Source organism: Odontesthes bonariensis, chromosome 14 (assembly GCF_027942865.1).
Source record: "Odontesthes bonariensis isolate fOdoBon6 chromosome 14, fOdoBon6.hap1, whole genome shotgun sequence".
Taxonomy (NCBI): Eukaryota; Metazoa; Chordata; class Actinopteri; order Atheriniformes; family Atherinopsidae; genus Odontesthes; species Odontesthes bonariensis.
Window position 1 is genome coordinate 24,524,603 of NC_134519.1, and position 144,179 is coordinate 24,668,781.

The window sequence follows — 144,179 nt, forward strand, 5'->3', positions numbered from 1 at the left end:
AAAAATTTAGCTGCTAGCTAAGTGAAGCACAAACCTAAAACAATGACCATAGTAAGTTCGGTTTCAAGTTTTATTCAAAAGTTTGATGGACATAAACATTTAAACATAACTTTTAAAGTGAGAAAGGCTGGTTAGTTTGATATTCTGAATAAAAGTATACCATACAAAAGTACAACATACAAATTCCAATCACATACAAACCAAACAAATATGGAAACAAAAAAATCCCACTTGAAAGATGCTAAAAGAACTAATATAAACTGACCTGTTATGATTAATAAGAATGAATTCACTTGAGTCACTTGATATCAAGCCTGTCCATGATCCCCACCTCTTGCCCTCCCCTTTCTTTGTACCATGTATTGTCCTCGCCCTGTTTGTCACAAGGTGAAAGCAACAAATAGCAGCTGAAACTTCTGCCCATTTAGGACAACGTTTTTTTAATGTGCAATCTTTCTCCAAAAATCCATACCATATTTGGTGGATAAACAAGCTTTATTAATGTAGGGAGGGCTGCTGTCAGCTACAGGGCTCATCACTTCACTTGATTAAAGGTTGAGAGTCAAAGGTAAGCAAAATCCTTATACACCGTAAGTGGCATGGGATAAATATTTGATGCAATGTTAAGAACAGCTGTTCTAATGCGTGATATATGATATACTTACCCATGTATACATATCTTTGGCTGGGGATAACAAATAGTGATGTATGGTAGCAGCAGTGTTATAATGCTTTGCTTTCTCATTTGGTTTGACTAGCAAGACCCAGACTGACCCTGGTCCTCTTTTGGAGTCCAACTCACTCTAGGTAACAGTTGGTTGTAATTTAATCAGTACTTCAACTATGTGTTCATTTTTTAGTTTTTGGAATTGAATCTTTGATACAGCACACGATTAAACATTCAAGGTCATATCCCATTTGGCTTATGGAGCAGCTTTTCTGATCTAAATTAAGTGTCTTAGGAAATGGGTGGTTGTATGCTGTGCAAATTTCAAAGCCCACTATACCAAGGTTGTGATTTGTGAGATTGGTTTAAATCTTTTACAAGAATAAGCAATAAACAAATCCTACAACTATGCATCTTTTTTAAAATTAAGATCAGAATGTATGTCAGGCAGTAAATTCTGAGCCCCACTTTAATATAATCCTGGTTTATTACGATTTACATTATAGTATTTGATGGTTAAGACATAATAAAACATGAAATGCCCTTTTGTAAATGTTTAATAATGATTTTCAATGCTTCTGGTTTATGGCCATGGTATTGTGATCATATTTAAGGGCACATGAATTTCACATTTACTACAGGTTGAAAGATGGGTGATGCTGTCATGGCAGAGTTTGGGCCTGCGGCTCCTTTTCTGAGAAAATCAGATAGAGAGCGTCTCGAGGCCCAGACACGACAATTTGACATGAAGAGGGAGTGTTTTGTTCCTGACCCACAATGCGAGTACGTTAAAGCAACCATTTCAAGTCGTGATGGTGGCAAAGTCACTGCTGAAACTGAATTTGGAAAGGTAGGTCAATTTCACATTCTGAATGAGAAAGTGTACGTTTATGTGTATGAAGAGGTGTTTAGTTCAATTTGGCAGTAAATGTCAGATTTTGTTTTATAGACTGTCACAGTGAAGGAGGAAGATGTACATCCTCAGAACCCACCTAAGTTTGATAAAATTGAAGACATGGCAATGTTCACCTTCCTCCATGAGCCCGCTGTGCTGTTTAACCTCAAAGAGCGTTACGCAGCATGGATGATCTATGTGAGTGGAGAGCTTAAAAATTTTACTCCCACCCATACCACAAATACTATTTCCACATACTTTTCTTTAACAGTCAGCTTTCCATTTCTTATTTTCATAGACCTACTCTGGGTTGTTCTGTGTGACTGTCAACCCTTACAAGTGGCTGCCAGTCTACAACCAGCCGGTGGTTCTTGCCTACAGAGGAAAGAAGAGGAGTGAAGCTCCTCCTCACATCTTCTCCATCTCTGACAATGCCTACCAGTACATGCTGTCAGGTACATTATCTACTCTGGCCTCCATCATGTTTGAGAATTCACTTTAGTTTTATTGGCTATTTCACAAATATTTTGAATTCCTCTTGCTGACAGACAGAGAAAACCAGTCGATCCTCATCACGTAAGTCACACGGCTATCAAAAAATATTTTTAGCATTTAAGAATGAGAAGTCTTGGTCTAAGCCTTTTTATTTCTCTTCCTCTCAGCGGAGAATCCGGTGCTGGAAAGACTGTCAACACCAAGCGTGTCATCCAGTACTTTGCCAGCATCGCTGCTGCCCCCAGTGGGAAGAAAGACGCAGCTGCTGAAAAGAAGGTTTGTTTTACAAAACAAAAATCAGAAATAACATAAAATCATGTTTTTTTTCAAAAAGCTGAGATCAATTTTTGAATTTGATTTAATTTTCTGTACGTCAAAAAAGTTTTAGATATGATGAAAATGTTAATGACCTAAATTAAAAGCTTTTTGTTTTTCAAACTTTCTCAAATTTGCCACTGTGCCTAAGTTGTGGCTTTGTTTGACATCAGGGCACCCTGGAGGATCAAATCATTCAGGCTAACCCTGCTCTGGAAGCCTTTGGTAATGCCAAGACCATCAGGAACGACAACTCTTCCAGATTTGTGAGTAACTGCAGGATAGCAAATGAAAATTTCTGAGATGAGGCGAATCAATGTGACTAAAATAAGTGGCTCTTCTTCTGTTAGGGTAAATTCATTCGTATTCACTTTGACAACAGAGGAAAGCTGGCCTCTGCTGACATTGAAACTTGTAAGTAAAGTGGTTCGTGTCATAAGTATAATGGCAGAATGTAAATTTTTATTTCACAATAATAAGTGTTTCTCTTGCAGACCTTCTGGAAAAGTCCCGTGTGACCTACCAGCTCAAGGCTGAGAGGGACTACCACATTTTCTACCAGATCTTGTCTCAACAAAAGCCTGAACTCCTGGGTAAGTGTAAATAACAAATGCAGAATATTAATGTTTTTACTTTTACTTTACATCATCATGCATTTTATAATGACAATATTTGACTTATTTCTAGAAATGCTGCTCATCACCAACAACCCCTACGACTATGCCTTCATCTCCCAAGGAGAGACAACTGTAACCTCAATCAATGACTCTGATGAACTGGTAGCCACTGATGTGAGCTCAGTGTTTAAATCACAACAATAAACCATTCTCAAATGAACATAACCTGAAAACAAACTAAAGAACCATCAGATTGACATTTCTTGATTTCACTTAGGATGCTTTTGATGTTCTGGGTTTCACTCAAGAAGAGAAGAACAGCATTTACAAGCTGACTGGTGCCATCATGCACCACGGTAACATGAAGTTTAAGCAGAAGCAACGAGAAGAGCAGGCAGAGGCAGATGGCACAGAAGGTAAAAGAGTATGTTATACATAGATGTGTATTATTATTATTATTATTATTATTATTATTATTGAAAGTTGTCACGGTTATGGTGGTGATTTGATGAATTATGTTGTTGGTTTCAGAGATCACAAACATAATAAAAATGCCAATGAATGAGTTTGACATTTATAGGGCTACTGAGACTGAGACTTCTAACAAACCAAGAATAGAATCTGTCGTCATTATTTATGAGCATTATACAGTATGAGCTTTGAATAATAGTTTTGAAAGAATAAATGGTTCTGGTCAGGGGATAAGAAAAGTGAAATTTTGCTGCCGCCTGTAGCAAGAAGCTTTATGCTGTATACCGCGTTGGTATTTTTATGCACTTTATTATATATATTATCTGGTAACATTGCGTCCCATTAAAAGTTTTGTACAGCTTTATCTACATATCTGAATGTGTCATCTTCCCTTCCTTCCATCTTCCCTTCCTCAGTTGCTGATAAAGTAGCTTATCTGATGGGCCTGAACTCTGCTGACCTCATCAAAGCTCTCTGTCACCCAAGAGTTAAAGTAGGAAATGAGTGGGTCACCAAGGGACAGAATGTCGCCCAGGTGAGAAAATAAGAAATGTTGCTTCTATTTGAAAATATTAAGAAATATGAAAAAATAATTTTTTGTGTACTTCCTTTTTAAGGTGAACTATGCCATTGGTGCACTGTCTAAGTCAGTGTATGAGAAAATGTTTCTGTGGATGGTGGTGAGGATTAACCAGTCCCTGGAAACCAATAAGCCCCGGCAGTACTTCATCGGCGTGCTGGACATTGCTGGATTTGAGATCTTTGATGTGAGCAATATAATTAGGAAATCATAACCAGAAATTAGAGTTTGATATATCATGAACTAAAATTGAAATTTATATATTTTTTTCAGTTCAACACCTTTGAGCAGATGTGCATCAACTTCACCAATGAAAAGCTGCAGCAGTTTTTCAACCATCACATGTTCGTACTGGAGCAGGAAGAGTACAAGAAGGAGGGCATTGAATGGACTTTCATTGACTTTGGTATGGACCTGCAGGCCTGTATTGACCTGATTGAAAAGGTGAGACACTGAACCACAACGTGTTTACATAAGATAAATAAAGTAAAGTTTTTTTTTTTTTTTTCAAATCATGTATATTTGTCTCCCTTAGCCCATGGGTATCATGTCCATCCTTGAAGAGGAGTGCATGTTTCCCAAAGCCTCTGATTCCACCTTTAAAGCTAAGCTCTATGACAACCACCTTGGGAAATCCAACAACTTCCAGAAGCCCAGGATCGTCAAAGGAAAACCAGAGGCCCATTTTGCCCTGGTTCACTACGCTGGAACTGTTGATTATAATATCAACAACTGGCTGGTGAAGAACAAGGATCCTCTGAATGAGACCGTTGTTGGACTGTACCAGAAGTCAAACCTTAAGCTGTTGGCTATCCTCTTTGCAAACTATGCTGGAGCTGAATCAGGTTTGTATTTATCAAGGAACTAGCAACTTACTTTAAAAAGGATGTGTAAATATCCAATGGATCATAGGGGCTAGCAGCTTGTATCAGGAAGTCTTGGGGTTTGAACGTGCTGGTCAGTTGCATTTTTTCCTTATTCTTTATTTGAGTAAACAGCCACACAACTGAAGGACATGTCAATAGGTGTTTCTAAAATGGCCATTATGCAATACATGGGTCAGAAGCAGAGCATGTAGCCTGTCTGAATATGCATGTAGCAATATTTCATGTAAAATCCCATTTTTCTGTGGGCTCTAATTAGAACATACTTTCTAATCACCGAATTCCCTCACTTGATTTCCATGTCTTCACCTTTTTGGATTTGTACTTTGATAAAAGTAATTGTAGTGTCATAACACCTTTTGTTTTTCAGATTCTAACCCTCTATCAATGGTTAAAACCATCTTAATTGTTGATTTTTGGCCTGGCGCCACCAGTTATACTCATGTAGTGATGTAATGTCGGAGTACAGACAGGTTGTTGAATTTGAAAACAGATGGAAGTCTCTATACTGCTCTGCGTTTTAGTTCCTGACCAGCTTTTCAGTTCAGTGCAGCTTAGCTTCAGCCAATGCAAACTTTGACAGAATATCATGGGTATAACTAATTGGATCAATAGTTGAGATGTTTAATGAGAATGATTTTGAATGAGGAATACCTGATCAGAAGGTTTCTTTGATCTAAACATTCATTTGTGACTTTTCTTTAGCTCAGGAATCTGGTGGAAAAGGCAAAGGTGGTAGCAAAAAGAAAGGTTCATCTTTCCAAACTGTATCTGCCCTGCACAGGGTAAGATCTTTGCAGTTTTTCATTATGTATAAAAGTAATATTTAATGGTGCTTTTACTTTTAATGATGTAGATGATCAATTGTGTCACCTGTTGTGTACTCTCAGGAGAACCTGAATAAGCTGATGACCAACTTGAGGTCTACTCACCCTCACTTTGTGCGCTGCATCATCCCCAATGAGACCAAGACTCCCGGGGCCATGGAGAACCCTCTGGTGATGCACCAGCTGCGCTGTAACGGTGTGCTGGAGGGCATCAGGATCTGCAGAAAGGGCTTCCCCAACAGGATCCTCTATGGAGATTTCAAGCAGAGGTTTGCATTTGATGAGCATCGACATATATGATAAACATCCCCCGATGTGAAATTGAAAAGAAATGATTAACTTTTTTGTACTTGCATCAAAGATACCGCATTTTGAACCCTAATGCCATTCCTGAAGGACAGTTCATTGACAACAAGAAGGCTGCAGAGAAACTGTTGGGTTCACTGGATATTGACCACACCCAGTATAGACTGGGGCACACCAAGGTAAGTGATACTTTAGAATATGCTGTGAAAAGCACTTTTTCTTTTTTGTTTCTCCTGTCTTTTTTTTGCTTTAGTAAGAATAGAAACTGCAAAGGGTGACACCTTTTGTGATTTTCCAACAGTCCACAAATCTCAACAAAAGACGTGTTCAGGAAATCCCTTTTCTATTTCAACTCTTGTTTTCGTGTCTGGTTTTAATTTGGTTGGCATAAGAAAGTTTCAAACACATAAAACTCACACATAAACTTTAAACATGGGCACCTTGTCTTTGCTAGTACTCATGTCATGTTTGCACAAATTAGGTTTTCTTCAAAGCTGGGCTGCTCGGTCTGCTGGAGGAGATGCGAGATGACCGATTGGCTCTAATTATCACCAGGATTCAGGCTAGATCCCGAGGTGTTCTGGCAAGAATTGAATTCCAGAAGATTGTTGAACGCAGGTACTTGCACTCCTAAACGTTGTACCTTGAACATTCCCAAATCGAAATCTGAAAAAGTGTGCATAAAGAACTAATTAATGTGAATAAGCCGTTAAAATAATTGTAAAGCTTTGCAGCACGACAGTGACTACAATATATCTAAAAATTGGTGTACACAGGGATGCATTGCTTGTGATCCAGTGGAACGTTCGTGCCTTCATGGGGGTCAAGAATTGGCCATGGATGAAGCTCTACTTCAAGATCAAACCTCTGCTGAAATCAGCTGAGACTGAGAAGGAGATGGCCAACATGAAGGAAGAGTTTATCAAACTGAAGGAGGCTTATGCAAAATCAGAAGCCCGCAGAAAAGAACTAGAAGAAAAAATGGTCTCTCTTCTCCAAGAGAAGAATGACCTGCAGCTCCAAGTCCAGACTGTATGTTAAAACACTGTTTCTTACAGTATTATAATTCATACCAACATCATATAATGTATGCTTCCACTGTGTGACATGCTGATTGTTTTAAATAACAGGAGCAAGATAATCTCTGCGATGCTGAGGAGAGATGTGAGGGGCTCATCAAGAGCAAGATTCAGCTGGAGGCAAAAGCCAAAGAGCTGACAGAAAGGCTGGACGATGAGGAGGAGATGAATGCTGAACTGACTGCAAAGAAGAGGAAGCTGGAGGATGAGTGTTCTGAGCTGAAGAAAGATATTGATGACTTAGAGTTAACCCTGGCTAAAGTGGAGAAAGAAAAGCACGCCACAGAGAACAAGGTGCAATAAACACAAGATTTCTTGAAAGAAAATGTTTTAAAGCTGCTGTGATAGCCGTAAAGAGTCTATCATTTTTATCTGCAACAGGTAAAGAACCTGACAGAGGAGATGGCTGCTTTGGATGAAATCATTGCCAAGTTGACCAAGGAAAAGAAAGCTTTACAAGAAGCTCATCAACAAACACTGGATGACCTGCAGAGTGAGGAAGACAAAGTCAACACTCTGACCAAGGCCAAGGCCAAGCTGGAGCAGCAAGTGGATGATGTAAGAATTTAGAACACTATGTGGACAATCACAGATCCTAAGTCTTGAAGTAATACTTTTTTTCTTAATGACTTTCTGCAGCTTGAAGGGTCCTTGGAGCAAGAGAAGAAAATACGCATGGACCTTGAGAGAGCGAAGCGGAAACTTGAAGGAGACCTTAAGTTGGCCCAAGAGAGCATCATGGATCTGGAAAATGACAAGCAGCAGCTCGAAGAGAGGCTGAAAAAGTACCATAAAAAAGTTCATCTTTACCAACAATAATTCCTTTAAAAGGAAGGCATTGTTGTATACGTTTTGCTTTTTTTCCATTCACAGGAAAGATTTTGAAATCAGCCAATTAAATAGCAAAATAGAGGATGAACAGGCAATGAGTTCCCAGCTCCAGAAAAAACTAAAGGAGCTACAGGTGATAATTCTTTCTGGACAAATTATGAAAAAGAAAGTCAAAATGATACAATATGACCATTTTTAAGATCAAAAGGTTTTCATGTAAAGTTTCGCTTTGACTCGGGTGCAGGCCCGCATTGAGGAGCTGGAGGAAGAGCTCGAAGCAGAGCGAGCTGCTCGAGCCAAGGTGGAGAAGCAGAGAGCAGACTTGTCCAGAGAGCTGGAAGAGATCAGTGAGCGGCTGGAGGAGGCTGGTGGAGCCACAGCTGCCCAGATTGAGATGAACAAGAAGAGGGAGGCTGAGTTCCAGAAACTCCGCAGAGACCTTGAAGAGTCCACTCTGCAGCATGAAGCCACCGCTGCCACCCTCAGGAAGAAACAAGCTGACAGTGTTGCTGACCTGGGAGAGCAGATTGACAACCTGCAGAGAGTCAAGCAGAAGCTGGAGAAGGAGAAGAGTGAGCTCAGACTGGAATTGGATGATGTGGTCTCCAATATGGAGCAGATTGTCAAGTCAAAGGTAAGTGATTTTCATGAATGAATCTCGTCGTGTTATTGAACAGATGAACAGATTAAATTGTTGTTGCAATGCATTTGTTGACCTTTTTGTGCTTAATTTTCAGAACAATTTGGAGAAAATGTGCAGGTCTCTGGAGGACCAGATGAATGAATATAAAACAAAGTCAGAGGAGGGACAGCGTTCCATCAATGACTTCACCATGCAGAAAGCCAAGCTTCAAACTGAAAATGGTGTGCACCTCATCTGAAAACCATATGTTATTTGAGACAATATGACGTATTAATTTACACTTTGCGCTTAAATCAGGTGAACTTTCAAGGCAGCTTGAGGAAAAGGATTCCCTGGTGTCTCAACTCACCAGAGGAAAACAGTCCTACACTCAACAAATTGAAGACCTTAAAAGGCAACTAGAGGAAGAAATCAAGGTAGGAAACTAATAGCAGTTAGGCCACATTTAATGCAGATTACATGATATGTGCAAAGTACTTAGATATGCTTTCCTTTCAGGCCAAGAATGCATTAGCCCATGCTGTGCAGTCTTCCCGCCACGACTGTGACCTGCTCAGGGAGCAGTATGAGGAGGAGCAGGAGGCCAAGGCTGAGCTACAGCGCAGCATGTCCAAGGCCAACTCTGAGGTGGCTCAGTGGAGAACCAAGTATGAAACTGATGCCATCCAGAGGACTGAGGAGCTGGAAGAAGCAAAGTAAGTGAAACACATTCTAACTTGAACAATTCACCAAGTTTAAAAGCGACTAATGCTGGATTAACTCTTCCATAATATAGAAAGAAACTGGCTCAGCGTCTGCAGGAGGCTGAGGAGGCTGTTGAAGCAGTGAATGCTAAATGTTCCTCCCTGGAGAAGACCAAACACAGGCTGCAGAATGAGATTGAAGACCTCATGGTGGATGTGGAGAGATCAAATGCTGCTGCTGCTGCTCTGGACAAGAAGCAAAGGAACTTTGACAAGGTTTGAATTGATTATCTTCAGAATTATTTCACGACAGTTTGGAGTAATTATTTTGGCTAAGTTTGGAATGCCTTTCAGGTCTTGGCAGAGTGGAAACAGAAATATGAGGAATCTCAGAGTGAACTGGAGAGCTCCCAGAAGGAAGCCAGGTCTCTGAGCACTGAACTCTTCAAACTGAAAAACTCCTATGAAGAATCTCTTGAACATCTGGAGACCATGAAGAGGGAGAACAAGAATCTGCAGGGTAAGGCTGGGTACATGCTTTCTGTCTCCAGGTGGGAAAAATGATTTGGACACTACAGACATGCACATGGTCTTAGTCATCCTACCTTTTGGGTCAGCTGTGTGAAAACTTCCAATGCACAGGCAAAGGGGTACAGTACACTGCAGAGGTGTGGAAACAGGAAATTCTCAGAAAAGCCTAAGCTCGAAAGCTTTGTGTTGTTCTTGGAGGTAAATGTGACATCTAAAGAAATAGGAACCTTTTCTCATCAGCAGTGTGAGGGCAAGTAAATGTGGCAGCTTTCAAAATGCTCACTTCCAGAAGAATAACATCAACTTACATTGCTATTACAGTATTTGTCCACAGGAGACATTGAAAGATTGAAAATTTCCCATTGTGTATCTCAGAGGAAATATCTGATCTCACTGAACAAATCGGAGAGAGTGGAAAGAGTATTCACGAGCTTGAGAAGATTCGAAAGCAGCTGGAACAAGAGAAGTCCGAGATCCAGACAGCTCTGGAGGAAGCAGAGGTATGCTGCAAAGTCCACCTTTATATCGTAAAATATTCTGGAAACTGATGATCACTCGCACTTCACCTGATTTATCTAATTCATGACAGGCTTCACTGGAGCATGAAGAAGGAAAGATTCTAAGAGTGCAGCTTGAGTTCAACCAGATTAAGGCTGACATTGAGCGCAAGCTGGCTGAGAAAGATGAAGAGATGGAACAAGCGAAGAGAACCCAACAGCGCACTGTTGATACTCTTCAGAGCTCACTTGAGGCTGAGACTCGCAGCAGAAATGAGGCTCTCCGTTTGAAAAAGAAGATGGAGGGAGACCTCAATGAAATGGAGATCCAGCTAAGCCAAGCCAACAGGCAGGCGGCTGAGGCCCAGAAACAGCTGAAGTCTGTTCACGCACATCTGAAGGTTTGCAATGGATGAGAAATAATAATCATGCAATTGCTTTTATGAACTAACATAACTGAAAATGAAATCTTTTGGTTCATCTTTCAGGATGCTCAACTCCAGCTTGATGACTCTCTTCGAGCAAATGATGACATGAAGGAAAACATGGCCATCGTTGAGAGACGCAACAACCTGCTTCAGGCTGAACTGGAGGAACTGAGGGCTGCTCTGGAGCAAACTGAGCGAAGTCGCAAACTGGCCGAGCAAGAGCTGCTGGATGTTAGTGAGAGGGTGCAGCTACTGCACTCTCAGGTGAGACAATTACTGTTTTATACAATACGTTTCAGCTTGTTTAAGCTATTTTCAAACAAAAAAAAATGTGCACCTTTTGTTGGAAACAGAACACCAGTCTGCTAAACCAGAAGAAGAAGCTGGAGGCCGATACATCCCAGCTTCAAACTGAAGTGGAGGACGCTGTGCAGGAATGCAGAAATGCTGAAGAGAAGGCCAAGAAGGCCATTACTGATGCTGCCATGATGGCAGAGGAGCTGAAGAAAGAGCAGGACACCAGCGCTCACCTGGAGCGCATGAAGAAGAACATGGAGCAAACCATCAAAGACCTGCAGCACCGTCTGGATGAAGCTGAGCAGATCGCCATGAAGGGAGGCAAGAAGCAGGTGCAGAAGCTGGAGGCCAGGGTGAGTATAAGTTCCCTCTTTGACTTTTTGACTTTCTTCATGGAAAATATATATTTGTTCTTTCTGAAAAAGAGAGATGGTAGTCAGCTTTTGTTGTGGCACCTTATAGGTCAGAGAACTTGAAAATGAGGTGGAGGGCGAACAGAAAAAGGCCAGTGATGCTATCAAAGGAGTTAGAAAGTATGAGCGACGCATCAAGGAGCTTACTTATCAGGTAAATATCAATCTGGAGTAGAGTCTGTTTATGCTATGAAAAGTACAAAATTAAACTGCATATATATTGTATCTTTCTTCTTTAGTATCTGTTATTTTTTCTTTCTTTTGTTCAACTTAGACTGAAGAAGACCGTAAAAATCTTGCACGTCTTCAAGATTTGGTGGATAAGCTGCAGCTTAAGGTCAAATCCTACAAGAAGTCTGCAGAAGATGCTGTAAGTAATCCTGATTTAAATACCACACTTATTTATGACCACTGTAATTTATCTGACGCATGTAACAAAATATATATATGGTGTTCTTGTTCTACAGGAGGAGCAGGCCAACGGTAATCTTACCAAGTTCCGCAAGCTTCAACATGAGCTTGATGAGGCTGAAGAGAGAGCTGACATTGCTGAGTCTCAGGTTAACAAGCTACGTGCCAAGAGCCGTGATGTGGGGTCAAAGGTTTGTATGTGCATAAACACACACACATATACATACTGAAATATACCACTCTAGAATATTTAAAGCTTCTTTGCAGCTACATAAACAGATCACCAAGGTAAATGATGGTGTTGACTTTCAGTCATCGAGGTCTGATAACGTAAGTGCTTGAATAGAAGGCGACTGGACTTCCATTTTGGTTCTTGAGGACATTTCACCTCTCATCTGACAGTTTTTTTTTTTTAGTTGTAACTGATGGGGTATTCAGGCTTAAACACTTTTGTTGAGACATTCACGTCACACTTCATCCACCCAGAGTGTGAGTGATACCAACTGGGTCATACCACCTGTAAGTTGTTTACATGCGTAGGTTTTTGTGTAGGGGATATCTATGACGAGCATCTCGGTTTTATGTAGTTTTTTTTTTCCGTTTAAGAGAGATTTCTTCTCCTATTCCTCTCCTCTCTCAAACCAGAGAGGAGAGGAACGTTGAGTGTGAACGTTCCAACAATAGCTTATAAGCCTGAGAGTCTTCAGCCGTCAGTCAAAACTGAAGAAGTCTTTCAAAGGACCGGCAAACCGTCTTCAAGAACCAAGAAGAGACATCCAGCTGTCTTATTTTTCATGCACTTAGGGTAATCAAGCTACTTTTAAACCTCTTTACCTTGCATGACTTACTTTACTTTGTAGCTGTTAAAATGTCAACAAAATCCATAATTATTTTTCTCTGAAATGAAAAAAAAGCTTAATATTCATTTTGCATTTTCTTTCTTTTGTTTCAGAAAGGACACGATGAAGAATAAAGTTTCCTTAAAAAAAGGCACATTTCTGAGACACATCTTGCTTTTGTGATGCTGTCTCCCTAAGCATGTGTTTGTTCAGTAGAATAAAAGTATGTGCATCAAAGGCTGTTTCTTGACTTTTTGTTGGCAAAGAAACTGTTCATAGCATTAGAAAGCTAAATCAAACTGAATGAAAATGGCAAAATAATTCAACATTATTTCCAGTGAAAGTGTCACATTGGGGCAGCATTATAAAAAATATAAATAATGAATAAATATATAGCACACATACAGAGAAAAAAAAGTCTAATAATGTGTATTTTGAAATACAATTATGACTTTTAATCACAAATAATGGTTATGGTTCTTAACATTTTGCAGGTTTGATCTAAATGGACTCATCAAAAAATATGAAGTCTAACTATACATATGTGTATAAAATACACATATATTTTAACTAATGATCATTGGATAATGAAAAACTATAGTTCGCTAAAACTGCACAACCAACAAAACAACGAAACAAAAACCTTTCTGCAACATCAGAATTATGATGAAAATATAATACAATAAAATATAATATAATACAGAGCAGTGACCTGTCCTCTTTATCTATAATAAAGCTTTGTCGCTGCAAAGATTTGTATCTTAAGATCGAAAAAAATTTTTTATACTGTTCAAAAAAGTACAATATAACCTTAGATACTATTAACACAAATATATTTATGGTTCTATTTTTTCTTTGGAATTATAAAAATAATCTGTTTAAAAAAATACGACTAAAATATTCTAAAAATATTTCCCTGTTTTTTTCTTTTTTCTTTTCTTTTTGATACATAGAACAGACTACAGATCTGTTCTGTGTAAACTAATTTATCAAAAAATAACTGCATGCAATTTCTGCATGTTAATACAACTGACAAAAATGAACGCTCCAGCATTAAACTGTGTTTTGAGACTTTGAGACTGCACAAGTATTTTACACAAATTACTTATTGCTAGTTCAAGTACAAACTAGTTGTATCTTCCTAAAGGTATTTCAGGGAGGAAAAAAGGCATGTTGCATTTTGAAATTGTGGCTTTATCAGAGAATCTGCTTGGAAACAAAAACTTTTGTATGCTTATAAAACATTAATAGACACATGGCCTGAAAAGTGGGAAAAGATAAATTTGTGCATGTACACAACAGGAAAAAATGTGAAACAGACATAACTGCATCCCAGCACTGTCTCATTGTCATAATAGGCAAACATTGTTATTCACTAAAAGCTTTGAGCACAGGTAGATTGTTTGCTGTTCACTCAAGTCATCATGTTTAGTTCCCATTTAATATATCCATCCATCCATCCATTTTCTATACCCGCTGAATCCGTCGGTCGGGTCGCGGGGGGGCTGGAGCCTAACCAAGCAGTCATTGGGCGAGAGGCGGGGTACCCCCTGGACAGGTCGCCAGTCCATCACAGGCCCACAGAGACAAACAAGACAAACAACCACACACACGCTCACACTCACTCCTAAGGACAATTTCTTTAAAGACACCGATTAATCTAACATGCATGTTTTTGGACAGTGAGAAGAAACCAGAGTTCCTGGAGAGAACCCCCGCATACACGGGGAGAACATGCAAACTCCACACAGAAAGGCCCCAGTCGGGAGTTGAACCTGGAACCCTCTTGCTGTGAGGTGATGGTGCTACCATTTAATATAATTACAGACAAAAATGTTTAGAAATCAGAAGTAGAAAAGTAAAAACTAACCTTCCCATCAGTTGTCACCAGGCCAGCCTTCCTACAGGAACAAGCATCTTCACAGCCAATTACGGGAGGGCCATCTGGACTACAGAACAGAGGCACTTGGTGAGAGAGACTTGGTGAAGGTGTCTGATGGCAGATTATCTGAACTTGGGGTATTCAAGGATAGTACACTCCAAGATAGACCTAATCAATTCATGCAACATCAATCAATCAAATAAGACACTACATTAAAACTGTTATTGCAACAGATAAGAAAAAAAGAAAAGAAAATCTGTAAATGGTCACAGTACCTTTCCAAAATTTCATGATGTCCTGGCCCATGCCTCTTTGAAAAGGACAAGCAGTACTAAGGCTTGGAGTGCACACAGAGCTCCACATCCTAAATGAGTGAGGAGAAGACAGAGGTAGAGAACAATCAACTACTGTGAGCCACCACCGAAACTCAACACCCCTTAGAAGTGACCTTTCACAATAACAAAGAACACATTCTACCAATAGCTTTGCTGGCTCCAGTTTCAAACTAAAGTGGGCCAAGGTGCCTCACACCTTCCTTTGTATGCTCATGTGATTTTAAAAGTCAAAGACTCAGAGACTGTCGACAGCTGAGAATGAGACCCTTAAATGGATGCTCTCTCCTGGAGCCTGGAATAGACAGAGGGATAAGTGAAGGAGATGAAAATTGAAGTACAAAGGCAATCAGTGAAAGGATCTGGTTGGATAAGATGTGAGAGAAGGAAGGTTCTAAGGGTTTGATATAATTTAGTTAGTTTTACCCTGTATGTGCTTAAATTTTGTATAAGGCCAAGAAAAATCTAAATGTATAAATTCCTGTTTGCCATCATCAAAAACAGTTTCAGTTTTATTTGCTTCATTCTCCTTGCCTTCCCTCATGTCACCATTTTCGCACTTGAACTGTGACAATTTCTTAAAATCTTGGCTAAATACAGATTAAATTACAATTGAAATTAAATTTATTTTTTTTAAAAAGTACATAAAGTACCTATACTGTAATGCATTGGCGGCTGACGGGCTTGACACCTGTTGCTGTTGGTCGCAGCAAAAAAAACAACCCATGTCCTGACAACCTGCGTCAGAAGCTGTCCCCAAGCCATCCTCTGAACTACCAAGCCCTCAAAGGCAGCCAGCAGGAATTTCACAAGTTATCTTTGTGCTCAAGGATAAAGAGAAGAAAACAATGTCGTGTCAACTGGAGCAGACCAAGGGCAGTCCATGGATGTAATTTTTGGATAGAAGCCCAGAGTATAGCTTACAACAATATAACTCAGTGTCAATGCATACACTTGTTGTATTTATAGATATTATTGCTTCTAAAAACAAAATTATAGGAACCCATTCGATTTTTATCAATCCACTCAAAATCCAATGTAAAAATTAATTTTAAAAAAATGGATATTTAAATCTATATTTTTTAAAAGTACCAGAATTTTCTGCAGACAAAATGAGTGATTTTTGATTACATACATAATTAACAGATATTTTTCAATCTCTCCTTATGTATTCTATCAATAACACAGATTTTTTTTTATCATTAGATAACATGAAACTTGAAATGACCTTTGCAAAAGTAAAACCCGAATATTTTTTGGTCATACTGGTTAGCTTTGTGAGTGACTAAAAACCTTAAAATCATTTGAAAACTGAAGACATATACACATACTTTATAAAAAAACATATTTGCATAGAATATTTTCTACACCCTTTAAGCCTGATTGTTTTAACTTCACAAGAAAAGACTGATCATTTAAACACTCCTTTTCACTTTATATGGGTTCCTGACTGTTGAAGTACAGTATAAATATACATAGCATATAGTACATGGCTATACTCCAGATACCGTTTCAACACTGACTTTCCACATGTTGGGATCGAAATAGAGAGTTCACATTGTGTATATTATGGCAATAAGATTATTCCAATAATGTAGATGTTGGACATGACAAACACAAGACACACAAGTTGAGCACATAAATACACAATGCACACTTGATTATAAGGATACTGATGACATAAAGCCAACTAAATATAAATACAATGTTACATTACACCATCCGTGTTTTATTACTAAGATAACAATTGAGTGCTCCATGACTACTTGTGCTACACTTTAGTGGCCATCTGTCTTAACTGCTTCGGAGTAGTAGACTTAGCTTCACGACGCATTTTATACTTGGGAAATTCTTCCACATTCGCTCTTGGTTGTTGGGTGCAATTTATTGCTGACTATATTGAATACTGAACCAAAATGTTGGACAAATTCTGTAAGCGATGGAGGGAGAGTTATTTTACAGTTTAATGGTGTTTTCACTCAACCATATTCATCACTCAGGTGGAGAAATTGTTAGTCCAACTCCAGCACATGCAGTGGCACTTCATGTTAAGGACACTTTCATGTGATATGAACCTGAGTCGGACAGCACTGTGGCTGATCATGTCTATTGCTGCTAAGGAAAAGGAAACAATGCAAAGTGACCAGGGTTGGATTAAGGTTGTAGACCTAACAGTAGGCAGTGGTGAGTGATAATAAGATCACAGCTGTGACCTTGGCCTGGCCTCTCTGCAGACAACAGCTGCAGCTCTTTATTCTCCCTCTTGATTTCCATTTCACATCCTATCACTGGACAGACTATTGTTGAAATTCAGATATTGAAATATTTTAGGTCCCATAAATTTAGTCTTTTTGGTAGGCTACTTTATTCAGTTTGAGCATGAAGGCATGACTGTCTATTTATCTACAATGGCAAAAGAGTTTCTTCCAGATATTTTATACTAATTAATCATGTATTCAATGAAATTTGTTTTGATAATTTATTGAAAAAAAATCATGAATCATAGATGTTTTTACATGAACAAGTAATGGAGATGGACCTTCCACTCCCTTAAGTAAAATCACATGACTAAAAGTTGCTTACTGAGACAGATGAGAATGACATGATAGACAGTGGCCTGTCCATGCTTCCCCACCTCCTGCCTTCCCCTTTCTTTTGTCATGTCCACTCTGGTGTATCTGTCTGCCGTCCAAGGTGACAGCAACAAATAGCAGCACAGGCTCAACCCAATTTGGAGAATGCTTTTTTGATAGGCAAACTGGATGCCATTTCTTTGATATTCATCCCCATATTTGGTTCACTAACAACCTTTATTAATGGAGAGGGAGCCTAGTGTCAGTGGCTCGATCCATCACTTCACAAGGCTGACGATCAAAGGTAAGAAAAACAGCAACTCAATTGAGAAACTGGATTGTCTATTGTGACTGAGCATTTGCAACATGCAGATAATGTTGAAATTACAAAGCGTCATTGAGATATATTCTGTCGATAACATTTTGTACAATTTTGTATGATTCATTTCAGTGAAAACAGTCACTCTCTCATCATTTAAAATTCAAACAGTAACCAAATATAACCTTTGTTTTGCTTCTGTCTATTTAATAGAATAGCAAAGTTTCAAATTATCATCAGAGTGACAACAACGCAGGTAAAATTCACCGCTACACTTAAGTGCCAGTCCAACTCAGTTTAATGACAAATGATATTTTCAGTTGGTACACGAGCATGCCAATATTATACACTATATATAGTCAACCAGATTTGGGATAACTTTTACAAGATGTCTGTATGACTAATGTTGACAACATGTTAATGCAAGCTTACTTGACTTCTACATTTACATTTTTAAGAATAAAAAGTGATTAAAGTTAAATGTGTTTAATAGCAACTGTATTACTATAAATATTATATTTATGTAACAAATATGTAAATTTGTTGTGCGGAAACAAAAACTTGCAAAAACTATTCCTTTGTTGTTGTTTTTTTACTGTTTTTACTTTGTTCTTTTAATTGGGTTTTGCATGGATGATAGTCACACATATGCCTGAAAAAATAATACCGTAAATAAATAAGTATATAAAACTCATAGCTCTTAAACATATCTTTGAAAGGTTGAAAGATGGGTGATGCTGTCATGGCAGAGTTTGGGCTGGCGGCTCCTTATCTGAGAAAATCAGATAAAGAGCGTCTGGAAGCCCAGACACGACAATTTGACATGAAGAGGGAGTGTTTTGTTCCTGACCCAGAAGTTGAGTACGTTAAAGCAACCATTACAAGTCGTGATGGTGACAAAGTCACTGCCGAGACTGAATTTGGAAAGGTATCAGCATCTCATCAGCTCAGTTTGACTGTATCATAATACAAGTTTTGACATTTGTGTAAGATGTTTCTTCTTTCTGCAGACTGTCACAGTGAAGGAAGAGGATGTAAATCCTCAGAACCCGCCAAAATTTGATAAAATTGAAGACATGGCAATGTTCACCTTCCTCCACGAGCCAGCTGTGCTATTTAACCTCAAAGAGCGTTACGCAGCATGGATGATCTATGTGAGTCAGTATTGACTAGTACATTTATCCTCACTGACATAATATTTAAGTACCTGAAAACACGATGTGTTATTGTTCTTTTGGCATACCAGACCTACTCTGGGCTGTTCTGTGTGACTGTCAACCCCTACAAGTGGCTGCCAGTCTACAATCAAGAGGTGGTTCTTGCCTATAGAGGAAAGAAGAGGACTGAAGCTCCTCCTCACATCTTCTCCATCTCTGACAATGCCTACCAGTACATGCTGTCAGGTACATACATCACTTCTAGTCTTCATCTTTTTTTTTTTTCAGAAATTCCTTCTGACCTATCCTTCTGACCTATTTATCCTTCTGATAAATTTTGACTTAATTGTTATAATCTCTTACTGACAGACAGAGAAAACCAGTCAGTCCTCATCACGTAAGTCATATTACCATACAAAATGTTTTAAACAGTTTAGAGTCATAGGTCATGGCACAAAAACTTACAGTGTCTCTTGCTCTCAGCGGAGAATCTGGTGCTGGAAAGACTGTCAACACCAAGCGTGTCATCCAGTACTTTGCCAGCATCGCTGCTGCCCCCAGTGGGAAGAAAGACGCTGCTGCTGAAAAGAAGGTTTGTTTTACATATTAAATTCTTAATATTGGATAACCAAAATATCAATTATTTGAGAGATTTAAATGCTATTAGTTATTTAAGCTCCTCTTTATAACTGACAATGGGCCTGACATTGTGTTTTTTTTTTTTCATCAGGGAACCCTGGAGGATCAAATCATTCAGGCTAACCCTGCTCTGGAGGCCTTTGGTAATGCCAAGACCATCAGGAATGACAATTCCTCTAGATTTGTGAGTAACTGCAGGACTGCAGCAAGGTCACTTGTTTACTACCAGAGTTCTTTTTCCTTATTAGAAATATAAGTGAACACAATGTTTCATTTTAGGGTAAATTCATCAGAATTCACTTTGACAACAGGGGAAAGCTGGCCTCTGCTGACATTGAGACTTGTAAGTAAAACTAAATTCATCCCGAGCCACTCATCTTTTGTAGGGTTTCACAGTGCCGGGGCTCAGCCCAGTATTTGAAAGACAGGATACACAACCAGATAGCACCTCATATCTATCATATGGCTTACATACAGCTGTATGGCAACACATTTCAGGAAACTGTGGCAGGACATCAGTATGATCCAAGAAATCCACAAAGATACAGGGAGAACCCAGAGGAAAACCCGAGCAGGTTTAAAACCAGGCGGTTGTAACTACTAATTCAGTGTAAGGCATTAATCTTGTAAAACTGAATGAATCAAAAGCTGATCACACGTATGTTTACAGTAATTAGAGGACATTCTGACCATAAATGCATATGTGTGGGCATATTAAGGTGTGATAATGTTCAAGTTGCTAAATACCAAAAGCAGATTGTTCTTTAGAGGAAGATAACAAAATAAAGTAATTTTTTCCAAACAGACCTTCTGGAAAAGTCCCGTGTGACCTACCAGCTCAAGGCTGAGAGGGACTACCACATTTTCTACCAGATCTTGTCTCAACAAAAGCCTGAACTCCTGGGTAAGTGTAAATAACAAATGCAGAAATATGTTTTTACTTTACATAATCGTGTATTTTCTAATGACAATATTTGACTACCAGAAATGCTGCTCATCACCAACAACCCCTACGACTACGCCTTTATCTCCCAAGGAGAGACAACTGTAACCTCAATCAATGACTCTGATGAACTGGTAGCCACTGATGTGAGCTCAGTGTTTAAATCACAACAATAAACCTTTCTCAAATGAATATAACCTGAAAACAAACTAAAGAACCATCAGATTGACGTTTCTTGATTTCACTTAGGATGCTTTTGATGTTCTGGGTTTCACTCAAGAAGAGAAGAACAGCATTTACAAGCTGACTGGTGCCATCATGCACTATGGTAACATGAAGTTTAAGCAGAAGCAACGAGAAGAGCAGGCAGAGGCAGATGGCACAGAAGGTAAAAGAGTATGTTATACATAGATGTGTATTATTATTATTATTATTATTATTATTATTGAAAGTTGTCACGGTTATGGTGGTGATTTGATGAATTATGTTGTTGGTTTCAGAGATCACAAACATAATAAAAATGCCAATGAATGAGTTTGACATTTATAGGGCTACTGAGACTGAGACTTCTAACAAACCAAGAATAGAATCTGTCGTCATTATTTATGAGCATTATACAGTATGAGCTTTGAATAATAGTTTTGTTTTTCTGCATTTGTTTCACTTGAAAGAATAAATGGTTCTGGTTAGGGGATAAGTGAAATTTTGCTGCTGCCTGTAGCAAGAAGCTTTATGCTGTATACAACGTTTTTATGCACTTTATTATATATATCTGGTAACATTACTTCCCATAAAAAGTTTTGTACAGCTTTATTTACATATCTGGATAGGTTTAGTATCTTTGTGTTCTGGAATAAATGTGATCAATGTGTTACTTCCCTTCCTCAGTTGCTGATAAAGTAGCTTATCTGATGGGCCTGAACTCTGCTGACCTCATCAAAGCTCTCTGTCACCCAAGAGTTAAAGTAGGAAATGAGTGGGTCACCAAGGGACAGAATGTCGCCCAGGTACAGAAAAGAAGGAAACATTGCTACGGTAGTTCAATATAATAAAATATAAATTCAAGGTTAAAGATGCTACTAATCTCTTATTTTTCAAGGTGAACTATTCTATTGGTGCACTGTCTAAGTCAGTGTATGAGAAGATGTTTCTGTGGATGGTGGTGAGAATTAACCAGTCCCTGGAAACCAATAAGCCCCGGCAGTACTTCATTGGAGTGCTGGATATTGCTGGATTTGAGATCTTTGATGTGAGTTTGGAAAGGAAGCTGAATATTTAGATTTTTTTTTGCTAAGCACTTTCATGAGTTAATTTCTGCTTACTTTCTATGTCATTCCAGTTCAACACCTTTGAGCAGATGTGCATCAACTTCACCAATGAAAAGCTGCAGCAGTTTTTCAACCATCACATGTTCGTACTGGAGCAGGAAGAGTACAAGAAGGAGGGCATTCAATGGACTTTCATTGACTTTGGTATGGACCTGCAGGCCTGTATTGATCTGATTGAAAAGGTGAGTTTTTTGGGAGTATTGTTCTTGAGACTTAATCAACCTTCTTTGTCTTTCTGAATTACTTAAATCCTTAATCATATTATTTTTTAGCCCATGGGCATCATGTCCATCCTTGAAGAGGAGTGCATGTTTCCCAAAGCCTCTGATACCACCTTTAAAGCTAAGCTTTATGACAACCATCTGGGGAAATCCAACAACTTCCAGAAGCCCAGAATCGTCAAAGGAAAACCAGAGGCCCATTTCTCCCTGGTTCACTACGCTGGAACTGTTGATTATAATATCAACAACTGGCTGGTGAAGAACAAGGATCCTCTGAATGAGACCGTTGTTGGACTGTTCCAGAAGTCAAACCTTAAGCTGTTGGCTATCCTCTTTGCAAACTATGCTGGAGCTGAATCAGGTATGTGGACATTTAATAGTAAAACATGAATTAAAACTATGACAACTTGCTATTCCAACAATATTTCAAGTAACATTTTGATTCAGATTCAGTACAAATTTAGAGTACTATGACCTCATCAAGTGTCTGACACTGCATTGTCTGTGGTAATACTAAAGAATCAATTTAAAATGGACTAATATATGTCTATGTCTTTCAATGCAATCTAATGAGTTATATGCTGGCTTATTAGCTGACACAAAGGCTAAAGGAACCAAGAAGAAGGGCTCATCTTTCCAAACTGTATCTGCGTTGCACAGGGTTAGTAATAACAATCTAAATGAAACACTGTTTCATATACTACACAATTATTTCACATGAATAACTCAGAGGTGTCAAAATATTTACACAAACTGAAAATGAACTCACAAGATTTAATGTCCTGCACAGGAGAACCTGAATAAGCTGATGACCAACTTGAGGTCTACTCACCCTCACTTTGTGCGCTGCATCATCCCCAATGAGACCAAGACTCCCGGGGCCATGGAGAACCCTCTGGTGATGCACCAGCTGCGCTGTAACGGTGTGCTGGAGGGCATCAGGATCTGCAGAAAGGGCTTCCCCAACAGGATCCTCTATGGAGATTTCAAGCAGAGGTTTGCATTTGATGAGCATCGACATACAGTATATGATAAACATCCCCCGATGTGAAATTGAAAAGAAATGATTAACTTTTCTGTACTTGCATCAAAGATACCGCATTTTGAACCCTAATGCCGTTCCTGAAGGACAGTTCATTGACAACAAGAAGGCTGCAGAGAAACTGTTGGGTTCACTGGATATTGACCATGAACAGTACAGACTGGGGCACACCAAGGTAAGAGTCTCACTTGTTAACAGCATATACATTTTGCACAACAGAAATATCATAACTGACTATCCAATCTGTTATTGTAAAAAGGTGTTCTTCAAGGCTGGACTGTTGGGTCTGCTGGAAGAGATGCGAGATGACCGGTTGGCTCTAATTATCACCAGGATTCAGGCTAGATCACGAGGTGTTCTGGCAAGAATTGAATTCCAGAAAATTGTTGAACGCAGGTACTTAAACTCCTAAATGTTGCACCTTTAACATTCCCTAAGTCCAGTCTGAAAAAGTGTGCATAAAGAACTAATTAATGTGAATAAGCCATTAAAATAATTGTAAAGCTTTGGAGACAGTGACGACAACATATCTAAAAATTGGTGTACACAGGGATGCATTGCTTGTGATCCAGTGGAACATTCGTGCCTTCATGGGGGTCAAGAATTGGCCCTGGATGAAGATGTTCTTCAAGATCAAACCTCTGCTGAAATCAGCTGAGACTGAGAAGGAGATGGCCAACATGAAGGAAGAGTTTATCAAACTGAAGGAGGCTTTTGCAAAATCAGAAGCCCGCAGAAAAGAACTAGAAGAAAAAATGGTCTCTCTTCTCCAAGAGAAGAATGACCTGCAGCTCCAAGTCCAGACTGTATGTTAAAACACTGTTTCTTACAGTATTATAATTCATACCAACATCATATAATGTATGCTTCCACTGTGTGACATGCTGATTGTTTTAAATAACAGGAGCAAGATAATCTCTGCGATGCTGAGGAGAGATGTGAGGGGCTCATCAAGAGCAAGATTCAGCTGGAGGCAAAAGCCAAAGAGCTGACAGAAAGGCTGGAGGATGAGGAGGAGATGAATTCTGAACTGACTGCAAAGAAGAGGAAGCTGGAGGATGAGTGCTCTGAGCTGAAGAAAGATATTGATGACTTAGAGTTAACCCTGGCTAAAGTGGAGAAAGAAAAGCACGCCACAGAGAACAAGGTGCAATAAACACAAGATTTCTCGAAAGAAAATGTTTTAAAGCTGCTGTGATAGCCGTAAAGAGTCTATCATTTTTATCTGCAACAGGTAAAGAACCTGACAGAGGAGATGGCTGCTTTGGATGAGATCATTGCAAAGTTGACCAAGGAAAAGAAAGCTTTACAAGAAGCTCATCAACAAACGCTGGATGACCTGCAGAGTGAGGAAGACAAAGTCAACACTCTGACCAAGGCCAAGGCCAAGCTGGAGCAGCAAGTGGATGATGTAAGAATTTAGAACACTATGTGGACAATCACAGATCCTAAGTCTTGAAGTAATACTTTTTTTCTTAATGACTTTCTGCAGCTTGAAGGGTCCTTGGAGCAAGAGAAGAAAATACGCATGGACCTTGAGAGAGCGAAGCGGAAACTTGAAGGAGACCTTAAGTTGGCCCAAGAGAGCATCATGGATCTGGAAAATGACAAGCAGCAGCTCGAAGAGAGGCTGAAAAAGTACCATAAAAAAGTTCATCTTTACCAACAATAAATCCTTTAAAGGAAGGCATTATTGTATACGTTTTGCTTTTTTTTCCATTCACAGGAAAGATTTTGAAATCAGCCAATTAAATAGCAAAATAGAGGATGAACAGGCAATGAGTTCCCAGCTCCAGAAAAAACTAAAGGAGCTACAGGTGATAATTCTTTCTGGACAAATTATGAAAAAGAAAGTCAAAATGATACAATATGACCATTTTTAAGATCAAAAGTTTTTCATGTAAAGTTTCGCTTTGACCCCGGGTGCAGGCCCGCATTGAGGAGCTGGAGGAAGAGCTCGAAGCAGAGCGAGCTGCTCGAGCCAAGGTGGAGAAGCAGAGAGCAGACTTGTCCAGAGAGCTGGAAGAGATCAGTGAGCGGCTGGAGGAGGCTGGTGGAGCCACAGCTGCCCAGATTGAGATGAACAAGAAGAGGGAGGCTGAGTTCCAGAAACTCCGCAGAGACCTTGAAGAGTCCACTCTGCTGCATGAAGCCACTGCTGCCACCCTCAGGAAGAAACAAGCTGACAGTGTTGCTGACCTGGGAGAGCAGATTGACAACCTGCAGAGAGTCAAGCAGAAGCTGGAGAAGGAGAAGAGTGAGCTCAGACTGGAATTGGATGATGTGGTCTCCAATATGGAGCAGATTGTCAAGTCAAAGGTAAGTGATTTTCATGAATGAATCTCGTCGTGTTATTGGCTGATGAACAGATTAAATTGTTGTTGCAATGCATTTGTTGACCTTTTTGTGCTTAATTTTCAGAACAATTTGGAGAAAATGTGCAGGTCTCTGGAGGACCAGATGAATGAATATAAAACAAAGTCAGAGGAGGGACAGCGTTCCATCAATGACTTCACCATGCAGAAAGCCAAGCTTCAAACTGAAAATGGTGTGCACCTCATCTGAAAACCATATGTTATTTGAGACAATATGACGTATTAATTTACACTTTGCGCTTAAATCAGGTGAACTTTCAAGGCAGCTTGAGGAAAAGGATTCCCTGGTGTCTCAACTCACCAGAGGAAAACAGTCCTACACTCAACAAATTGAAGACCTTAAAAGGCAACTAGAGGAAGAAATCAAGGTAGGAAACTAATAGCAGTTAGGCCACATTTAATGCAGATTACATGATATGTGCAAAGTACTTAGATATGCTTTCCTTTCAGGCCAAGAATGCATTAGCCCATGCTGTGCAGTCTTCCCGCCACGACTGTGACCTGCTCAGGGAGCAGTATGAGGAGGAGCAGGAGGCCAAGGCTGAGCTACAGCGCAGCATGTCCAAGGCCAACTCTGAGGTGGCTCAGTGGAGAACCAAGTATGAAACTGATGCCATCCAGAGGACTGAGGAGCTGGAAGAAGCAAAGTAAGTGAAACACATTCTAACTTGAACAATTCACCAAGTTTAAAAGCGACTAATGCTGGATTAACTCTTCCATAATATAGAAAGAAACTGGCTCAGCGTCTACAGGAGGCTGAGGAGGCTGTTGAAGCAGTGAATGCTAAATGTTCCTCCCTGGAGAAGACCAAACACAGGCTGCAGAATGAGATTGAAGACCTCATGGTGGATGTGGAGAGATCAAATGCTGCTGCTGCTGCTCTGGACAAGAAGCAAAGGAACTTTGACAAGGTTTGAATTGATTAACTTCAGAATTATTTCACAACAGTTTGGAGTAATTATTTTGGCTAAGTTTGGAATGCCTTTCAGGTCTTGGCAGAGTGGAAACAGAAATATGAGGAATCTCAGAGTGAACTGGAGAGCTCCCAGAAGGAAGCCAGGTCTCTGAGCACTGAACTCTTCAAACTGAAAAACTCCTATGAAGAATCTCTTGAACATCTGGAGACCATGAAGAGGGAGAACAAGAATCTGCAGGGTAAGGCTGGGTACATGCTTTCTGTCTCCAGGTGGGAAAAATGATTTGGACACTACAGACATGCACATGGTCTTAGTCATCCTACCTTTTGGGTCAGCTGTGTGAAAACTTCCAATGCACAGGCAAAGGGGTACAGTACACTGCAGAGGTGTGGAAACAGGAAATTCTCAGAAAAGCCTAAACTCGAAAGCTTTGTGTTGTTCTTGGAGGTAAATGTGACATCTAAAGAAATAGGAACCTTTTCTCATCGGCAGTGTGAGGGCAAGTTAATGTGGCAGCTTTCAAAATGCTCACTTCCAGAAGAATAACATCAACTTACATTGCTATTACAGTATTTGTCCACAGGAGACATTGAAAGATTGAAAATTTCCCATTGTGTATCTCAGAGGAAATATCTGATCTCACTGAACAAATCGGAGAGAGTGGAAAGAATATTCACGAGCTTGAGAAGATTCGAAAGCAGGTGGAACAAGAGAAGTCCGAGATCCAGACAGCTCTGGAGGAAGCAGAGGTATGCTGCAAAGTCCACCTTTATATCGTAAAATATTCTGGAAACTGATGATCACTCGCACTTCACCTGATTTATCTAATTCATGACAGGCTTCACTGGAGCATGAAGAAGGAAAGATTCTAAGAGTGCAGCTTGAGTTCAACCAGATTAAGGCTGACATTGAGCGCAAGCTGGCTGAGAAAGATGAAGAGATGGAACAAGCGAAGAGAACCCAACAGCGCACTGTTGATACTCTTCAGAGCTCACTTGAGGCTGAGACTCGCAGCAGAAATGAGGCTCTCCGTTTGAAAAAGAAGATGGAGGGAGACCTCAATGAAATGGAGATCCAGCTAAGCCAAGCCAACAGGCAGGCGGCTGAGGCCCAGAAACAGCTGAAATCTGTTCACGCACATCTGAAGGTTTGCAATGGATGAGAAATAATAATCATGCAATTGCTTTTATGAACAAACATAACTGAAAACAAAATCTTTTGGTTCATCTTTCAGGATGCTCAACTCCAGCTTGATGACTCTCTTCGAGCAAATGATGACATGAAGGAAAACATCGCCATCGTTGAGAGACGCAACAACCTGCTTCAGGCTGAACTGGAGGAACTGAGGGCTGCTCTGGAGCAAACTGAGCGAAGTCGCAAACTGGCCGAGCAAGAGCTGCTGGATGTTAGTGAGAGGGTGCAGCTACTGCACTCTCAGGTGAGACAATTACTGTTTTATACAATACGTTTCAGCTTGTTTAAGCTATTTTCAAACAAAAAAAAATGTGCACCTTTTGTTGGAAACAGAACACCAGTCTGCTAAACCAGAAGAAGAAGCTGGAGGCCGATACATCCCAGCTTCAAACTGAAGTGGAGGACGCATTGCAGGAATGCAGAAATGCTGAAGAGAAGGCCAAGAAGGCCATTACTGATGCTGCCATGATGGCAGAGGAGCTGAAGAAAGAGCAGGACACCAGCGCTCACCTGGAGCGCATGAAGAAGAACATGGAGCAAACCATCAAAGACCTGCAGCACCGTCTGGATGAAGCTGAGCAGATCGCCATGAAGGGAGGCAAGAAGCAGGTGCAGAAGATGGAGGCCAGGGTGAGTGTCAGCAGTTTCAAATCAACAATCTAGATTCTAAGTAACTAAACTCACTAAGTAACTAAATATTGAACAATTTAGAATAACACTATTTCCTCAATAACTAAAGAAAAAAACCACACAATTTTGGGGAAATAGAAAAAAGAAAAACCTTATCAACGTATCTTTCACTCTATAGATCAGAGAACTGGAAAATGAGGTTGAGGCTGAACAAAAGAAGTCCAGTGATTCTATCAAGGGAGTAAGAAAATATGAGAGACGAATCAAAGAGCTGACCTATCAGGTGAGTTTGAGTTCATTCACAAAATGGTGAGAATACATATAGATAGAAAATTAAAGAATGATATGAAATGAAAATCCCTCCATCCAGAGGGCACAAGAAACTAATGACAGCAATCAGCACCATTAAAACACCATATAAGAGAAAATATGTCATTACCAAACAATGGTCTTCGGTCCCTCCAGCAAAGTTCCACAAACTTGTAGAATCAATCCCAATGTGCAACAAATCTAATATGAGCATCACATGTTGGTTCAAAACCTTATTAAGAGGTCTTATGACACTGACAATGTTAGGACACTTTATGTTGGGTTTAACTTTAATTTGACACCCCCCTTAAGTAGAACATACTGTAGATATTCATATTTAACATTTCCTTCAAAAAAATCTTATTGTTTTTTGTCTTTTATTTCAGACAGAGGAGGATCGTAAGAATCTTTCTCGTCTGCAAGATTTGGTGGATAAGCTGCAGCTGAAGGTCAAATCCTACAAGAAGTCTGCAGAAGATGCTGTAAGTAATCCTGATTTAAATACCACACTAATTTATGACCACTGTAATTTATCTGACGCATGTAACAAAATATATATATGGTGTTCTTGTTCTACAGGAGGAGCAGGCCAACGGTAATCTTACCAAGTTCCGCAAGCTTCAACATGAGCTTGATGAGGCTGAAGAGAGAGCTGACATTGCTGAGTCTCAGGTTAACAAGCTACGTACCAAGAGTCGTGATGCGGGGTCAAAGGTTTGTATGTGCATAAACACACACACATATACATACTGAAATATACCACTCTAGAATATTTAAAGCTTCTTTGCAGCTACATAAACAGATCACCAAGGTAAATGATGGTGTTGACTTTCAGTCATATAGGTCTGATAACGTAAGTGCTTGAATAGAAGGCGACTGGACTTCCATTTTGGTTCTTGAGGACATTTCACCTCTCATCTGACAGTTTTTTTTTTTAGTTGTAACTGGTGGGGTATTCAGGATTAAACACTTTTGTTGAGACATTCACGTCACACTTCATCCACCCAAAGTGTGAGTGATACCAACTGGGTCATACCACCTGTAAGTTGTTTACATGCGTAGGTTTTTGTGTAGGGGATATCTATGACGAGCATCTCGGTTTTATGTAGTTTTTTTTCCATTTAAGAGAGATTTCTTCTCCTATTCCTCTCCTCTCTCAAACCATCTCCCTTCACTATGCAGAATGTAGACATTAGTGATGTTAAAAAGTGTCCCCTATCTTTGAGATGTAGATGGACCAGTGAGGAACTGGCTCTCCTGTGTTGTGCTATGCACTTGTAAAGTGGTTGTTTAGTTTCCTCTTTATAAAGGTCTGTGAACTCTATGCAGCATTGGATTGCATATACAATGCAGCTCTGTAACTGTTATATTATAAAGTGAAACACTTAAGCAAACCAGAGAATGGATAGGTGAATAAGTGACACATATGACCTTGAAAAGTCTTTGAGTGTGAACGTTCCAACAATAGCTTATAAGCCTGAGAGTCTTCAGCCGTCAGTCAAAACTGAAGAAGTCTTTCAAAGGACCGGCAAACTTCAAGAACCAAGAAGAGACATCCAGCTGTCTTATTTTTCATGCACTTAGGGTAATCAAGCTACTTTTAAACCTCTTTACCTTGCATGACTTACTTTACTTTGTAGCTGTTAAAATGTCAACAAAATCCATAATTATTTTTCTCTGAAATGAAAAAAAAAGCTTAATATTCATTTTGCATTTTCTTTCTTTTGTTTCAGAAAGGACACGATGAAGAATAAAGTTTCCTTAAAAAAAGGCACATTTCTGAGACACATCTTGCTTTTGTGATGCTGTCTCCCTAAGCATGTGTTTGTTCAGTAGAATAAAAGTATGTGCATCAAAGGCTGTTTCTTGACTTTTTGTTGGCAAAGAAACTGTTCATAGCATTAGAAAGCTAAATCAAACTGAATGAAAATGGCAAAATAATTCAACATTATTTCCAGTGAAAGTGTCACATTGGGGCAGCATTATAAAAAATATAAATAATGAATAAATATATAGCACACATACAGAGAAAAAAAAGTCTAATAATGTGTATTTTAAAATATAATTATGACTTTTAATCACAAATTATGGTTATGGTTCTTAAAATTTTGCAGGTTTGATCTAAATGGACTCATCAAAAAATATGAAGTCTAACTATACATATGTGTATAAAATACACATATATTTTAACTAATGATCATTGGATAATGAAAAACTATAGTTCGCTAAAACTGCACAACCAAACAAAACAACGAAACAAAAACCTTTCTGCAACCTCAGAATTATGATGATAATATAATACAATAAAATATAATATAATATAATACAGAGCAGTGACCTGTCCTCTTTATCTATAATAAAGCTTTGTCGCTGCAAAGATTTGTATCTTAAGATCGAAAACTTTTTTTTTTTTTTTACTGTTCAAAAAAGTACAATAAAACCTTAAATACTATTAAAGGTGGGGTATGAGATCTTGGAAAAACGGTTCCTGCAAGCTATATTTTTGAAAATACACAACCTTGCCTCTCCCTTCAGCCCACCCCTCGAAACCACGCCTTCAAAACACATGAACGAGTCACGAGTCTGTGAACGCGCAGGGGGGAGGGGGGCTGACAGTTGATTGGCATGTCAGAATCCAATAGAAGTAACTCTCATCATTACTTCTATTGTTCAGACATTTCCTCTTGCTACACCCTCTACAATGGACGAAAATATTAATTTTGTTTTCCAAACATTCTATTTTAGTGGGTGCAATGGGGTCGTAAGGAGGTTTTCAGACAATATGATAAAAAATGCTCCAGAAAACATCTCATACCCCGCCTTTTAACACAAATATATTTATGGTTCTATTTTTTATTTGGAATTAAAGAATTACAAATAATCTGTTTAAAAAAATACGACTAAAATATTCTAAAAATATTTCCCTGATTTTTCCTTTTTTCTTTTCTTTTTGATACATAGAACAGACTGCAGATCTGTTCTGTGTAAACTAATTTATCAAAAAATAACTGCATGCAATTTCTGCATGTTAATACAACTGACAAAAATGAACGCTCCAGCGTTAAACTGTGTTTTGAGACTTTGAGACTGCACAAGTATTTTACACAAATTACTTACTTGCTAGTTCAAGTACAAACTAGTTGTATCTTCCTAAAGGTATTTCAGGGAGGAAAAAAGGCATGTTGCATTTTGAACTTGTGGCTTTATCAGAGAATCTGCTTGGAAACAAAAACTTTTGTATGCTTATAAAACATTAATAGACACATGGCCTGAAAAGTGGGAAAAGATAAATTTGTGCATGTACACAACAGGAAAAAATGTGAAATAGACATAACTGCATCCCAGCACTGTCTCATTGTCATAATAGGCAAACATTGTTATTCACTAAAAGCTTTGAGCACAGGTAGATTGTTTGCTGTTCACTCAAGTCATCATGTTTAGTTCCCATTTAATATATCCATCCATCCATCCATTTTCTATACCCGCTGAATCCGTCGGTCGGGTCGCGGGGGGGCTGGAGCCTAACCAAGCAGTCATCGGGCGAGAGGCGGGGTACCCCCTGGACAGGTCGCCAGTCCATCACAGGCCCACAGAGACAAACAAGACAAACAACCACACACACGCTCACACTCACTCCTAAGGACAATTTCTTTAAAGACACCGATTAATCTAACATGCATGTTTTTGGACAGTGAGAAGAAACCAGAGTTCCTGGAGAGAACCCCCGCATACACGGGGAGAACATGCAAACTCCACACAGAAAGGCCCCAGTCGGGAGTTGAACCTGGAACCCTCTTGCTGTGAGGTGATGGTGCTACCATTTAATATAATTACAGACAAAAATGTTTAGAAATCAGAAGTAGAAAAGTAAAAACTAACCTTCCCATCAGTTGTCACCAGGCCAGCCTTCCTACAGGAACAAGCATCTTCACAGCCAATTACGGGAGGGCCATCTGGACTACAGAACAGAGGCACTTGGTGAGAGAGACTTGGTGAAGGTGTCTGATGGCAGATTATCTGAACTTGGGGTATTCAAGGATAGTACACTCCAAGATAGACCTAATCAATTCATGCAACATCAATCAATCAAATAAGACACTACATTAAAACTGTTATTGCAACAGATAAGAAAAAAAGAAAAGAAAATCTGTAAATGGTCACAGTACCTTTCCAAAATTTCATGATGTCCTGGCCCATGCCTCTTTGAAAAGGACAAGCAGCACTAAGGCTTGGAGTGCACACAGAGCTCCACAGCCTAAATGAGTGAGGAGAAGACAGAGGTGGAGAACAATCAACTACTGTGAGCCACCACCGGAACTCAACACCCCTTAGAAGTGACCTTTCACAATAACAAAGAACACATTCTACCAATAGCTTTGCTGGCTCCAGTTTCAAACTTAAGTGGGGCAAGGTGCCTCACACCTTCCTTTGTATGCTCATGTGATTTTAAAAGTCAAAGACTCAGAGACTGTCGACAGCTGAGAATGAGACCCTTAAATGGATGCTCTCTCCTGGAGCCTGGAATAGACAGAGGGATAAGTGATGGAGATGAAAATTGAAGTACAAAGGCAAGCAGTGAAAGGATCTGGTTGGATAAGATGTGAGAGAAAGAAGGTTCTAAGGGTTTGATATAATTTAGCCAGAGTTTTACCCTGTATGTGCTTAAATTTTGTATAAGGCCAAGAAAAATCTAAATGTATAAATTCCTGTTTGCCATCATCAAAAACAGTTTCAGTTTTATTTGCCTCATTCTCCTTGCCTTCCCTCATGTCACCATTTTCGCACTTGAACTGTGACAATTTCTTAAAATCTTGGCTAAATACAGATTAAATTACAATTGAAATTAAATTTCTTTTTTTTTTAAAGTACATAAAGTACCTATACTGTAATACATTGGCGGCTGACGGGCTTGACACCTGTTGCTGTTGGTCACAGCAAAAAAAAAAACCCATATCCTGACAACCTGCGTCAGAAGCTGTCCCCAAGCTATCCTCTGAACTACCAAGCCCTCAAAGGCAGCCAGCAGGAATTTCACAAGTTATCTTTGTGCTCAAGGATAAAGAGAAGAAAACAATGTCGTGTCAACTGGAGCAGACCAAGGGCAGTCCATGGATGTAATTTTTGGATAGAAGCCCAGAGTATAGCTTACAACAATATAACTCAGTGTCAATGCATACACTTGTTGTATTTATAGATATTATTGCTTCTAAAAACAAAATTATAGGAACCCATTCGATTTTTATCAATCCACTCGAAAGCCAATGTAAAAATTCATTTAAAAAAAAAAATGGATATTTAAATCTATATTTTTAAAAGCACCAGAATTTTCTGCAGACAAAATGAGTGATTTTTGATTACATACATAATCAACAGATATTTTTCAATCTCTCCTTATGTATTCTACCAATAACACAGATTTTTTTTATATCATTAGAGAACATGAAACTTAGGTTTGATTTCATCTTGAAATGACCTTTGCAAAAGTATCCATCCATCCATCCATCCATCCATTATCTTCCGCTTGTCCGGGGTTCGGGTCGCGGGGGCAGCAGCTTAAGCAGAGAAGCCCAGACGTCCCTGTCCCCGGCCACTTCCTCCAGCTCTTCTGGGGGGACCCCGAGGCGTTCCCAGGCCAGCCTAGAGACATAGTCTCTCCAACGTGTCCTGGGTCTTCCCCGGGGCCTCTTCCCAGTGGGACGGGCCCGGAACACCTCACCAGGGAGGCGACCAGGAGGCATCCTAACCAGATGCCCGAGCCACCTCATCTGACCCCTCTCGATGCAGAGGAGCAGCGGTTCTACTCCGAGCCCCTCCCGGATGACCGAGCTTCTCACCCCATCTCTAAGGGAGAGCCCAGACACCCTGCGGAGGAAACTCATTTCGGCCGCTTGTATTCGCGATCTCGTTCTTTCGGTCACTACCCACAGCTCGTGACCATAGGTGAGGATAGGAACATAGATTGACCGGTAAATCGAGAGTTTCGCCTTCTGGCTCAGCTCCTTCTTCACCACGACGGGCCGGTGCAGAGCCCGCATCACTGCAGACGCCGCACCGATCCGTCTGTCAATCTCCTGCTCCATTCGTCCCTCACTCGTGAACAAGACCCCGAGATACTTGAACTCCTCCAGAAGGATCTCATTCCCGACCCGGAGAGGGCATTCCACCCTTTTCCGGCAAAAGTAAAACCCGAATATTTTTTTGTTCATACTGGTTTGCTTTGTGAGTGACTAAAAACCTTAAAATCATATGAAAACTTTAGACATATACACATACTTTATAAAAAAACCCACATCTGCATAGAATATTTTCTACACCCTTTAAGCCTGATTGTTTTCTTTTTTTTTTTTTTTTTTTTTTTTTTTGAGGTTAAGAACAATTTAATAGTGAAAGATATGTGATCGTCTAGATTACATTATATTTCCTTCTTTTTTTTATACAATTTTATTTTTTACTTTGTCATGATATGTGTCCAGTCTGAACAAAGCCCAGTCATTACAATAAACTCCAACACAGACTGGAGAACAAAAAACAATAAACAAAAACAAGTTTCTTCTTTTCTCCACATCACAACATTTTTCTCTCCACCCGTTCCTCCCCACACACTCACACGTGTGCCCCCCCGCCCCCCCCATCCCCACCCCATACACACCAATACCACACACACCCATACGACAAACACAGACACCCCCCCCCCCTCCCCCCCCCCCACACACACACCCACACCCACACACTTCAGGGTTTCCACTCAGACGCTCCCAGACACCGCCTTACTACTTGCCACTGAAATTACAATGCTTCATATAAGCAATTCCACACTTTTTTGAACTGTTGCTTTTTGTTATTTTCTTCATATATGGTTCCTTCAATACTTAAATAATGTTTCAACAGACGCTTCCATTCATAAAGTGAAGCTGCTACAGGGTTCTTCCAATGTTTTAAAATAAGTTTTTTTATAAATCAGCGAACAAAAACATATCTGCCAACCTAATGGGTATCTTACCTGTTCTGTATTGTGAAGGATGCATAACTGAGGTGTGAGATTAATTGTAACTCTGCACACCGTATTAATCAATTTTTCTATCTCCATCCAAACCTGGTTAATTGCTGGACATTCCCAAAAGGCATGTATTAATGTATCTTCCTCTGTAAGGCATTTTATACAAAGAGCAGAAGAAGAGGGATCAAATTTGTGCACCTTAGATCTCGTATAGTATATTCTTGTCATTAGTTTGTATTGAATGAGGCGTAGATTTTCATTAGTAGTGATATTATGTGTTACTTGTAAACACTCCTTCCATTTTACCTTTGAATCAGTGATCCCAAGGTCATTATTCCAGTTCTGATATATTTTGTGTAATGAATACCTGCCAGCTAGTTCATCAATCAGACCATTATATAAAGTTCCTATCAGTTTCCTTTTTTCACCGGTTTTTAAGATCCATTTAACTGCAGGTGATTCTATGCATCCCTGTAACAAAATTTTATCTTGTAACCAACTTCTTAATTGTGAATATTTCAAGAATTCAGTATTTGTTAAGTTAAATTTTTGTTTAAGTTGATCAAAAGACAATATTTTACTCTCTTCACATATATCCGACACTGTTAATATTCCTTTATCCTTCCAACTACCCCAATTAAGTTTTTTATTCTGGATAGTAATTGCAGAATTGTTCCATAGGCCTACAGTCCCTGGCAGTCCAATCTCTGTATGTAATATGCTCTTTATTTTTTGCCATGCCTTCAGTGTGCTGTTAATTACAAAACCACCTTTTATTTTTCGTCTTGTAAACATAGCTACAAACAAATTATCTAATCCAAGTTGAAAGTCCTCTATCTTGACCCATGACTCTTCCTCTGTTCTGTTTATTATTTTATCAAAATAAAACGATTGTGCGGCATAGTAATACATCTCAAAGTTTGGTAAGTGAAGTCCTCCTTCGCTTCTTTTATTCTGAAGGAGCATCCTACTCAGTCTGGGAGTCTTATTTGACCAAATAAATGAACTAATAAGTCTTTCAACAGTTTTAAAAAAGGTTTTGGGGGGTATAACTGGTATTACCTGGAAAACAAACAGAAATTTGGGCAGCCAAATCATTTTTACCAAATTAATTCTACCAATGATGTTAATCGGGAGGTCCTGCCACTGGCCTAAACCAGCTTTTAGTTCCACAAGTAAAGTTGAATAATTATTTTGATATAATGTCTTTTTGTCTGTACTGATGTGGCATCCTAGATACTTAATCTTATCCCTCTGACACTTAAATTGTATTAGTTCATCTTTATTTTGCCGGCATCCTGTTATTGGCATTACTTCTGTTTTATCAATATTTATTTTATATCCTGAAATTCTGGAGAAGCTCTCTATTACCCCCATCAATGCCGGGATTGATTTAATAGTATTGGTTAGGTAAAGCATTAGATCATCCGCATACAGACTTAGCTTGTAGCACTCCCTATCTACATATATACCGGTTATTTCCTCACATTCACGGATTTTCTGTGCCAGCGGTTCAATAGCCAAGGCAAATAACGTTGGTGATAGAGGGCAACCTTGTCTTGTACCTCTTGCGATCTTAATAGCTTCTGATAAAATGCCGTTTGAGTAAACATAGGCCGTCGGTAGTTTATAAATGGTTTTAATCAGATCTATTATTCCTTTTGGGAAGTTGAATGCCTCCAGTACCTTATACAAGTAGCTCAATTCCAGTCGATCGAATGCTTTTTCAGCGTCTACTGCCATTAATGTTAAATCTATATTTTTCTGTTTGGCATATTGTGTTAAAGATATACATGTTCTAACATTTGTTTTTAAATTTCTATTTTGTATAAAACCTGTTTGGTTATAATGTATAAGTAGTGGAAGGACTTTGGCCATTCTATTGTTTAAGACTTTTGTAATAATTTTATTATCGCTATTTATTAAGCTAATTGGTCTGAAGTCAGATGGCTTATTACACTCTCTACCTGGTTTTGGAATTACATTTATAATGGTTTGATACATTGATGGGGGTAATATACTCTCTGTAGTTGCATATTTTAAAACTTCAACAAAAAATGAACCTATTTGGGGCCAAAACTCTACATAAAACTCGATTGGTAACCCATCCATACCAGGGGCTTTACCTTTGGCAAAACTGTCCATTGCCTCTTTAATTTCAGTTTCAGAAATCTCTTCCGCCATTTCCTCCTTCTGATTTTCTGGTAGTGTCTTAATATCAATGCCTTTCAGGTACAGTTCTTGTTCATTACTTTCACAAGCCAGTTCAGAACTATACAGTTGTTTATAAAAAGAAGTAAATTGTGTATTTATAGCTATATTGTCTGTGATAGGAAGATTCGATTCAGGGTCACGAAAAACTATAGATTCCTTCATTGTCATTTTCTTAACTAAAGAGGATAGTTGTTTACCTGATTTATTTGAGGATACATACCTTAACTTGTTAGAGTTGTGTCTGATGTTGTTTGCTTTTTCAAGGAGCAGGCGGTCATAGTCCAATTTTAATTCCTGCAGGCGTTCCAGATCTTCTTTTGAGCCTGTACACTTATGTGAGGCCTCCACTTTAGTGATAGTGCCCTCTAATTCCTTAAAACGTTTGTCAAAATCCTTTTTTCTTCTAGCTGAAAATGAAATAATGATCCCTCGTATGTATGCTTTAAAAGCATCCCATATTATATGCACTGGTGGTTTATCCGGGTCAGGAGTCAGATTCAAGTTGATAAATTCATTAATATGTGTAGTAATATGTTTGACAAATTCCTCATCCTTAAGATATTTCCTATTCATCCTCCATATCTTGTGAGCTAACCTATTTTTGGGTGGACTCATGCAGCATGTTACAGCTGCATGGTCTGATATGACCCTATCGTGTATTTTACATGCCTTCACCCCCTCAATACTTACTTTAGATACAAAAATATAATCCAACCTACTATAGCTATTTTGTGCATGTGAATAAAAGGTGTAGTCTTTACTATTTGGATACATTATTCGCCAAACGTCCACTAAGTCATTCACTGATATAAAGTTTCGGAGCTCACTGGGTATTATAGGCTTTCTCTTTTTATTTGTACTATCTAGTACTGTAAACACTTGGTTTAAGTCGCCAGCAAATATGATTACTCCTGTTGAAGTGTCATTGATTAGATTTTGAATTGTACTTAGGTAACTCATACTAGACGATGGCGGGGAATATACATTTATCAGAGTATGTCTTTCAGCAAAGATGTCACATTTAATAACTAGAAACCTGCCCTCCACGTCACTATTTATAGATATTAATTTAAAGGGTAAATATTTTCTAATAAGGATTCCGACTCCTCTGCTCTTTGATGTATATGAAGATTCAAATGCTTCACCGACCCATTGTTTTTTAAGACATTTAATCTCACCAGGTTTAAGATGGAGCTCTTGTAGAAAAACGATATCTGAAGATACTTTTTCCAAATGTTGTAGAACTGTTAGTTGTTTAGCTCTATCTTTAATCCCATTTACATTCCATGTTGCAACAGTAAATAAATTAGTTTGTGTTCTTATATTACTTCTATCCAGGATTAATTAAAACCTTGAAATCTGTGAATGTCAGAGGCCAAGTTTCAGACAATTTTGAGTGCTCTGATAGGAAACCTTCATTCATAACTAGGAATAACGTCCATCCATCCACATACAACCAACAAACACTAGACATATCAAACAAACAACCACTCACCAACACCCATACACACACTCCCAATGTTAGCCCCCACAATAATCCCCCCAACATCCCCACCCCACCCCATTCTAACTGTATGTAAAGCATGCTTTAGTAAGGTCAGTTACTCCCTTCTTCTGCCGCACTGGGTAACGGTCCACATTACTAAATTATATACCTATTCACATATATTGTTAATATAATGCTACTTAAGCTGTTCTTATATTTGGCAATTGCTTATCACTTTATTTCTACTCCCCACCCCTCCCAAAGCATTAGTCCATAAAAAAAATTGGTTTAAACCATTAAACAGAAAACGATGAATATAATAGGCTAATGAAAATAGTTTCTTTTATTTGTTTATTTTTTCTTCCTTTTCCTGCTTTGGGTTAATACAGACTTGGCTTCTCACCACTACCCCCCCTTCACATCTCTCTCTTTAACCAATTTCTAAGGAGTCACCTGATACCCCCCTCTTTTTAAACGAAAAATGTCCACAAAGATCCTTCTGGGGAGAAAAAAAAAGATGTCTCCAATATTCCTGGGGGATGACTTGGTCTTTTTTTTTTTTTTTTTTTTTTTCCCCTCTTTTAAACCAATAATGTCACACAGGAGAGAGAGAGAGGGAAAAAAAAGTTATTTCTGTGGAGTCACTTGATACTCCCACCTCTTTTTAAACGAAAAATGTCCACAAGGTCCTTCTGAGAAATCTCCTGAACCCCCCCCCTCTCTCTTTTTACACAAAAATGTCTTCCAAAGTCTTGTTAAGGAATCATCTGCCTCTTTTTCTTCTCTTTTTAAGCAAACACTGACCACAAATGTCCATCAGATTAATCATCTTTTTTTTTTTTTTTCTCCTTCTTTTTCTTTCTCTTCCCTCAAAACAAAAAGGCCCCAGGCCACAAAAGTTCAGCTACGAAATGTTCTGTCAGAATAAACCAAAAAAGAGGAGGAAGAGAAAGAAAACCAAAAACAAAAACAAAAACAAAAAAAAAAAAAAAAAAAAAAAACGGAGGTAACCTATTTGGCCAGAGAGAGAGAGAGAGAGAGAGAGTAAGAAAGAGTGAGAGAGAGCAAGGTCCTATACGTGGTTACCGCTTGGTGGGAATCTTTTGTTCATCTCTGCCTCTGCTTCTTGTGGAGTTGAGAACCTAAACTCCTCTTCTCCACACATCACAAACAGAGTTGCTGGGTATTTCATCCTTGTTGTGACGTCTAAGTTGTGTAGACGTTTCCTTAGAGGCCAAAACGCATCTCTCTTCTTTCTTACTTGCGCTGACATGTCCGGAATGATCCGATATTTATTCTCCTCCGCCCCCGCGTTGTCTGTATGCCCAGTGTCGGGTTCTGTAGTTTGCCGCTTGTCCTGCCTACTTGCATCGAGAATCCTGGTCCTTGTCTTTAGGTGTTGCACTCGGAATATTATACTCCGTGGATGTCGCGCCTGAGGTTTCAGTGTTCCAATGCGGTGCGCCTTTTCAATGTCAATTTCCTGCAGCATTATTCCCCACTTCGTCTCAAGCATTTTAACCACGAATGAGATCATATCCTTCCCATTTTCCAAATGCTCTGGAACATTTAGGATCTTCAGGTTTTTCTCCCGCTGTCGATTTTCAAGCTGATCGATGTACTCCATCGTCGCTGATTTTAAGTTTAATTATGCGTTTTTACCACAGAGATACCCAGTTATGCAACAGAGTCAGTCTTTAGATGATAAACCATTCACTTTGTATGTGTTTGTAGAAGGTTAATTTGGACGTTTTACCCGCAGCACGTAGGAGCCTCTAACCCATCCGACCTCTCACGCCGCGCATGCGCTTCCCCTTTTTTTTTTTCAATCTCTCCTTATGTATTCTATCAATAACACAGATTTTTTTTTATCATTAGATAACATGAAACTTGAAATGACCTTTGCAAAAGTAAAACCCGAATATTTTTTGGTCATACTGGTTTGCTTTGTGAGTGACTAAAAACCTTAAAATCATTTGAAAACTGAAGACATATACACATACTTTATAAAAAAACATATTTGCATAGAATATTTTCTACACCCTTTAAGCCTGATTGTTTTCACTTCACAAGAAAAGACTGATCATTTAAACACTCCTTTTCACTTTATATGGGTTCCTGACTGTTGAATTACAGTATAAATATACATAGCATATAGTACATGGCTATACTCCAGATACCGTTTCAACACTGACTTTCCACATGGTGGGATCGAAATAGAGAGTTCACATTGTGTATATTATGGCAATAAGATTATTCCAATAATGTAGATGTTGGACATGACAAACACAAGACACACAAGTTGAGCACATAAACACACAATGCACACTTGATTATAAGGATACTGATGACATAAAGCCAACTAAATATAAATACAATGTTACATTACACCATCCGTGTATTATTACTAAGTTCAAAGATAACAATTGAGTGCTCCGTGACTACTTGTGCTACACTTTAGTGGCCATCTGTCTTAACTGCTTCGGAGTAGTAGACTTAGCTTCACGACGCATTTTATACTTGGGAAATTCTTCCACATTCGCTCTTGGTTGTTGGGTGCAATTTATTGCTGACTATATTGAATACTGAACCAAAATGTTGGACAAATTCTGTAAGCGATGGATAGGGGAGAGTTATTGTACAGTTTGATTGGCCTTTTGACTCAATCATATTCATCACTCAGGTGGAGAAATTGTTAGTCCAACTCCAGCACATGCAGTGGCACTTCATGTTAAGGACACTTTCATGTGATATGAACCTGAGTCGGACAGCACTGTGGCTGATCATGTCTATTGCTGCTAAGGAAAAGGAAACAATGCAAAGTGAAAAGGGTTGGATTAAGGTTGTAGACCTAACAGTAGGCAGTGGTGAGTGATAATAAGATCACAGCTGTGACCTTGGCCTGGCCTCTCTGCAGACAACAGCTGCAGCTCTTTATTCTCCCTCTTGATTTCCATTTCACATCCTATCACTGGACAGACTATTGTTGAAATTCAGATATTGAAATATTTTAGGTCCCATAAATTTAGTCTTTTTGGTAGGCTACTTTATTCAGTTTGAGCATGAAGGCATGACTGTCTATTTATCTACAATGGCAAAAGAGTTTCTTCCAGATATTTTATACTAATTAATCATGTATTCAATGAAATTTGTTTTGATAATTTATTGAAAAAAAATCATGAATCATAGATGTTTTTACATGAACAAGTAATGGAGATGGACCTTCCACTCCCTTAAGTAAAATCACATGACTAAAAGTTGCTTACTGAGACAGATGAGAATGACATGATAGACAGTGGCCTGTCCATGCTTCCCCACCTCCTGCCTTCCCCTTTCTTTTGTCATGTCCACTCTGGTGTATCTGTCTGCCGTCCAAGGTGACAGCAACAAATAGCAGCACAGGCTCAACCCAATTTGGAGAATGCTTTTTTGATAGGCAAACTGGATGCCATTTCTTTGATATTCATCCCCATATTTGGTTCACTAACAACCTTTATTAATGGAGAGGGAGCCTAGTGTCAGTGGCTCGATCCATCACTTCACAAGGCTGACGATCAAAGGTAAGAAAAACAGCAACTCAATTGAGAAACTGGATTGTCTATTGTGACTGAGCATTTGCAACATGCAGATAATGTTGAAATTACAAAGCGTCATTGAGATATATTCTGTCGATAACATTTTGTACAATTTTGTATGATTCATTTCAGTGAAAACAGTCACTCTCTCATCATTTAAAATTCAAACAGTAACCAAATATAACCTTTGTTTTGCTTCTGTCTATTTAATAGAATAGCAAAGTTTCAAATTATCATCAGAGTGACAACAACGCAGGTAAAATTCACCGCTACACTTAAGTGCCAGTCCAACTCAGTTTAATGACAAATGATATTTTCAGTTGGTACACGAGCATGCCAATATTATACACTATATATAGTCAACCAGATTTGGGATAACTTTTACAAGATGTCTGTATGACTAATGTTGACAACATGTTAATGCAAGCTTACTTGACTTCTACATTTACATTTTTAAGAATAAAAAGTGATTAAAGTTAAATGTGTTTAATAGCAACTGTATTACTATAAATATTATATTTATGTAACAAATATGTAAATTTGTTGTGCGGAAACAAAAACTTGCAAAAACTATTCCTTTGTTGTTGTTTTTTTTACTGTTTTTACTTTGTTCTTTTAATTGGGTTTTGCATGGATGATAGTCACACATATGCCTGAAAAAATAATACCGTAAATAAATAAGTATATAAAACTCATAGCTCTTAAACATATCTTTGAAAGGTTGAAAGATGGGTGATGCTGTCATGGCAGAGTTTGGGCTGGCGGCTCCTTATCTGAGAAAATCAGATAAAGAGCGTCTGGAAGCCCAGACACGACAATTTGACATGAAGAGGGAGTGTTTTGTTCCTGACCCAGAAGTTGAGTACGTTAAAGCAACCATTACAAGTCGTGATGGTGACAAAGTCACTGCCGAGACTGAATTTGGAAAGGTATCAGCATCTCATCAGCTCAGTTTGACTGTATCATAATACAAGTTTTGACATTTGTGTAAGATGTTTCTTCTTTCTGCAGACTGTCACAGTGAAGGAAGAGGATGTAAATCCTCAGAACCCGCCAAAATTTGATAAAATTGAAGACATGGCAATGTTCACCTTCCTCCACGAGCCAGCTGTGCTATTTAACCTCAAAGAGCGTTACGCAGCATGGATGATCTATGTGAGTCAGTATTGACTAGTACATTTATCCTCACTGACATAATATTTAAGTACCTGAAAACACGATGTGTTATTGTTCTTTTGGCATACCAGACCTACTCTGGGCTGTTCTGTGTGACTGTCAACCCCTACAAGTGGCTGCCAGTCTACAATCAAGAGGTGGTTCTTGCCTACAGAGGAAAGAAGAGGACTGAAGCTCCTCCTCACATCTTCTCCATCTCTGACAATGCCTACCAGTACATGCTGTCAGGTACATACATCACTTCTAGTCTTCATCTTTTTTTTTTTCAGAAATTCCTTCTGACCTATCTTTCTGACCTATTTATCCTTCTGATAAATTTTGACTTAATTGTTATAATCTCTTACTGACAGACAGAGAAAACCAGTCAGTCCTCATCACGTAAGTCATATTACCATACAAAATGTTTTAAACAGTTTAGAGTCATAGGTCATGGCACAAAAACTTACAGTGTCTCTTGCTCTCAGCGGAGAATCTGGTGCTGGAAAGACTGTCAACACCAAGCGTGTCATCCAGTACTTTGCCAGCATCGCTGCTGCCCCCAGTGGGAAGAAAGACGCTGCTGCTGAAAAGAAGGTTTGTTTTACATATTAAATTCTTAATATTGGATAACCAAAATATCAATTGTTTGAGAGATTTAAATGCTATTAGTTATTTAAGCTCCTCTTTATAACTGACAATGGGCCTGACATTGTGTTTTTTTTTTTTTTCATCAGGGAACCCTGGAGGATCAAATCATTCAGGCTAACCCTGCTCTGGAGGCCTTTGGTAATGCCAAGACCATCAGGAATGACAATTCCTCTAGATTTGTGAGTAACTGCAGGACTGCAGCAAGGTCACTTGTTTACTACCAGAGTTCTTTTTCCTTATTAGAAATATAAGTGAACACAATGTTTCATTTTAGGGTAAATTCATCAGAATTCACTTTGACAACAGGGGAAAGCTGGCCTCTGCTGACATTGAGACTTGTAAGTAAAACTAAATTCATCCCGAGCCACTCATCTTTTGTAGGGTTTCACAGTGCCGGGGCTCAGCCCAGTATTTGAAAGACAGGATACACAACCAGATAGCACCTCATATCTATCATATGGCTTACATACAGCTGTATGGCAACACATTTCAGGAAACTGTGGCAGGACATCAGTATGATCCAAGAAATCCACAAAGATACAGGGAGAACCCAGAGGAAAACCCGAGCAGGTTTAAAACCAGGCGGTTGTAACTACTAATTCAGTGTAAGGCATTAATCTTGTAAAACTGAATGAATCAAAAGCTGATCACACATATGTTTACAGTAATTAGAGGACATTCTGACCATAAATGCATATGTGTGGGCATATTAAGGTGTGATAATGTTCAAGTTGCTAAATACCAAAAGCAGATTGTTCTTTAGAGGAAGATAACAAAATAAAGTAATTTTTTCCAAACAGACCTTCTGGAAAAGTCCCGTGTGACCTACCAGCTCAAGGCTGAGAGGGACTACCACATTTTCTACCAGATCTTGTCTCAACAAAAGCCTGAACTCCTGGGTAAGTGTAAATAACAAATGCAGAATATTAATGTTTTTACTTTACATAATCGTGTATTTTCTAATGACAATATTTGACTTATTTCCAGAAATGCTGCTCATCACCAACAACCCCTACGACTACTCCTTCATCTCCCAAGGAGAGACAACTGTAACCTCAATCAATGACTCTGATGAACTGGTAGCCACTGATGTGAGCTCAGTGTTTAAATCGCAACAATAAACCATTCTCAAATGAACATAACCTGAAAACAAACTAAAGAACCATCAGATTGACGTTTCTTGATTTCACTTAGGATGCTTTTGATGTTCTGGGTTTCACTCAAGAAGAGAAGAACAGCATTTACAAGCTGACTGGTGCCATCATGCACTACGGTAACATGAAGTTTAAGCAGAAGCAACGAGAAGAGCAGGCAGAGGCAGATGGCACAGAAGGTAAAAGAGTATGTTATACATAGATGTGTATTATTATTATTATTATTATTATTATTGAAAGTTGTCACGGTTATGGTAGTGATTTAATGAATTATGTTGTTGGTTTCAGAGATCACAAACATAATAAAAATGCCAATGAATGAGTTTGACATTTATAGGGCTACTGAGACTGAGACTTCTAACAAAGCAAGAATAGAATCTGTCGTCATTATTTATGAGCATTATACAGTATGAGCTTTGAATAATAGTTTTGTTTTTCTGCATTTATTTCACTTGAAAGAATACATGGTTCTGGTTAGGGGATAAGTGAAATTTTGCTGCTGCCTGTAGTAAGAAGCTTTATGCTGTATACAACGTTTTTATGCACTTTATTATATATATCTGGTAACATTACTTCCTATAAAAAGTTTTGTACAGCTTTATTTACATATCTGGATAGGTTTAGTATCTTTGTGTTCTGGAATAAATGTGATCAATGTGTTACTTCCCTTCCTCAGTTGCTGATAAAGTAGCTTATCTGATGGGCCTGAACTCTGCTGACCTCATCAAAGCTCTCTGTCACCCAAGAGTTAAAGTAGGAAATGAGTGGGTCACCAAGGGACAGAATGTCGCCCAGGTACAGAAAAGAAGGAAACATTGCTACGGTAGTTCAATATAATAAAATATAAATTCAAGGTTAAAGATGCTACTAATCTCTTATTTTTCAAGGTGTACTATTCTATTGGTGCACTGTCTAAGTCAGTGTATGAGAAGATGTTTCTGTGGATGGTGGTGAGAATTAACCAGTCCCTGGAAACTAAGCAGCCCCGGCAGTACTTCATTGGAGTGCTGGATATTGCTGGATTTGAGATCTTTGATGTGAGTTTGGAAAGGAAGCTGAATATTTAGAATTTTTTTTTGCTAAGCACTTTCATGAGTTAATTTCTGCTTACTCTCTATGTCATTCCAGTTCAACACCTTTGAGCAGATGTGCATCAACTTCACCAATGAAAAGCTGCAGCAGTTTTTCAACCATCACATGTTCGTACTGGAGCAGGAAGAGTACAAAAAGGAGGGCATTCAATGGACTTTCATTGACTTTGGTATGGACCTGCAGGCCTGTATTGATCTGATTGAAAAGGTAAGTTTTTTGGGAGTATTGTTCTTGAGACTAAATCAGCCTTCTTTGTCTTTCTGAATTACTTAAATCCTTAATCATATCATTTTCAGCCCATGGGCATCATGTCCATCCTTGAAGAGGAGTGTATGTTTCCCAAAGCCTCTGATACCACCTTTAAAGCTAAGCTTTATGACAACCACCTTGGGAAATCCAACAACTTCCAGAAGCCCAGAATCGTCAAAGGAAGACCAGAGGCGCATTTCTCCCTGGTTCACTATGCTGGAACTGTTGATTATAATATCAACAACTGGCTGGTGAAGAACAAGGATCCTCTGAACGAGACTGTTGTTGGACTGTTCCAGAAGTCAAACCTTAAGCTGTTGTCTATCCTCTTTGCAAACTATGCTGGAGCTGAATCAGGTTTGTATTTATCAAGGAACTAGCAACTTACTTTAAAAAGGATGTGTAAATATCCAATGGATCCTAGGGGCTAGCAGCTTGTATCAGGAAGTCTTGGGGTTTGAACGTGCTGGTCAGTTGCATTTTCTCCTTATTCTTTTTTTGAATAAACAGCCACACAACTGAAGGACATGTCAATAGGTGTTTCTTAAATGGCCATTATGCAATACATGGGTCAGAAGCAGAGCATGTAGCCTGTCTGAATATGCATGTAGCAATATTTCATGTAAAATCCCATTTTTCTGTGGACTCTAATAAGAAGATACTTTCTAATCCCCAAATTCCCTCACTTGATTTCCATGTCTTCACCTTTTTGGATATGTACTTTGATGAAAGTAACTGTAGTGTCATAAAACCTTTTGTTTTTCCGTTTTTCTAAACCTCTATCAATGGTTAAAACCATTTTAATTGTTGGTTTTTGGCCTGGCGCCACCAGTTATACTCATGTAGTGATGTAATGTCGGAGTACAGACAGGTTGTTGAATTTGAAAACAGATGGAAGTCTCTATACTGCTCTGCGTTTTAGTTCCTGACCAGCTTTTCACTTCAGTGCAGCTTTGCTTCAGCCAATGCAAACTTTGACAGAATATCATGGGTATAACTAATTGGATCAATAGTTGAGATGTTTAATGAGAATGATTTTGAATGAGGAATACCTGATCAGAAGGTTTCTTTGATCTAAACATTCATTTGTGACTTTTCTTTAGCTCAGGAATCTGGTGGAAAAGGCAAAGGTGGTAGCAAAAAGAAAGGTTCATCTTTCCAAACTGTATCTGCCCTGCACAGGGTAAGATCTTTGCAGTTTTTCTTTATCTATAAAAGTAATATTTAATGGTGCTTTTAATGATGTAGATGATCAATTGTGTCACCTGTTGTGTACTCTCAGGAGAACCTGAATAAGCTGATGACCAACTTGAGGTCTACTCACCCTCACTTTGTGCGCTGCCTCATCCCCAATGAGACCAAGACTCCCGGGGCCATGGAGAACCCTCTGGTGATGCACCAGCTGCGCTGTAACGGTGTGCTGGAGGGCATCAGGATCTGCAGAAAGGGCTTCCCCAACAGGATCCTCTATGGAGATTTCAAGCAGAGGTTTGCATTTGATGAGCATCGACATACAGTATATAATAAACATCCCCGATGTGAAAATGAAAAGAAATGATTAACTTTTTTGTACTTGCATCAAAGATACCGCATTTTGAACCCTAATGCTGTTCCTGAAGGACAGTTCATTGACAACAAGAAGGCTGCAGAGAAACTGTTGGGTTCACTGGATATTGACCATGAACAGTACAAACTGGGGCACACCAAGGTAAGAGTCTCACTTGTTAACAGCATATACATTTTGCACAACAGAAATATCATAACTGACTATCCAATCTGTTATTGTAAAAAGGTGTTCTTCAAGGCTGGACTGTTGGGTCTGCTGGAAGAGATGCGAGATGACCGGTTGGCTCTAATTATGACCAGGATTCAGGCTAGATCCCGCGGTATTTTGGCAAGAATTGAATTCCAGAAGATTGTAGAACGCAGGTACTACTCCTAAATGTTGTACCTTTAACATTCCCTAAGTCCAGTCTGAAAAAGTGTGCATAAAGAACTAATTAATGTGAATAAGCCATTAAAATAGTTGTAAAGCTTTGCAGCACGACAGTGACTACAACATATCTAAAAATTGGTGTACACAGGGATGCATTGCTTGTGATCCAGTGGAACATTCGTGCCTTCATGGGGGTCAAGAATTGGCCCTGGATGAAGATGTTCTTCAAGATCAAACCTCTGCTGAAATCAGCTGAGACTGAGAAGGAGATGGCCAACATGAAGGAAGAGTTTATCAAACTGAAGGAGGCTTTTGCAAAATCAGAAGCCCGCAGAAAAGAACTAGAGGAAAAAATGGTCTCTCTTCTCCAAGAGAAGAATGACCTGCAGCTCCAAGTCCAGTCTGTATGTTAAAACACTGTTTTTTACAGTATTATAATTCATACCAACATCATATAATGTATGCTTCCACTGTGTGACATGCTGATTGTTTTAAATAACAGGAGCAAGATAATCTCTGCGATGCTGAGGAGAGATGTGAGGGGCTCATCAAGAGCAAGATTCAGCTGGAGGCAAAAGCCAAAGAGCTGACAGAAAGGCTGGAGGATGAGGAGGAGATGAATTCTGAACTGACTGCAAAGAAGAGGAAGCTGGAGGATGAGTGCTCTGAGCTGAAGAAAGATATTGATGACTTAGAGTTAACCCTGGCTAAAGTGGAGAAAGAAAAGCACGCCACAGAGAACAAGGTGCAATAAACACAAGATTTCTCGAAAGAAAATGTTTGAAAGCTGCTGTGATGGCCGTAAAGAGTCTATCATTTTTATCTGCAACAGGTAAAGAACCTGACAGAGGAGATGGCTGCTTTGGATGAAATCATTGCCAAGTTGACCAAGGAAAAGAAAGCTTTACAAGAAGCTCATCAACAAACGCTGGATGACCTGCAGAGTGAGGAAGACAAAGTCAACACTCTGACCAAGGCCAAGGCCAAGCTGGAGCAGCAAGTGGATGATGTAAGAATTTAGAACACTATGTGGACAATCACAGATCCTAAGTCTTGAAGTAATACTTTTTTTCTTAATGACTTTCTGCAGCTTGAAGGGTCCTTGGAGCAAGAGAAGAAAATACGCATGGACCTTGAGAGAGCGAAGCGGAAACTTGAAGGAGACCTTAAGTTGGCCCAAGAGAGCATCATGGATCTGGAAAATGACAAGCAGCAGCTCGAAGAGAGGCTGAAAAAGTACCATAAAAAAGTTCATCTTTACCAACAATAATTCCTTTAAAAGGAAGGCATTGTTGTATACGTTTTGCTTTTTTTCCATTCACAGGAAAGATTTTGAAATCAGCCAATTAAATAGCAAAATAGAGGATGAACAGGCAATGAGTTCCCAGCTCCAGAAAAAACTAAAGGAGCTACAGGTGATAATTCTTTCTGGACAAATTATGAAAAAGAAAGTCAAAATGATACAATATGACCATTTTCAAGATCAAAAGGTTTTCATGTAAAGTTTCGCTTTGACTCGGGTGCAGGCCCGCATTGAGGAGCTGGAGGAAGAGCTTGAAGCAGAGCGAGCTGCTCGAGCCAAGGTGGAGAAGCAGAGAGCAGACTTGGCCAGAGAGCTGGAAGAGATCAGTGAGCGGCTGGAGGAGGCTGGTGGAGCCACAGCTGCCCAGATTGAGATGAACAAGAAGAGGGAGGCCGAGTTCCAGAAACTCCGCAGAGACCTTGAAGAGTCCACTCTGCTGCATGAAGCCACTGCTGCCACCCTCAGGAAGAAACAAGCTGACAGTGTTGCTGACCTGGGAGAGCAGATTGACAACCTGCAGAGAGTCAAGCAGAAGCTGGAGAAGGAGAAGAGTGAGCTCAGACTGGAATTGGATGATGTGGTCTCCAATATGGAGCAGATTGTCAAGTCAAAGGTAAGTGATCTTCATGAATGAATCTCGTCGTGTTATTGGCTGATGAACAGATTAAATTGTTGTTGCAATGCATTTGTTGACCTTTTTGTGCTTAATTTTCAGAACAATTTGGAGAAAATGTGCAGGTCTCTGGAGGACCAGATGAATGAATATAAAACAAAGTCAGAGGAGGGACAGCGTTCCATCAATGACTTCACCATGCAGAAAGCCAAGCTTCAAACTGAAAATGGTGTGCACCTCATCTGAAAACCATATGTTATTTGAGACAATATGACGTATTAATTTACACTTTGCGCTTAAATCAGGTGAACTTTCAAGGCAGCTTGAGGAAAAGGATTCCCTGGTGTCTCAACTCACCAGAGGAAAACAGTCCTACACTCAACAAATTGAAGACCTTAAAAGGCAACTAGAGGAAGAAATCAAGGTAGGAAACTAATAGCAGTTAGGCCACATTTAATGCAGATTACATGATATGTGCAAAGTACTTAGATATGCTTTCCTTTCAGGCCAAGAATGCATTAGCCCATGCTGTGCAGTCTTCCCGCCACGACTGTGACCTGCTCAGGGAGCAGTATGAGGAGGAGCAGGAGGCCAAGGCTGAGCTACAGCGCAGCATGTCCAAGGCCAACTCTGAGGTGGCTCAGTGGAGAACCAAGTATGAAACTGATGCCATCCAGAGGACTGAGGAGCTGGAAGAAGCAAAGTAAGTGAAACACATTCTAACTTGAACAATTCACCAAGTTTAAAAGCGACTAATGCTGGATTAACTCTTCCATAATATAGAAAGAAACTGGCTCAGCGTCTACAGGAGGCTGAGGAGGCTGTTGAAGCAGTGAATGCTAAATGTTCCTCCCTGGAGAAGACCAAACACAGGCTGCAGAATGAGATTGAAGACCTCATGGTGGATGTGGAGAGATCAAATGCTGCTGCTGCTGCTCTGGACAAGAAGCAAAGGAACTTTGACAAGGTTTGAATTGATTAACTTCAGAATTATTTCACAACAGTTTGGAGTAATTATTTTGGCTAAGTTTGGAATGCCTTTCAGGTCTTGGCAGAGTGGAAACAGAAATATGAGGAATCTCAGAGTGAACTGGAGAGCTCCCAGAAGGAAGCCAGGTCTCTGAGCACTGAACTCTTCAAACTGAAAAACTCCTATGAAGAATCTCTTGAACATCTGGAGACCATGAAGAGGGAGAACAAGAATCTGCAGGGTAAGGCTGGGTACATGCTTTCTGTCTCCAGGTGGGAAAAATGATTTGGACACTACAGACATGCACATGGTCTTAGTCATCCTACCTTTTGGGTCAGCTGTGTGAAAACTTCCAATGCACAGGCAAAGGGGTACAGTACACTGCAGAGGTGTGGAAACAGGAAATTCTCAGAAAAGCCTAAACTCGAAAGCTTTGTGTTGTTCTTGGAGGTAAATGTGACATCTAAAGAAATAGGAACCTTTTCTCATCGGCAGTGTGAGGGCAAGTAAATGTGGCAGCTTTCAAAATGCTCACTTCCAGAAGAATAACATCAACTTACATTGCTATTACAGTATTTGTCCACAGGAGACATTGAAAGATTGAAAATTTCCCATTGTGTATCTCAGAGGAAATATCTGATCTCACTGAACAAATCGGAGAGAGTGGAAAGAATATTCACGAGCTTGAGAAGATTCGAAAGCAGCTGGAACAAGAGAAGTCCGAGATCCAGACAGCTCTGGAGGAAGCAGAGGTATGCTGCAAAGTCCACCTTTATATCGTAAAATATTCTGGAAACTGATGATCACTCGCACTTCACCTGATTTATCTAATTCATGACAGGCTTCACTGGAGCATGAAGAAGGAAAGATTCTAAGAGTGCAGCTTGAGTTCAACCAGATTAAGGCTGACATTGAGCGCAAGCTGGCTGAGAAAGATGAAGAGATGGAACAAGCGAAGAGAACCCAACAGCGCACTGTTGATACTCTTCAGAGCTCACTTGAGGCTGAGACTCGCAGCAGAAATGAGGCTCTCCGTTTGAAAAAGAAGATGGAGGGAGACCTCAATGAAATGGAGATCCAGCTAAGCCAAGCCAACAGGCAGGCGGCTGAGGCCCAGAAACAGCTGAAATCTGTTCACGCACATCTGAAGGTTTGCAATGGATGAGAAATAATAATCATGCAATTGCTTTTATGAACAAACATAACTGAAAACAAAATCTTTTGGTTCATCTTTCAGGATGCTCAACTCCAGCTTGATGACTCTCTTCGAGCAAATGATGACATGAAGGAAAACATCGCCATCGTTGAGAGACGCAACACCCTGCTTTTGGCCGAAGTGGAGGAACTGAGGGCTGCTCTGGAGCAAACTGAGCGAAGTCGCAAACTGGCCGAGCAAGAGCTGCTGGATGTTAGTGAGAGGGTGCAGCTACTGCACTCTCAGGTAAGACACAATTTGCAATTTATCTTTCATGTCATTGCTGAATTACTGAGGAAAACTAAAACTAACCTTTGCATGTAAACAGAACACCAGTCTGCTAAACCAGAAGAAGAAGCTGGAGGCCGATACATCCCAGCTTCAAACTGAAGTGGAGGAAGCCGTGCAGGAATGCAGAAATGCTGAAGAGAAGGCCAAGAAGGCCATTACTGATGCTGCCATGATGGCAGAGGAGCTGAAGAAAGAGCAGGACACCAGCGCTCACCTGGAGCGCATGAAGAAGAACATGGAGCAAACCATCAAAGACTTGCAGCACCGTCTGGATGAAGCTGAGCAGATCGCCATGAAGGGAGGCAAGAAGCAGGTGCAGAAGATGGAGGCCAGGGTGAGTGTCAGCAGTTTCAAATCAACAATCTAGATTCTAAGTAACTAAACTCACTAAGTAACTAAATATTGAACAATTTAGAATAACACTATTTCCTCAATAACTAAAGAAAAAAACCCACACAATTTTGGGGAAAAAGGAAAAAGAAAAACCTCATCAACGTATCTTTCACTCTATAGATCAGAGAACTGGAAAATGAGGTTGAGGCTGAACAAAAGAAGTCCAGTGATTCTATCAAGGGAGTAAGAAAATATGAGAGACGAATCAAAGAGCTGACCTATCAGGTGAGTTTGAGTTCATTCACAAAATGGTGAGAATACATACAGATAGAAAATTAAAGAATGAAATTAAATGAAAATCCCTCCATCCAGAGGGCACAAGAAACTAATGACAGCAATCAGCACCATTAAAACACCATATAAGAAAAAATATGTCATTACCAAACAATGGTCTTCGGTCCCTCCAGCAAAGTTCCACAAACTTGTAGAATCAATCCCAATGTGCAACAAATCTAATATGAGCATCACATGTTGGTTCAAAACCTTATTAAGAGGTCTTATGACACTGACAATGTTAGGACACTTTATGTTGGGTTTAACTTTAATTTGACACCCCCCGTAAGTAGAACATACTGTAGATATTCATATTTAACATTTCCTCCAAAAAAATCTTATTGTTTTTTGTCTTTTATTTCAGACAGAGGAGGATCGTAAGAATCTTTCTCGTCTGCAAGATTTGGTGGATAAGCTGCAGCTGAAGGTCAAATCCTACAAGAAGTCTGCAGAAGATGCTGTAAGTACTCCTGATTTAAATACCACACTAATTTATGACCACTGTAATTTATCCGACACATGTAACAAAATATATATATGGTGTTCTTGTTCTACAGGAGGAGCAGGCCAACGGTAATCTTACCAAGTTCCGCAAGCTTCAACATGAGCTTGATGAGGCTGAAGAGAGAGCTGACATTGCTGAGTCTCAGGTTAACAAGCTACGTGCCAAGAGCCGTGATGCGGGGTCAAAGGTCAGTTATACTATTAATGTTGCTGTCATTAGGATGATGTGGTATTAAAATAAATAGCTAGAGTATATCATTTACATGGTATTGGAGTAACACACAAAACTAACTACTGTTAAGTTTACAAGGCAGGATGGGAATTTAGCAGTTAAACAAGGGGGTATTTAACAGAAAACTGAATGTCTGTCTGTACAAAACGGGCGGTCACCAGAGTGTCTACCTTAATCATGTTGTTACACTCTAATGTACAGTAGTAGACACACCATATCTCTGGCATCTGACATAAAACATAAACCAAGGAGAATTTACAAAGTTGAGTAGCCCAGTTTGAGAAGACTACATAGCTGTTTATCTGGTACTGACATCCATGAACCTTTATATAAGGAGGCAACTCAAGTTAATAAACCAGGCCAGCCTCCAACTCAGACAGCCTGATTTCAAGGAGAGGAGGAGGGGATTAGAGACTGACACATTCCTATGGGAGGGACTGTGAGTCTGAGGGAAAAGAGTGACTTTGTGCGTGTGTGTACACACAGGTATGACGGACTGGAAAAGATAGACCCTATCAAAGTTTGAACAACTTTTTGGGTTTCAGGACTTTAAAGAGTGTGTGTCGGGAAGATAGAATAAAGGATAGATAACTATACAGTAGGTGGATAACATTCAATTCAAATTTCAGAAATGGGGAAAGTGTATTAGTCCTTTTTTTGGTCGTTTTACTTGTTTTTTCAAAGCAAGACAAAGATTGTAGCACAAAATGTGGGCTTTTATATAAATATGAGTGACTGGAGAAATCTAAACTTCAAAAAACGCAACACTTTACAACACTGCACAATATGATGCCAGTAAAAAAAAAACGTAATTAGCATATACAAAGCCTCAGTCTGAAATGTACAACACAGAATCTTAAAGAATAGATGCTCCAATGCTTAAAAAGGTATGAGACTGACAGTATTCATTGCTGATGTAATACATAAATATTTTTTTGGTTGTTCACTTCTTTCTTGTTTCTCATTTCAGAAAGGACACGATGAGGAGTGAAGCACATGCAATGAATTATTTAATTATTTCTGAGGCACATATGTGTTTATCATGATGTCTCCCTATGCATGTCACTTAATTAGTAGAATAAAATAAATATGCAACTCAAACTGTGCCTTGACCTTTTATTTTAAGCTCACTTAAGCTCGCTATATTTGTAAAAAAAATGGCAGGATGCTGTTGACAGTAAAGTGAATACTACTATAGCCTATATCATTATGTTTTATATCTATAGTAGCTCACAGAAGTAGTCACCTTTTGGTGTTTTTCCAGTTTTTCTTGCATTCAAACCTGTAATTTAAAAAGGATTTTGGGAGGGATTTTATGTGGACCTACAAAAAAAAAAAAAAAAGTATTTTAGAAATGCCTAAAAGATATAAAACCTAGTAGTGGTGTGTATATGTATCAAATCCCTTTGCTTTGAAGCCCTTAATATGATCGGGTACTACCAGTTACCATCAGAAGTCACATCATTTGTTAAAAAGGTGTCACATGATCTCAGTATAGATACACTCTCAGAGTCTGCAACAGCACTAATGAAGAGGCTTCACAAGGACAAATTTTGAAGAATTACAAATCAGGGTTGGGTTATAAAAAACTTTCCACAACTCCACAATTTTGAAGATCCCACTGAGCACCATTAAATGCATCATCACAAAATGGAAAGAATATGGCACTACAACAAACCTGCCCAGAGAGGGCTGCTCACAAAAAAAAAAATAACACACAAAAAGGAGGGCATAAATCAGAGAGGCAACAAAGAGACCAAAGAAACATTGAAGAAGCTGGAAAGCTCCAGAGCCGAGACTGGTGTATCTGTCCAAAGGACCATACAATAAGCAGTACACTTCACAAAGCTGGGCTTGACAGTAGAGTGGCCAGGAAAAAAACGGTGCTTACAGAAAAAAACATAAGAAAGCAAATTTAGAGTAAAAGGCATGTGGGAGACTTGCCAAACATATGGAAGAACGTCCTCTGGTCAGATGAGACTAAAACTGAACTTTTTGGCCATTTAGAAAAATGTTATGCACAAACCCTCTTAGCACCCCAAGGAAACCATACCCACAGTGAAGAATGGTGGTGGCAGCATCATGCTGTGGGGATGTTTTTCACTGGCAGGGACTGGGGAAACTGGTCGGAATCGAGGGAATAATGGATGGTGCTAAACATGAGGAAGTTCTTGAGGAATAATAATAATAATAATATAAATTGCGTATGAATTAAATTAACATTTTGTATGTCCTTTCTGTGGAAAGTGCTGATGTTTTAGAAAATATTGAAACAAATCTTGATTAAAAATTAAATCCACACTACATTATTTCAAATATTAAGAAAAATGGACATCTTGCTCTATAATCTGAACCACAGTCACAAAAAGTCAAACCATTAAATGCCAGATTTAGAAGGACACTGTGTTTGACTGCATAACAAGAGGTTGCTCTGCTGGATTTGACTTTTCTTTTTTTAAAACAAGATGATCAACTGCACAGCTGTTTCACACACCATGCTGGGTAACCCCTCTCAACTTCATGTGCGAAGGTTCTTGTTTCTAATATTTTAGACTTGAGATAGCTGAAGAGAGATAGCTGGATTGAGATAGGTGAAGCTCACCAGTTAACAGTGAGATGGTTATGTGGAGGATGTCTCAATCCTGTTTTATTATAGTTCATAACAAAACATGTGACGCTTCAAATTAAATAATGAAAACATAAAATTGTAAGGAATCCTGATCAGAGATTTTTCTGCTTCTTTCAAATAAGTGCAACATTATTCCAGATTAATTGTCTCTATATGAAATAAAATATCACAGTTATTTGTATATTATATTTCACTTAAACTTTAAATTTGCTAATAATGCATTATGTAGACACCTCTGGCTTTTAAGGAGAGACTACAGTAGACATACTTGTCACCAGTATGAAGCATCAAGTCTTTCAGTCTTTCCTGTATATTTAAATTGACCAGTTACTTTTCAAATTCTAACCCAACCTCGGTCAACTGACATGACAACATCACTTTAAATATTTCTATTGCAATTAGATTCCCTAAAAAAATGTAGAATAGATATATTTAATGTATTAGACATATTAGATCATTCCCATATGAACAAATACATTAAAAAATAAATACAATGTGAAGCAGCTCAACCCTACCTTTCTTGCCTGTTTCTGTTTCACACAACACTGGGTCTCCAGCAGCAAACCTTTTAATCTATAACGGTCTTCCAGAACTAAGTGTACGCACCAATGTACCAACCACTAACTACTTCAATGTCTGAATGGAGACAAGGAGAAAGGCAAGACAAGAGAAGGACATATGGAGCCAGGGACAAATATTCAACACCTCCTCAAGTGACCATCAGTACATAACAAGCACTCTAACAATAGCAACTTCATTTGAGACCACAGTTGGCTCGGATTTCAAACTTAAGAGAGTCAAGGTGCCTTGTCTATACATTTGACTGCAAAAGTCAAAGATACTGTGGACAAGTGGGAATGGGGCCTTTGATGTAGGACTAACAGTGTCAGTAAGCCTGGAAAAGAATTAGTGCTAAATAAAGGAGTTCAGGACTGTGTTACGATGATCAAAAAAACACAGCATAGATAATGAATGTTCAGTGTATAGAGGGCAATCGAAATAACTTGCTGTTCAGCACAGCTTGGTTCACTGAAAAGGGCCTGACGGCTCTAGTTCAGTGGATACTTAGTTTTATTTGCTTGAGGTGAGGTGGTTTTGGTGGACTATCATTGAGTCCTGAAATTAAGACTCTCCCTGTTTTCTGTGTCCCAATTCATATTTTTTAAAAAAGCTTTTGGTCTGCTGACCACACCATGGTCACTGCATTAGGTCTGTACAGCTGTACTCATGCAAATCTGTGAAAAACTGCACAAACTGACTAAAAAACTTAACTAGGTCCAGCACATGTTGCTGTTAAAGGATGTGTTCTGTAATTTTATATTAGGGAGAACAATGTGCGGTAAGCTTCCTATAAGTTACAACAACAGATGAAACAACAGAATAACAATGCAATCATTATTGCATGCTGTTGCAGAATACAATATCTTATTTCTTTCAGACCGAAAAATTTCCCACAGAAAATTCTTCACTATAATCTTGAAAGAAAAAAGCTAAATTAATGCAAAGTACCCAAATGACCCCCCTTTCACCGCTTGTGAAGGCTCCTGTAGCAGTTTAGAGTCTTTCAGTTTTGGGGTCTTTTTAAGACTTCTGGTTCGGTAGGATTCTTGGGCCACCTTGCATGCGCTTTGGATTGACCTTTTGAGGTCAATCCAAAGATTTCCTTTGTGATCCCCTTGAGATGAATTTTGAGACGTGTTTGGAATCATTGTCCTGTTGTAGAACCAACTATCATTTTTTTCTATTTGTCTTTTCTGGTAATTAACAGATTTCAAATTCAAATTTCCTCTCTTGCTGAACAGTTTCTCGTGCCCCCGGCTGCAACACAAAGATGAGCTGTTCCCTTCAGGAAATTCTGCATCCTTTATTCCATCCTCCAAATGTACATTTTCTTTTTGCATCTATCATCAGTGCAGTCCACTAAATCTTCTGGTAGGTATGTTGGAGTGAAACTCGGTTTTTATTTTCCTCTGTCGCACTTCTACAAGCAGTTCTGTCACATTGTTTTTAGATCTTCCGCACCTAAACTCGACCGCTACAGTTCAAGTCTATGACCAGTTCTGAGCAAATGGCATACTGTTAACACTTTGCTATCTTCTTACAGATTTTTCCTTCTTTGAGAGCACAGATCATTTTAATTTTCTTTTCTTTCTTTTTTTTTTTTTTTAGCTTTATGCCTTTCGGAAATCAGCTCATTTTCTACACACTTAACTATTGATAGAAACAGAAAAAATTGGACTGAAGTGTATGTTTGTTTGCAAATGTGTGTATCACATCAAAAAGAAATACACGAGGTAAAGAGTATCTTATGCAGCCAGTTGTTTCCTGTTCAACCTTCACACTGATTCTATCAACACAATTTATACGTTGAAAATATTGCTATGATTTTACGATCAATACATTTTACTTTAAATCCCTTTTTGGTTTATGAGGAGAAAGAAAAAGTTGAAGTTGAAGTTGATTTATTTTTTCTTGTCTATGGTAATTTTCTTTCAAATCAAATTACATCTAAAGAAGAGCTGCTATTGTCTGAACTGTGTTGTTTCAGCGCAAATATTTGTTGCACCACTGATTCATCTTATTTTACAGTGAAACTGCATATGTATGCATGTAATCGTGATTGGATATGTTTGTAAGCCAGATCATACCAAGCTCATCACTGGTAAAACCGATAAATAAACTCAACAATGTTGCATCTATAACTGTGGTTTTCACATACACCAAAAGTGTACACATTCATGGGCAAATCCATGTGTTGTAGCACGTTTCACTATGTGTGACTTTTACTTCCTCTCAAAGGAGGACTTGTTTGTTACAGAACAACTCCTCCTAACTTTACACCTATATTGTCTGGTTCTGCAACATACTATGTAAAAATACTTAAAAGATAAATTGTACTGCATGAATTCTCACAAAGACAGTGATACTTTGTGTGTTGCACTTTGTGATGGACATGGCCAGTTCCCTGTCCACGGTGCTAACATTCCTCTCAACCCATTCTCTTTTTTTCCTCGGTTGCTAAATTAAAAAAAAAAATTGCATCTTCAACAGTTTTTGTTTTTGCAAGTCCTAATTTTTCGAGCATAAACAGAAAGTTACTGCACCAAGCTGCTAAACAGACGTATTCACAGCTGCCGTTTTGACAAAAAAAAGTAGGCGAATGCAGGGGAAACACCAAACTTTCCTTCCTGTCATTATTCAATACTTGTGTTTACCTTTTATTTCATGTCAAAATGGCTATGAATACAGTCTCTTTTACTAAATAAAAACTGGACTTAAAACCACAAAATAAATGAATGCATAATGATTGTACCGTGTAATATGAATTGCAACTAAGTAGGTCTGAATACATTAAATCTAACAGTCATTTTAATATTTAATCCTTGAGATTCCTTATTCGGTTCTTTGATGTACAGTAAATAATTGGTTGTCTGTTCCTTAATAATCACCTGTTGCTGCTTCTCCGTCCTTCGGAATGCTTTGGTCCTCTTCTGTGCGTCAGACACTGTCCCTAAGCTGTCAACAAAACCATCAACACTGAGAAGGCAGCCAGCGGGAATTTCACAGGTTATCTTTGTGTCCAAGGATACAACACCATGCCAGACATCAAGGACAAGGGGCAGAAGCAAGGGAACATTTCTGAGTTCTGGAAACGCATAAACCGGCTGTAGGCTAGACGTGTGACGGAACAATACTGCCAACTGAGACTTATGTGCTGCAAGTAAAATGAGGTCAACTTATTAGTGACAGCAAGTTGCGGTTTTTAGTAGTCTACTCGTTACTACAGACATTTTTTTCTGCTATATCACAAAAATGAATTTGTATTTTTTTGAAATACCATTGTTAAATATACACCCGCATAGTTTCCGTGGCTTGTCGGAAGTTTCAGTTCAGTGACCCACTGTGTCAGTCTGTCAATTGCGGCAACACCAACAGACAAAGGAAATGTAACGAGACCGTTGGTGACAACAGACTGTGCAAACTGTACGTTTAGGTCACAGAGAGAAGGACTGTTTTTTTAAGTAACAATCCATGGTTGCAAAAAAAAAAAAAAAAAACCCGTAACATTTTATTTTCAGAATCTTCTAACATGTAAGTTGTATAGTTTTTACATGTCGTGTCAAGTGAGTTGTAGTGTCATACGGCATCATGTAGATCGACCAACGCCCTCAAGCATTTATTATTACAAATATAAAACACTTTGACTCTCTTCATATACTCTATGCATATGCACACACATCTATCTATCTATCTATCTATCTATCTATCTATCTATCTATCTATCTATCTCTCCCTATATATATGTGTTTTGTAACTCTCAAAACTCTCCGGTCTATGGAAGTTTTTCTGTGCCATCAGAGTTTAAATACGAATTTCTAATATTGAATTTTTATAGCATCAAAATCAGACTTTGAATTTGAAAAACCAACAGTGTAAAAAAATCAATTTCTAAAAACAAAAATCAGTGTAAAAAAAATTCAACATCTAAAAATTTAGTGGAAAAAAATTCAACTTCAAAAAATTCAGTGGAAAAAGAACCAGACTCAACATCCGGGTAAACAGGGAGAAGCAATCGATCCTTGTCTCAATTCATACAACGGCAGCCAATCAAGTTACGCTCCATTGGACAGATCAGCTCAATAGATATTAGTAATATCTATTACTCAATTTTACTAACACAAATGGCAAATAAAGTAAACTCACTCACCGAAGCACCATCACCCCCGTTGGTGGACATGGCTGATCTGTCTGAGAGCCAAGATTTCAAGAAACAAAGGCAACGATCAGAAGCAGGTCTCCGAAAATGTTACCATCAGAAATGCTCAAAAAAGTAAGCGAAAAGCTGAGATAGGATGGCTGAATTCTCGAGATGGGAAGTTTTTTCAAGTTAGGACAAAGAAAGGTGGTGGAACAAGAAAAATTGATGTGTCAAAGGACTGTAGAAAAAATGAGTTAATTGAAAAGGCAGTGGGTTTGTTTTTTCCGTCTCAAAGAAATTCACAGGGAAGAATCACAGATTTTGAGTTTGATATGACAGATTTTCAGGAACATTCACTTGATGAACATATTACCGTTGGAGAACTTTATGAGCAGACAAATCTACCTCTTTTGCGATTTTACCTAACAACCAAAAAAAAGGACAGTGGCAGTGACTCAGAACCAGACAACCCCAGTGGAAATGACCAAGAAGCTTTAAGTTTTTCTACCACTGACTCAATCCAAAGCACCAGACAGTTTTGATGTCATATATGTTGGAAACAGCAGTGTCCTGACAAACAGCAGCAGTGATAATGTTCACCTAGTTTACTCTACTGTTGACATGGGTGATTTGTCCAGTGTCCAAGAGCTAGATGCAGCAATCAATGTTGACATTTTCGAAGACAGTGGCACTGTTACCTTTCTCACAGGACACATTTCTAATGGCCCTGTCACACTGTTGCGTATGGCACTAGCATATGCCAGCGTATGAAAATTATCAATCATACGCTGGTATACGCTGACATACGCTAGGGGAACGTTAGGCATAGGTTGTATACGTTTCAAGCACGCTGGCATACGTTGGCATACGCTGAGGCAGAAATACATTTTTGAACATGCCCAAAACTTTTGTGCGTATGGTTAATACGCTAAGCATACGCTAGGCATACGCTGAATACGCTAGAGGTACGATATAGGTACGTTACTGATAGGTCGAGAACGCTGGACATAAGTTGCCATACGTTGGCATGAAGGTGTCCCTTGTCATCAGCCAGACGGGCGGAGATGAGGTGGCAACTGACATATCTGAGGCAACCGACGATTCACGGGAGCGGTCAGGAGGAGGAGTTGGGGATCTTGATCGCTCAGAAGCATGTAACTCATCAGCCGCAGGTGCATCAGGCATTTCAGCAGGTTTGGGTGAGAATGATTCTTGTGTTTTTTTGCCTTTTCCTCGACCTCGGCCCAGGGCCCGGGCAAACGACGATTGCTTCTTGGGAGGCATGATCGAGATGAATGTCTCGAGAGATGTTGATAGCGCGTCGTCTACTGCAATAATGGAGCAATGTGGAAAGGCTGCTGATATAGGCGCGTTGAAACGTACGCTGGGCATGCGCAGTTCATATGCTACTCATACGCTAGTCATACGCAGAGTACGCTGGTTATACGTTGTTCATACGCTGACATACGCTGGCCATACGCTGTCAATACGCTGACCATAAGCTACTCATACGCTACTCATATGCTACTCATAGGTTCAATACGGTAAGTATACGCACAATTCTTTATTTTCAAGGACTTTTCGTGCGTATGAAAATTATATTATTAATTTTCATACGCAACTCATACGCTTCTCTCATACGCAACAGTGTGGGCCATAACACAGATAGTCTCAGTCTTGATGACACCCTTCCGCTGTCTCCACAGTCATCTAGTCCAGTGCTTTCTTCTTCACACTTTGATTATTTGGAGGAGTCCATTGTTCAGAGAGATGGGATTAAAAAAATCCTTGTTCTTCACCGTGGCCAAATCCTGAAAGAACTAATTTCACATTTTTGTGATCCAAGTGTCACTCAGGAGGACATATGTATTCAAGTGGTGCTTCCTGATGGAAGGTGAGAAAAGGCTGTTGATGATGGTGGAGTTTTGAGGGATGTCCTCTCCGAGTTTTGGCAGGACTTTTATGAACAGTGCACAATGGGCAATAACTTTAAGGTGCCCTACTTGCGTCATGATTTTGTACAGCAACAATGGGAAAGCATTGGCCGAATCATTGCCTTTGGCCGGCAAAAACAGAAGTACCTGCCTATAAAACTTGCTCCAGTAATACTGGAGCAAGCAGCTCTTGGTTGTATAAAGAGTCCTCTTGTTGATAGCTTCCTTAGGTATGTTACAGAGTCCGATCGAATGGTGTTTGAATCTTGCCGTTCAGATTTTCAGAGTGTGGACAGAGAAGAGCTTCTGGAAATCATGGATCTCCATAACTATCGAAGAGTACCAACAGCTTTTATTGTATGTCAATGTATGTTGTTGTTTTTATTGTATGTCAATGACATGAAAGCAGCCTGTGATTGTGATCTGTTTTTATATGCTGATGATTCAGCCCTGATTGTTTCCCATCATGAAAAAGCTGAGATTGAGAGGATTCTCAGTCTAGAACTCCAAAAAGTCAGAGTTTGGCTAGCCGAAAATAAGCTCTCTTTGCATTTAGGAAAGACTGAATCAATTATGTTTGGATCAAATGTCAAACTAAGAAACTCACCATTGTTGAATGTGAAAGTGGGTGATGCAGTAATTACAGCTAAATAATCAGTAACATATTTAGGATGTATTCTTGATAACAAATTAAGTGGAGAGGCCATGGCTACAAAGGTAATTTCTAAACTAAACCAGAGAACTAAATTCTTGGCTAGAATCTCTCCTTTAATTGACAGGAAAGCTCTGGAGATTCTGGCAGGGGCTTTGGTTCAAGGTTACTTTGATTATGCGTGCACCTCCTGGTTTACCAATTTGCCTAAATCACTCAAAAAAAAGTTACAGACATCTCAAAATAAACTAGTAAGACTGATCCTTAACTTGCACCCTCATACCCACCTTTTACCTTCCCATTTTGAAAACCTCAACTGGCTAAATGTGGAGGATAGAGTAACATACATAAAATTGACCATGGTACACAGAATTCTAAATAATCTGGGTCCAAAATATTTTAGAGATTATTTTTCTAAAGTGCAGGAGGTGCATAGGCACTCCACAAGGAGGAGCACTACTGATTGTGTGCTATATAAACTTAATGGGGAAATGGTCTTTCTTATATTCAGGAGCAGTGTTATGGAATGGGTTGCCTGCTAATATCAAATGTATTGCATCAACAAGCTGTTTTAAGACAGGAGTTAAAAGATGGCTTGGTTGTAGAGCACTATAGGGCTTTGTGTGTGTGTGTGTGTGTGTGTGTGTGTGTGTGTGTGTGTGTGTGTGTGTGTGTGCGTGTGTGTGTGTGTGTGTTGGAGTGTGCGTGAGAGAGTGTGTATTTGTTTGTTTATTTTTGGTGTCCCTGTCTATTGTGATACATGTATGTTTGGCTTGCTCACATATTCATATACACTGATGGTAACTAGCACATACATGCTGTACATTCACAAGGACCACAATGGAAACGAGCTCCCCAAGCTTTTTTGTGTTATCCTGTTGACATGTTGCACAAGGTTTTCAAGACATATTTACTGACTTATTTATTTGTATACCTTTTTGATGCTTTGTACAATGTCAATAAACAAAATCAAATCAAATCAAATCAAGCTGATAACATTGAGCTGCTACTTGAGAAGCTTACTCACCAAAAGCTCATTCTAGTCAGGACCGAAAATTGAAAAAGGCCTTTAGAAAACAACATGGTAGGCATTTTTGAGGAAAAGCCCTTTATGCATTGTTTCTATATGATTTTTTTGTGCTGAATCCATTTCTGCCAGTTGCCCAGCTGTAAAAGTTACCGTTTAGTCATAATTATTGATCCATTTGCATAATTATTGATTAATCGCCCAAACTTAGAAATGGCTATTCATTTCCTATTTATTAATATTCTATATATGATTGGTTGGTATCATTGAAAAGGGGACCCTTTAGGCTTTCATTTAAGACCATGTTTGTGTATTTACGACAAACACAGAGGTCACATGACCTCTTTAAACCATAAATTGTTTCCCACAGTTTTCGCCTAATTTATATATTTTTTATCCCTGTGGGATGAAGGGATATCAAGGACCCAAAAGCCAACAATCTCAATACTTAATGGACTTTGAGGATTCAGGAAATATGATATATCCATACTATTTCTATGTGAGAGGTTATCGTGAGCCTTAAAATAGCAGTAACCGTCTCAGGCCAATTCACCTCCATTCATTCTTTGGACCAGAGTTACATAAAAAAAAAATACCACACCAATTGTTTGGATATAATAATATCACTAATACTAATGCAATAATCATCAAAGCCCAGATACATTTTTCATCCATTTAATTAACAAGTACATTTCACTGAACATGGCCACTAATTCCAAGAGTGAATAGTAATGGTGGGTTCATTATAATTTCTTTGTGATCACATTCTTTTTCTTCAGTGCATTACACATTCATGCAATGATCACTTGACTTTCTGCACTGACAAGATGCAGTGCATGGGTTTGGCTTGCATCTGCATCGGGCTGTCTTGCATCCAGTTGTGCAGCCACAGGTCACTAGCTCCACACAGGCATCTGGAACTGCAGTCAGCGACATGAGTTCAGGAACAAGCACATTGTCCTCCATCTTCCATCCCATATTTTCAGGGGGTGGCAGCACTGGGTGTTGCAAGTGGGCCTGTCGCCAGACCAAAGTCTGGAAGTGAACACGATGGATGTGAAATTTCAGAGCATCTCTGGTGGGTGGCAGTCTCTCTATGGTCATGCCCTTGACAAACATGCCCAAACGGACTTCATTAATGTTGTTTGTGTTGACTGCACCATAAAATTTGCAGAAGAATTCTTCTGCATCCATGATGGTGGAGTCACTAAGCTCAGGACATTCACCAAGCCCTTTGAGGAGATGGCTGTGGTCTTTAAACACATTCCAGCAGGTCTTCTTTGTGTGTCCTGCAATGTACGATGTTGAGTCACTCCCAGTCAGTGCATGGAAACCTGGAAGCATCTCAAGGACCTCTTCTTCCATCTGCAGCTTTTCCACAACTGCATGAATGGGAATGTACTTTCTGTCCTTTGCTGTCCCTGCTTTCATCCAGATTTTTTGGCAGGGCATTCTGTGGAAGTAGGCGATCAGCAGAATCAGGACATCAGTGTCTCTCGCAGACACAACAACGGTTTGTGCTCTGCTTTTAATGCAGTGAAGAACAATTCTTGTGTCTGCTTCTTCATGTTTAGCTTCCAAGCTCTCTGTGTCGAAGGCTCCGTCAGAAGCTTCCACCCTCTCTTCATCGCTGAAACCACCTGCAGCAACTATGGTTTTGTTTGCTGGTGCCCTCAGAATCAGCTGTTGGGAGAGAAAGCGAGCAAGGTCTGCCTTGTTGTCAGGGTGAGCAATGAAGTTCTCCCATTTTGCAGGAAGTGGCAAGTCTCTGTTGGCAATTGGTCGTCTGATTGCCACTGAGCCTTTCCCACGCCGTTTCCTTGTTCCACCTTTGATTGTGTGTTCATGGTAGCGATCGAACAGGACATCAATTCGCTGGAACTGTGTGCCACTTTGAAGAACAGATTTAACAAAGGTGTCTGCCAGGTCTCCAAAGGTCTTTGCTTCTTTTGGTTTTCCAATGGAAATGACTAGCGCTTGTCCATCAATGACTAGCATTGGTTCACTCTGTAGATCTGTGGCTTTGAGGTCACTGGGACATTGTATGTCAGCTGTCAAGATTTTGGCAAATATTGCCTTCGAACCTGAACGAAGCTGCCCATTAACCTCTGCCAAAGACAGAGGTACAACAAACAGTTCGTGCATCATTATTTTGTCCAGATTGACTGTACGTCCTGCTTCGTAGGCTGTGATGAGACGCTGTAGGATGTTCCTGTCTGCCTTGACCGTTTTTGCCTTTACAGTTTTGTTATCTGACTGTTTCACTTCAAACAGTGAGGAAAAAGTCAAATACTTGTTCTGTGTCAGTTTGTCCCTGAAGCTCACACTTCTCTTTTTAGATGGCATCAGCCTCTCCTTGACAAAAGCATCCAACTGATCTTGCCCTTTTTTTGCAGCATTCAACAGGTCATCTTCAATATCCTGTGTAGCCAAGTCATTGTTTGCAATATTTTGCAGTGTCTGGGGCAGGTTAGTGGAAAAGAGACCAAATCTCTGCAAGACAGTGAGCAAAGCATCTTCATCTTTTGAGTCACGCTTCATTCTGCTTTTTGTAGTTTCATTGTGGACGCAGTCGTCACCGGTTCCCAGACCCAAGGCCACCTTGGTGTCATGGGTAAGATCACTTCGGAGGTTGAAAGACAGAGCCCACCGACTGAGAGCTGAAGATGTCTTTGTGATTCCAATAATGCCTCCTCCCTTTTTGCCTATACAGCCTAGCCACTCCTGACTTTGATCTGGGTCGACTTGGTTGAAGCGATGTGACGAACGTTTGACCACAAAATTTCCGGCATCAAACTCCCTCTTGACTTGCTGTGGAAGTTGTTGCATCTCATTCAGGTAGATGGTCCCCCAGCGAGCATAGTTGGTATGATTATACCACATGAAGTAAGGCAACATTCGCTGGAATGCATAAAGGTGCAGGTCCCAGATCCCAATTCTCTGAGCGCGAATGAACAACAAAAGGATGTGGACCATCTGCATGTAGCCCCACCAAAATTTGAAGTTTGGGTTGTCATTGGCTGCAAAGTAGGCTTCTGTGGCGGCTTCAAACTCGTTGGAAGCAAGCAATGTCACAAGATCGTCTGCAGGGCCGGTCTTGGTCTTCTCCAATTGCTCTTTGAGGTCTGGATTCCTGTCTCCCACGAAGCTAAGCAGCTCAGGAATAAGCATCCTCCACATGGATTGGAGAGTGAGTTTGTGGGCTCTGATTCCCTTGTTGTAGGACTTCCCTGTCATGACTTGTTCAGCAGTGTTGGGGCCAAGTAGGTTGCTTTCAACCCATGCTTCCAACAGTCCAGATGATTGGATGTGCTTGCCAATGACTGCCATGAATTTCATTGCAGTATGAAGGCCACCTAATCTGACGATGAGGTAATCCATGTAGTCAGCATTTACCCACTTCAGCTCCATCAACTTACAGAACAATGCCTCGTCTACTGTGATGATGTTGCCCTAGTTTTCTGGCTACGTGTTTGCATCTAAGCACAACCGTATTCAGTGTATCAAGGTCATGAGCAGGTGCCTGGATGATGGGCATGTAACCAATGCTTGTTATTTCAGGTGCGAGTTCACTAAGACTTCACTGAAGCTTGTCCAACCTTGCTTCACATCTCCTTCATCTTGACGCTTGACAAAGAATGCCATGTCTTTGGCAGTTGCTTGTGCAGCTGATCCATTCTCATCTGATGTTTGGAACCACTCCTTTTTTGTATTCTCTGTTGATTTGGGACAGACTTTTCCTTCTACTCTGGCTGGAAAGAGTGTCTCCATCACTTTAGGGACCTCAAGGGCTTCCAGTTTGGATGGTCTTAAATCTTTCATCATCATGTCTCCTTGTGGACCACGTTGCCATCCGGCCATTTGTGTAGCATGGAATGTGTTTTTGCCATCAAGTGTTGAATCATTTATATCAATATTGTCACAGGTGAAATGTGTAAATCTACCATGCACAAAGTTAGGTGGAGTCACAGCTCCGGTTTCTGGATCCATGACATGTAGCATTCTCTCTGCCATAGCAGTGTCAAGTTGCAGCAAGCTGTGATAACTGATTGTGTGTCCTGCTTTGTGAAACAGTTTCACCAACTCCTTTGATCGCGTTGCTTGGTGCAATGTACTGGCTAGTCCTACATGCTTTGGTGTCCAGTGTTTTCCTCCAATCACATTGTAGACAAGATCTTGGGCCACACTTAGAACTCTTGTCTGTGTATCAGCTTCCTCCCTTTCAGCGGTGACATCTTCTTCATCATTTGGGCTTCCTTCCAACAGCCCATGGCCACCGAACATCAAGCGGATGAACATGAAAACACTTTCAGGGACACATGCTATCATTTCCTCCTCATTGACAACACATCCAGTGTATTTAGGGTGAGCCAGTATGTCTTCTCTTAACCTCAGTGCAACGTGTACCATCTCCTGGAATCCCTGGTCAGGAGAGTGATGTATGGGGATTTTACTAGACTCTTCTTCCTCTGCCATGAAATCTGAAAATGGCACATGTACAAATTTTCTGGGAATGAGCAATATGTATTGATTAGGTACTGTTATGAAGTCATAGATGTCCTGCACATATACTTGAAGTTTTTCTTTAAATGTAGCTCTCCTGCTTCTAAATGATGCTTGTACTTCAATGTTGGCCTTTTCTGCTAAATCACAGTATCTTGTCCATACCTCAGACAATTGAAGGACATGTCCCTTCTTTGCAGACTCTTTCATCTCACTGATAAGCCATTCCATAGCAAGACCAGTGCCCTTTTCTGAACTATCTTTGGTCTTTGATGGTTTTCGCTGGAACTTTTTGAAGCAGTTTGGATGGTACTTCCCTTCTGCTGCTATGAGGTCACTAACACCTGCCAGGCGCACATGGATCTCTTGATCATACTTGGATAAATCCAGGATCTGCTTGCTCATTTTAAATGTAGTAACAGATGACACAGACTCTTTGAGATTTGTATCTTGGCAGAAGATGCAAAGGTCCCATTTCACAGTTGGAGTTGAACTTCTCAGCGTTGGGGTTGCTGCGCTATCCCTGACAGTCCTGGATGTCTGAATTTTCCGTTTTAGTTTTTCAATTTTAAGTTTGCTGGTGAACAACGCGTAACAGGATTTGTGCCACCACAGTTTTTCCACTTCTGTTATAGATATTTCCTTTACACGATCAATTACTGGCTGGTTGTCTCTGTCACAAAGTTTGTCTCGTGTCATTGCAGCACATTTTATTGTGTCAAACCCCTGCTGTCCTCCTTTTGATAACTTTTCATTTTTTGTATTCTGACAGATGAGACACTCTTCTAGAAGTTGTGATTCGCCAGTCTTCTTCAGACTGCCAACAGCCTCCATGATCAGGCTGAAACAGAAATTATACTGCTTTAGCTAGCTTGTTTTTATAATGTGGTTTACTTAAAATGTCAAGTAATTCTGGAATGGAGGTATTAGGACTAATAACTTATTAATAGTTACTACATAGCCTGCTACTAGTTAGCTAAAATTAGCTAGTTAGCTAAAAATCTATTTTGCGGCATCACCTCATTGACTTATATTTTAAACGATAAACACAAAGGTTTAATGAAGATACATATTAGTTACATAGAGAACAAAGTTGAATGAACTTGGGTTAGGTAGCCCAACTGATGACAGGTAAGCTATAGCCTGGTAATGAAATCAACAAATTCCACAAATTAATGTTAGCTAGCCAGTAAATAGAAAATAGCTAAAAAAGAATCTATGGATAATCTATATAGTTTTAATCCATTGAATTCACATAAACAGAAACAAAATGAGTGTTAGTTACCTTTAGTAGAGTAGATGAATACCAACAAAATATTGAAAGCTGCCAGCATGCTCGTTGTCTTGTCCGCAGTAACTCCTGGGCTGGTTACCTGTACGTAACTCCGTAGTCAGGTTCCAGGCTCACAGTAATCCCCCAGATTGTAAAAATGTGGTGAAATTACACAATTTCTGAAACTACATAGTCAAGTGGGTATTACAGTGTCTGTCTTTTGTATCTCTGGTGTTCCTAGGTACCACAGGGTTAAAACAAAGAAAATAGTTTAGGCGGAAATTGTGAAAAAAAAAAAAGTTATTTGTTGTTTGAGGAGCTCTTGTGGCCTCCATGTATGTCAGAAAGGTTAATAATTGGATTTTAATGAAAGCAACAGATGCCCCCTTTAAAATGATGCAAAACTAAATATTATTGAACATTTGGAAGTGTCATAACTTTGTGCCTAAAGCAGGATAGGCACTAGTGTCTAATATCCAATTTACCATATGGAGGTGTTAACTTTGGGGAGGAAATAAAGAAAACCAAGGGCCTTATTTGAAGGGCAACCAGTGGATTCTTGTTTGGGACACCTTGAACTTTCAAAAAATGCTGGTTGCCCACTTTTCCTCAAAAATGCCTACAGGGTCACATGATTCTGAAGTTACAGCCCTGTCTATTCAGGAACCTGCCTTTGTTATTGAGCAGTGGAGCACCGTGCTTTCCCCACTGAGGTCAGAGATGGAAAGTATTACAGCTGCATATGAAGATCTCCAACCAATATTAAGAAAGGTTGTACGTTCAATTGTATACCCTGCAATCATGAATGCACAGCAGAAAAACATCAGCAAATATTTAAGTTCTTATCTCAGGGTATCAGACACACAGCACCTGTCACTTTTTCTTCGGTTCTGCACGGGATCTGATTTGTGTCTTGGAAAAACCATCAGTGTTAGCTTCACTCAACTTCAAGGTATTCAGAGATGGCCAGTTGCCGCCACATGCGGTTGCTACCTTGAGTTGCCGGTTAATTATGATAACTATCCAGAGTTTTGATACGAAATAAACAAGGTCCTAGAAAGCAGTGTATGGGTGATGGATATAGTGTAACAGACTTCAGCTGAAGAACATGTGAGTTTAAGGATTTTTTAGCATTACACTTTCAAAGTTTACAGTTTACAGTTTTTAGCTCATCTTACCTCCACAGTGTTTGTATTTTTGCAATGTATTGTTCTCTGGAGTATTTATAAGACCTGCAATGTCTTAGTTGTAGGCACGGCCCGTGTAATGCTTTGCAGTGCTTTGATCCATTTTTAGAATTCACATGAAAAAGATGAAAATTGGGTTCAAAACTTCAATTTTCAATTTTCCAGACAACTCAGAAAACAGATAATTGATGTTGTTTGTTCATTTCATTGGAATTTGTCGGTGGAAAGTAAAATGAGTTAATATTCCAATTTTTAATTTCTGCGTCGTGGTTGGACTGAACCATGCACGCGGGGGCCGGGGGGATGTTTTGGCTCGAGTAGCGCCAGATGTGTTTTGTAGAGATAGGCCTACAAATGAAATGGATGGCAAGTCAGCTTGAGACGTACAGATCTGACAGAACGACTGGCTCAGCTGTAGGCCAACCTGCAAACTTTCCAATAGGCTACAGTACCCTATTAAGTTGCGGCATGATTTAATATTGTCATATGTTTTACGCCCTTCGCACTATCAATACTGCACTATCAGTAAAGAAACGGTGATGCTGATTGTTGCCTATGCCACTTAGGCTATATTTGGGCACGAATAGCCTACATTTTGTGAAACGGTCAGTATGAGTAGCCTATTTAATTAGGTTAATACTGTGTAAACCCCGCCCTCTGCATAAACACACTGGCCTAGGACAATATCCTAAGTTTTATTTTAGTACATTCACTGCACGAAGATGATTGCCTACAAAGACGCAGATGTAGGCTACATTAAGAATGTGACAGGAATAAGTTTGTGAATGACCGGGGTCCGTGTTTTGCAGTGATTTGCTCCATTTTTAGAATTCACCTGAAGTCAGGCTCCCGTTCCCGCAACGTTATCATAACGTGTCATTTTCTGAGAAAAATATAAATAATAAACACGTAATGTGCATTGAGCAGGAATCAAACCCCGGCCACCCAAGCTGCACGCAGATGCGCTACCACTAGCGCCAACACATGCGTCTTACATGTAAAAAAAAATAAATAAAAAATTACAAAGAATACTTTGTATTGAAGTCCTTAATGTATCCCCTAACTTAAGATCCGGAATGGGGTTACTTTTTTTTCAGTAAGGATTACGGCAAAAACAGCAGCAAATTGTCTCATGTGCCTATAGACTGTAATTAGTTTTGAATGCTAAAGTAACTTTCCCAGACGTGTGCGTGTCTCCTTCCGTAAACACAGCACAACGTCACAGCGTCACGGGTTGATTAACCCCTCATCAGCCGGAGGAGGAGGTAGCTGACATCTCACCAAGAGCATTGGAAGTAGGAGAATTCAATTCTCCCTTATTTTATTTTTTTAAAGGAAGGAATAAAAAAATTAATAAAAAAAAAACTTTTCTTTCTCCTCCCCTCTCGCTGGTTGATAAAGTTTTGTTATTTCAAAGGTCTACTTTACTGGACACTATTGATGCCATTGTTTTACTCTAGTCTCTGCTACACACTTCTCCAATGCCTTATGGGTGAAGAACAATATGAATGGACCTTTCTAGGCTGAGTAGGTTATTTAATAGGTAGCCTAAATAAAGGGATTTTTATTTTCTCTCCATTTATGTAGATAGCATTATGTAGCCCTTATTATAACCTACATGCTTCAGGATTATATAAATTATGCAAAGTTTTGTTTAAAGGTCTCTATTTGTTTACTAAACAGCACTGTGGAAAGGTGCTCCAAGCTGCCGGAAATCTAGGAAGACATGATTATGTTCTTCCTTCTGTGTTTATTTTTTTGTTTACTTTTTTCAATTTTGTTCTTATGGTATCTTAACTTCCTTTGGCCTACTAAAAAAGGTTTAGGAGGGTTTCGGGATTTTCCAATTAATGTCTTGGTTCATTATACCTTATTTTTTGTTTATTTTAAGGGCTTAACGTTTTTTGTTTACCTTCTCAGTTTAACTTTTTCTGTTTACTTCTTTAGGGCAACTGCTATTATGTACATAGATAGCGATGTAGTTATCTGTTCTCATGTGTATATACAAATAATGATTTTCATTTTGAATGGTGATCCAATACGACTGACTTGAATATTATTTCATGGAATGTTAAAGGTTTAGGTAACCCCTCAAAAAGGAGGAAAATACTATCTGTGTTGAAGGCGGATAAAGCAGACATAGTATTTCTACAAGAAACCTATCTTTCAGATATCTAACATTGTAGACTTAAAACTGATTGGGTCGGCCAAGTTTATTTCTCTTCATATAAATCTCACAGTAGAGGGACTTGCATTTTAGTGAATCGAGATGTCCATTTCATTTTGGATAATTTAATAACAGATCCAAATGGTAGGTCTGTTTTAATTTCGGGGACCCTTAATGGTACTCCATTGACATTTCTAAATATATATGCTCCGAATTCAGATGAACCATCCTTTTTTTTCGACATGGTACTTCTGTTTAATGAAAAATGTAAAGGGTTTGGTATCATGGGAGGTACCTGAATGTTACGTTGGGCTTGAAGGATAAATCAAACCAGGCCAAGGCCTCCAATCCCAAATCGGCCAAGGTTCTTCGTGGACTGACCGCAGACTGCGATCTAATTGATGTCTGGCGGGAACTACATCCAGAGTCCAGAGACTATACATTTTATTCTCATGCGCACAACTCCTACTCTCGGCTAGATTACTTTTTGGTTCCTACCAACTATATGTATATGATATCTAAGTGCAATATATATCCAATTATTCTTTCAGATCACTCCAGAATCCACATTGAGGTGCTGTTTACACATACCCGGGTATTTTGATAAACGAAGACCTTTCCCTTCATTTGTGCCTTTCGTTTATACACAAACAGAGTTTTTTCCTCTGAAAACGAGGCTTAAAAAAAACTCCGGCAAAAGTGGAGATTTTTTAAAAACTCCATTTAGCGTTTGTGTATAAACTGGTTGAAAGAGACAAAAACGGAGTTTTGGGCAATTGAGAATGAGGAGTTGTCGTCATAGTACAGAGCCCCGCCCCTATCCGCCATGTTGGCAGGATGCTAGGGTGAAAACGCCATTCTCTCCGTTCGTTTACAGTGTACGCGTGTGTTTTTAAATCAGTAAGTTTAAACAGTCCGGAATTGCAAGAACATGCCTGGAAATCACTGCTGTGTGAAGAACTGTACAGTACCTCACATAATACGTTTGGGAAACATAGGAACAACGAAATACATTTTTTCGAAGTTCTTCCTGTCAGCGGTTCTCTATTAGGCTTCTGATTGGCTTGTGTGGAATTCTCATTGTTCTAACACTGCCACCGTCAGGCTTGGCGTAATTTAACAGCTCTTGATAGCGTTTTTATGCTGATCAATGTAGACGTGTTTTTTTTAAAAACGGGGCTGTGTGCACCTAGTTATTTTTGCAAACGAAGGTTAGAAAATATGCGTTTATCAAAATACCCGGGTATGTGTAAACAGCACCTAAGATTCAATGGGAACAGAATAGGCCTCTATTTAAAAGATGGAGATTTAACCCTTTTTTGCTTAAGGACAATAAACTTAAATCAAGTGTACGGGAGTGGATATTAAACTATATTAAAGAAGACAACAACCCCTTATTAGAGCCTAATATCATTTGGGAGGCCTACTCATCTCTTACGTCTCATTTAAAAACCGAGACAAACTAAGGAAAAGAAAAGATATAGAGAAAGAAGTAATATTGAAGGAAAGCCTCCATAAATCGACTCCTACAGAGGATAACTGGATTCATCTAACTACTGCCAAAGCTAAATTAAACACTATAATATCTGAGGAAACTCCGCATAAAATATACTTGACTAAACAAAAAGATTACGAACTGGGTAACAAACGAGGTAAACTATTAGCATATCAAATAAAAAAGGAGCAAGTTGAAAAGACCATAAAAGCTATATATACATCAGAAAATAAAATAACATATCATCCTCAGGAAATCAATCATACTTTTTTCAACTTCTATAATAATCTCTATAAATCACAACAGGGCTTTTCTCAAGAAAAATTGGAAGATTACTTAAGAAAAATTAAATTACCGGAAGTTTCTCTTTCAGATAATCAAATGTTAAATTCTCCATTTACAGAAGAAGAAGTACTGGCTACAATTAACTCAATGCCTTTAAATAAAAGTCCAGCACCAGACGGCTTCTCTGTTGATTTTTACAAGGAGTTCTGGCCTGAAATCCGCCCTATTTTTATGGCAATGGTGAATAATTTTTGCGAGAATAATACACTCCCCCAAACAATGAACCTGGGTCACATCAGTGTCCTACTTAAATGTGGTAAAAATCCCCTACACTATTCTTCTATCGGCCTATAAGTCTTTTGGACCATGATTATAAGATTATCACCAAACTCTTAGCTAAAAGGCTGGAGTCTATCCTACCCAAACTTATCAACCCTGACCAGTCAGGTTTCATAAAAGGCAGATATGGAGCTGATAATATAAGAAGAACGTTAAATATAATTAATTGCCTCAATAATCAGCAAAAATCTTCTCTGCTTCTCTCTCTAGACGCAGAGAAGGCATTTGATAGGGTGGAATTTAATTTTCTTCTCTCTGTCCTTGATAAATTTAAAATAGGCGATAACTTTAATAATTGGATTAAAAGTATTTATAACGGCCCCAAAGCGGCAGTCATTACAAACGGACACTGTTCAAACTCCTTTTCTCTAACTAGAGGAACAAGGCAGGGGTGTCCTCTGTCACCCTTACTCTTTGCTATAATGATCGAGCCGCTCACCACATTTGTTAGAAGTAACAGTAATACTAAGTACAATTAGTGAATTTGGCAAATATTCAGGATATAAGATTAATCCCCATAAGTCCAATGCGATTTTTCTGCACATGACACCAACTGCAAAAATGCTAGCTTTGAGTGGATTCAACCCCACTCCAAAAGGCTTTAAGTACCTGGGCATATTCGTTACCCCAGAATTGGATAACTTATTTCTAGAAAACTATACTACTCTCTCATCCAAGGTCAGATCAGCATCATCAAGGTGGACCTCACTACCATTATCGCTCTTAGGGAGAATAAATTTAATTAAAATGAACGTTCTCCCAAGATTTTTTTTCTGTTTCAGATGCTCCCTTGTTCCCTCCCGGTAGAATTTTTCAAATTGACCAATAACTGTATCTCGAGATTTATATGGAGAAATAAAAAGCCTCGCATTAGTTTATCTACGCTTATGAAGCCTGAAGCTTCTGGAGGTCTGGGATTACCGAATCTTCAGTATTACTTTTGGGCAGCACAAATAAGGAACCTAGTTTCATGGATAACAATGAGACAAGAATCAATATGGGTGAATATTGAGTCAAAACTGGTTGAACCGTTGCTCCTCAGCTCCCTTCCTTTCATAGATCGTTTTGAAAAACTAAAGAATATTGACAAGTGTTTTACTGTTACTAACACCTTACAAACGTGGAAAAAATGTAGAAAGAAAATGGGATTGTCCTCTGGTACCTCTGTTCATTCACCTATTTTTCTAAATCCAGACCTTAAATCTCAATCTACCCTGTCTAATACAAGTCAATGGACTAATGTTGGTATAATACAATTTAAGGACATGTTAAAAATGGACTTTAAGGTCAAATCATTTATAGATTTAAAGCTACAGTTTGAGCTCCCAGACACGCTATTCTTTAAGTATTTACAGCTAAGAAGCGTTATCACAGCTCTCATTAAAGAAAAACGATTAAGGTTTGAAATATCTGAATTAGAGGAGTTGTTGCTCTCCTCAGAAACCTTAAAAGGAAGAATTAGTATATTTTACAACCTTATGATAAAAGAAAGCCCATCATCATTTGTGTTGGTTAGGAAAATATGGGAGAAGGACATGGGGAAAAAATTTGATGATAATGCATGGTTAAATATTTGTAACAACATTCACTTCCCCTTTACAAGTAACAAAATCAAAGAAGGTAATTTCAAATTTATCTACAAAACCTATCTAACCCCTTCAAAAATGCATAAAATATCAAAAGATATCACAGCTGTTTGCCAAAGATGTAGTAAGGCGGAAGGGACGTTCATGCATATGTTTTGGGATTGTGGCCTCTTAAAAAATTACTGGAGCTCAATCCACTCATTTACTGAAGTAGTTTTGGATAGACAGTTCGAACTGTCCAGTAGTCTATATCTACTCAAGGATACAAAGGCCTTAGCGTTGGATCAGTCGAAAAGAAGATTATTCATTTTGATAACTCATTTTGCAAAGAAATGTATACTTATATTCTGGAAGAATGAAGTACCCCCATCTTTTAAGATGTTTGTGGATCAATTATCCTCTTTCTTGCCCTTAGAGAAAATGACTTTGGAGAAATATGACAAGGGTTATCTTTTTGATGATCTTTGGCGTCCTATAATTTCAGGTTTGACAAACTTGAACAAGTAGAGGGATAAACCTAGACACGATATTGGCATTCCGCTTTTTTCTTTTTCTCTTATGCTGGTTAGTAACTATATGTACATATTGAGGTTGAAAGCAAAGCCCCCCCACCCCGCCAACATTAACAATTATACGTGTATATATACTATATATGCATAGGCCCTAACAGACACTTGGGCATTTATGGATATACATATGGAGGTATGACGGGACATGGGGGTGGGTTTTACGAGACATTATTAGACTTTTTTTTTTTTTTATCTTATTTATTTATTTATGGATTTATTTTTCATTTTAGGAATTAGCCCAAGTTTTATGTTTTTAATATATATGTATTTTCTTTTTCATTAACATAACTTCTCTTCTCTCTTCTTTTTCATACAATGTTGTGTTTTGGATCATCCCCGTATGGGTGGGGGGGAGGGGGGTGTTGGAGGAGTAAAAGGGTGGGGTGGGTGGTTATGGGTGGGGGGTGTGGGGGGGGGGGGGCTGTTGGAGGAGTAAGAGGGTGGGGTGGGTGGGAATATGAATGGGGGGTGGGGGGTACGTGGGAAAATAATTCTTTAAAAGGACTTGCAACAGAGAGTCTCTATTATGAGGAGAGGGAAAACTGGCGGCTATTTCCGGGTGGTACTGCACTCTAGGGGCGCCAACGAAGCAGTGCAGAGCACGCCGAACTCTATGGTGGTACTATGAAATCCACCTTAGATCCAGCCATTGCTTTGGATATAATTTTTTATATTTTTTCATTTTAATTTTCCTAAAGGCAGGATAAATTATCCTTTCAAACGGCACTTGGTTTGATTTTTTAGACTCACTAGATTTGTTTAAAATACACATTTATTGTCAGTATTGCATCCCGAGTGACGTCACGCATGTGGCATCACTTTACGGCATGGTCAGTCCTAGCGCTGAGCTAGCAGAGAGGGGTTAGCTCAAATAGTTACAGATTTCAGCACAGCCCTTTTACATACTCTCTGACTAGCCTCTGGTTTAGCTTTGGTTGTTGTTAGCAGCACCAGGTTAGCACTCTGGCACAGTGGACGAGTGCCATAAAGCAGCCGGTCGTAATCAGCCGTGCGTTCTTCAGATTCCGTTAGCTAGATGCTAGCGGATACTGACTCGCAAATGCCAGACCTGTAAGAAAACAGAAAGCTATAACTCCCAGGTTATTGTACTTTCGATATAAATCCACATCCCTCTGTCAGAAATCACAGTATTATTTTCAGGTTTCAGCCGCTAGCGGGGACATTTTTTGAGTTATTAGCGCCAGCCCTATGGAAAATAGTCATTCTGCACTCGCTCGCCAGCGCCCCCAGAGAAAATCAACTGAACTGCAGCCAAATTTTTTATAATGGGGCGAATAGGAAGTGGAACGGCTGTCTGTAAAAGGGCTGTGCTTGCAAGCCATATGAAGAAAGACAATTTATGTTTGTATTAATTGTATTATTGAATGTCCTTTGAAAAATAAAAAGATATTACAAAAATTACAAAGAATACATCAATAAATTTTACTTTAGTTTCAGTTGATATTTTGTTTTTTCATCGTGTTTGATCATCGACTGAATAAAAATAACGCTATTTATCTATTTACGGACTAGTTTCAAAATTGAAAATTGAAGTTTTGAACCCAATTTTCATCTTTTTCATGTGAATTCTAAAAATGGATCAAAGCACTGCAAAGCGTTACACGGACCTAGGCACTCTCCTACTGGTGTTTGTTTTTTTCTGTTAAAGTACACCAAAGTTAAAGAAAAAGTTTAAAACATAAATTTGAGTCTGCAGTAAAATGTATTTCCTCAATATTTTGGGTTTAATTAAAAGATTTTGTATTGCTGCTATGATTTTTTTTTTACTTTTAATCATTTTACTTGAGGCCACAAAAGCTGGCTTATTCCACAGTTAAAAATTGAGATATGGCCACCATGCTTGTAAACAAGCAGCTCTTGGTTGTATAAATCATTTATGAATAATTTCTGATGTTTTGTTTCTTATATCAGTCACATACTTTAAATGTTCTGTGCATGAACATGTTTCTACTCTGTAGTTCTGGAACAAATGGAACAGAGTGTTTTATTTATCCTTATTCATGAAAACGTTTCTTTTGTTTACTCAGCATTTTATTTATATTGCTGTTATTTTAAGGTTATGCTTACTTATATCTTCAATAACAGATTGATGCCATTGCAGTAGCTCAATATCAGATTTAACCAGAAAACAGCTGAGAAAGAACACTTTTTTTCGGTTATTCTTTTTTTTTTTTTTACACCTTGAAGCATTATTTGTCATTATTTTTAAAAATTATTTAAAAAAATAACTCAAAGCCTTCTGTAATGGTTATGGACATATTTTTTTTTTAAATTTTGAAATACAATAAACCACTTTCTCAATTTAAGTGTGATTTTTTTTGGGGTGGGGGCTTTAAATCAGCATTGGGATGCACACATGAAAAATTAGGTTTCAACAGCAGTTTTCAATTCCTTTATTTCCTATTTAAAATCAACATAATGTTCAAACTGTAATGAAGTGAAATTGATAATAAAGGGAAAATATCAAAATCAAAAACCATCTGACCATACTTGTGTAATGTATCAATATATTGATTATTTTATCAGCTCAGCATGCATTGATCTTATTATTTTAGCGTTTCTTCTAACTTGGTTACAGAGCTTGTGAATGGCTTTGACCCATCTTTATACTGGTGCAACAATGTGCTGAAGCAAATGCAGGTACTCCCAGGAAATGTCTTCTGAAGTCCAAATTAGTGACAAGGTAGCAAACTGTCAACGCAACAAAATGTTTTTACATTTATCACTACAGTTCCAAATCACTGGTACTCAACTGTCTGAGTCTTATATATAGATCAATTGTTGCAAACACATCATCTGTGACATCCAGGTTATGCTCTGAAATCAGGTCCACACAGATACTGAAGACATCTTCATCGCATGGAAAGTCTTTGAAAACACAGTTTTCCAAGCAGGCTTCAACCCTGTTCAGATTGATGCTGTGTAGATAGTCTCTGGTTCCATACACCTGAGGTACTGTGTACATTATGGATGGGCGCCCATGAGGACTTCGTGAATTATGTGCTGGACGTATCTTGTGGTGGTTCCAAGCTGAAGCAACTTCATTTAGTTCTTTCTAGAAGAAAATAACAACCAAACTAGACTCATTGCCTTGAAATAAGCATTCAAAAGTAAAACAGAAATATGAATCTAGCATCACTGCTATCCATCTAAAAACGGGGAGATTTCATTCAAGCAACTATCCAAACATGCAATCTTTGCAATATTTAAGATATGCTATTAATTTAGTATCATACTCAGAAAATAAATCTTTGCACATTATAATAACTTTATAGCAATTATAAATATTTTCAATAGGTGAGAAGGTGTAAGACAGAGCGGCTCAAATCAAGCTCACCTGTATTATGTGGAGAAAACAGAACTGAATAAAGGCTTTGTCCAAGAAGCTGTCCGAGAAGTGTCCATCTGCTTTCAGTTTGTCAAAGAGGTCCATCCAAAACTGGAAACATTCACTTCGCAGGATCAACCACCATCTTTCAATCCGCTGATTTCCAGTGCTTGGACCAAATATTACATTACCACTTTCAGGTTGATCTTCTGTAAGATGCAAAAATCTTTGCATGTCAGCCGCATGAACATTTTCTGTCCCTAAATCCACTCTTTCAGGACAACCCTCGGCTTTAGTCACTGCATCCATGAAGTATCCAGCAATGACTTTTGGATCATTATTTGTTTTGTATGCCTCAAGCCATATTAGCCTTCTGGAAAAACCGTCAATGCAACCGTTGATCCCAGTTCCAAATGGTTTGAGCTTATCATAGCCATCCATATGCCAAACATAGTTTGGACCACGACTATAGTAAACCCGTCTCCTCAGTCGATTTCTTGACCTTAGGTCCACTCCTTCACCATCTAGTAAGCGTAAAAGGACTCGAACTGTTTCCCTGTCTGTAACAAGACCATTCATCCAACATTTTTGGTGCATCCATCGATATCCGTGACACTGTCCAGAGGTTTCAAGTTGCTGTCGAATGAAAGCTGCCACGACACTCGCATCAGTTTTGTTCTTTCGGCGCCAAAGTTTCTTCTTATTAAGAATCCTTTCAAGTGTCCTCTTGCTAAGAATAACCCCATGAACCTCAGCCAGGAAAGCAAGAATTTCATCATTGGTGAAACCACATCTGAAATACACCTCAATTTGTTTATAATCCATTAAAAAGGGGGGAAAAAAATGGTTAGACTACTGTTTTTCACTGGTTAGACTGATCAAATGGAATACTGTGTAAATCTCATCCTCAGACAAGACAGCATGTCTACTGGAAAAAAATGAGAAATTGTCAGTTTCGGAAAGTCAAAATTATGACTTTGAATCTCATAATAATGACTTTCGATCTCATAATTATGACTTTCAAAGTCGAAATTATGACTTTGAATCTCATTATTATGACTTTGAATCTCATAATTATGACTTTGAAAGTCGAAATTATGACTTTGAATCTCATAATTATGACTTTCTATCTCATACTTATGACTTTGAATCTCATAATTATGACTTTATATCTCATAATTATGACTTTGAAAGTCGAAATTATGACTTTGAATCTCATAATTATGACTTTGAAAGTCGAAATTACGACTTTGAATCTCATAATTATGACTTTGAAAGTCGAAATTATTACTTTTAATCTCATAATTATGACTTTCTATCTCATAATTATGACTTTGAATCTCATAATTATGACTTTCTATCTCATAATTATGACTTTGAAAGTCGAAATTATGACTTCCTGTTGGTCTTTTATTTTCTCTTTCATGGCGGAAATGGGCTGCCATAGATTTTGATGCTATAAAAATTCAATATTTGAAATTCGTATTCGAACTCTGATGGCACAGAAAAACTTCCATACCGGTCCCTCAAATACAACGGCGCCGCATCTCAGGTCAAAAGGCATGAGCCAATGAAATTCGTAATGTAACTGCGTCACAGCATTTGACGTTACACCGCCATGTTTGTTTTGTTAAGTATTCCGTAAACATTTTCACAAAAACAAACAAAACATAAGGATAGAAAGAGAAGTCTACTTACATGGGTTATTGCGGGCTGACAATTTTGCAGCTAACTAACCTCTGGATTTTGCTGTCAGCCATACAGTTACTGAAATACACATTACACCAAATCCAGACGAAATACAAGCAGGTGGCTGCAAATTGCAGCTCCAAATCAAGTTATAGCTAGCTAAAACTTGGAATGGCATCCAATATTCAAGTCTGCCTACAATATACCACCATTACAAAATCATATAATCATTATTCAATTGTCCTCAATTGATGTCTTTACGGCTAAGTAGAAGTTACAACAACTCCCAAAGATTCAGATTTTTTCCATATTTTACACCTGCTATTCCCCCTCTGCCCACTGCTTAGTGCGTTCCTACTTCAACACACCTGCATCCCATTACCTTTTTCAGTTAGGCTAATCACCAAATCTTTTTCACATTCTCGCCCCTCGGTAATATTGATACGCGTTCCTTTTGCAACTCTCTCATTCTGTAATATGTGAGAGAATATGTTCTTTATAATATGGAAACCAGTCTTATTCCACAGCTTTCCCTCCACGCGTTTTACTACTGAAAAACACAATGTGGAGTAATATCACTGGCAAGGAAAATAATATTTAAAAAGACTAAAAGTGAGAATATAAAAAGAATAGCGTTCAGCTGCAAGACAACAATTTCACTGTGGTGGTGTACAAAGGCGAAAACTACAAAAATGATGTTCTTAACTGAATATTTTTGGACATGACTGTATTCACATATAACTAGGAGATATGCATGATTCTACAACACCCTCATGTATTTTTGAGAAAAAACGAGTGTTAGTAAAAGAAGGTATCTTTGTCTAAATCAGCTCGTTTTATTTAGTTCCAGAGCTGCATGTGCATCCAATCCATCTCATCTAAAACAGAACTGTGCGTAAACTCCCCTTACTAATACTAGTTCTATGAATACAGGCACTATCTGTTAAGGAGGTCAGTCAATGTGTAAAAACATATATTAAGTACGGTACAGTACATGTGTGAAGAAATGACATAGCAGTGACACAGTTTTGCTCATCTTTTTATTTTATGATTAATATTCACATCACTAGTTATCACAATGAACATCTCTTTCATACCAAATATTCAGAATTGGAGGGGGAGATGAGCGCTATCTAATAGAACAGATGCCTCTTACAACCAGTGGTTTGTTAGTTGTCTCCTGCATGCTCTTGCTATGGTGTTGTGCCCTACACAATAATACTGCACACACTACAGAGGATCCACCCCACAGCACTGAAAGGAGAGCTGCTTTGCCAGCTGTCTCAGTTTTCTCACCCAACAGTTGGTATGTGAGGACAAGCAGAGGACTGAAATACAGCTTACAGAATATAGTTCAACATCATGTTTTCACTTTCCTCTCCCCTTGACATTCAAACAGCTCATTGGTTTCACTGGGGAGCCAGTCAGTACTTGCAATTCATGTGGTAAAGATACAAGTATAGTCTGCTTCTTTTTCAGTGCTGTAGTGCTGACAAGCCTCTGTATAAGGGAGACACAGTTTGGGGCTCCAAAGTGAATATCTACCAACACTCCCTTTTATTCTGTTTCTTTTCTTCTCCTGGTGCATTTCAAGCATTTTTTTTCTTTTCTTTATATTTATCTGAGTTTTACAATCTTTGAAGAGCAATTTGATATTCAATGGAGCAAACTGGTCCAAAATGTTGCCCTATTTTTGACATTGAGAATATAATTTGGTCGTAGACTTGCCTCAATTCAGTCCAGTGTTGGTAGGTATGTCCGGGTGTCAACATAGGAGCTGTTTAATACAAGACAGGACTTAACGCCACATGCCAAAAGACAAAGTCTGGTTATTGTTAGTCTGACTGAGGCGTGGTGGTACACAGAGGAGAGAGTTGGCCAGTGTGTGTTGGTGCATTTCAAACCCAATCATGTCATTACCTCTCGTTTCAATGAACTCAAGTTGGTTCATTTTGAGGTGCGTCCTTTAGCTTCTATCAGATCACACCTCCACACACTGCCTCCCTTCCTGCTCTGCAGCCTGAATACATAATTAGTGTTTTCATCTATCTTCCAGAACAGAACAGAGACAAATCTCATACACGTATTCATAATCTTGCACCTTAAATACATTTTTTTAAAAACATTCTTGAAAGTTCAGCAGCCCTTTTCTTGGTGGAAAAAAGGCAGACTGAAAAAAGAAAAAGTACACTTTTCCTTCCCTTTGCTTTCAGTCTTATAATAACACCATTATCAAGCTAAACGGTAACAGGTTTGTGAACATGAACGCTCAACTGGTAACATTCACAACACCCTGTTAAGAAGTCAGGTTTCTTTTTAGGTTTCATTTTGTTTGATTTGTTGATTTTGAGATACTTCTGGAGTGATAAAAATACAGTAGTGTCTATATACAAGGGACAGAGTGAGAAACTAGTGGAAGGGTGTCGTTATAACTGGGGAATCAAACAGTTGTGAACACACATTTGGGTGAATCTGGTTGTTGCTCTTTGTCCAAGCTGCAAAGTAATGGTAAATTCATCTCACACCTGCCGGTGCAAGTTCATACTGAGTGCTAAATGAATAATATAGTCTTAAAGTTGATCATATCCCTGTGATTGTGATGTTAAGGAGGTCCATTGACTGAATATTAAGGGGGAAGTTTGGAACTACAGTTACATCTACTGGATAGTATACAGCCTGTAAAGTTTTGGCTGAGCAATATTGGATTTTTGAGTCTGATATTGAAAGCAGAGCTACCAAAAAACAATACTAGTACATTATTTTTTATTTATCGGGTGAGGAGATATGACGTAATGAAAAGCCTTTCTCTGTAACACTCAACCAGTATAGCTGACACATGCTCAAACTGGCACAAGTCGACTGGGATTTCATAAATAATCAATCATAAATATAAACATTAAATAATAATGAATCTTTTTTACATGTAATTTTATTAGCTCTACCATGAGCCATGATGTTGGCCTAGCAGGAGGGAATACTATCAGGCACCTCTGTTGCAAGTTATCGTCACAACCTGTTTTTTTAATATAAAAGAGAAGGGTGCTACCTATTGAATAAGTTCTTAAAGTCCCCATAAAAAAAGGTATTTAAATGTTTTTGTGTCTCATGTCTTGCACTATATCTCTTATACATCAGTACCTTGCCCAACAGTGGAAAACAATTATTGATTTGTAGGGATTCTTTAAGGTATTTTAGATTTTGTAAATCGGCTTCATGGGAACTCGAAACTCAGATGTCAGATATGGTGCAAAAGAAAAGATGCAGAACGATTTTACGTACATTTTAAGAATGACGGCATTAAAAGGCCTAAAAGGCCAGCAGGTCATCTTTAACAGCAGGAATAAAGAAGTTGTTATTTAAATTCATGACTGAAAGTTTTCTTTTTAATTGTTTGATAGGCATGAAAACCCTTAGAATTACTTGACATGCTGTATGGTGAGTGCAGTTTGTTCAACCAGAGATTGTTTTAATTCCAGTCATCTTTCTGCATGTAATAGAAAAAACAGTGGCTCAAAGGTTAGTGAGGCTCTTGTATTGTAAATGCACCCACTTAGTAAATGTGACTTTGCAGCTTGGGCAGAACCTAAGAACCAGTGAATGTTAATGAGAGGAACACGCGGGCAGACTGGTAAATTGAGTGTTTAACCGCCAAAGCCAACAGCACAACACCGATGACCAAAGTTCCACTACAATCCACTAAGCTAAAGGGGCACCGACGTGTTCCTCAAAGACGCACAGCAACGCACCCCCTCACATTGTCACACAGTCTTACAATGAGCTTCTTAAACACAAAAAGACTACAACTCGCTCCTATTCTCCTATACATAATCCAGCCCCTAAACCTATCAAAGTGCTTACAGACCTTTGTTCTTTTGTTCCTGAAGAAAGGTTCACATTTTTCTTTTCACATATTAGTCACGCATGAGTCAGGTGATGCGTGTTACCTTCAGGCAACTTATGGGAATGGTACAATATTAAATATGCTTACATGGTGCTTTTAATTGTGCAGTCTTAACTGTTGAGTATTTGATCGATGCTCTTTAATTATCATAAGTTTACCTAACTATCAAGACTGTTTTGTTCCCAGAAGCACATACGCACAGTACACAGCTGAGTTTTACCAATATACAGTAAAGCCACTTGAGTACAGTTATATCACTTGAGTGCATCATGAAACGAACAAGACTGTGATCAAATGCACAAGACTTTTAAGTTTGTAGGGGAATCGTACATGATCTATATGATTTGTATAGTATTAGGTGTTCCAGACACAATAATATAGTGCTAGTTTAAACGAAGACGGTATGGAACTCTTCTGTGGCTTCTCTAATGGTGACTTCAGGTGAATGGTGATTTCTCAGTCAGCTTTTGTTAAGTCACAGAGCCAGACTATCAGTGTTCCAGAGGCCAAGCAGCGCTCTCTACAGGATGGATGCAGTAGTAACACTTCACACATCTGACAACTACGGCAGCAAGCCACAAACACATAGAAAATCCCTCAGTGTTTTCAGCAGAGACCATCCCAGCCTTTAATGCACAGCGAGCAGGGAGGACTTGTTCCTGCTCATATTTTTAATACATAAAAATTGTTTTGGTCTAACTCAAAGTCAAATCACAGTGTTGGGAAGAATCTACAGTAGAATTTGATCTAAGACCGACTATAGGTGATCCCTTGAAATAGAATACTAGAAACATTTCTTTTGTACCAAGCAGATATGGTAGCTATCAGGCTTATTACTCTTCAAGATTGGATTATAACAGAGCGTGTGGTGATTAAATGTGGATTTCTGTTAAAAAAAAAATGTTTTAGGTCACTAGAAAGTTCACTTAAAACTCCACTGGTTGGTACAAACACCCTAATTTGCTGGTCGTTCTTGGATCTGGTTCACTAAAATACTGCTGCATTCATGGCATTTTGGAGCTGGACAGTTCCTGCTGTCCAGTGTAGTGTGATTTTTTTTTTCTTTTTTTAACATTCAAGAAATGCATGCATTTGATATTTTTTCATATATTCAGTGATATCCTATAGAAAAAAGAAGAAGAAAAAAGCTAAGCAAAAATGTAAAAATAATCATAACAACACAAGACAGCATTTAATAAGCTATTTACTTTGATCTATTTACACTACAGATGTTGGATAAAATAAGTGCCAGACAGAGAGGCAGATAACTAGAGGCTTGATCATCCGCTACTGTGAGTACTCACTACAATTGACTTGGTAGCTCTGGGTAGGTTCAGTCTACCAAAGGCTAGTATAAGTAAATCACTAAATCACCATTAAGAAGTTCCAATTTCAGATTTGCCATGAATGTAACATTATTCCCTTTAACTGACAGCTCTCTCTGAAGTTGAACTCACTCATGTCTCAGAACTATTGGATGACTTCATCAGTTGTCTGTCCATCTCTGTCCGTCTGTGCATCATATATATGCTCAGTTAACAGTAGGCCTTTCGTACTAAGATTACTGTTTTGCTGTCAGAGTGCTGGAAAGAGATGCAAAGAAGGCAGGATGGGGTGAATTTAAGTGGAAAATGTCTGACAATGACTATGACAGGAACAACACACTAACACAGTTCTTTAAGGAATATCAGAGTGGATTACCAAAACAGTTCAGTACAATACAGAGGAATTATGTCATTATCAGCATGCTGCGTTTATTTTACGGTGTTGATTTGTGTGTATCATACCGTTTCCGTGTATCTGCGTGTGCATACGCACACACCAACAAGCATGTGTGTGTGCTTTCCTGCATATATCTGTGCTTATGTGTGTGAGAAAATTAATTAGAAATCACAGAGTAGAATCTTCAATGCAACACCTAGAAGGAGGACTTCACAAAAGGGTATGGCTCTGCACACCCACCCTCTGCCAGGGTAAAGGATATAAGCAGGAAATACCACAGTCTCTGATAATATTAAGCTAACTGTTAATGCTGTTAATGCTCATTGTAACTGCTGGAGTCCGTCACAAGGGGTGCAGACGTATGAGTTGAACTGATGGATGATGAAAGCTTTCAGTATGGGTAAAGACTGGACGAGGAAAACAGTGTTGAAGTAGTGAGAAACGTACCCCTAAGTTCATGTCACGCAAAAGGTTAAGATATCTGAGTGTATGGGCTTATTAACGGATTAAAGGTTTCAGGTTGCAAGATTACAATGACATAGTTACTGCTTGTTGCATGTTTTTTTTTTTTTTTTAATCAAACTTTTATTCTATGGTAGCTTTATAATACTTTCATCAACCCCACAGCAAATTAGTAAATAAGAGCCTCCAGTGCTGAAACATGCAAAGTCGTTTGTGGGCTTGACCTAATATCCTGTGACCTGGACTGATTTAAATCAAAGGATTACAGATTCAGGTTCCTGCAAACTGTGAACAGTAAAATACTGTTGAATAACTACTTCTACCGTTTCATTCTTCTAATTCCCGGAGAAGGCAAATACTCAGACCTATGTATAACATGGTATAACAACAAACTAAAAAATACTGCAGGTGAAAGCATGCCATTGCTGGTTAACACAAATTTTAATCTGTGCCATTTATTCTGCCCTGACATTTTGCACGGATGATCAAACACAATACCAATCCCTTCCTGAGAAGAGAGGTAAAAACACTGAGCTTGAAAACATGCTAGCATATTTGCTAACACCGATTCCCATCTTCTTTCTCTTTTGTTGAACAGTTTTTAATCTGACAAAGGACTGTAAAATATAAGTTAATCAGAAACAAAGCTAATCAGCAATGACAGCATTCTCCATTGTAAAGTTTCCGTTCCTTCAATGCTTCAACTGTTGTCAAGACAACTTGCTTATAGCGCAAACTAGCTAGTGAACTAAAACTGAACTTGATGCAAACCAAATATCTGGTTTTACTCTGGCTGTACAAGTGAACATAGATCATGGCAATTCCACTGATGTATGTTAAAGTCTCTCAATCATAATCTCTTTCAAAATGTTCCCATTTAATGTGCTGGTATGATCGAGCCTTTCAAAATCATCTTGTGAGCCACTTGTTGGCACTGTTACCTACAAGTGTCTTATACCGTGTTTCAATCCTTTCACGTTGAGTGACTAAAAGGTGCAGCAGTGATTGGTTAAATTCTAAGAGTTTATACTTATCATAAAATGAAATGCTCCTGTTACAGACCACTACATCAAGTTAAAACAGTGCAATCTCGAGTTACTGACAATATTTGACTCTGAGGTCAAAAAACTCTTTTCAGTGCCAAATCCTTTTTGAGCCAAGATCATCCAGAGGAGCCTCAGAGCTTATCTATCCAGCCTCTTCCTGTCTTGATGATTATCTTGCACTAATCACTTGATCAAATTGTTTAAAACTGTAGTCCAAGTAACCTTCTTTCAGGTCAACAAAAATACATTCAAAAATCTTTTGCACTGATCTTTTGCTCATACTAGATCTTTTTGAACAGCTTCTCCATCCGTAGCAACTGTAGTCTACTTCTCTGCACTCATCACTACTAACTCAGAGTATCACGGTGTTAACAATGAAGAGATAAACATGTGGTGAAGTTTGATGGGGGCAAAAAGGTGCAACAATACTATGAGAATTGCAATGAAATAATGAGAAGTGAGTTGTAAGATGACACTGATAATGACATGACTTGCTGACATCTGATGTGCTGGAAATGAAAATGGGGCAAAAAGTAGCAAGTCTTTTAACAAGGCTGGGAAATCTAGAAGGTTTTGGAATGTGAAGGCCAGTCACAGGGACCAGAGCAAAGCCTCATTACAGTGACAATTTTCAAACAGTAATTAGAGTCATAGGTTGAACAAGGTCTATGAAAAAGGTGGCTACACTCACTATGCTCAAAAGTGTTAACATATACATATACATATATATGTATGTATGTATGTATATATATCTTTTTTTTGTGATGGGGTTAGATTTTGGGTTTAGGGCTGAAGTAATCTAAATCAGTGCTAACAAGGAAATTTCATAAGATAAAGAAGCTGGTGGGACCCCACACAGAGATACACAGACAAACACCACGTGGTCTTCTCTGTAGTTAACAGGGCCAAAATTCAAGCCAGGGTCATCAAGAGGTCAAAGGTCAGGGTTGGTAGCAGGAAGCTGGACCCCAGAGAAACACTGAGAGGCGATCGGTCGGTTCGGTGCTGCGGTGGGCAAGATGAAGGGCAGGGCCAGAGGGAAGTGACTGCGCCGTGGTAGATTGGTTGGTCAGTTGATTGGCAGGTCAGTGAGCGCCATGCGATGCCCCGCCCAAATCTGCAGGTCGCTGGGACTCAATCTGTGGACGGAAAGGAACTGGACTCAAAATAGAGAGAAAAGTGATAGAAAGACAGGGTTGTATATTTCCAGAGTTTAAATTGGACCAGCCAGATGGTTTCTGCCTTTTAAGCTGTTTCTGTCTGGTGAAGGAAATATGAATTAAAGGCCAAACTGTTCTAGTTTTTTAAGTTATTAACACTACAACCATCCATCAATTAGGCTGAGTTTGACAACACTATTAGGTGGAAAAAGTCTGTAGTCCGTCTGAACTTGCAGAGTCTGGAAGTCTGCTGCAGTGGCAAAGATGAATTGATCCACTAAGGATAGTTAATCTTCTTTGCTCTGCAGGTCTCCTCATAATTTTATTTGATGGCTATTTTTACCACTGCTGCAGACGCATACTCTAGAGCAGGAATGAATGCATACACATGAGTGCATGTGACCAGTTTTGTCAATGACAATTTTTTTTCTTTTTTTAATGATAATTCATGATTGATGGAGTTTTTTAAAATGTCTTTTAACATTGAAAATGGAAGATAAACACTTTGAGGAAGTACTTAAGAGAGTAAGTTCTTCCAATGATTAGAGAAGTTAAGTCCTTCATGTGACCTTTAACCACAAACAGCCACACAAACACGAAAAGAATGTATCCCACATGTTGTAGAATACAAACAGTACACCTGCAGTTTTGGTCCTGTATAGCTTTTCTAAAAGTAATTTAAACTAGCAAGTTACAAAGGATGTATATGCAAAGTTGATCTTATTTTTGTAGAAAATGTTTAAGTTGTTTAATGAGAAAAAAAGAATATTACAGAATTTCACTTTTTTATCCATCCATTATTTAAGTATAAAGGTGAAAAATGTTCAATGTTTGACGTTATGTAACTAATTTACATGCTTACTAACTACAATACAACATCTACTTACTATTAATTGTTTCTACGATTGACCTGAACAGTGGTTTTAGGGGAACATCTTAGTAAATATAATAAGCCTCTAAGCCTAAGAGGATTTTTTTCACATGTTGAAGCAGGCTGCTTGATGTGAGTTAGTTGTCCTGTTTTGGTCAGGGTGAACACATTTGTCCAGGGTTGCTGACTACAAACTGGTAACCCTGTTCTTACTGTAGTTTCTTCAATCCAGTATTTTTAGCACAAGCTACAAGTGCAGCAACATTAAAGGGGAACTCCGGGGCATTTGAAGCGTGTTTCCATTGCTAGAGGTTGTCAAATAATGATAGTATGACACAGAGAGGTGCGTATCTGCGCTCCCTGTGTGAAGATCGCTCTGTCCGCACAGCATGTCATGCGAGGCTAATACGTGGTGGCTAAGGGGCAAGCGCTAACCCTTCCACGTAAAACAACAACTTGCACACTGCAGAAACGTCACACCACTTTATAACCCATCCGACAATAAAGTCACAAGCCTTACCATCAAAACCATATGCATGGTTCTCACATTACTGGCATGGGGACGTTACAAAACAACTTTATAAACAGCATGTCACTCACCGGCTGGTTGTAGGCTCGCGCATGTGAAAGCCCAGAAGAGTCGATGGAGAATAATCCCATATACAAAACAATTATCTTCTCTAGAAAAACTGCGTTCAAGTATTTAAAACATTACAACAATACTTGCCCAGTAATATTCTTGTAATGTTTTAAATACTTGAACGCAGTTTTTCTAGAGAAGATAATTGTTTTGTATATGGGATTATTCTCCATCGACTCTTCTGGGCTTTCACATGCGCGAGCCTACAACCAGCCGGTGAGTGACATGCTGTTTATAAAGTTGTTTTGTAACGTCCCCATGCCAGTAATGTGAGAACCATGCATATGGTTTTGATGGTAAGGCTTGTGACTTTATTGTCGGATGGGTTATAAAGTGGTGTGACGTTTCTGCAGTGTGCAAGTTGTTGTTTTACGTGGAAGGGTTAGCGCTTGCCCCTTAGCCACCACGTATTAGCCTCGCATGACATGCTGTGCGGACAGAGCGATCTTCACACAGGGAGCGCAGATACGCACCTCTCTGTGTCCTACTATCATTATTTGACAACCTCTAGCAATGGAAACACGCTTCAAATGCCCCGGAGTTCCCCTTTAAGGGCACTGTTTTGCAAATGGTCAGCTGGTAAAAATCTTAAATAAGCCCTTTATGCTGTTAAAATGAAAGCTTTGTGTGTGTGTGTTTACACCCACTTGTCTCAGTGATGCGTTTGTCTATGCTAAGGGGCTCCCTCAGTCCGTCTCCCCCAAAAGGAGTGGGTGCGGGCTCCTTCATGCCATTCTCCTTAGCAACACCTCCTGGTGCCGTTGCCTTAGCAACGTCTGCTGGTCCTGTTGTTGTAGCGCCACTTGGGGGTTGAGATGTCTTCTCCTCTGTTTTCTCCTCCTGCAGCAAAATATAGACAAGACCAAGGGCACACAGAGGGGGGGACAGAAATAACAAAACAAAAAAAGTTTTTCTAATTTTCATCTCTCTAGCTCCCACACCATCTAGTGGTGTCAGCCAGTAACAGCACAGTGAGTCAGCAGAAGCAGAAAATGTAACCGTGTTTGAGCTGACAACAATACTGATTGTGTTAAAGTTTGACCTTATGTCCATTGGTCTGCCCGCCGCCTGGTCCCACGTTGTCCAGGGATCCAATCTTAGACTTGGCTTTAATGTTTAGCTTATGGGACTCGATCTTCACGTCACCACCACCTGCAAATGCAGATTAGTGTGAGAACGCATTGGAACAAAGCAGAATTTTAGGGGAGGAAAAGCAGGGGAGTGCTTAAGTTTAAAGCTGAACCTGGCTTGTATTTGATGTTGTCCTTGGAGCCACATTTGGATGTGACCTTGCTCAAATCAACCTTCCTATTCAAGATCTGCACCTGGAGAAAGAAGAGAACATAATGTTGCCTGTTAAGTCACCATATGAAGTGCAAGGCAAGTTTTGGCATCCACTCTGTCCGTTATTTATTACCATGCACCTGATTTATTTATTTTCACGTATACTTTTACTTATTCAGTATGCGAGAGGGTAGCACAAACACAACAAATGCTTTGCAGACTAACAACGCTGATTCTCTTTTTTGACCAGTTTTTTTTTTTTTAGCCTACTTATTTTGTTCTGATAGGCTGGGTGATGCTCCATTCATGCAGAAAGTTCAGGGCAAGCTATAACTGAATTGTGTGAACAATAGTTATTAGATCATTGTAACAGCACGAGTGTGTGTTCCTTCTACTTAGTAATCTGCCAGAAGCTGGCCTTGACTGATATAAAGAGCTGACATTGTGTGCTTAGATTAGTCGGATTTCCAAGTTTGATGACCGACAGGAGGAGAAGTGGTGAGCCGACCATGACCATAGGGTACACAAACCATTTTCATTTGTTATGGTGTGCTTGACCATAAGCTTTGACACATTGGAGGCAGCTTGAAAGGGTCATCTATCAACATTGTGACATATTTGAACACTTGACAGCTTGTTTTAATATATTCAAAACACATCCTTTATGGTGGAAACACCCTGGTGACTTTGGTAAACACAGAGAATTTGAATATTGGTGCTCTAAAGTAAATTCCAAGGAACCTTTTACCGTGATATTGATACCATGTATCACTACACAGATCTTAATTTGTTTAATTAAGATAAAACAAGCCTTTTAAAATGAGGATGCAACAACATACAGGTATTTTGTCCATATTTTGGTTTGAGTTGTGTATCATATGTGTGTTTTTGGTTTAAACAGAAATAAATATAAATATGAATAGAACCCAATGTAACTCCTGGAGGAATTACATTAGGTGCTTGTTAATAACAACAGTCCAGATAATAAAAGGTATGGGTGGGAACAAGGCAGATGTTACATTCCAATTCTTAGCAGAAGTCACACACATGGCAAATTGCAGAAAACCTGGGCAAATAGTTTTTGTTTAATCTCCAGATCTGTTGCTTTTCGAGGCAGTCATGATGCAGGCACATGAGGAAACATAATCACATGATAAAATAGTGTTTATTGACACATAAGCACAGTCGGTATTTTCTCACTTAAAAGGAATACCATCATCATATATATATATATATACCCAGAGGGTGATTATAGTTTTTAAACTGAGCAGTTGCTGATATAGTGAATCAGTGCATCTGACTGGGGGTGAGCTACTCCTGGTATGTCTTTAGCATTTTATGAACTAAACTGTGATGGTTGGTTGTGAGAGCAGCCAAGAAATGGAACACGATAGTGCAGGTGTTTAGAGCACATGGAAACGACATCTGGAGGGGTGGATACCAAAGCCTGCGGTCAGCTCACTTAAAGTGAAATCAATCAGAAGTGCACACAGTGGAAGCCACTGATGTGCTAATTAATGCATTAATTTCGAATTTCTTTGGAAACGATCAGCTTTTATGTAAATGTTTGATACAGGAAGAGAGCGCTTTATAGTTGAACTCCATTTGCTTCCAGCCCTGATGGATGTTGAGCTTACATTCTCTAATCCTGTCTGCAGAGGCCCAATCAGGGAAGATTTATGGATACAGTATAACAATTGTAAACTATAGAGATTAGATTTCTTACCAACATATGGCTGATTGTCTCATGATTGTTTAAGCAAGGCTGAAGAGTGTAGATGGCCTGAATTTGCTTGTTTTAAAAGCCATGTACCAGCCATACTGTACCATTGTGATACAATATGCAAACATAGAGCCAAATCCAATGTTAACTGGCATATCATCTACCAGATTTACCAAGTCTGCATCCACCCTAACCAGATTCTGCTTCCAGCTCCAGCAGTACTTACATTGCCACCTCCAGGGACATGTTTCATATTGTCCTTGGAGCCACAGCGAGAGGTGACGTGGCTGAAGTCCAGCTTTTTGTGCACTATCTGAACCTAAAGACAGGCAAGCAGACACACAGACAAGATAGAAAGAAACAAAGAAAGAAAAAGAAAAAGTGATAGAAAGAAAGGTGTGAAAGGCAGACAAGGGCACCAGAAAAGAGCAGATCAGCCGGCAGCTGTAGTTGATAGAAAACAGAGCAGCCTTCTACTGTAAGTATGGAAGAGATTCTGTTATTCAAATCATACTACTCCTTCTATGTATTAGTTCAGTGATTGTTATGTGATAATCAATCAGCACTTGTCAATGAAAAAACAATGCATTTAAGATATCATGTAAGGAAGTGTGGTTCTAAATGAAGAAGCTAATGGGATTCTTGACTGCAAATTCTTAGAAAGAGTATGTTGAAGTGCAAAAAGATGAAAATAGCAACTCAATAACAACAGAGTGCTTCCATAACAGCATGAGCTACAATTAAAACAGCACAGGACTGACAGTGGAAGATGGGACAGAGCACATGCAACAAAATATTTTACTGGCCAGCAGGGTTGCAAACTTCAGGTAATTTTTAAAGTTGGAAACTTTCCATGGGAATTAAGGGGAATCTATATTAATTTATGGGAATGAACCAGACATTTTCTAAACTGAAAGTTGGGAAATTAAATATAGTTAGTAAAAGATATATATTGTACCATAATCTAAAACCAAATCAGATCTGATGCAAATAAAATGTAGTATTTATTTGCTATCAACCACAGGCAAATAGCACACTACTTACTGTAGGGCTATTGAGGCTGCACTTCCTAAATGCTTTGTGCATTCCTCCATCACATGCACAGATGATTTCTAGAATTCTGAACAGCTACATTTTTTGAGCGCACAGCACAGACACAGACAATTCAAGTCACACATATAAGCCCAAATAAGTTTTGATATATTATGATGTAGATATATTTGATCTATGGTGTTAAATTTAACTCACAACTATTAATTCAGAATGTGTTCATATAGTTGCTAGCTAACTGGTAAAACCAGATATACTAAATGTAAGCTAGCTAGGACCATTTAATCAAAATGGCTATCTTATCATGGTGCCAGCTATCTAAAATTTGATGCGGTTTCTTCTGCCTCCGGATAGACAAAAATATTTTGAAGACCATTCCATTTCGTCTGCCAACTATCTGTTTATCTGTGTATGGTATTGCATTTGTTTTTTCTTACACATTTTTTTTGGTAATCTTATACTATATACGGCATCTGATGTGTGGAGGAATTTTTCCAAAATTCCTAAACTAAAGTTCCCTTGGAAGGTTTCTGGAAATTTACCAGTAATTTTCCACCCCTTTGCAACCCTCCTGAGCAGTCTGGGATTTTGTGTTAACACATGCTGCTCTTCACAAAGGAAACAAGTGAAAAAAAGATGCTTCTTTTCTGAGGGTGGTTTCATTAAGTAAATTATTTCATAGGAAAAAAAATAGTCTGTACCGCAGCTCTTTGAAAAATACAAACTCAAAGTGCATGTTGCATTGTTTGGTTCACCAGGATGTCTGCATGGGGTGTAGAATAGAGACACCAGCTTATGAGTCACAGGAAAAATAAAGCAAAGACTAAGATCAAAAGTCTGTATGACACAAAGCTTTTTACTAGTGGCTTTTTAAGCCACTAATGTTAGGTGTCTCCTGTCTGACAGTGGCTGAAGGCACTGCTGACTGTAAATAGTCTCACAGTTGTGGAAAAGGATAAACACAACAAATATTAAATTACATTTAATTAGGAGCACCAAAAATATAGTTGATACATATTTTGATTAAATGCATAGTCACTGAATGCTGGGAACCCATGAATATATACATATTTATATATAGATAGATGTAGTCACCATGATGTTGCCCCATGGTTTGTGGACTATTGATCTGAAGCCTTGAGGTTGTCATACAGTAGCCTCGATGGATGTGCTTCATACTTTGGATTGGACTGAAAACTCAGGACACTTTGCAAGTCCCCAGTAGTTAAAAGACACAGCACTTACCCATCACTCAAAGCAGCCATGCTCAAAAAATGCAGAAAAAGTTGAACCTCACTAAAAAGTAAATTGTGGGATTTATTAAAAATCATCCCTACACAGTTTACTTGAACAAGAAATTTGGCTGCAGAGACCAAAACAAGATTTTTGTGCAAGACTGTAAACATGATTATTTATGTTGTAAAGCTGAGCATTTCAGCACTGGATATTTTTAAAAACAGACTCTAGTTGTGTCCCCCTAATGACTAAATAAATGTCTTATCTTCTTCGAATCAAACAAAGCTCCTTGTTATTATCGTTCAACCGCCGAGGAATCAAAAGTATCCCTCTATCCATACAACATGAAATTAAATCCTCAAACTGTTTTGATATCAGCTTTTCTTTGTGGTTGTAATTTGAAAAAAAAAAAAAAAACACAAAAAAAAACAATCCAGACACCTTCATCCAGTCTCTTTGTGTCTGTTTTAAGTCTCCTTCTCCTGGATTAAAATGGCATGATGACGCAGGTGGCACCAGCAACGGATGACTCACTGAGCAGTTAGCACACATGCACTTAACACTTAGCAGACACACGCACACACAAAAAGAGCAGTAGCCTTGTAAACACAATTTTCCTCTCAGTATTTTTTCCCTTTAATAGCGCATCGTAAACATCCTAATTGATTTCAAGAGGACAGCTCCAGTTGCTGTGGAGTTTGGGTTCATAATACCACCTTATCCGTAAGGAATGACTCAAATGGTGGCTAGCAAGCTTAAGGGGCACTGCGGGGTGCTGACAATATTCTGCTGCATTACAGCAACTGTGGGAGAAAAAAAACAGCAGCCATGTTCCACAGGGTGCAACAAGTTGAAAGATTTAACATAATCTTTTTGTAAATACTGATGCATACACACCATAGCTTTTTGATCTGGCAAATCTACTGAGCACAGTGAACAAATCTACAAAAATCACCCCAGTGAAGAGAATCACATCATGTAGAATGTGTTGTTTATTTATTTTATCATTCCTTGCCTTCAGTGTACGGCAGCTTTCTTTTTGAGCTGCGTTTTTGAAGGTTAGAAGAAAGACTTTATTGTCAGTTAGTTTTTTTATCTTGCTCTTTTTTATGGTGTGCACAGTAGCATGTAGAACTGTGCAAAACGCCCTGAGAGGCTATTCATCCAAAGCCCCCTAAAGCCAGTGATAACTTTGGGTCAAGCTTGGGGCAACACAGGAGCACAGCTGGAACTCTGTTTTATACAAAAAGCCACATTGAACAAGGTGGGTCACTTGAAAGTGTGTATGGAAATGGATATTTGTGAATGATGGCGCTGGTCAACTAAGAAAGAGGATGCTTTTTGGTTCTCGATGTATTGAAATGAAGCTCGCGGTAAAAAAAACCCTGCTCAAATGTGTTTGATTAAACGGCAAATCAAGCTCGAAATGCTATTTCTGTCTGAGCTAGAGCTCTGTATATGTATATATATAAACAGTACTGTGATTTAATTAAAGAGTATAGTCACTACAGGATAAGAACCACTGTTCTTGTTGGAATCTTTATTTTTTGCTATTGTCACTCTAATAACAAACAGATTCACATGTTAGTTGTATTTTTTTTAACACAAGATTAAAAATGGTCAGACGTACAACACTTTGCTGCAAGACGTCAGGGCCAGTTAATGTAAACGAAAGATCAGACTTCTATACGAAGCATATTTGTCACGACAAGACCTGTTAGCTGAGCTCACATATATCTTTATATGTTTTAAGACAACTGTTGTTTAGTAATACAACTAATGATGAATTAAACAAGTGAAAATTGCTCTGTGGACTGATGGTCATGTTCATCTGTATGGTGTGGTGTGTTCTGGGTGGAATTAGAATGGGTTGTGTATGCGGTGAATGCAGAGAGGAGGAGGGAGGAAGAGGTGGTGTGTGAAGTGGCGGGGACTCACTTTGGCCTTGGCGGCAGGGGTGGAAGGGTCTGATGTCTTGTTGTTCGCAGTGGAGGAGACCTGGGGAAACAACCAGCCCCTTGGTCAATACAACCTCCAACCAACCACACGCTACAGCACAACGGGGTGGAAGAGCAGGAGGAGGGGCGGGAGCATGAGGCTGAAAATTATCAGATGAGTGCATGGGCTGCTACAGCCAGTCAAACAGAAGACTGCATGGAAAAAAAAACCTGGCTTGGATCAAAAAGATTAAAAGTGAACCAATTCCATGAGCAAAAGGTGTGGATTTATGAAAAACTTTAAATAACGGCTGGTAGTTGCGCAGATTAGACATCAGATTTATTTGTGGGCCAGTTGAGCGGGAGGATCAGGTGGACTGTATCAGATGGATGGTGGCAACCATTAAAATGGAAGGAAACTGCAGCAGATGGAGCACTTAAAAAAAACATGGCAATGAACTGCAGGGGATTAATATCAATCGATTAAGATTTGCATGGTGTAAGTGACAAGACACAATTAAATATCAGCACAGAGAAACATCAGAAGAATGAAAATATCAAACAACACTGAAGTGAACCAATGTTCAGACGATGGTCATATTCCTAAATACTGACGATGGAAAGGGTCCTGCTGGACGGAAATTATTGAAATAGATAAACTAATATCAACAGGAGTCTGTTTGATTTGTGATCCAGGGCCACAACTTGTTCGTGTTCGGTGACCTCTAGCCTATAGTAGGGTCATGTTTTTGAATCGGAAAGAGGATGATAAAGCAAGAATGGGCAAATCTTAAGTTGTTTGTGGAACAAAAACAGACAGAAAAGATAAAAAACACATAAAGATGATTCATGTATGGTTTAAAGATGATCCACTACAAGAAATGCAAAATTACATTAAACCCAGTTTGTAGTGTTTGTTCTTTACAAGAATAATTCAACAATTTAGAAACCAGGCTTTCCACATTGTTCAAGTTTGCTTGCTAAACATGAAACTAGAACTAGTTCAGCTATTAGTATCGAGTATGAAAACATACAGAAACAGATGTGTCTCTCTCTCTCTCTCTCTCTATATATATATATATATATATATATATATATATATATATATATATATATATATATAGACTGATTAGCCTAACAAAGGAACTTTAAGCCCAAGGCGATGGCAGTACAATGGTCCTGAGTGAATGAACAAACTGGAGCTTTATTTAAATACCAGCCTTCTCAAATATTTGGTTGTGCTAATTTTGGCCTCATAGAGGGGAACTTTTCGACCCTTCAATCGACCTCTGTGGCTATTTATAGGACCAGTTCACCCCAAAATGCCAAAATATAACCCCCCAATCTCACTATAAAAATATGGGAGTAGTTTCAATCAGCTTAATCAGCTATTCGCTAGAAAGGAACTGTGAAAGGAAAAAATTCTGAATTAGTTTATGCAAAGACACACAATGCAGCAATCTAACTTTCTCAATCTGAGGCTGAACAAAAGTGGACTGACATATTATCACAAGGAATGGCAAGTAAGCAATGGATCATGTCTGTGATTCAAAGTGACAGCGCAATCCTCTCCCCAAGACAGACTGCCACAAACATGGAGGACGTGTAACACAGTCAGATGCCTGATTCAAGACAGCACATGATGCGGTGGAAACTTTATCGCAGGGAAAGGAAGGTAGCTCACATGCACAGGTACACTTTATCACTGTTTGCAAAGTGTCTGTGTGTGTGTGCCAGAGCGGGGCACTCAGAGTGTGAGACTGATGGGTGAGAAACATAATTTGCATGGCGGCGTTAGACAATAACGAATACTGATAGTCCTGCATGCTAAAGTGACAGACAAAGGGAAACCAGCAGAAAGATGAGACAATAGAAGGTTGGTGGCAGACGGAAGCCGGAAAAGGGAAAGATGTAATCACAGAGATGTATCGTTGTCATCTTCTGAGAACAATTCTTAACAGTTCCATTTCAGTCAGGCTCGCTGGTTCAGAAATGACGCTACGAATACACAAATTTAAGATAGTGAATTCTTTTGAATAGTTTCAATACATTTTGAATTTCCTGGCTATTATAGGGATGCAGAGTCTTTTAGAATTTAAGAGAGCATCTTGGGCTCGCAGATTCTAACGGAATAGAAACACCCCACATTTGTGAATCTCAAACATCAGCCAGACATTTTAGTAAAAAAGATGAAAGAATGTGAGCTAAGCTTCTTTACTATGTTGAAATCAAATCACAACCGTGGAAAATCAGCAGAGATGCACTGCAGTGCAGCGTTGCGCGGCAGAAATAGTCACGATGGATTTTAAAACAGAGAATTCTGGCCAGTTATGCTAATTAGTGCCAATTAGTTGGCATTATCACAGACAAACATTTTTTTTATTTTTTTTTTTTTATATAAGAGTAGGATCAGTTTTGTGTCACACAACATGATGGATAACATTTGCTGTTAAAGTTCCAGTGTGTAACATTTATGGCCATGTACTGGAAATGAAGAATAATTAAAGGATCATTTTGATATTGTAACCTTGGAGTGAAAAATTCACATAAAATAATGCCATCCTCCCTCCTTGGCACACCACCACATTATACCGACCGTGCCACGTCAACACTGGAGGAGGGACAAAGCAAACACTGATTCAAGGATAAGCATTTCACATTGAGCCCAGAGAAGTCGGGGCTAACATGGGGGCTTCTTTTTGGCACAGTTAAGTTTAAAGTGGCTTTTGTGACTAACTGTAAGTAAGCATTGTGGTTTTTCTTAGTTATCATTTGTTCATGTAGTTGTATGAGCCATTGATGACTGACTGTTCACGTGTCTTACGGCCATTCCCTTCATACAGATTCCTCGAATCATTGAATAATGTTATGTAATGTAGATGGAGAACTTGCAAATGGCTGAAATGTTTGTCGTCAAGCTAGTGATCCCCTGCCATATCTCTTATATTTACAATCACATGTTCACATAACCTGTTTGATTTAACATCTATTTTCTTTTAATAATTAACATTTTTTTTTTTTTTTTTTCACTATTTCTGGTTTTGGGGCATTTCAGATCCTGCAGGAGACCCATTTCATATCATGATAAAGATTTCATGAATTTCTTGATGCCAGAGCACATGAACTACGAACCTCCTGCAACACTTCTTAGCAAACTTGGCAGCTAATATTCCCTAAACGAGTTGAAATTCAAAACCATATGAACTTCTCAAGGGAAGAGTGACTGTTATCTTTTCTGACAGCTGCTCTGTTCCTCGTGTAGAGGAAGCCTTCTGAGTGACATGTTATTATGATGTACGGCACACAGCAGCCACCTGAACTACAAACCACCTCGTGCCAATTCATCTACTGATACAAAACAATCATTGTGCTTCATATTAGGAATCTTGACAGCTACAACTCAATTCGGAATTATTCATAGACCTCGCTTCTGCCGCCTGCTTTGTCCTACCTTTCCTCCTCCAGGCTGGTACTTGATGTTGTCAATAGATCCGATCTTGGAGCGCACGTTCTTCAGGTCCGGTGTTGGAGCATTAATGGGTCGGGGGGTTCGGGGAGCACGGGGCACTGCCGGCTTCTTTTCCATTGGGGTCTGCTTGGGCACAGGCGGTTTGGTAATGACCCGGCGGCGATGAGCGGATGTGCCTTCACCGTTAGTGGAGGCAGCTGGGGTAGCAGGTGCGGCGGTGGATACCGGACGAGGACGGGCTACAGAGAGAGGGGAAAAAATCTTTTGATCATTTCTTAATGAAATATATCACATATATCAAATATAAGTGACAATTACTGGAACACTTGGGACCCTTGTGAGATATGGGATGAATCTAGAAATGAATGTTGAGAAAGTTGATATAGACAGCCCAGCTGAACAAATAAACCCTCAGAAAAGAGTAAGCTTGTTGTCTCTCTGTTTTTCCACCAAAGAACCGATATTGGTCAACGCGTAATCCTTTAACTTAATACAATACGTCCCTTAATAATGTACTGGCAATGCATCGGAAAGGTTTTGCATGTGTAAATGAATCGTTTAGCATAAAAGCAGTTTTGAACTAAATAGCAGGATCACAAAACCTCCCATTAACATTATTCATTTAACTCTTCTCACCCGTAGTCTTGGGTTTCTTGGCCTCTCCTGTTTTGTTCTCGGTCTTGTCATTCTTGTTTGCTGTGAGTAGAAAAAAAAAGACTAATGTTGGCATTTAAAGCACGACATTGGGAGCTTTCACAAAGTACTTATATTCTTAAGCTGCTGCAGTTTATGCAGTTTATGGGCAGGTGCATACATGACCCCATAATGTGCGATGTTTTTCACTCAGTAAACACTGCTCATGTTGGTGATAGTATTACTTATTAAAATTAAAGTGACTAATGGGGTGCAAAGTTCTGTCAGCTTGTCAGCTGGCTGCATCGAGTTTTACTTCCCTTCCATGCTTCCAGATTTTTGGCATAAAATAAAATGACGTCTGAACATTTTGAGGCGCTTTTAGCTCGTTCCCTCGGTATTGCATCACATTTCATGTTTGGGTTTTGTCACATCACACTCATTGACACTGCCTCTAGGAGTAAAACAGTTGTTTCCTAAAACTCACTGACAAACACCTGGTGATGATTAAATTGTGTACTTCAAAATAGACATTTAAATTTTTTTTACAGCTGTATTTTCTAACTTTTAAAGTAACTTTGCAGTTATAGACTAAGATTGAGTAAAAACCCACAAAAAGAACATATGAAATACCAAATATCACTGTAGAGCAAATGAAATATATTCCATTGTTTACTGTATAAAGATGGGTAGAATTAGCTCCCTGATAATATCTGCTCTACCAGATCTAATTTTCAATCTCTTACGTACAAAATGAGATTTTTCTTTCCACTTACCTTATCTATTTCTATTCGTCCCTATTCTAATCTCTTTATCTGAGATGATTAATTATTAGTTATACTCCATTCTCATTATAATGTGATGCTGGGCCTTTTTCCACTTCAAGACTTCAACTTTGAATGAGTATTAAGAGATGTGAACATAAAGATAAAGTTAAAAAAATGTAGCATGAACATGTAGCAGCTAAAGAGGCGGTCGTTTTTCTCATGAGAGTATGGATGAAGAATGCACTATAAATGTGTTCCTGAGAGTCAAGAAGCTCTTGTCAGGTTGCTCCTGAAGTCACTCGTGACAGAAGGCCCACTGTGTTCATCCTGTAAAAATGGGAAATGCAGCTTGTAATAGTGCCATTGTGGGATAGTAGATTTGGACTACATTGCTGCCAGCGGGGCAATAGTTGGAACAACTGCGCCCACTCAAGCAACTAAAAAGAAATCTGAACTTTGGGGTGCATAACACTGATAACTGTGAACTGGGTGAGTGAATCAGATTCTCTGAGGGTGTTGAAGTATATAAACAGTCTGCTTGACTAACAAGTCACAGGTTGACTCATAGCTCCCTTTTCTTCGAGAGGTGAGATAGTGTTTGTGATGTGCAGATAAAAACACCAGTGTGGCGTCTTAAAAAAGCAGCTCTTGAATCTGATAAAGTGCAACATATGGCAGCGATTCAGTTAGCCTGTTAGCCTGGAGTGGTGCCATTGTGAGTCATTGTTCCAGCTACTGTAGAGAGTTCAAGTTCTGTAGTAGAGAATGTTGCAATGCCAAACGTCCGATCGAAGACACTGTCTGAGACAACAGTTTGTATCCCACATTCAGGTGATATCAGCGACTCAGGCAGAGACACTGTGGACATGCTGGAGGAGGTGATGTCGAACTGTGTGCATGTACCTGCGGTTTTGCTTGCAGCTGCTGCAGAGGAGCCATTCTTATTGGCATTGGGACGGGGGGTGGGTGCGGCCTTTGACACAGGTGGGCGTTTCTCAGTGGCACCATTTTCTGGAGTCTGGAAATCATAAGAAAGGAGAGGTAAGCAGCTGTCGGTCTGTGCTTTATTGAGCATTAACGTGTGTACCACCATTTAGGTGTACACATATCCACAGCTGTGTGCACGAAGCAATAATATCCTGGTATGCGGCACGATAAAAGGCTTAATCGTGCAACCAGAACAGAAGCTGAGCATAGAATTAAAGAGAGTAAAGACGGTTGGAAAAATAAGAAAGAAATCAGAAAGATTCCTGAAAACTGCGATGAAAGGAAAGAAGGGAGGAGACTGAGCCTTTAATATTGTGAGATTCAAAATTAGATTTGGGACAGGGGGACTGTAAGCAATGTCTGAGGCCAAGCAGGACCATAAGGGATTCTAAAAGTTTTATCAGGCAAGAGATTAGTCTGGAAAAATAAACACCTTTTAGGTGTCTCAATTTGTAAGAACTCAAAGCACCCCATATTCCTGTTTCTTATATTTATAGGAGATCAAGCAGGGCAAGTTCAACAGGACACAGTGTGCTCAGTTTGAAGCTGTGACTACATGCCCATACTTACTCACTGCTGAAGGCTCCAAAGATATGATATGCTCTTACTGGCTTTCTGATCATCATCCCCATCTGCCAAGGCCTCATTGGTGGATCTCAAACTGAGGAGTGAATTTCTCCCACATCTGTCTTGACCCATTCTTGGCAATATCTTTACACATTTCTGCTTATTAATGAGACAACTAAAATCTTTTGCCAACTCCTCTGCAGGTTTCCTCGTATATCACCAAGTACTCCAGCAAATATAAAACAATACAGATTTATGAGCTAAACGTGTTAATGTGAAATATCTAGTCAATGAATCATCATTGAAGTTAAGGTGCTGCTATTATTGTGCATCAGAAAACATTTTCAGTAACTTTATTGACCAACTTAATTGCTTTTACAAAATATAAACAAACTTTCAAATTTTGAGGTTTGGGTATAAAAACGATTGTGTCCCAACACAGGTCAACACTCCTTATCACCTTCCTCACACACAGAGGAAGCCACGTGAACTCTTTGCACAAATGCTCCTGAATTCTCAAGGCACAAGCTCCTCAGAGATGGACAAGAAGACAGTGGACATGTGTTCTGTGGACAGATGAGTCCCTGTTTCAGCTGCCTTTGGGAAAAAAATGAGAAAGACCATCAAGCCTGTTAGAAGCGAAAGATGCAAAAAGCCAGTGTTTATGATGGTGTGGGAGTTCATCTACGTCCTGGGCACGGGTGACCTTGGTGGATTAAGGTGATGTAGAGTACTGTATATTGGAATTTTGAAGAGACATATTTGACCAGCTGACACAGATTGACAGTGTACTCTGTTTCCACACTGAGTACATAAGAGTGGCGTAACATAATAGTAAACATGACTCTCTCCCAACTTATGTTTAAATTTGTTTATATTTTCAAAATACATTTGAGTTAGTCAGTGAACACATCAAAACTCAATTCCTGTGAATTGTATTTGTTAAATAAATACCAATTTTCTGGAAAAGATGTTTGTAAAAAGAAATCCTTGTCGGAAAGTCAAACACTTACAAGCCTTACTTATGCACAGTATACGGGTATCACTAAATGGTCTGAAAGGATGCTTCTAGCCAAATGGTTCACACAGTAGAATGCATGATCTGAAATGGGATGCTTCTGTAAACACTTCAAAAGTTCGCAAAAACAAACACCCTAATAAAGAATGCAGACCAGAAATGGTCGCCCATCCCGTCTTCACAACATAATATACTGCCTATTCATTCTGTTTGAACAGAGGAGACATATATGTGTTTTCAACTCACCTTGGTAGCCTTGTTGGAACCAGTTGTTGCAGGCGGCCGCTTGGCAGCAGTGGGTGTAGTTGCCTTGGGCGTGGGGCTTTTTTTATTAGCTGTAGTTGGGGAGGGGCGTTTGGCTGAGTTAGCCTCGTCATTGGTGGAGAGGGTGGAGGGGCGCGATTTGGCTGAGTTTGGTTTGGCAGAACCCACATCAGCCTGGTGATAATGGTATCGAAAGAAGCCAAATAGCAGTGAATGAAAAAAAGGAAAGCAGGGAAGGAAAGGAAAGAACGGTAGAAAAAGGAGGACAGAGAAAGAAAGAAAGAATAAAGCAGCAATGAAATCCCAGCAATGCAAGCGATGCAATGCAATATGCCAGCACAGGCAGCAACCATGTGGGAATCAAAAAACAGGCCATAAATGATCAAATTCAATTTGCAATTTATAGCCACCTTAGAGTGCTTATGAGCAGTAAATTATAAAAGCATCAAATGAAATGAAGTGATCTTTCCACAGGTAGGATGTGAAATGAAGCTCACATCTCAGATGTGGATCTCCCCAGGCACACATCTGACCTTGAAGTGACGAGACCTTTTCTGCAACCTCAGGATCCCCTGCCGCATTGACTGTGTGAATCTCTCTGTAGGGATGACTCTGTGCGTGTATATATTTGTTTTTCCCACATGGCAGAAAAGTCTGACTTCTCACCAACTTTTGGGACTTCCTGTAAACGTGGGGACAGCAAATCTTTCCCTACAGGTACCGAGTGAATTATGAGGGTTAAGACTTGGGTTTATGGTTGTGGTTAGAATTAGGTTCTAGTCGGATTTAGGTTTACGGTTAGGGTTTGGCATTCAGCTGTGATGATTAGGAATGGGGTAAGGGGCTAGGAAATGTACTGTGTCAGTGTCCACAGAGTCTGCCCGGGGAAAATAAACCAGACGTGTGTGTGTGTGTGAGAGAGAGAGAGAGAGAGAGAGAGAGAGAGAGAGAGAGAGAGAGAGAGAGAGAGAGAGAGAGTGAGAGAGAGACTGACCTTGCTCTTGCTGTCAGGGCTTGGCAAGGTCTTGCTGCCGTTGCCTGTAGGAGATTTGGCTGTGCCTTTCCCTGCCTTCTCCTCCTTCTTCTTCTCCTCCTTCTTCTCCTCCTTCTTCTCCTTTATCTCAGCCGGCTTCTTGTCCTCTTCCTTCTTCTCATCTTTGTTGATCTTCTCAGGCTTGTCTGCTTTCTCTGCCTTCTCGCTGGTCTTGTCATTTTTCTCTGCATTTATCTTTTCCATCTTGTCTTCATTTTTGAGGATCTTCTCAGACTTCTGGTTTTTGTCCGGGCTCATGTCCTTCTTCTGCTGCTCTTCCTTCTTGTCAAAGGTGTCGAACTTGTCTGTCTTGCTGGAGATGAATTCTGTCTTCTCCTGCTTGTCCTTGTTTTCAGATTTCACTGTGAGAGCAAACATATTGCTGCTGTAAGACATTTTTAGCGAAACCATACTGAGTAAGTATGTTTGAATAAAAAGTGAAAAAAAAAAAAAAGACAGGACAAAAAGGGAAATCCTGACGAATGTCTTCAAAATACATCAACTTAACCGCCATGAAGTTCTCCACATGGCTCATCAACAGAGAAACACACATTCAGGAGATGTTTTCAGTGTGTGTGTGTGTCTGCACTGACAATCGCAAACACTGTTATGACCTCACAACATCTGCCAACTTGCGGCTATTGAATAGTAGACGATGCACAACGACAAAAGCAGAAACCCAAAAATATGAAGATGAGTCAACCTGGTTAAACCGACCCTCAACCTCATTCACTGTGGCAACAAAAGTCCCACACTTTAAAACCTAAAGGCGGGCAGGCGTGCAACAATCTGAAAAGCGAAAGACAAAAGCCGTCAAGTGTGTTTCAGCCACACGTGTGAGTCAACTTCAGTGAGACTGCTGGACTGTGAAACAAACAACTTTCATCACACTCAGACCTTTTTAGCTTATGCTATTGTATTTCCTGTCAAAAGCAGTCTCTTTTATGCTGAGGATCCATTTGTAGAGCAAACACAAAGAATCTCTTTCTCTAGCTGGTCATGCCGCAAGGAAAGTTGTTTGAAATCGATTAATCTTTATGCAAATGAATGCAAACTCCAACTCTATTCACTTTGCTCCCTTTAGTACTGTAGTTAAGCCAACATATTTGGAACAGCTAACGATCTAACGTTTGTGGTATTGTGTCGAGTAACTTAACTTTGTTTTCACGCCTCTTTGCTAAAAGAGTTCAACAAGCACACCAGCCCACCATCCAGCTTTTTCAGAGTGTCGAGTAAAAAGAATCAAACAAAAGTTGAGCCTTTTGAATTTTTCTCAATATAAAAGACCCGTTCGAGTATTCCAATGAACCAATTTGTAAGAGATGATTTCAGTTTTGTCAAGAACTTAAACCTCCAGATTCAGAGATTTCCTGTGATCAAAACTTGACATATTTTAAGATTTGTATTTTTAACTATGTAAAACATCAGCCGACTATGAGCTCGCTCAAATACTTGTAACACAGCTTCTTTTAAAGACAGATTTTCTTACACAAGATGTCTCTGCACCTGCTGCCAAGAAGTGTTTATTTCTGTGTTGTTGAGGACATAATTGAGCCACACGCAGTTAAGACCTCTGCCTGTCCCTGTAGTTAGGTTATTTCTAAGTTCTGCATATGAAGAATTTAATTGACTGCAAAACATGTGTCGGTCATTAATGCAACTATAAAAAGGTCCTGTTCATATGAGCATGCAGTACAGGCCTTCCTCACTTAATTATAAGATATAATGCCGTTTAGTTTTTCTTTACTTTTAGGAAACACCTGTTTGCATTTAACTTTTCGATACCCGATCAACACAAACTTGAGAACAAACTTTAACAAAGTAAGGCACTGAACTCATGAGTCACGCTGCATGACGCTCCAATGAGTAAAAGTGTTTTAATCAAAATAACTCATCGCATCATATCACTTCTGTTATTTATAGATTTGAACATCTAAGTGGAAGATTCTATGTAGGTCGTGGCCGCGGATGATTCTGGGTCTGGTTGGTAAACAGGCCGACCCCATTTATTCTCTTGCACTGCCTTATGTAAGTGATCACGTTGGTGACGCTCCAGCCCTAAAATCCATGTCAGTGGGGTCATATATAGACCTGATAGAGCAGGTCAACACGTTGTTTTGTAAGTGCCGAGTTACACCATTTCCGTGAACTTTATGTCTGCCAACTTTTGCCATTTCACTCTTCTATGGTCTTTAAATGAGACTTTTACCAGTATGATATGTGTAATTATCTGCGCAGCTGTGTTTCTTCAAACCTTTTTATGTCTTTTTACAGTTACATTGTTGTTGAAAGCTGTAGACAAGCAGCTAAGTTAAAACTAACAGGTTTCACATTCACATTACGCAAGTGAAAATAATGTTTTCAGTCTTGATTCGAGGTGTTTGACTTTTAAAGCATCAGAAATTATTCAACAACAGTAGAACTCAGAATGAGAGGTCTCTGCCACCAGCTGAGTTTATTAATCCTCAGGATGTGGCTTGCATCCACTAATCTGAGCGTAAATAAAGGGATGTAGGATAGTGCTGATATGTGGCAAGTTATTACCAACAGATCTGAATGAAATAAAGAACCAGTCAAGAACCTTGACTTTAATGTGCCCAGGGACCATAAAAACCTTCAACCTTCTCACAGGACCCTCTGAATCAAACTGGGTGGCAACACCAAAGCGGCTAATAATTGAGTCATGGGATTAGGAAGAAAAAGAGAGTAAATTAAAAAATGAAACAGGGAATAGTAGCAGGGGGGGGGGGTTAAGAACAGACAGCTGACAGGCTGAGAGTTCAGAAAGTTTGAGGCACAAAGGTTGCAGCAAAGACATCTTGCATAACTGCTGCTGTATGCTGTGTCCTCTCATCTCCCTCTGTGCCCTGAAAAATCTCCTCAGAATTGATGCCAATCTGCTGCTGCTCTTGTGACGATCAAGCAAACAATACAGAGTGCAAAAGGCCTATAGCTGCCATTACACAACATACATTTCATTACATTATTTCAAGCTGTAGCCGCAAACTAGCTCAGTCTAGAAAACAAATCAGAGACAAGCTGTCTGATCTGAGCAGGGAAGCTTCTTACATGAACAGTTCACGTGTGGTCAGTCAACAGAAAACACTACTGTATGTCCAGCATTCGGTCACTGCCATTTGGATTTTTTTTCCCCCCTCCGCCTGTGTCTCTGTTCTTACTGTACGTCTACCCCTGTAGCTTTAATGAAGTCAGCTCCAGCATATGTTAATGCAAATTGGGAACTTGCTGCAGCTGCTTCTTAAAGCCTGTCAGTGGCACCTACTTATTTCATGAATTTTTATGTTAAAGATTCCCTGCAGCGCTTTGGTGACGTGTTATTTTGGTGTTCCACAGAGGGCATTTGCATCACTGTTATCCATTTATTTATACAGCAGTAGAGGAACTAAAAAGAGGTTCACACTGTGTTTTAAATCACTCTGTGTTCTTTTGTATAGATACTGAGTAACGCAGAAAAAGATGTATGCCAAAGTTAATCCCTCACTGATCCAATGCTTTCTATATAGATTTACAAAAGCAGAAATCCACCCTCCGAGTTACAGACTGTTGTTTTTGATGACTGTCAAAGGCAAAAAACAAAAAAACTCCAGCAATTTAGCAAAAACACTTCTATAGTGCTGTCAGGCTGGATCAAAATCAACAGAACACAAGCACAGGTAATGTGTTGTGTTTTTTTGTTCCGCTTATTCTTTTTCTGGCTCTGACCAGGATGTACCGCACCTCTTGCCTATTGGCAGCTGGGATAGGCTCCAGCACCCCAGGGACCCTGAATTAGATTAAGCGGTGATTTAAAAAAAATAGTCGAGTAAGTTTCCCTGTTGAACTAATTTCTGGCAGTTATTCAGAATACATACAAATATTAGCATTAACAAAGAGTAGAAATAATGTCAAGTCAAGATAGACAGATGGATAAGTCAGTCCTGATATACATGCTGTCTTTTCTGACAATGAGCTCGCTTGTTTTTCTTGTCCTCTCGGACTTATCTTGTGACCTGCTACATTCCCAGTTTTCAGCAAATAATCTGGTAGGTAAAATGTTATCATACTCAATAAAAGGGATGGCCAAAACTACTAACACAAGATCAAAATGTTCTTTAATGCTCTGCACTGAGCTAGGAGGGATGCTGTATTTCTGTCTGACATTCAAGGAAACATTTGAATCTCAAACAGGAAATCCTAGAAAGGATTAAAATGTGAACTGTCCTAATAACTGTTTGTGTACCTTTTTCCACGAACAGAATATGCTTTTGGTTTAATTTAATCATATCAATCAAATTCTACACGTTTTGGAGGGCCATTCATATCATACTGTTCCGTTAACAAACTAGTGGTTGTATTGCTCATGCAACAGAAGTTTTTGGCATTACATTACTCCATCCCGCAACATCAGCATTATGACTCATTCAACACGAAACTGCAGGCTCAGAACACCCGAATCTGTCTAATACCATGCTGCAATACACAGCTGCTGGCAACCAGCTGCATGTGCTGCTGTGTCGGTGGCAGAGCGAGAAATGGTCAAAGAGAGTCGACTTCCTTATTACTCAGAGCATGACAAACGCACGCAGACATGGAGCTAGTGGAAAGATATTTTTCTGCAGACGGACAACATACACACAAACGCATGTGCGCTTTCTCCTTTCTGCCTCACATTCTCACACAGACTTGGTTTCAGAGGATTTAGTCTTTTAGCTCCAGTTAGTTTGAGTCAACCTTGAACTTTATTCATAAGCTTTTTTATCAAAAAAATGTTTCCAATAGTTATAACCCTTAACATTTTCATGAGGCCAAACTCCACTCTGATATCATATATAGTCTGCTTTATTAATGCATAGGGGGGAAATGGGACCCACAGTAAACAGTGCATGTATATAATCTAGTCATTCGCCTCTTCAGTTTCAGAAAACAGCATTGCCTGTTGCTGCTTCAGACAAGCAGACAAAATGACCTAAATCTGGAGATCTGTCAATGTTGAAAAAAAAAAAAAAAAGGCCGTTTCAAATTTCTTCCACTTAATCATCAAACTACTCGTGTTCATTAGATTCACAAAGATTACACCACTCTGCCGGATTTTTTGTCAGATAAAGTGATAAACTGCATACAGCATTCCTTCTTTTGGAAAAATGGTCGTGTGAAAAACATTCTTGAGTCTTGAAACAGTAACACCATGAGCCTCTCTCCCGCACCTGCTGACCTCCTTCTCGCCCACATACACCTCGTGCTGTTCACCTTCCCTTTCCACACACTCAGAACTCGCCGACGGGATACAACCACAAGCAAAAAATTACATCAGTTTACCGTTTATGAAAGATGTCAAAGATAGACTTTATTGATCATGATCAGAGGATATTGCTAAAAAAAGATTAAAAACAAAGGTTGCAGGGAGCTCATAAATCAACTGATTGTGCATTATCACTGTCTGACGGTCCTGTTCACGACTGTCGCCACACCCCTCACAGCTGTGCTCTTGTATGTGCGTTCCTGCGTGCGTATCTATGTGTGTAATGTGGAGCTGTCTCTTCCAGTGCTGAATGAAAGAACATCTTAAGATGCAGACATGCTGTCTAGTGTGAGTGCATCTCTGTAGGCGTACGCCTTTAGAATCTGTACGATTCACGTCAGTGGAAGCTCGTCTCCTACACACATAACCGTGTGAATGCATGCACACACACACACACACACACACACACACACACACACACACACACACACACACACACACACAGAAGGAGCTAGAAATAGCTGCTCTATATTTGAATGAGTACAGTCAGAGTCAATGTCTAATCAATGTCTCGGCTTGTCTGTCGACTGCTGCCTGAAAAACAGAACACACTGCTGGGTGGATGGATAACACAGCTGAAACATACATTATATACTGAATATAAATGGACAAAAGGCCTTTCGGTAAGAGGAAAAAAGAAGGCACACATTTATGAGTGATGCCTCTTTTACTTTTCATCTAAAAGGCCATGCAAAGTAAACATTTAAAATAAGTTGGTTCCAAACTCTGGTATGGTCCTCCATTCCTATGCCTCAATCTCTTCACAGGCTGTTAATGTTCCGTTACATCATCTCCATCCTAAACTTGTGAAAATGTCCTTTGAATTTGCCCTAGCACTCACCAAAGAGGGCAATCAAATACAGTGAAATAACTTTATGACATTCACCGAATTGAATCAAACAACGTGATGACATTAGCCCTGGCAGAACTCATTTCCCATATTGATTTACTTTGTTAAAATCCTATTAGAGAAGAACATAGTAATCAGGAGTGATTTAAACTTGAAGATAGTGGAAATTAAGACTTTTTACCCCCAAGTGGACAACATCCCTTTGTCCAAGATTTTTTACAAAGAGAGCCTCTCAGTTTGAACCTGCTTCTATTACAATTATGATGCTGTGATTCTTGTTGTGTGCTATCTTGAACATTAACAACATTCTAATGTAATATGTAATAATCTATAACTAACCCAAGACATGGTTTTTAAGGCCAAATGATTGATGTTTGTCAAAATAAGAAAGCTGTTGATACTGATAAACATAGCAGCACCAGATACAGATAAACAACCCTTGTTAGAGGTCAGGGATAATTACTCAGTGATACACCTCCAAGTATTAAAACAAACTAAATGTTTATGTCTTGGCAGTAAATCACATAGGCTCCAAGTCACTCATGTAGATTGTGCAGCAGTGCTAAAGGTTACTCAGCAGCTCTTTTAGCTCCAGGAGCACAATGAAAGTAGAATGCTGTAAAAGTCCCTTTACTCCATTACATTTACAACCATGGCTGCGATCAACATTTTACTCAAACAACTTTAATCAAATTCAAAGGACTTCTGATAGTTAAGATGAACCTTGTATATAGTGTTTATTCAGACCGGTTCTACTCATATGGAAATGCTCAACAGCTGCAATTCCTAAAGGTTACAAGCCAGTGCAGTGTCGATAGAAATGGTGTCTATTAAGACTTTAGGTACTGTGGCATTCTTCTACTGAAAATAAAAAATGCCCAATTTTCTCAGTCATAGCTAATGTTGGAAATGAAAGCACAGTCAGCCTATATTTAGCCAAATGACTGAGCTGAAATAACCTGTGCGCAGGTAGAGTGCAATCACAGAGAAGACGGGTGAAGGAATGTGGCAATAATAAGTCTAGATGTGCAATGATGACATTCACATGCTGCATAAGCCCTTAGAAAAAATCCTAACTGCATAAAAGATGGAACAGTCCCAATTTTCACACATTACAGTCTTCGGTTTGATCACGTTGATTGATGTTGCCCGAGTTAAATGTTTGATTCACTTTCAAAATGATGAACCGTGATGACAAAGCATCAGAGACTGTACACACAGCCTCAGTACCTAATGCATCACGAGCTAATGTATCCTTTCTCAAGAAATGTGTGAGTTTTTTTCAGTTTATGACAAACCACATAAAGACCTATACAACTTGTTAGCTCAGCCTGTACCTACAGTTTCTCCCACTTCCACGTCATCAATGACTTTCATTCTACAGGAGAGCCGTGGAAGTAGTAATCTGCCTGTAGCAGATAATGATTTTCTTTTGTGACTGAAGACAAATACGCCAACTTTAAAGTAATTTTTGTAGGTCATTTTACTTGTGAAACTCTGTTGATCCTGTTAGTTTTTTGTGAATGCAATTTGGCAACTAGATGGCTATCTTGCCTAATGATTTCCCCATTTTTAATCCTTCTACGATATTAACCTGATTGGTCAGCAACCAGCGGAAGCAGCTAAAAGTTGCTGCATCACATGACTTAAAGGAAACGGTAAGAAAATCAGATGTTTTGGACCAGGCTAGATAAGTTGAGACCAAGTGCTCTAATTTCTCATTTGTCCCCAAAGACATGCACACACAAGAGGAAAGTCTTACCCGCTGGGTTTAGTGTACTATCTCTTGTGCTGTTAACTGATGTTCCAACAGGTGGTGGAACGGGAAGTAAAAAACTGGTCTCGCAGCTCCCATGATGCCTTTTAGGGGGTGGGGATGATGGCAGTACAGGTGACGTCATTAATGGGGATGAGAGCATTGTTGCCATTGCTGCAGCGGCTTCTTTGCCGTCAGTGACCGTGAGCGAGCGACGGACAGCCACATGTGGGTAGTGCGCCCTGGCTGGGCCCGTGGTTCCCATCACGGTAAAATTTGGCATATTGGGCGCCATCACCTGTGAAACTCCCATACTGGTGGGGTACACTCCAGCCATTACCATGGGAACAGACAGATGTGAACAGTCAGACATTGCACGTCTCACTGCAGTCCGCTGAGGCAGTTCATTACTGCTGGGTGGTTTTGTTTCTCTGTTTAATGTATCACATGATCCCACTCTCCCATCCTCGATACGATGTGAATCTTGTGACATGTTGGGACTAGTAACCCCGCTCTCTGTTACACCACTGCTGGGAGTAATACACGATCCAATCTTCCCCTTTTCAGTATGGCTCAAGTTTTGTCTCTCCAACCCATACTCCTCTGCGCCAACCACAATGGTACCAATGACAGCTCTATTAGCTAAGGCTGCAGGTGGGCCTGCTGTAGGCGCTGCAGTGTCACCAGTTTTATTCTGCATTAGGTCAGAAGTGGGAGGAGCAGGTGCATCAACACCTTGTTTTCCCAAGTATGGCTTGAGGATTGGATTTCCAGGTTTATTTGCAATAGAATCTTCTTTCTTGTTTCCCAGTAGGCTTCCAGATGTTATCTTCTCTTCCTCTTTATGTTCTAGATTCAAAGCGGAACTTCGAATGGAAGAAGAGCTCAGTGGGATTATCTCCTCTGGCCCAGAGGCCTGTTTTGGAGCAGGAGGTAAGTCCTGGCACTGAGAAGCCACTTGAAATTCGTGGTGTTGATATCCATCTTTGCTGTCTGTATTTTTTTGCTGCAGATTACTTTGTCCAAAGTTGGGGTTGGACGTAGATTGAGAGTCTGGGATAGAATTAGGAAATAGTGACCCAGGTGAAAATGAAGGGGAGGGTAAAGAAGAGGAAGAGGAGTGGGACAAGGGGCTGCTGGGGCTTTGTCCTGCACTCCCTAATGTACCCCCCACCCTCTCCACCCTATGTCCTTCCTCCCTTGGCCTCACCTGTCTGGACCCCTCCTCCTCTATCTGCAGCACTGGCATATTGAAGTTTGGCATTGCTGGTGCTTCAGCCATTGTCCCAGATGATGTCCCCTCATCCCTGCCTCGCCCTAATTTCACCTCATCCTCCATTTGAGTTATTCTGGACCCTTCCTGGGCTGTGACAGACGCCGCCGCTGATACCATCTGGCTTTGGCAGTGCCAGTCACTGTGTCGGGCAGAGGCTGGACTGGAGGGTGAAGAGGTCGCCAGGACCACAGGGATGTTGGCACCAGAGAGTGTACTGGGAGGTTTGTGTTGTTGTTGTTGATGCTGCTGCTGCTGCTGCTGCTGCTGCTGCTGATGCCCACTGGACGCTTGTCCAAACCCACTGTTTCCACTAATGATGCCGGGCTGCTGCCAGGGTGAGCCAGAAAGGAAAGACATTCTCCCGCACTGTTGTCAGTCCTCTTGTATTGATCTTTTTCTTGCTTGGTCTCTTGTCAGTTTTTCTCCCACGTCTCTGGCTCTTTTCTGTCTCCAGTAAGTATCCTTTTATTCTTGTCCAGGAGGAAGGTGTGTCGTCAGTATCCAAAGTGTTGTAAGCTTGGCAAATAGAGGCAACAATTCTTTACCCCTTTTAAAGTGATGCCGTGCAGTTGCCTGTGTGTGGAACTGCGCTGATGCTGCATGTGCCTGTATAAAGTGCATGTGTGCTACAGCATGTGTGTGTGTCTGGTTGTCTCAGCCTCTCTCTGAGCGCTGCTCGGATCAGCTGTGGGGCTAAATTGCACCTTGCTCTTTCTATTTTTCTCTCTCTCTCTCTCTCTCTGACATCACATAGTCACATGACAGCCAGGAATATTCCCTCATTCGCTGGAGCTAAATTTCAGCAATCTAGCCCCTAGTGACAAATGTACACAGTCGAACACACATGAAGACACAAGCTTGTGCATGAACTACAACAGTATACACTAACAGATCAGTGGTTGTTATAGTTGCTCTGCTGCTATATGACAGCCACTGTTCACATGTTGATATATTGTGAGAGGCACCAGGAGAGATTAGTGAGACATAATTGAAGACTGTCATCATCCGGACTCTGATTGGATATCTTTCATCTGGCCATGACTTGTACGATAACAAAACAACTAACATCCTTCATTTGATAAATTAGGATCATTTAATACATACAAATCCAAGCCAGAGGCTAATCTTTACTTATTCAAACTTGGTCCATTCAAAATTTATTCACAACGTATCAAATGACAATATGAAAACAATATATCCGCACCTATATACCTCATTTCGACGATCAAAATTCAACAAAGCATGACGTTTTTCCATGTACCCATTCACACAAAAACTAATACAGAACTTTTTATTGTGTATATGCTCTCTAAGAATTCATTGCTTTTAGTCTACAAAAACATTGACTGATGAGCATATCCAGGGCAATGTGTGGGTTTGGTGCTTTGCCCTGATTTTCCAATTGAAAGATGACCATGTGAGCCACGGCCGATAAATGATGCTACGGAAAAGTCTGAGCCTTGACACTCACATGCTAAAAAAAGCTCTGATAAACCCACTGTATGCTTCCTTCTCTGCACAAAATAGCAAAAAGAGTAGAGGCTAACTCAGGGTCAACTCGCACAGACCAATTAGGACTTTGCAGAGACACATAGCGCTTCACACATACTGAAATTCAGATAAAAACACAGACATCCAAAAAGGGCTGGGATGAAATCTTTTGGATTTGGGCAAATTACAAAAATAACACCATGTGGACAGTAGGGGACATGCATGAACACAGAACATGTGACCCAACACAACTAGCTACTCAGTGAAGCAGTCAACAGGTTATGGGCTAGATTTCACAGATCAAAACCAGAGCTTCAAGAGAGTGAATATTAACCAGGTCTACGTCAGCTATGTTTTTCAGTGTAACTTCAGACTGTTCATAAATTCTCTCGGCTGCTCCAAGTGGACAAACAACAATTACTGCAGGTTTAGGTTTGCCGTCTGTCCTGCGCAAGTGGTTAGCAACCATAATCATTTCAAAAGTGTTTGATGTCCGGCGTTTGTTTAGATATGACAAAGTTCCAGATGCCTTTTTCATCGCATTGACTTGCTCTGCATGGCTGTATAATAATCAAATTATTGGGCCACTTTCACAGACACTGTATGTCTAACATGATGCTGCTGTTACAGTCTATCAATAAATGAGGTTGAGGTTCAGCACTTTTCATATTGTTCAATAGATGGAACATCACTGTGTAACAGTGGTACCTCTATCCTGACAAAAAAAAAAAAAAAGCTGGTGGTGTTTTTTTTAAGAATGGGGTAATAATCTCCAGCACTCTGCCTGGGATTTATACTCCAGTTTTGCAGGAGGATTAAGACTCTTCTGACGACAAACTGTCTCATCCTCCACCCCGTCTCTCTTATCTGCCAGTTTTTGCATAGCACAGACTTTCAGGTATTACCTGCAAAACTGGTGTGTGCATTTGCGTCTTTGAAGGTGCATTATGTTTACCTCAAATTGTATACTCCAGCAATGCAAATTGAAAGATTTTCTCTCTAGGGATTTTACTCCTATTTACAACGTGACATTCTCTGCTGCAGAACTGGCTTCAAGGAGTGCAACCATGTGGAATTCAGCATTTTCTTTGGACAGCAATCTACTGTAGATTTTTCTGGTTGCTTAAAGCAATGAGCAGCATTTCTGAATGACCACAGCCATGTTCAAAAGAGGACATTTGCTCTATAATCTGCGCCATGAAACTAATGAAAAGAAATAAATGACTTACTGTCTTGTAACAAACAACGCATAGCTTTTATAATGTAAAACTCACGATAAAACAGAAAGAGTTTCGTGGTCTAAGAAGATGAAAACAAGTGATAGCCGCTGAACGTGTAGACAGTAGTTAATATCTCCTGAGTAACTTGAGGACTGCCGGGAATCAGCTGTCAGCAAGTCAGCTCTGGATGTCAGTCGTCCCTCAGAAACACCGTTTCAAACTAAAACAAAATGCCCCATAGAAATCATTGACATCTCTCTCCAGTGTCTCACACCAATCCCACTTCAGACCCCCTCAACACACCCGAGGCCAGTGCCAAAATAACGAGAGCAGCAGCTCGTCAAGCATGACTGAGAATGAATGAGTATCATTACATAATCCTCCAAAAACAATTTGTCTACTGTAACCACAGAGGAACAGTGAGCCATGGAGAGGAAGAGGAAGACACAGACGGTTGTTTTGTCTCAAAAGACTTGGACGGGATGGATATTATGCAAGACATCCAGGCAGCATTTCTGTTAAAGTGTTGGTCAGGCTGAGAGGTGGCTCAAGTGAATATTCCAAGCGGTTTTCAGGTTAAAGAAGCAAAATCTTTAGTCTGAGCACTCAGACTCTGACGCTTTGGAGCAGTTTGTGTACAATTTGGAAGACACAGAAGAATGAGCCCGAGGTTATAAGTGATCTTCTTCACATACTTTATTCACTTTGATGTGATAATCAAATTACATTGTGTCCTGGTGAAATTTAAACTGAAATACATTCACGACTTCTTTGTTGAACTGACACGTCTGAAAAGCCTGTGGCAGTGACCTTTAGCTAATACTACTGCCGATCTGTTCCAGCACAGCTACATAAAGGGAAGACATTTTTCTCTTCAGTTTGTACTGATTAGGGCTTATTTTTTCAGCTAAAACGGATTTTACTCAATGTCTTTATCCTAAACTATTAAAATTTTTCTGTGTGTGTCGTCTTTTTTTTTTTTTTTTTCTACTGCTGACGCCCAACTTCGTGACACCTGATGGTTCTCAAGTAAGGAGTTAGTAAGACAAACACGAATGTGTCATTATTATCTATTTCTAAGACACGAAATCATGGCACGATGATATCATTCCATGTTGCTAGAGAACAAGTCATTAAAACTAATAAATGCCTAAACTAATGATAAGCAGGACAGCAGAGTTACTACACTCAAACACACTGCCAGCCCACATTTACCCCTGATTACAGCACACATTCACCATGGTATCATTGAACAAGCTTGTGCAATGTTAAAACATTAGTTTCTGTCCAGAGTTGCATACCTTTTTTCCAAGGTCTTGTACTGATAATGGGGATGTCAGACTGATGTGCAAGCTCTTCTTTAGCATATCCAAAAGTTTCTAAATGGCGTTAAGATCGTCTGTGCTGGCCAATCCATATGTGAAAATGATGCCCTCTGCTCCCTGAACCACTATTTTAGCCCAATAAATCCTGGCATTGTCATTTTGGAATATCATCAAGATTTTAAAAAAATTCTAATGATGGAAAGACCAGGTCATTCAGTGTGTTCAGGTAGCCACCTGAACTCATTCTTTTGGGCACATTATCTTGTTGAAACTAGTACTGACCAACTGAAGTCACCGCAGATCATTTACTTTAATTAAACATTTTTTTGGCCAGACTGGGTATTTTCTATTTCCTTTTTTGATATGTGGATTGTGAATGCAACGGTTTTATGAGAGGAACCTGAGCCACCGACACGGCCAAACACTTAAACTCCCTGATCAACATTTACTAAATAATGCATGGATAAAAACCCTCACTCATTCTAAAACGTGCCAAACTAATTGAAAGCTCAAGTTTTTGTGACTGTTTGATACTGATAGTTTTCTTACTATCAGTAAGTCTTCCAAATAGGCCAAACTAAAGGAAGTCAGGAAGTACTGGACATGTCCATCAGTCGCCCCTTTGGTTCAGAAATAAACATCTAAAACATGTTTGGATGAAAACTGGTGACTTTGGTGACCTGCGCCTTTTTTCTTCAAACACCATCACAAGACTGACATTTAAGGCTTTTACGGAAATATCTCAGCACATTTTCTGACTCTTCCCTTTACTCCAACAACAACAGGTTCAAACTGTCACTTGTTCTATAAAATATCTTAACAGAAACTGGGTCAATCAGAACAAAAAAAAGGGCTGTACTTGAGTATAAACCTACTCCCTATTTTGTGTTAAATAGTAAATCCTAACATGTTCGTCGAATGTCATTTTGGCTGCTTTAGCATACTGATGCTACTTGTAGCTCAAAGTACCAGTGCAGCTGCAGTAAGTAGATCATCACAGTGCTGTAAGCATGGCTGAGAGATGCAATTAGCTCACATATTAGTGCACATGTGGACTCTGCAGTACTGGGGATGTCATGCTTCATTGCCATCCTTTATTCTGACTTCTATAGCTTTTATTCTTTTAGAGTTTGCTCTGATAATATTTGTCACATCTTTTTAATCTCTTACTACTTTCTGAGAATAACTTTGGACGTTTTGTTGGATTATGAACATTTCTGTGAAAGCAAAGATTTTAAAGGATATACAGTTTAAAAAAAAAAAGAAATAGTAGCTGTGTGCTCATATAGAATTACTTTGCTTCAGCTCTACAATCGCTTCCAATCTTTCTTTTCATTAATATGCTAATGGTACATGTCTGAGTCGTGCCGATGGAAGGTCTGCTTTATCATTAAACAGTGAGGAAGGATTCGTATATGAGAAGTTCTATGACTGAAAATATGAGGCTGTTAAATGCTAAAACGGTAAAAATCTCTGCTCAAGTAAAGCTTCAGCCTAGCTTCAAGGTAAAATGATGAAGTCACACGGTTAAAAAAGGCAGCAAATGAAAATGATGCTCTTATTATTGACAATTTATAAGGAGGAAAAAAAAGCAGGTCCTCCTTTGAAGGTCATGGATCGTCGAGCATCAGCTGGAGATGGAGGAAACAGCAAGAGGAGACACTACAGCTGCCTGCTCATAGCGCTGGGCAGAGCGATGGAGTGAGCAAGGGTGGGGGTGGTGGAGGTGTGGGAGGGGGAGAGGGGAGAAGGAGGGGGAGGATCTTGTCAGATCATTTCTATTTATAGTCTTCGAGCCACTGCCTGTCACACCCCGTCCACCCCTTCCCTATCCCTCCAACCCTCACTCGCAGAGTCTCTTTGTTTCCACGGCAACCGCCTCCCACGTCTCCCTGACAACACCCTCCTTTTCCAACCACCAACACCATCCGCAACCCCCTAGCCAAACCCAAATTGTCAATAGGGTGATCATTACAGTGCCGCAGCAACGTGGGGAGTCTTAGCAAGAGAGGGGAAGATGTGACGTGGATGGAGGAGAAAGAAAGGGCAAAAAGATGGAGGAGGGTGGAGAGGAAAGGACAAAGAGAGGGAGGGTCCATGGGGGAATGAGGAAGATGGAGGGAGGGAGACAGGAATCCTGGAATAGACTGTTTAAAAGTACCTAATGATAAAGAGCAACAGATGAAGATAAAATCGAGGAGGGAGGCATCAGAGAAGCGTGGGGAAAGCGGCGAAGAAAAAGAAATAGGGGTGAAAAGCAGGGAGGCAACAAGATGAGGAGAAAATGAGGACAAGAGGTAAAAATAATCCCCCAAAATGTCCCTGTAACCCAATTCTTGCTGCAGCCACTTTAATCCGGGTCTCTGTGGTCTGGGTTTGGTTTAGAAGCCCCACAAGCAGTGTTCAATTAGAGAAATGAGATAACGTATTTTGTCTTAATGTGACATAATGAAATTAAGAGACCACCCATTCTGAGACCGACATGTACACATGTACAAAACCTAAAAACTAGTCGCTTCTCTGAAAGAACAAAGAACTTTCACGCATATAAAAAGCAGATGGCCGATTCAACATGAAAACAATTATTGAGAATTCTCTTCTGAGATCCTGTGGACCTCGCTGCTGGGAAAATTCAGATTTCCTGTAAATTTGATGCTTAAATGTTTTTATTTGACAGGGTAATAACTTATAACCTTTGTCACCTTTACGGTAGTTTATGGGTTAACAGTGACAAAAAAGTCTTATTAAAACAGGGCATTTAAGAGTTCATCAATTTCTGGAACCAAATAAAAATGGTTCCAAAAGTAGGAACACCTACTAAATTTGTGTCCAATAAAAGGCTCCCTTCAATTTTGAGTTTCAGAATAGCTGATGGTGGATAGTAGGTGTTGCCAATAGAGATGATCAGTTAGAACATACTGGTCTATTTGGGAGGGGTTAGTCTGGAAGCACCACCAAGCAGGTGTGAAATCTAGCCATATCAAAAACAGGAAGTGGACAACTGTCGTGGACATAATGTCGACATTAATCAGCTGTTGCTTTTTTACATGTTACATGATCTCTCCTCTCAGTCATCCACAAGCAGCAGTAAAGTGAGAAAGAGCTCCATTGTTAAGTTGTCCATAAGAAGTACTGCTAGTTCTGTCCAGAGGTATTCTATCAGCCTATTTCTATTCCACTACACTATTTCATGCTTTGGATAATAGTCTTCAGTAAGGTGTGACCAGTGATCAGTTTTACTGACTGATGATGACTTTTTAAATGATTTTTTTTTTCCTTGACGTACAAAACTGACATGTGAAAGAAAAGCAGCAAATCATCTATTCGAGAAGCTAAAATAATCTGTCAAATAAAAATAAATAAATCAGGAGAAACGTGGTCTATAGCTCAAAGTCACAGCTTTGGTTCCCCCGGCAGACGCATGATGGAGCCAACGAGCAGAGCTGAGACTCAAAAACAGCGTCCGTCTGTGCATTAGCACTCCACACACACTGCATGGTGATTATCTGTATGCTACCTTACACTGCCAACCACAACACACTTGGGTCTTCAGTGGTCGTTTTTTTTTAAATTTATAGAATCCACTTAGGCTCGATCTCACTGGCTCGCTCACAAGGACAAAACTAGGTCACTGGATGTGGGAAAAGATGCTTACCCCCTCCGAGGCTCTCTCTAGCACACATGCACACAGTTCATGTAGCTGAATAAAGACCATAGAGCAGAGGTGACTGCACTTTGTTTTTTACAGGCAAAAAACACACACTCTGTAAAAAAGTGCCAGCATGTTTTCCTCATGTAAGCGGGACAAAGTCATAGCCAGCAATGTTGTATGTGAGAGTGAAGTAAGAGATGCAGGCTTATGACTAGAAAAAGACAATGAAAAACAGGGGAGAGAAACAGAGAGAATGATGGAGAGTCACACTTTACTGATTCCTTGGCAGACCAGACAATAAAAACCCTCTGACCGTTATTCCACTTTTCTTTTACTTTGGCTTTTCAATATTTTTAAAACGTTTTTTTGAGTTGAGTTTAATGTTCTAGGTTACAACAGATGAGTCAAACTACACATGAGATTGAAAACATCACACTGAGATGTGCTCTGTGCATTACATAGTTACACTAAGGGGTCGGGACCAGCGTTGTGAGACGAGTTGAAGGTGATAACAAGTGGTCATAGAAGACCAGATAAAGCATCTGTTAAACAACTTCTTATTGTATTAAGATCACTATGGAGGGAGGAAAAAGTAAAAAACTAATAGGCCCGTATCAAGCGTTTTTTTCAACCAAAAAATATCTACAAACTCTCGTGGAAAATACAATCCACAGTGTCTGTCAGCTCTCTGGAGGTTTTAGAATTTATTCTCTGAAAGAAACTCAAAGATGTTCAATAAATGTCAATAACTGTCCGTGTAAAATTGATCGTAGCCATAGAAGAAAATTAATTCTGGTAACATACGTCTGCATCAGAAAGGAATTTTGTTGGGAAATTTCATATTGTGTTTAGGATTTCTGGTTGTATACACCGTGAACAGGTATCACAAAAGTGGGCACACAAGGGGAAATACAGCTAAGTGGAATAATACTAAGTTTCTACTTTTGTTCTAGTAACCTCTATTTTTCAAAGCCTGGGAAGTTTGAGTCGCAGCTAAACATGAGTTTAAGATACCAGACAAATCCAGCACTGAGGGAGGACCTACTATAGGACCTGAAAAATGCTTATTTAGACAGATCGGAAGTTGCAGTTGAGGCTGCACTCATCACTGGAACAGCATTTTAACCCTTCATGCTTCACACACACCTGACTGCAAAATGGTCTCACGCTAAAGCAGGCGGTGTAAAATAAAGCAAGATGATATTTCAAGTAATGCCAACGTGGTGAACAATAGAGAGCACGACACGCTAAACACAGCTCAGCAACATAATGAAACAGTTCAAACAGGACTTTGTTCAGCTCTCACAAGGTCGACAGTGACTGGAGTAAAATTCTAATATTGTTCCATGTTACATAAAATGGTATTAGGATTCGCTTTATGAGATGTTTATCAGTAACAGCAAATTTGAAGTTGTTGGGGTTTTTTGTATCTGGCTTCTTAAACAGAGCTGCATGGTTTGGGAAACTATATGTTTTTATCTCACTGGGACAAATAAAGTTTTAAAACATTACCAATAAAAACAAATCAGAATATCTCAGCCAATAGATAAATGACACTTTATGAATGAGTACTGCTTACAGCTAAATGCAAATAAATTATTGCTAAACATCCATCAAAAATTCAGAAAAAAACTATTCATTATAATTATTGAATCGTGCTTTTTATACGACAATTAACTTAAGCTGGCTCATCCTCCAATACTAGATTTTTGGATGATGCAGATGTGTGAGATGATATCACAGACAAGCATATTGACTATCGTTTCACTTCAATACAAAATACTTAAAGGGGGAATCTTGTCTTACCTGTTGATTGAAGAAACGTTGTTGGCATTGTAAAACAGACAAGAGGGAAAGGGATAGAGAAAAAAAAACAGTGTTTGGTCACTTCAGACTGAACTTCAATTTGTCAAACACAGTCACACATCAGCTTTGATAATGCACCACTGTCAGAGCTTCAACCACAAATATAGATTAAGTATGGTGGTACTTGAAAAATACAGTTAGAGTTTCTGGAATATTTATCACCAGTTAGAGATGTGTCACTATAAGATATTAAAAGCTGATAAGATAGAGAGTGCTGTTATGTCAGTTTTTCGTGGACATTTAAATCAGATTTAAATGCATATTTCACAACACGTCGAGTGCGGTCAGGTGTAAAGACGCTTGGAAGTGAATAACATTAGTGAGGCCATCCCAACATTAAACTGTCTGTTGCCACATGGCTGTTACATTCATGCTGGTTAGATTTGGACAGTTGTGTCGCTGCATTGCAATGACAACTGTAGAAAAACAACCTGACTGTGATGATTTTTTTTCTGAAGGTTGGATGACAAACAGATTCTAACCTGAACTAAGAACAAGAGTAAAAACAACCTGAAGGTTTGTTTTTCTATTTTAGATACAGTAGCAATTGGCCTTAGGAAATAAAGTCTGTTTATTCGATGTCTGCTGAAGCTTTTGGTCACATTTTTTGAGGCCTTTTTCACTGGAAGGACTTTGTATCTTAGTATTCAGCTGAAATAGTTTAGTTATCTTTACTTGCCCAAAATATGGAGGCAAATCATATGAGGGTTGTATCTCAATCCACTGATTGAGACATGATGTGTGGCTAAAAGCTGGGTCAGATACAGCAGTAGATAATTGCAGGTTGTGCCTTACTGTTTCTAACTAAACTGTTTCATATTACCGGTGAACCAAATCTCAACACATTTGTCAATTGTCTCAGTCACAGGCTGTTGGTTTTAACCTCTCTATCAGTATACTCACTCACTTTGACACTGTGCAGTAGATTAGTAACTAAAACATTTAAGACTTCATAAAGCTGAAAACGCAACAGTAAACTTTGCCATGCATAAACCCAGGTTATATATATGCTTCTATAGACAAAAAAATAGATAGCAGGAGGTTATGCAGGCAGCTGATAATCAGATGAAACAGTAGACAGTGGAGCAAGCATAGAAATAGGCAGCAGGTCAGGTAATATAGTTGTTATGATCATGGTAACTGATACAGAGAGGCAGGCAGAGGGAAATCAAATCAGACAACTTAACAGTTTACCCTTGCAGTATTGTTAGTAGAGGGCCCGACGAGCAAAGTACATTTGTGTCTCATACTCATGCCAGAAGAAGAGAGGAGTGATATATCTGGACACAAATGTTTTTTGGTTTTTTTTCTGGTAAATATCACCATGATTGCTTGTTTGAAGATGCTAGCAAAGATTTGTGGTTGACTCTAATTAATATGAATATCTCAAAAAACGATTAAAACATAGAAACTAATGTAGATTTATTTGTCGGGCCCTAGTTATTACACATTTACAGAGGAAAGGATCGAGCACCAAGCAGGCCTGGTGCTCAATCAACAGGCAGAGCCATGCATACAAGAAGACAAACTGTACTACTTCGAGCTATCCCAGCTTTTCAAATCAGGCCCGTTATTCATAATCTTCCCTGTAGTTCACCAACCTTCCAGTGGGGGGAGCTGTGGCGACGTGGACTCCTGGTGCTCTGAGTGTGCAGGGAGAGAGGGAGGGGCTGCTTGGGTGATGAAAGGAGGGGGTGTGGCAGAGCTAAGTGACATGGCTACACCTTTGGATGGAGTGTCTGATGATGATGATGCTGGGGTGGCTTCATTCTTAGAGGGTGTCATGGAGGAACTAAGAGGGGTGGCTGAGTTGGTAGTGGATACAGGAGCAGTGGTTCCTGGGAAGGCTGCTGCTGCTGCACTAACAGCTGGAGTGGCTGTGGAGGACATGAGAGGGGCAGAAGGGGCAGAAGGGACAAAAGGCTTGGCATCAACATTGAGGGCTGATCTGATTGCAGCTGTTGGAGGAACCAAGGGTGATGGATTTGTGGACATAGGGAAATTGGGAGAAAGCTCTGCAGTGCTCTTAACAGGGTTAAAAACAGAGGAAGCTTGTGAAGCAGGGATGGAGGTTTCTGATGGGATGGACTTGGTCAGGGAAGCACTGGCAATGGAGGGGGTGTTGGTGATAGGGGTGGTGGTCTGTGAATCAGGGGTGGAGCCCGGAGGAGTCTGGAGGACTGAATCAAGGAAAGAGAATGTCTGGGAGACTGGGCTCAGATTATCCCCTGTCATTAGTGCTAGACTACCACTGACATCTCCAGTTAAAGTATTTTTACCGACAGCACTAGTGGCCAAGCTATTGTTAGGTTCAAGCTTGCTGGTGGAAACTTTCTCTTCATTTGCCTTTTGCCCATTTTTACCAGACACAGGGTAATCATCTACACACATGGGTTCATAGGCACGGGGAGACAAATCTGTTACAAGGCTAACATGGGAGCAGTTGGTGAAACTTGTGGGTGTTTGTTCAGGGGCAGAGGGAAAAGCAGGGCTGGGGCTGTAGTTTGGAGCTCTGAGGTCAGTAGGACCAGCGTCAGCAGCTGTAGCCCATGTAGGAGCGACTGTCGCTGGTGTGGGAGAGACAGGCTGTAGAGGTGCGCCCCATTCCTCTGGAAGTCTTGCCCGAGTCTTAGCCTTCCTGCCTTTAACCCTACCCCCTCCTCCACTCTCTCTGATCTCCCACTCCCAGTTCTCCTCCTCATCTCCATCCTCCTCCGCCTCCCTTCCGCCTTTATCCTGCAGCCAACGTTTGTCTGAATGGCTGATGTTTTTCTCCTGTTTATCCAAGAAGTCGTAGACTTCGTCGCGGCCCTTCCTCTTCTTCTTCCGCCGTCGTTGCTTGCCAGCCTCGCCCCCCGGCCCCGCTCGCTCAGGGCTGAGGGGTTCGGAGTTGGACGACGTGGTACTGCTGTCATCCATTGAGCCGCTGGGAGATAGGGCGGGAGCTGCCGAGGGGGGGAGGGTTTTATAAGAGGAGGAACCAATCACATACTGTGTCAGAGAAACACGAGCTAAAAAGCCTTCAGATTCTGGTTACTATACCTGAGTTTGTTACTTAAGGTAAAACTTTTCTGACTTTTTAACAGTCTCATGGTAGTGAATGTGTGCAGTGACAGCTCTTCATCCTGGGCGACCTGAACACAAGTGGACAGCTCTACGTAAGTCAGGTTATACCTGTCAGTCTAGTGCCTTTTAAGATTTGTGATGCAGCCATTTGTGATCAAATCTCACGTCCCCACTGTATTTGAAAATTAAGATCTAGGCTAGACCACATAAAAACAGTTGGGGACAACAATCAGTACAAACAAGTACAAAATACCCAATTACATTAACTAACCTAGAAGATATTATAGATTCAGACATCATGTCTCAGATCTGTCTGGTTCACACTACAGACATTATTTTGACAGAGCCTGAAATACTAGAAACCATTTTGCTCTCTGTTAAAGGCAACATTACAGCGTGTAATACGTTAATGAGCCATGAACATTTTGCAGTGTGAAACTGAACATTTCCCCCCTTCCTCCAAAGCTAATTATTAAGTTTTCCTATTTTATGTTAAAATACCAGCTTTGAGGACCAATACTATTTAGAGCTACATGACCCAAAGCTTTGTCACTCACAGACACTTTCTTCATTGTTGTTGCAGAAATTAACACAATGAAAATAATGTATAATGACTACTGGGTCCTTCAGAATAGCGCAGGGTACATTTCCGGTCCCATCTGTCCACAGAATGTGGCCAAATGCAGCCACACCACCTCCAAATGTGGATAGAGCTGTCCATTTGTGATCAGATCACCAAAGACACACATGAAGACCAGCTGTAAACAAGGTTTATGATGCATAATTAGGGTTAAAATAATGATTGTAAGACTCTTGGTTATAGACGACTAGTAAAGTACCAGCACGTGTTCACTGCAAACTTTCCTCCACTCACTTGGATTATTTACATAGAGAATGAAAAGATACTCCCCGAACCTGTCATCTGCAGCTCCAGAGGATGCAGGGAAAATTTGGTTAAACTGCCTCCATCTGGATGTGTGGCCTCAAGGCTACTTTAGCAACAAACTAGCACAACGCATTGTCAATCAGGAAGAGGTTATATGTAGATTCTGACAATAAGAAGAATTGTGAAATCATGAAGTAATCATTTGTGGTTCTGGTGCCCTAAGCAATGCTTAGTGTTGAAGTCTTTTTAAGAAAAGCATTGCTCACATAGAAGGCTAAACATTAGGCAAAGCTTGTCTGAACTTTTACAAAAAGCTATTTTTGTTTTGCTTGCAGAGGCAAAAGGCATCTCTGAGTTCGTGTGACTCTTGGTAGCCAGAAAAATGTTGTAATGGCCATCGTGAGTACGGCAACACAAAGGCAAATTCTGGGTTCCATAATGTAGAGATAAAGTCTATCACTCTTTATGAAGGACAGAGCACTGGTCTGGAGTAAATGACTCTGGGAGATTTATTTTAAAATGTCACTTTTACTATCTTGCATTCTGTCATACATTGTTAAGGATAAGCCTGAAAAGGCTGTTGAGGTGCACACATATTGCAAAGCAGGAGGTACAAACTGGTGCTGTAGCAAATACTACAATAAAACTACATTTAATACTGTCTGCACAACTCGTTACCTTCTGTCTGTATGGTTAACTGATGATTTTACTGGATTATGTGCATAACTGCTTCAGATTACCACCTATATTCTCTGATATACAGATATTTTAGGTAAACGAGTTTGCGTTTTCTTTTTGATTGGGCAACAGCTGTGACAAATCTCGACCACTGTTTAATTTCATTTCACATACGAAACTTTGTCACGCTAATGTCGATTCAAGGTGCCCTCCTTTAGACATAACTCATTTGGTAATGATCACAAAAAAAATGAAGACGAGAGGAAGTAAAGTTGTTATACTTGTTATAACATATTCAGAATTTCAGTTCTTTAAATCCAGAATGGAGTTCGGTGTGAACTGTGCTCTGCGTTTGGTGTGATTCTTTCTTTTCTCTTAAACATCACGATTATCATCAAGGGTACATCACTGCTCTTGTGAACAGGAACATGCAACAGAGCAAAACAAGCACACTGGAGCAGCAGAGCTGTGAAGCAACTTAACAAGATAAATAATGATACACGGCGCAGCATGCAGGATCAAATCAAATGCATGCATATCTGAAGAATCAAAGAAAAAAGAGGCAATGAATGTACACATGTAAACACGAAGATGACATATGAAACAAACAAATGTGACACAGAATCACAGAGCAATGACATATACAAGCTTAAAAGCACAAAAATATTCAACTTTTACTGAGCAGATGACCTTATTTTCTGCTCCCACCATCTTTTCTTGTTTAGCTGTGAAGTTATCAGAGTTGAGTATGCCGTTCTTTTCTCATAAGCACTTCATCAGCTCACAGTTAAGCAGAGACACATAGATGTATGGACAAATAGATATGATCATGAGACAGAGGGATAGAATGTAAAATGAAAGACTGCGACCTAAACACCCCTCTCAGTCGGCCCATTTGTTCAGCTCCCTGTCTAAAAATGTTCTTCCACTTCAGTTTTTATCATTTTGTCTCCAGCTTGCTTCTCAGTCTGCCTTAATCACAGCAACTCAATGGAAAGCTAGAAGACACATTTCCCTTTAAATCTGACACTTTTCCCTGCATTTCTAAACCAATTAAAGTTGCTATTTTCTCCCCGAAGCGTCCCCTGCTATAAACAGCAAAAGAGGGTATTATCATCTATATTTAATGTGATAAGATATTTGATGGGAGTACTTCTAAATCTGGGCTCCGGCAAAGTGCCAAGAAATACATTAATGTCGGAGCACTGGTTGCTTGGAACAAACTGCGAATGAAAAAACACAGAACGAGGGGCAAGTGAAAATTTGCAAATAGGTTTTCATAAAGAGGGTGCATGGAGAGTCCAACTGCCACCTGCACAGACAAAATAGATGCACAGAGGACTCCAGCACAAAGGAGGAGATAAAGCATGTTTGGCAAATCTATCATCAGCGCCCTGCAGAAGTCTTGGAGCTCCCAAAGAGCTTTTTCGAACATGTCAGTTTAAAAGCAACAGTCTGCTGAATCAGAGTGGTGTCATTATGACTTATTAAAGACAGGCAGAGGGATTTATGAGACAGCTCACTGATGGTACTTCTTGTACTTCTGCTGTCAAATGAGAGCCCCCTAAACTGTTCCTACCATAGAATATTTTCTTCAAATGCATCCACAGCATCCCATAATCACTGAAGAGTCTCTAAAATAACATCACTGAAGTGAGATAGGCTGAAGTGGAGAGAAATGAATTGCCATGAGTTTAGACGTTTAAAGAATGTATTGACTGCCTTCCAAAATAGAATAAAAAACATGTTAAACTATCTAATGTGTCTTTAGATTGTAAGAGCAAAAAGCTGTAGATGTCTGTAATTTACATGAGATCGTTAGGCCTAACATAATATTAATAAAATGTGTAAAAATGTGTGCTGTGAAACACTAACAGGTGTGCAACACACCTTGCTCTCACATCTCAATCTCCTTCTCATCTTATTTCATATATCTATTTTTGTAAAATGATGTAATATCATAGATCTGTGATTGGCAAATGTATGGCAAAGTTGCAGTATCTGGTGTGACCCCCCCATGTGGAGCAATAACTAAATGTTTCACGCTCTACTGTATGGTTCCGTAAGAGGATGCTCATTGTGTCAAAAAATTGAATTTGCCAATCTAAAGCTTATACTTCACTTTTGATTGAATGCTTGATCTGAATTATACAACAGGATTTTAAAGATGCAGGTATTTTCTATCGAGGGGGGGAGGGGTTTAGGTAAGTTCAGATTTTTAAAATAGCAGCATGTGCTTATATCACTACAGGCCTTTCCCTGAAAATTTAATGGGCAGTAGGAAGCTACTTTTAGTGTCAAAGAAGCCGCCACAGCAGCCTAAATCATTTAATTTTTAAAGAAAGACATTGGCATTTTCTGTCAGATACAGATCTGTCAATAAGGCTTCAGATCTGCTTCAACAATAACTGAACTAGAATACGCAGCTTACACTTGTGCTTGCTTAAAGCCAGCAGATAGCCGTGCTGGTTTTAAGCTAGCAGAGCTATCTTTAGCACAACAGCAAAACAGACGAGATAGGAGCTAAAAAAAAACTGTGGCTAAATATTTGATAAGTTTAACCAAAAGTGGAGAGTTAGAATAATTTAACAGTTAAGCACAGCGTTTCACTTCCTTGTATTGTTATTGACAACCCCTCTATTTCATATGAACTTTGACAAATGGAGTTTGACGTTATGATTGAATACACAATCAAATTTAGATAATGAATGAAGTCGGCAGAAGAAATGTAGTTTCCAGGAACAAATTCACGTGAAAACTGTAAAATTCACGATGTGCTATATCCATGGGGTTGGTTTTTTTTGTTGCTTGGTAAGCACAAAATTAGCAAATGTTTAGCTGTTACTCACTCAAGCAGCAACTGATTATGATAAGCATTAACGATTCATGATAAAAAGCACATAGCATTGTCTTATTCAGTATTAACTTTCCTATGGGGAGCCGTTTTTTCTTCAGACTGAAGCAAATAATAAAGACATAGAAACTGTGGAATGTCCCTGTGGGCACTTTGAGTCCCATCTGCCCGTTAATCATTTTTTTATAAGTAGAGAAAGGAAACAACAAGGGACAGAAAGCATAAAGCCACAAAGCCAGCGACAAGAGAACCAGAGCTTCAACTAGGAGAGGCTGACCTCTGCTGCTGTGCCATCAGGCTTACTCGTCTCCTGTCACCTCCTTCCTCTCCTGCCCTGACCTGGGCCTACTTTCTACACTAGGGAAACAACGTCCAAGGTGTGATTAATCTGAATGTAAAATATGATCATGGATTTAGATTTACACTTTAAAGGAGCCATGGCATGAACTTTTCACTTTTCAAGGTTGTTTAACATTAATATGAGTTCCCCTAGCCTGCCTGCGGTCCCCTAGCCTAGAAATCTAGACGCCCCTAGCGGCCGCAAATGGAATTGGCTCCATGTACAGCTTTTTGCTGTACGGGTCTGGCTTGCTAGGCTAGCGGTCCCCCAGTGGCTAAAAATGATGATAGACCTAAACCATGCACTGGAAATTATTCTCCGCCTTTGGTAATGTGACCATGCAGGTGGCCTGATCGAGAAACCTGCCTCATATGACGTAGCGCTTCATATGTCGTCAAGGTTATTTCCCCCCAGAGCCCATATACAGTATGGCTATGCCAAAACTGCCTTTCCCCGCCCACAGCTCTTTGGCCAGCTCATTGCTCTGTACATGGATGTAAAAAATCTGTTTAGAGCTCCTGCATCAGAACCTCTAAAGAGCCAGTGGACAGATTTAGTTTTTTCTGGGAAAGTGACGACAGAACCGAAGAGATTTGTGTATGTGTGCGCCAAACATTTCACCGACGAATGTTTCCAGAACTTGGGCCAATACCAAGCTGGCCTTGCCGAACATGTGAAAATGAACCCTGGATCAGTACCAACTCACTTTGGCCCAACTACAGACCTCGGACAAGTAAGTAATTTAACGCTCCATAATTGTGTTGCTTTCCTGTATGTACAGTATAATTACATAGCTTGTTACCACAAGAAAGTGTCTGTATCGTTAGCTATGCAGCTAATAGCATCAGGTATGCGTGTGTCATGTTAGCAAGCTCTTATCTCTGCCAACTGGGCTGTTGGAGGTGTTTGCATGCCCATGAGATGGTTAGCTCGCTCATTTTAGACCAAAACCCCCTACTTCAAGCTTCCTGAAGAACAATGAATCCGCAAATTCAGTGCATTTAATCAGGATAATGATTCATTCATGGTTCCAGAGTCAAAATGGTCAGTCTGTCTGTGTCGTTAGCTCTGCAGCTAATAGCTCAGTCACTAATGTAACGGTAAATAGCATGAGGTATGCGAGTGGACACCTCATTTACTGTAACGCGAGTGTTGTGTACTTATTTGTTGTTTTGATAGCCGTCCTGCTGTTGGTGTTATGGCGTGCACAATATCTGCCTTTCCCCTGATTGAAATGACTAGCGCTACGTGCATCTTTGCAAACCAGAGCAATCTTTGCCCCGCCTTTCTCCTCTTAATTTGCATTTAAAGCTGCAGACCCTAAACAGCTCATTCTGAGGATCCTAAGGAAAGCTCATTTTTGGGACTGGCTGTAATTCTGCACCAAGGCAGAATTTTGGGGAAAAAAACTCAGATACAGTATTAGGGGACCACTAAAGCCTATAAAAATATATAAAAGCCTCCATTTATTTTCATGCCATGGCACCTTTAAGCCTGGGCTCTAGCTCTATACTCCCTTCTAACTCAATCAATCCCCCTCACTCCTCATTCTGTCTCCACTTTCCTCTGCTGCCCCATGATACAGTATCACATGCAGCCAACCCACTTTGATACCTGTGGAGTGATCCATTGAGTGGATTCCTGGGCCACCAGAAGAAAACGGATCACTGGTTTTACATGGACTGCTCCCACTGACATTACTGGTTGTTTTGCTTTCCACTCCAAATAGGCCTGAACTCTTCTGGGTGTCCATAGCTGCACTCATTCCAATCTGGCCGAGAGTGGAGCTCATACTGGTCTGGAAAGGTGGCAGGCTTGACCCCATGGTCCCAGCCATCCCAGACTGAGAGAAGCCTGATGGGGAAACAGTGGACAGAGAGATACGTCAACATCAACCTAATGTTTTCAGGGAATGTCACAAAGCTTGAATGTCCTTGGTTCAATTCACAGTCTTCTACACAGATATCATAAGATTTATTTAAAACCTTCTATAATTGCATTAAATGTCCTCACTTTATGACTAGTTTGTCGAAGATTATACATTTCTATTACTGAAGGGTTTCCTACAGATAATACGTCGTTGTCTCATTGGCTTGAATGTGGCCATTTTCACAAAGCAACTTGCGTGAAACCACTGAAAATAGTCTTTAAAGCTGAGTCTGTATGAAACACCTGTCTGCATGATCAGAAATGTTTTGTTTTTTTCGATCACATATTTATCTTAGCTTCTGAGTCAGGGAAGCTGATGGATGGATGAAAATCTAGTGAGAAGCAGCAGCTAGTATGATGACGCTAACAGAAACTACACACAAAGTTAGCGCCACAGGCTGTGAGAAGTCATCCAGCAGCATGTAACTCAAAACACACACACACACACTAAAGCATTGACGGTTTTAGTGATAACAACCTGAGAAATGTTCACATGATTCATTTAACACATCTTCGAAGTTGTAACTACAACTCTAAATCTGGAAAAACTAGGTTGGGAAATGCAAAAAGAGCAAAGGGATTTATATAGTGACTTTTATCTCTTTGCAGACAGCATGAACCAAATATATTTCATCCTGTTTCTCATACATATAAAAAACATTCTGGCATTGGGGATACCACCAATGAAGTCGACACGACCTCTGGAAAAAGTTAGCAAACTGTTTTTCATTTCAAACAGTTACGTTTCAAGTGGCATTTGTGAATGTAACACTGTATTGCAGTTCAATTATTTCCTCCCACATTGATTGAGAAATTGGAGATCATCTGCCTGTCTCTGCCTCTTTTTTTTAAAACTAACGTGATAAAAGTCCCAACTTTTATTGAAATGTGTTACCGGTCTGAAATGAAAAAAAGGAACTATTTTCTCAAATGAAACAAAGACTAAATGTGAAACATCTCAGGTCCAAACTGTCTGAAATAGATTTAAGTAAATGTAAAAATCAGCATCAACTTGTGTGTGTTTGTGTGTGTATTTGTGTGTGTGTGTGTGTGTGTGTGTAACCTGGACTAAAACAGAAGGTGTTCTTCCTCAAACACACTTTTTAAGAATTTTTTTCTGTTCATCATTTGCTCTTGAGTTTTTAAGTATTTATAATTTATCAACTAACTTCATATCAAATTTATATCTTGTGTTTTTATGACATAAAAAAAGCACAGCTTAATGCACTAAACATCAATCTCATGATCTGATGTGTTGTTTTGCATAAATAGTTTGACATTATAAAAAAAATGTAATAATGCCGAGCTGCGATGTTGGAAAAAAAACAAACACTGTTTATACAAGGCTGGAAAGCAGAAAACAAAGGGGGAGAAAAAGGTGAGCGTGTTTGGAATAGAGGACATTCTGCCACGAGGATGAAGTCGCTAATGCAGTGACCCACATACAAATATAAGCGTGAGTCTGAAGCAATATACACCAGTGGAGTGTAAACAGTGCTGAACAACTACAAAGCAGCAGCTTGAAACATGGTTTGTTTTATATTGTTACCCATCCGGGTTGTTTTAGCTGCACCAAAGATTTCATTAAGTCAAGGGCAAAAAAATGTCTGAAATCCACATCCACCTAGGTTCGAACGAACCAAAACAGTACATCTCTACTTCACATACATCATCTTTGGATCCAAATGAAGAGAAAAAACAATCAATAATACTTGGTATTTGGTAATAGTATGACACAGTAGCTGAAAGAGTAAAGTAGACCTAGAAATGAGTCAGGCACGCTGCTGTCCTTTGTCTTGTTCAGGCTCCACTGACCTGTCATCCCACCCATCATCGGACCTGAAAGACAGAGAGATAGGCAGAAATGGAGAAAGGGTAGCGGGGGCAGAGTCAGAGAGAGAAGCAAATTGAGAGGGAGGTGAACGATGACAAGCAGTATCAAATGAAACAGCAGGATGGAACAGAGCAACAAATGGGCAAAGCAAATGTCAGACACAGCAAATCAAATCAGCAAGGTCTTTGTGGACAGTGAGTCCACCTGTTTAGCACAGCATTTCATATGTTGGAATGAGGGGGGGAAACCTGAAGAAAAATGTATGAAGAAAAACCCTGAACAAGTGCTTGAATTTTTGTGCTTTTTTTGCACCAAAAAATATTAATTAGATGCTGTAAATGTTTTGTAAAAGGCCAGGCTTTTAAAATGCAATAATGACGGCTGAAATATTTCGAGGAATTCATCGAGGTTTTACAGGAGAAGCCCTTTTTCTTTTTTTAGATCAACAAAAGCAATCTCCACTGTTGTATCCTGTTCAACACGATACCAGTTAAAGATTAAGTTAAAACGTGCTTTATATTCTGTTCACAATGATCACACCAGGATTTAACAGACATGAAGGAACAAACGTATTAGGAGAAGGTGACCTGCGTACAATAGACGTACATGGTGGGCAGCTTTGAGACTGTTTTAATCAAAAAGTAATTCTTAACTCTTTTTTTTGTTCCATTGTTCTGTTTTTGGAGGGGTATAAAATCAGTGCTTTTTAAGATTTCACCCTGCAAAAACTAAGCTAATGTCAGTTAGAACAATCCTAATTTATTGTTACTGAGTATACCCCAAAAACATGGAAAGCACAAAATAGTTTTCATTTTGGGATTCATGTTTGTCAACACAGTGCTCAGAGCAACACTGTAAAGCCATTATTCCGTGCTTGGCTGATGCAGGGAGTGTATACTACGTGACTTGCACCCCTCACCAGACAGGTAGTCAGAGCTGAAGGCAGGCTGTCCCGGGGGATCTTGCCGGCCACTAGATGACATCATTGATGACATCATTCCAGCACCTAAAGGAGATAAAGTGCATCATCACTATCAAACTTTTTATTTGTCAAATACAATCTGTTTACCAAGTATGGACTTTAAACTCCTGTGTGCAGCAGTGACATATTTCTGTAAACAGGAGCTGCTTTCACTCTCTTATGCCCCCAGCTTTATTACATCCTGTTCATTTTCAGACCTGAGAAAATCTAACATGTTAACCCTCAGTTTTGTTGAAGGACCCACATTTTTCCAGAGCACTCAGAGAATTCTGTGGGCTTTCTTTTAAAATTCCTCACACAGCGAGCGAGACAGACCATAAACTGCAGCTGAATCCGTCTGTCACTCTGCTCTGTCAGCTGTTTGCCTGTCAAGGAGGTGCTGCTTCTCCAAACCAGCCTCTCCAGACTGTGAGTGTGTGCGTGTTCCTTCTTTCGACAGTGAGGCAGGCAGACGCCAATGGGGCTATCGCCATGGTTACGCAAAAGAAAAACGACAGCATCTACAGTTCCCTTGGCAATGCTTGCTATTGGTGGACGTGTCTTAGAGGATTGATGCAAATGCACCGGAAGCTGAGGACAGGCTTAACACACTTATAGGCATGTGCTCTATAGACGCATACTATAAATAAACACATGTTTAACGGGGCCATTAGAGGAGGTGGTGTGGTGGATGAGGGGGAGTTTCTTAGCTCTTTAAGTGCTGCATAATAAAAGAAATTGAGAGGATGATCTGATCTATTAACTGCAGTGAAGGGAGGATTTGCTCCACTGGCTCCACTAACACTTATTGAGCAGCACAGAAATAAAATTTCTAAACTGTTTATCAACTAAACAATGGATTATTCAGCTCATAAAAAAGGGAACAACAGGACATATATAAACTTACAGAAACACTTTCAACAACACAGCAAGCATAATAAGATTGTTAACCTAATTGGCCCACGTGAATTGGATTAGCACGAATTGAGAAATAAATTAATAGATAAATAATTGTTAAACTGAACAGACTGCACCAGCTAAGCAGTTCTATAAATGGGCTTGAAAATCTAGTGGAGCCAATTCTAAACACTTTAAATACAGTTTTGAGCTTCAACCCATCATGAATGCATTACATATTAAAATTACATCATAGGGTTTGGGTTCTTGATCAGTAGCTATTCATTAAAGTGTCACACAAGTATATTGGAGTAATACATACAATATTTCTCTGAATCATGTTAAGATAGATGCAGAATTCTATCAAGTCTGTACCTGACAGACTATGACATTTCCTTTTGAAAAAAATTCAACCTCAATATTATTTTAAGCCATTTCATTTTGTTTGATGAGGCGCACTGTGATCATTGCTGCTTCACTGCCAGTATTACAATGTATGTATCTGTCCATGGTCCTGAAAGACTATGAGTAAGAACAGCCAAACCCATGACTGAATGTGCATTATGTGAAAACCTTCTTTTTAATGGGACACACGCGGTGTGATCGGTGTGTCTAAACCTTTATGTAGTGGCTGATACTGAAAATCTGTGAATAAACATTTTCAGGAGAAATGAGGCCATATGTTTTTCGCACTGAGCCAGAATCTGTGTAATCGTGGACACATCTTGAATAATTCACAAGTGTGCATTAGGTACCAGTTTAGGCACACTGGATAAAGTCAAAGTGTGTTGGTGAGAGCCAGTGGGCCAAGTCCATTTGTTTGAGATTAATGGCAAGACACACATACTTGCATGCGTATACACACAAACACAAGCACACACACAAACAAGCAGCAGACGTATAATCTGCAGAGTCATCCTAGACAGAACAGGATTCTTTTCTTTGTCCATTTGGTTCTCCTCTGTGCCGCTCACTGTTCTGCTTCCAGTCTTTCCCTCACAGCTGTGTCTGTATTCCCTCAGTACTGTCAAGCTTTTCACTCCATGGCTCTTCCCTGCTTTCTCTGCTTCTGCATTATGTAAGATGTTACTGTATCAAGGTTAAGAGAATGATTCAGTCCTTCCACACATGCATGACACATTTGTATGCACATAGATAACACAAATTCATCATTTAGCATTAAAACACACAAGTGACTGAATACTGAATACCTTGATTGCCCTCCACACTGCATTTTTCTTTTTTTTCCCCTTTTTCTTTTCTCATGTCCTTATCAGTGAAAAAAAAACTAAAAAACACATCCTTGCTAACTCACACATACCAACAGAGGAGGCTCAGCACCACATCAATGTATGCAACACACATCCAGCAGGTGTTACAGAATCAGCTAAGTGATAACAGCGTAGTTGGTTAAAGTTACTTCCCTCCTTACTAGCTCAAAGGCACATCAGCAGTGGATCAACTTTGAATTCTTATGTTGCAACTGGCATGCAACGAAGGCGCAAAAGTAAGCAGATGTAAAAAGGCCTATTCAATACAAGGTAAAAAAAAATATTGAAATTTAAAGGTAATAAAAAAGAAAGTGCAAAAAACACATTTTAGCAATATTAATCTGATAAACAGAGATAGAGTACAGACAGAGAGCAGGATTCTAACTATTGATATCAGCCTGCAGATCACACTCCGTGTCAATGTAGCTAACATTAGCTTGGGCAGCTAGCTGCTAACGCTGTTATTAGGAGCAGTGAATAAGCAAAAAAAAGGCCAGCTTGAATTTCTTAAATTCTAGTAAAGTATGACACATCTATCTAGATGTGTACAAAACCAGCCATTTACTTTTGAACAAGTTTACCTCGAGGTTGTTCTTTCTCTAGACAAGTACCAAATAAAGAGAAGAAAAAAAGAGCATGTAGACCCTAAGCGGATGACAACACAATATTTGGACCTAAAAACCAAGAGACATGGAGGCCCAATTGTAAATGTAGGGATTATTATT

At 39.5% G+C, this 144,179-nt stretch overlaps 4 protein-coding genes across 10 annotated transcripts in view; 3 read left to right on the plus strand and 1 right to left on the minus strand.

The window, feature by feature from the left end:
* Positions 1-463: 463 nt before the first annotated feature.
* LOC142399208 (myosin-7-like) lies at positions 464-12,946 on the plus strand. The gene is made up of 39 exons (XM_075483727.1): positions 464-568; positions 759-807; positions 1,309-1,517; positions 1,617-1,760; positions 1,861-2,017; positions 2,111-2,138; positions 2,225-2,333; positions 2,546-2,638; positions 2,723-2,786; positions 2,867-2,965; positions 3,060-3,163; positions 3,267-3,405; positions 3,877-3,995; positions 4,078-4,227; positions 4,314-4,484; positions 4,576-4,885; positions 5,630-5,709; positions 5,815-6,020; positions 6,113-6,236; positions 6,539-6,675; positions 6,834-7,089; positions 7,188-7,430; positions 7,518-7,694; positions 7,776-7,921; positions 8,010-8,100; positions 8,212-8,601; positions 8,705-8,831; positions 8,908-9,026; positions 9,109-9,305; positions 9,386-9,569; positions 9,648-9,813; positions 10,200-10,324; positions 10,414-10,722; positions 10,810-11,013; positions 11,103-11,399; positions 11,509-11,613; positions 11,734-11,829; positions 11,927-12,061; positions 12,823-12,946. Exons 3-39 carry the CDS (start codon positions 1,317-1,319, stop codon positions 12,841-12,843), a joined length of 5,823 nt encoding a protein of 1,940 aa, XP_075339842.1. The 5' UTR covers positions 464-568; positions 759-807; positions 1,309-1,316; the 3' UTR covers positions 12,844-12,946.
* A 4,789-nt stretch (positions 12,947-17,735) lies between these two features.
* On the plus strand, positions 17,736-30,427 carry LOC142399211 (myosin-7-like). Its single transcript, XM_075483730.1, has 39 exons — positions 17,736-17,800; positions 18,029-18,071; positions 18,535-18,743; positions 18,826-18,969; positions 19,062-19,218; positions 19,342-19,369; positions 19,456-19,564; positions 19,703-19,795; positions 19,891-19,954; positions 20,417-20,515; positions 20,597-20,700; positions 20,804-20,942; positions 21,443-21,561; positions 21,654-21,803; positions 21,894-22,064; positions 22,155-22,464; positions 22,697-22,764; positions 22,894-23,099; positions 23,197-23,320; positions 23,405-23,541; positions 23,696-23,951; positions 24,050-24,292; positions 24,380-24,556; positions 24,638-24,783; positions 24,872-24,962; positions 25,075-25,464; positions 25,567-25,693; positions 25,770-25,888; positions 25,971-26,167; positions 26,248-26,431; positions 26,510-26,675; positions 27,062-27,186; positions 27,276-27,584; positions 27,672-27,875; positions 27,965-28,261; positions 28,440-28,544; positions 28,957-29,052; positions 29,150-29,284; positions 30,304-30,427. Exons 3-39 carry the CDS (start codon positions 18,543-18,545, stop codon positions 30,322-30,324), a joined length of 5,811 nt encoding a protein of 1,936 aa, XP_075339845.1. The 5' UTR covers positions 17,736-17,800; positions 18,029-18,071; positions 18,535-18,542; the 3' UTR covers positions 30,325-30,427.
* Positions 30,428-42,714: 12,287 nt separating this feature from the next.
* Positions 42,715-55,908, plus strand: LOC142399209 (myosin-7-like). The gene is made up of 39 exons (XM_075483728.1): positions 42,715-42,827; positions 43,056-43,098; positions 43,563-43,771; positions 43,854-43,997; positions 44,090-44,246; positions 44,369-44,396; positions 44,483-44,591; positions 44,732-44,824; positions 44,920-44,983; positions 45,446-45,544; positions 45,633-45,736; positions 45,840-45,978; positions 46,476-46,594; positions 46,687-46,836; positions 46,928-47,098; positions 47,188-47,497; positions 48,244-48,323; positions 48,423-48,628; positions 48,725-48,848; positions 48,933-49,069; positions 49,225-49,480; positions 49,579-49,821; positions 49,909-50,085; positions 50,167-50,312; positions 50,401-50,491; positions 50,603-50,992; positions 51,095-51,221; positions 51,298-51,416; positions 51,499-51,695; positions 51,776-51,959; positions 52,038-52,203; positions 52,590-52,714; positions 52,804-53,112; positions 53,200-53,403; positions 53,486-53,782; positions 53,962-54,066; positions 54,479-54,574; positions 54,672-54,806; positions 55,821-55,908. Exons 3-39 carry the CDS (start codon positions 43,571-43,573, stop codon positions 55,839-55,841), a joined length of 5,823 nt encoding a protein of 1,940 aa, XP_075339843.1. The 5' UTR covers positions 42,715-42,827; positions 43,056-43,098; positions 43,563-43,570; the 3' UTR covers positions 55,842-55,908.
* Positions 55,909-85,254: 29,346 nt separating this feature from the next.
* map4l (microtubule associated protein 4 like) overlaps positions 85,255-144,179 on the minus strand; it is a 91,703-nt gene continuing 32,778 nt past the window's right edge. Inside the window, exons 3-17 of one of the 7 annotated variants that reach the window (XM_075483731.1) lie at positions 141,245-141,331; positions 140,253-140,330; positions 138,177-138,416; positions 130,340-131,683; positions 109,965-110,365; positions 108,953-109,144; positions 107,038-107,152; positions 105,371-105,430; positions 104,717-104,973; positions 101,267-101,326; positions 97,269-97,361; positions 95,279-95,360; positions 95,078-95,187; positions 94,683-94,875; positions 85,255-92,503 (exon numbers count right to left, since the gene is read on the minus strand). In XM_075483731.1, coding sequence (XP_075339846.1) covers positions 92,499-92,503; positions 94,683-94,875; positions 95,078-95,187; positions 95,279-95,360; positions 97,269-97,361; positions 101,267-101,326; positions 104,717-104,973; positions 105,371-105,430; positions 107,038-107,152; positions 108,953-109,144; positions 109,965-110,365; positions 130,340-131,683; positions 138,177-138,416; positions 140,253-140,330; positions 141,245-141,331 — 3,317 coding nt within the window. In that variant the 3' untranslated portion in view covers positions 85,255-92,498. Of the gene's footprint in view, positions 92,504-94,682; positions 94,876-95,077; positions 95,188-95,278; positions 95,361-97,268; positions 97,362-101,266; positions 101,327-104,716; positions 104,974-105,370; positions 105,431-107,037; positions 107,153-108,952; positions 109,145-109,964; positions 110,366-117,914; positions 119,822-130,339; positions 131,684-138,176; positions 138,417-140,252; positions 140,331-141,244; positions 141,332-144,179 lie in introns of those variants that run through there. The other 6 variants (XM_075483733.1, XM_075483736.1, XM_075483732.1 and 3 more) reach the window with 6 other exon arrangements.

Coding starts and splice junctions, on each gene's coding strand:
- LOC142399208 (XM_075483727.1), top strand. CDS start 1,317: ATGGGTGATGCTGTCATGGCAGAGTTTGGGCCTGCGGCTCCTTTTCTG. Junction 6,676..6,833: donor CAGAAGATTGTTGAACGCAG/GTACTTGCACTC, acceptor TGGTGTACACAG/GGATGCATTGCTTGTGATCC. Junction 8,602..8,704: donor AGCAGATTGTCAAGTCAAAG/GTAAGTGATTTT, acceptor CTTAATTTTCAG/AACAATTTGGAGAAAATGTG.
- LOC142399211 (XM_075483730.1), top strand. CDS start 18,543: ATGGGTGATGCTGTCATGGCAGAGTTTGGGCTGGCGGCTCCTTATCTG. Junction 22,765..22,893: donor CTGTATCTGCGTTGCACAGG/GTTAGTAATAAC, acceptor TGTCCTGCACAG/GAGAACCTGAATAAGCTGAT. Junction 25,465..25,566: donor AGCAGATTGTCAAGTCAAAG/GTAAGTGATTTT, acceptor CTTAATTTTCAG/AACAATTTGGAGAAAATGTG.
- LOC142399209 (XM_075483728.1), top strand. CDS start 43,571: ATGGGTGATGCTGTCATGGCAGAGTTTGGGCTGGCGGCTCCTTATCTG. Junction 43,998..44,089: donor ACGCAGCATGGATGATCTAT/GTGAGTCAGTAT, acceptor TTGGCATACCAG/ACCTACTCTGGGCTGTTCTG. Junction 54,807..55,820: donor GCCGTGATGCGGGGTCAAAG/GTCAGTTATACT, acceptor TTCTCATTTCAG/AAAGGACACGATGAGGAGTG.